Here is a 124,160-nt window from a genome sequence, read left to right as displayed (position 1 = left end):
TTACTACACCTCGGCTTGGAGTTTGCACTCCTGCAGGTCAATACAACCATTTAAGTGAGATTCAGAAACTACTGCTTATAAGTGAATTCACTTTACAATTAACCAGAGCTGCTGCTTACCAAATTCATTCACTCGACAATATTTACTGGAATCTATAGTGTGCCAGATCTTCTAGGTACCTGGGATACAGCTGTGAAAAAATTTGGGTGATTGGATACTGGGTACCAAAATATAGTGAGAGAGAAGTAAGAAATTCTAGTGCTCTACATTACAGTGAGGTGACTATCATTCACAACAATATTTTATGAAGGAGTAGAACACAGGAGCTTATAGGTTCCAAATACAAAGAAAGCATAAGGCAATGGAAACCTAGCTACCTTATGTAAGCGTGTTGTCTATATGAATTAAACATTATACTTGGGGCTGGTGCAGTAGTGTAGTGGGTAAAGCTGTGGCCTGTGGTGCTGCCGTCCCACATGGGTGCAAGTTTGAATCCTGACTCTGATCCAGCTCCCTGCTAATGTGGATGTTGTATACGCTGCCAGATATCTCTCAGCTGAAAAAAATAAGGAAATTCTGTCTTTTACAACAAAATGGACGCAACTGGAAATCATCATACTTAGTGAAATAAGCCTGTCCCCACAAGACCAATACATATGTGTTCCATGATCTGTGATAACTATTATAGTACACAAAATATATTGTATGATTATTTGCATTGCCATCTGCATAAAATTATCCATGTACTTAACTGTTGGGAGGAAATGGCTTAAAGTCTAAATGAAATATTTGAATGTTACTTTGTCTTTGGTTCTATTTTACTGAAACAAATTATGAATGACTAATTGAACAAAAAACCCCAAATATGGGTGAAGTGGTCATTTTTCTATTCAATTGTTGTTTAAAGCTATTATCTATATTCCTACTAAACTAGATTCTTTTTGCTTTTTACTTAAGTTTCATATTCAGTGAAGTAGTAAGCCAGTGTACTGTAATATAAATTTAAAATGTCATCTCAAAAACTAAAAAACAAGAAAGATCAAAGGAAGGACGGTGGGAAGGAAGGAGAAAGGGAGGGAGAGAGGAGGGGAATTTCATTATGTTCTTAGACTTACATCCACAAATCATATTGAATCTGTTAAAATTAATTAAAATTAAAATGAACATAATAAAAGACCTTTGAAGTCTTACCATAACCCATTTCACCTCCCTCCACTTTCTCACCTTCCAATATATCCATGAGCATAGGCTCATAAGATGACATATTCCATTTAGATGACACCTCATGGTTCTGTTTATTCAACAAGAAATTCTCATCTGCTTTAGGATAGAGGCCGTCAGGAGATCTGACCACAGGAGAGCTTTAGGCTAAGGAGAAAATGCTTAGGTTTCTGAAGGACCTTCCTGAGAATTAGGAAACTTCAGGGTTACAGATTCTGGCCTCAGTGAAAGGGAATTTCCATAGTGATGCCAGGCAGCAATGGAGAACTCTGGCTACAGACAGAGACTTCTCTCTTCTTGATTAGGCCTCTCTGCAAGGTCACCAGGTTATAAGCTGGAGCTCTTAGCCTTGGCCAAGCCAGTGATGGCTCTGAGGGCCTCCCAGTCACTTAGGAGTCCTCATCTGGACCCAGATTCAGTTCCCAATCTCTCTGTCTAGCATCCACAAACATCATTCAACACAGTGATGCTGGGGCCAGTATTGTAGCACAGCAGGTTAAATCACCACCTCAATGCTAGCATCTCGTGTGACTGCAGGTTCCTGTCCTTGCTGCCCACTTCTGGTCCAGCTCTGTGCAAATGTACCTGAGAAGGCAGTGGGTGATGACCCAAGTGCCTGGGCTCCTGCCATCGGTCTCGGTGTGGAGACCTGGATGGAATTCCAGGCTCCTGGCTTTGGCCTGGCCCAGCTTTAGCAGTTGTGGCCTTTCAGAGAGTGAACCACAGGATGGATGATCCCTGTCTGTGTCTCTGCCTCTCTGTAACTCTGCCTTTCAAATAAATAAAATTTTTCAGAAAAATGGAAAATAGAAAATACCTCCTAAATGCTAGTTATTGTTTAATGATTCAGATAGCACCATGCACTAATGCCATCTATGGGATCAGTATAATGTATGATTTTGTGTATTTGGCCCAAGTATACATATTAAATTTTTTTTTTTATTTTTTGACAGGCAGAGTGGACAGTGAGAGAGAGAGACAGAGAGAAAGGTCTTCCTTTTTGCCATTGGTTCACCCTCCATGGCCGCGGCGGCTGGCGCGCTGCGGCCGGCGCACCATGCTGATCCGATGGCAGGAACCAGGTACTTCTGGTCTCCCATGGGGTGCAGGGCCCAAGGACTTGGGCCATCCTCCACTGCACTTCCTGGCCTCAGCAGAGAGCTGGCCTGGAAGAGGGGCAACCAGGACAAAATCTGGTGCCCCGACTGGGACTAGAACCCGGGGTGCTGGAGCCGCGGTGCCGGCCACTTATTAAAATGTAAAGTACACCAGGTCATGGTTAGGATCAACATTGGACAAGACTTTTAAATGTAGCCCACTTTTTTGAGTATGCATCTTGTTTCATAAATGCACAAAATCAGAAAAAAGGTGAAAATTTATGAAGATGAATGGAGCATAAAAAATTTTCTCATTATGAACATTGCATTTAATATATTTTTAAAGATTTATTTATTTGGAAAGCAGAATTATAGAGAGGCAGAAGGAGAGAGAGAGAGAAAGAGAGGGAGAGAGAGAGAGAGAGAGAGAGAGAGTGTTAGGTCTTCTATCTGCAGGTTAACTCCCCAGTTGGCTGCAATGGCTGGAGCTGCAGATCTGCAGCCAGGAGCCAGGAGCTTCTCCTGGGTCTCCTGCAATGGTGCAGGGGCCAAGCACCTGGGCCATCTTTGACTATTTCCCAAGACACAGCAGAGAGCTGGATTAGGAGTGGAGCAGCGAGGACTCGAACCAGCGCCCATATGGATGCTGGCACTGCAGGCGTTGGCTTTACGCGCTATGCCTCAGCACTGGCCCCTGCATTGAATAAAATCCAAATACTGCACCCCCAGCAATCAATAGAAATGATCAATATTTTATATTTGGGATTTTTTGCATAGTATTTGAATAAAACAGGGCTGAAAGTTATTTTCCTCTGATTAGGATGAAAGGTGGAGTGACACTGTTTATATTTTGTCTTAAACATTTTACTGCAATCATGAACTTATCACACATATTCCTGTTCTTCTAACACTCTTTAGCTGAGTGTCTCTAAAGCTAACCATATACAGGAAAGAAAATGAATGATGAAACAATGCTAAGAAGGTTGCTTTTTTTTGCCACTAAGAAATATTGCTGAAATGTATGGATCTCAAAAATAGAAACCTCACTTGTAAATTGCTCTAATCCAAAATATAGACACAGGGCTGGCTACTGGATGCTTATTTCCTTTTCTTTTTATTGTGGAACTTGCATTATGAATATATTGCTCTGCTGACAGTCTCCTATGAGTCCCTCTTGTGCTCTTACTTCTCTTCATTCTTTCCCTTTGGTTCCTTTGATTTTGTAATTCCAGGGGCTCAGTCCTTATGCTGAGTGATGTTTCCTCTCTCATAGAGTGCTCCTGAGCACTATACTGAACACTCCACATACCCACCGTGTTATTTATCACTAATTCTCCATTTGCTTTTTAAAAAAAGATTTATTTATTTGAAAGGCAGGAATTACAGAGATAGGAGAGCGAGAGCGAGAGCGAGAGCGAGAGTGAGAGAGAGAGAGAGAGAGAAGGAGAGGAGAGTGAGAGAGAGAAATCTTCCATCTGCTGGTTCATTCCCCAAATGGCCACACTGGCCAGTGTTGGGCCAGGCCTAAGTCAGGATCTAGGAACCTCATCCAGGTGTCCCATATGGGTGGCAGGAACCCAACTACTAGGGCCACTTTCTGTTGCTTTCCCAGGCACATTAGCAGGGAGCTGAATGGGGAATGGAGCATCCAGGACTTGAACTGGCCCCTGTATGGATTACAGTGTTGCAGGTGGTGGCTTAACTTGTTATGCCACAATGCCAGCCCCTCTGTTTGCTTTTTATATCACTTTATTGTTATTCACATTCTGCTCACGTGTTGCTTTCCTGAATCCTTTCAGTCATCTATCTGTTTCCTCTTTTAGCTTACTGACCATCTTTAAGATACTCAAATGTGTTGTCAGACCTTCAATATCTCCATTTCTTTAAGGCAGACTGAGTAGCTTATTTATGGGCATTTAATTTGTTCCTTTGACTGGGCCATATTTCTTTGTTTCTATGCATTCTCTGTATTCTCTGTTGAGATCTGAATATTGAAAAAAAAGGCTTCTCCCAGTCTTTATGGATTGGTGTCATACAGGGAAAGACATTCACCAATACACTGGCTAGAGATTGTGGTGGGCAGCCTAAGGTTTTCTGGGGAGCATCTTCTCTGGGCTTGTGTGTGTGTGTGTGATTTTGTAGATAGAGGAGTCTGACTTTGTTCTCAAGGACTCATCATCTCTTGCTCCCCTTGGTGATCTTCTGTGGTCCTGCAGTTTCTGTAACAAGATGCACTGCCACTGTTCTTAGGGGCCCCTGATCTGGTCCCCACACTGCATTGCCATCACTTTAGTTTTATAAGTCAGGAAAGTCATGAACCAGCTCCTCAGGAAGCTGCTGAGAAGACAGAACAGTGGATGAACACGGCACCTTCACTTTATCTCCCAAGAGAAAACCAGGGACTTGGGAATTTAATTCTTCTGTCCTGTGGTTCCTGGTATAGAGGGCTGTGGTGGGTAAATGCAACACATGCTCTTATCCATTGACACAGCTCTCCTTGGATTTGTGCCCCTTGGTGTGGTGCAATCTCTTAATTGGTTTGTGGGGTTGTCAGAAAGGCAATTTGGTCCATGGATGTTGTGATGGCATGGGTTTGTGAGGGAAATGAAGATCTGGGTCGTCTTCTTCCACCTTCCTCACAGATATCACTATGGCCCAAAGTGTATTTCATTAAAGACTTACTGAGCTGATAACACATGCTAGACATCAAACGAAAATGTAGTCAGGAATGAAATGATGAGCAAAAATCTGAAGCCAACTTCTACACAGAATGTGCAGAAGTTGACCTTCCACACAGAATGATTGCAGCTGATAGTGACATCATTGGAGAGATTCTGTGGTAGAAAGGCAATGAGTCACTCCTTGGATTACATGACCATGGATACACCATGGAGCACTATGGTGGAATCTAAATATACACACAATACAGAGATGGATCTGCACATCTGACAGTTGTCTGAGTGGGGAATTTGGTGGACAGTGTGATGGTTTTATGTATTTTATAATATTCTGGGAAAAGGAGAGATATATGTACATTCTTGTGCTGCTTACAGACCAACATCAAGAGTACTGTTTATGCCTAAAGTGCTCAACCAATACGAAGAAATATCAGCCTATGCCTTCAGACTTTGAGATGCTGGTTCCAGGGACAGACATTCTGCACAGCAGTAAAGATGCCACTGGGGACGCATGTGTTCCATATTTGAGTGCCTGGAATTGAGTCATGTTAATGTGCACCCTGAGAGATTGCAGATGACGGTTCAGTAATTTGGTCCCTACCACCTACAAGGGAGATCCTGGTTGAATTCCAGCTCCTGACTTCCTCCTGATTCAGCATTGGCTCTGTGGGCATATGAGGATGGAATCAATGATGTAATATCTCTCTGTCTTTCTTTGTATGTTTCTGTCATTCAAATAAAAAATAAATGAAAAAAATTATAAAAAAATACCATATTGGCATTAGTAAAGTAAATTGTCCCTGTGTCTCCTCGTCTAGAGTCATTGAGATGGAGAACCCTCTGACTGGTTGTCGAAGACATCCTCCACTCTTACTGCTCACTAGGCATCAAAGGGTAATGGACGCTCACTCTCTTGTAATGCCCCACAGCAAGGAAGTTCAGCCCAGCAGGTTCTGTGGGACACAGTGGATACAAGAGGGACGGTTGGATGAATTATTTCCTCACATGCAGGACCAACACGGTAGTTGGGATAAGTAGATTTATCAGGCCCAAAGTGAGAAGTGTCAGCCCAAAGGCAAGAATTTTATTATCTTGGTTCATGGGGGAATTGAGAACCACCAGAAGAAATTCTGCTTTCCTTCCACCCTGGTACTCTCCAGAGTCAGCACATTTCCACAGTTACATGCCCCACTACAAGGACAACTGAAGACATGTTTGCATACAAGGGGGGGTCTTTTAAATTTCATGGAAAATGTATATTAGGGATTATTTTTCCACTTTCCTATAACTTTTTGAAGTACCCTCTTTTTTTACTGCTCCTAAGTTGTAGTATAATGTATATTAAATATGTAAAAAAATAATAGCTTTGTAATACTTCCATGTAATTCCAGAAGAGACATAACTTCAAAAAAATACTCATTCAAGTTAGTAAAAAGCTAAGGTACCAAGTGATGACACAGCAACCTAAGCGAGTGCTTAGCAAGTGAAATTGGAAGCAGACTTGAGAGACTAGTGCTGAGAAACAGGAAATCATATTCTTTGCATGGAAAATCTAATTATCCCTAGATGATTAATCCAGAGGATTGACAGATGTAAAAATTACACACTGTTTTGTGGAATCGAGAGACAGAATTCTGAAATTAATATCAGCAAGTCCCCTAATTGGGTAACATGGACCCACTGGCTAATGAGGAGCTCTGTGCGTTGAACCCCTAGGGTCTTCCAAGTTTCTTCCAGCACCTTTCCCCAAGATCTTCCAGCACCTTTAGACCTTGACTTTGCCAGTGGAATTCCAGTAGCTCCATACAATGATCCGTACCATTGTGAGCATCTGTATCTGGAGGACATGGCCTGAGTCTGTCTCCTTCCCAGTCCTTAGTAAAGAATGTGAGGCTCCACTGCACTCCATGCAGAAGAGGAGCAGAGGAGCCATCACCACTTATCATGCTTCTGCCGAGAGGCAGCATAGCTCAGTAAGTGCTGAGGGAGAAGGAATAGGATCTGGGAATGTCAGGAACATTGCTTTCTCATCACCAGGATGAAAATGACTGCTGGGATAGACAGATGGGAAAGAATCAGGCAAAATTTCAGCTCAGAAATTTGTGAGGTTTGTGTTCTTGGTTCTCAGAGGGGTTCAAGGCTCTCATTCAGAGTTTTTCTTGAAATGAGTTATTCTTCCCACTGTGATCACTTTCATGTTGATAGCACATGAGTCTGTATAAACTATCCCTGAACACTCAAACAAGATCATGAAGGTTATGGGAAGGGTGCCAGTAACTAAAGCATCTTGAAATTTTATTGAAAACTTTATAACTGCCAGTGTCTGAACTCTACATCCTGAGTCACTTGTTTCATGTCATTACATAATCTCCCAAGTTACGCTGCACACACTTCTATTCTATAGAAGAGGAGAGGAGCTCAGAACTTTTGTTTGACTTGAATCAGGGGTTGTCAGGTAGAAGAAGGAGCCAATTTTGGATCGGGTGGGCTGATTTCAGACAAGGAATGTAACCCACATTCCCCACTGATGACTCAAGCAGTCATTTCACTTTTCTGTCCCTTCAAAGAAGAAACTGCCTGTTAATTTTACTCTTTCTTTTGGTTTCTTTGTAGACTATGGCAGGCAGCATCCAATGACATGTGACTGAATTCAAAGGCAAAGATCACAGGCGGAGCAGGCACAGGGTCATTCAGGGAAGATTTCTCTCCAGTGATTTCACTTTGGCTTTCAACTTCCTCTACTTCTCTTATAATTATCCTACTTAATCTCAAAAAGAGACATTAAGATGAGGTGTGAGGTTTTATTTCCACTGTAGAAACTGAAAGAGATTAACAATGGATCTCAGAGGTACCTAATATTTTAACCTCTGGAACTCTGCTTAACACATTCTGATGACTGGGAGACAGTGTAGACCTTTAATCATCAGATCCAGAGACCATGCAGTTTTGAATAGTGTCCAATCTGCTGATTATTCCTGTGTTGTAGAGGATGTTTTCAGGATCTTTGACATGGGGCATTGTCATCTGAGCTGATACTTCATTGAGTAATGAATGAACTTAGAATAGAAGCTTCCTATGTGATCTATAAGTAATAGATGAATCAAAAGGGAGAAAAATTTTAGGTATGCTTGTTACTATATTAAGGTTGATAATCAAATCATTCACTAAAATATAACCTGCTTGATACTGTGCCTTCCTATTTCTGTACCAGGATTTGTTGCTCTTGTCCTTGTTTGAGAACTTCAAAACATTCATGGAAAAATGGAATGAAATATTTGAATTCATTTTGGCCCAAACCTGTTTTTTAAATCCATGCACAAGTTTTTCATAATACACATTTTCCACATATTATCAAAATTTTATATCCAAAACTATTTTTGCATTAAAATGAACTCAAAATTTAATTTTCATTCTGACAAAACATTTTACAGTGTAAGTATATCCTCACAAATGTATATATAAATTGTGCATTTTGGGAAGAATGGCAATCTTTCATTTTTGAATCCTTAGATCCCATTTGTTGCTTGGCCCAGAGGAGGCATAAAAAAATCTCTGCAACATATAGAGGAAAGCCTTGCCTGGCTCATAATCATTGGGTGTAATTGTGTGGCTTCAATACACTTGGTGCTTTCTTGTCATTACCTTCACACCTTTCAGGAATGTGAAATAGAAACAGAACCTCAGAATACTATGTGCTTTTTGTCTCTGTGAAGGACACATGCAATTTCAGTTAATAGAATCTATAGCATAACCATTGTTTGAGTATTGAAAAATTAAGGCGGAGATGGTCTGAGCTACAATAAAAGGAAAATGCAGAGAATAGGGAGGAGGGAGACATTGTTGCCCAAGGTGAGACTCCTGTTAGAGTTGCCATCATTGCAGCCTCAGCTGAGCTTTGAGGATGGCATCCATCAACAAAGCTGGTATTTCTGTAAAGACAGAATCTGTATTTAGAAGAAGCACAACAGTGATGTGTTTTAGTTCTAACTTCCCCTCGGTGCTAACCTGTCACAGATATGGGTGTATTCTTCCTATGTCTAGTGGACAACACAATTACCAAGAGGTGGAGAGATTTATACACATTGTTGAGTGTTGTAGGTGACTGACACAGGACTAAACGTTGATTTTTCCAATCACTTCCCACAGCCACGTATTCTCCACTTGAACCAAGTGGAATTATTATTCCTCTCACAAGATGAAATTTCTTAGTGAGTTTTCATGGAAGGATTACTACCAGACATTACACAGGGAAATATTTGATGGTCTATCTAAAGGGGAAATAGTTAATAATGATTGATATTGTATTGGAACTGCAGATGCAGCTGATTATTAGTAAGATTGAAATTTCATCAAGTTTTGCAACTCAAACAATTTCACACACACATCTTTGAGAAATATTCCTATGTGTGGTATCGAGAGAAGCACAGACATTTTGGAAACATGGTCATACTAACATGTAGACAGATTAAATGTGGACTTCTCAAGTGAGGAATGGACAGACAAAGTGTTTGAAGGAGACCAATGTACTTCACAGAGAAAATAAAACGGAACATCAATTCACACTAGTATATATCAGGCGCAGTAGGTATAGCATACTACTCCAATGAGCCCCAAAATACTTCACAGGTAAATTTTAAAGAAAACTACTTAAGGATCCCTAAATCAGTACTGGCACAAGGAGCTTGTATTTTTCTGCAGTGAATGAAGCCTCAGGTGGGGAAGCTTGCAACTGGTGTCACAGTACCTGGTTCAGGTCTTGACCACTCCACTTCTGATCCAATTCCTGCTCATATGCACTCTTGAGGCAGCACGGATTCAAATAAAATGAAAAATGAATAAGAATGTAGTAAAATACTTACAGAAGCTTCTTTCCCTCAGACTTACAATGTGAACAATTATTGTTCCACATTTACAGATGAGGAAACTGCTCAAGTACATTTACATTCTTTTCTGGAATTCTTTGTTTTACACTTCTTTTCTTGATTCAATCACAGTGTGAACTATTAATGTAATAAAGTCAAGTTGCCTTGAGGCAGCCAGAATTAGAGAATTGCAACCAATGAATCAAGAAGGTATAACATGAAAATATTTGAATTATGCACAGGAAGTTTGGGACTCCAATGGCCTTGCCCTTCCCTGATACCAAATATCTCAACTTAAATAAGGGCACTTATGATCATAAAAACTATAAAGCAGTCTTACCATGTCTCTATAGAAAAGAGTGGAAAAATGGAAACAATATTTGAGGAAGATACAGCTCTCACATAGCAGATCATACAGGGTAGATGAGAGCATGAGAGCAAAGGGGATAGATAAAAACATGAATAAAATTTTAAAAATTCAGGTATTTCTAAATAGTTCATTATTTCTACATATTGGACAGGTAAGAATACACTAATATAACATTTGTGGTCAGTGGTTTCATATGGTCATGTGCATTTAATTAAAGCATACTTATGAACGTCTGCCATCCACTGATGATGAGGATGGATGTACTTGGTGACTTTAAAGAGACAAACAGGAGTGATTAAGATGTCCTCCTCCCACCTGGGGTACCTGGGTTGGATTCCTGGCTCTGGGCTGTGACTCGGCTTCCTGCCAGTGCAGACTGTGAGAGGAAGAGGTGACAGCACAAGCAGTCAGGCCCCTGCTACCCATGTGGGAGACCTGGATTGAGTTCCAGCTCCCAGTCTCTGCATTGGTCTGCCACAGACAGCGCAGGCATCTGGGGAGTCTCCCTGTGTGTCAGCCTTTCAGAGCAAAAAAGACAATGGAGAGAAACCAGAAAACCTAAGAATGCTGAAACCCTGACACAAAACAATAGTTTCCAATCATGAAAAGCAAGTGCAATTTAGAGTCTAGATAATGCAGTCCTAACTTTACAGAGTACTTTTAAATATTTTCAGTCAAGTGAGCTTTTATCATGGCCTGAGAAGAAAATAAGATATATTCGATTGCTCTTCATTTTCTTGAATTAGAATGATGTTGTCCTACAGGGGGAAAATGCACTTGCTATTCGATTCTGTTAGAAGACTTGGTTGCATTTGGTTGTGATCACAGACAGTGCTCAACTCATGTGAGTGTCTAAAGTAGGTGTGCATAGATGGAGAAGAGGAGCCCAGAAACCAATCAGAAGGAGCTCCAGGAAGACTAAGTCTGTCACTGTGGAGGAAGATGGCAGAGGTTGTATGTCTCCAAGTGTGAAACAGAGGAGGTGGTCTTGAAAAAGATGTAAAACACACCTCAAAAGATTAAGAATTTCAAAATTGTATTGTCCCCCCAAATTTTTAAAATCAATTTATTCTTTTTTTTTTAACTTTCATTTAATGAATATAAATTTCCAAAGTACGACTTATGGGTTACAATGGCTTCCCCCCATAACGTCCCTCCCACCCACAACCCTCCCCTTTTCCACTCCCTCTCCCCTTTCATTCACATCAAGATTCATTTTCGATTATCTTAATATACAGAAGATCAGCTTAGTATACATTAAGTAAGGATTTCAACAGTTTGCTCCCACACAGAAACATAAAGTGAAAAATAATAGATGATTTTTTTAAATGATGATGAAATCAGATCAGACCTATTGTCATGTTTAATCCCAGTGAGAGTCAAGTTGGGAATTGATAATTTTTTTTTTTTACAGAAGATCAGTTTAGTATACATTACGTAAAGATTTCAACAGTTTGCACCCCCATAGAAACACAAAGTGAAATATATTGTTTGAGTACTCATTATAGCATTAAATCTCAATGCACAGCTCATTAAGGACAGAGATCCTACATGAGGAGTAAGTGCACAGTGACTCCTGTTGTTGACTTTACCAATTGACACTCCTGTCTATGGCATCAGTAATCTCCCTATGCTCATAGCCCTGACTGTTAATGAACAACTTAATACATTATCCCTCTTAGTAGTTTTTTTGTCTGTTCTACTTAATATGACTGGTTTAATTCTGTAATTAATACACAGTTATTCTTAAGTGTTGAAAATTAACTGAAATATGATCCCTGTTAAACATAAGAGTGGGAATAAGAGAGGGAAGAGATGTACAATTTGGGACATGCTCAAGCTGACTTGCCCCAAATGGTAGAGTTAGAAACATATCAGGGGATTCCAATTCAATCCCATCAAGGTGGCATGTACCAATGCCATCTCACTATTCCAAGTGATCAATTTCAGTTCACAATTTTTCATAATGAAAGGACTAAGAGTCAAAGGGAGCACATAAACAAGTCTAGTACCTGCTAACACTAACCGATAGAATAAATAAAGGGGAGAGTGATCCAACATGGGAAGTGAGATACTCAGCAGACTCATAGAATGGCAGATGTCCTAAATAGCACTCTGGCCTCAGAGTTAGCCCTAAAATCAATTTATTCTAAGAACCTTAGAGTTACTCATGTGCTATACCCATAATGGGTTGAGTTGAAAATATAGGCATGGGCCATGAGCCATTTGTTCCTATACTAATGCTATTTTCTTTTCAAAGATTCCCAGGTTATATTGAAATACAAAATGTCACATGTGTCTCCGAATTCCATCTCATGGCCTCCTCAGAGATGACAGAACTGCAGCCCCTCCTCTTTGGGCTGTTCCTGTCCATGTACCTGGTCATGGTGCTTGGGAACTTGCTCATCGTCCTTGCTGTCAGCACAGACTCCCACCTCCACTCCCCCATGTACTTCTTCCTCTGCAACCTGTCCTTGCCTGATGTTGGTTTCACCTCCACCACGGTTCCCAAGATGATTGTGGACATCCACACTCACAGCACAGCCATCTCCTATGTGGGCTGCCGGACACAGATGTCTCTCTCTGTTATCTGTGGATGCATGGATGCTTTGCTTCTGACCGTGATGGCCTATGACTGGTTAGTCGCCATCTGCCACCCCCTGCATTACCAGGCCATCATGAATCTCAGCCGCTGTGGCTTCTTAGTTTTGGTGTCCTTTGGGGCCAGCCTTCTGTATTCCCTTCTTCAGAACTTGATGGTCTTAAGGGATTCCTGCTCAAGAAACTGGAAATTTCTAATTTCTTCTGTGAGCCTACTCAGCTTCTCAGCCTCACTCCCTCCAACTCCTTCACCAATGATGTATTCAGATATCTTGTTGGCATCATCTATGGTTTTCTCCCTATCACAGGGATCCTCCTCTCTTACTATAACGTTGTGTCCTCCATTCTAAGAATCCCCTCAGCAGGTGGGAAGTACAAAGCCTTCTCTACCTGTGGCTCTCATGTCAGTCGTTTGCTTATTTTATGGAACAGGCCTTAGAGTCTATCTCAGTTCTACTTTCTCACTTTCTCCGGGGGAGGGTGCCTGGGCTTCAGTGGTGTACACTCTGGTCATCCCCATGCTCAACCCCTTTATCTACGGCCTGAGGAACAGGGACTTGAAGAGAGCCATACAGAAGCTCCTCAGCAACACAGCCTATTTTCTGTCCTTGTGCCATGGGTTTGGACTGCAGGTTGAAAAAGGAAGCAAAACTAAGCATCTGGAAGTAGAAGTCTCACTTCTAACCACATGATGTATGAGGCTCTCGTCTCTCTAAATTTTGTGTCTGAATATTGCTTCTTTTGCCATTTTGAATGGAGAGTATTACAGATTTTTTATACATCTTAACCATTGCATGACTGAATCCTACTTTACCTCTGCAGAACCCTCTGTGGTTTATTATTGATGATCCAGGAATCCTGGTCAAATGAACAACCCTTTATGCATTTTTGAAGCTTATGTCTTTTCCATAAATCTTCTGCACGTTTCATCACATTTTGATCCTATGTAACTTATTTGTGCTGGTTTTCAGTGTGGACCCCTATCACCGCTCCTTTTTTAGGGAACCACCAGGGTTCTGTGTCCTGCCACCAGAGATTCTGATTTTTTCAATTTCTGTGAAGACTGAAGTGAGATTTATTTGGAAGGCAGACATACACACACATTGTGGGGCAGGATGGTTAGAGAAAGAGAGGGAGATCTTTTATCTACTTGTTTACTCCCCAAAAGGCTGCAATGGCCAGAACTGGGCCAGCCCTAAGCCAGGTTCAGGAGCTTCTTCTAGGTCACCCCCATGAGTGGCAGGGGCCTAGGCACTTGAGGCATCCTCCTTTGCTTTCCCAGGTGCATTAGCATAGAGCTGGAACAGAAGTGGAGCAGCCAGGATTTGAACTGGCATCCATATGGGATGCCAGGGCTGCCGGCAGCAGCTTAACCCACTTTGCCACAACTCCAGCCCTTGGCGAGAATTATTAAGGTACCCTAGAGATATTCTGAAAAGTCTGTAGTGTTTTAGGAGCTTCATTGTATGTGATAAGTCAATTCTCCTTTGCTGCTTTCAGGATTTCTTTTTTTTCTGCAACATGGATATTTTGATTATCATTTGGCTTAGTGTTAGTTCTTTGGATTTATTTTAGTTGGAGTTAACTGAGCTTTTATAATGTGTATATGGACTTCCTTCTTGAAATGTAGGAAGCTCCAAATAGGAGTCACTGTTTCTTAAAAATGGCTCTCTACCATACTCCATTTCTTTATTCTTATTGTGTAATTTCAATAAGGCATATGGAATATAGGGCATATCTCCTTATGGTATCCCATATATCCCTCTAGTGTTATTCACTTTTCTTCATTATTTTTCTTTTGCTCCTGTGACTAGATAATTTCAAATAAAAAAAATCTGAATCTAAACACGAAAATATTGATTACTGGAGGTTGGGAGTCATGGAATAAGTGAACGTGTTTGGGATGAAAAGATAGGGGAAAAGGCCAGCATTGTGGCACAGTGAGTAAAGCTGCTGCCTGCAACAATGGCATCCCACATGGGTGCCAGTTTCAGCCTTGGCTGCTCCGCTTCCAGTCCAGCCCCCTCCTAATGCACCTGGGAAAGCAGTGGAGGTGGGCCCAAGTGCTTGGGCCCCAGTGCCCGTATGGGAGATCTGAAAAAAGCTACTGAATCCTGGCTTTGGCCTGTCCCAGCTCCAGCCATTGCAGCCATTTGGGAAGCCAACCAGTGAATGGAAGCTCTCTCTCTCTTTCTGCCTCTCTCTTTTTGTTCCTCTTTCTGTTAACTCTTTCAAATAAATAAATAAATAGTCTTTATAATAATTGGGGAAGATGGGTGTAGTTAACTGTAACAAAGATATTACTATGTGATGTAATAGGGGACATAGGATGAGGGGTATATGTGGACTCTGTTTTACTACCTCACAAATTTTTGTATATTTAAAACTATTCTGACACAAAGTGTTAAAAAATGATGATATAACTGTTAGTAAATAAATTATTGGAAAAGTCCAAAAGTTCACTGATTCTTTTTTGTACCTGAACATTCTATAGAATGTTCCAATTTAGTTCTTATATTATTTATCCCCAAAATTTATTTTTTTTTACAGTTTGTTACCTTTATTTTCATTTATTCCTTTTTTTTCTGGTTGCACAGTTGTACTCTTTGTGTCATCTTTTAGCTAGCTGACAGTCTTTGAGATGATTATTTTGAATTTGTTGTTTAAAAATCAAATACTTCCAATCTTTATTTTTTAAAAAGATTTTATTTATTTGACAAGTAGAATTACAGACAGTGAGAGAGAGAGAGGTCTTCCTTCCGTTGGTTCATTCCCCACATGGCTGCAATGGCTGGAGCTGCACCGATCTGAAGCCAGGAGACAGGTGCTTATTTCCTTGTCTCCCATGCAGGTGCAGGGGCCCAAGCACTTGGGCCATCTTCTACTGTTATCCAAGGCCACAGCTGAGAGCTGGATCGGAAGAGGGGCAACTGGGACTAGAACCGGCGCCCTTATGGGATGCCAGTGCCATAGGCAGAGGATTAACCTAGGGCGCCATGATGCCGGCCCTTCTCCATATCTTTAAAGAGGGTTTAGTAACTTATTTCTGCTGAAGCATTTGTTCCTTTGGGTCATATTTCCCAGTTTCTATGCATTCCTTTTGTTCTCTGGTTAGATGTGATCATTGGGGAAAACTTCTTCCCCCAAGTTTTCTGGACTGGATTCATATGGGGAAAGACCTTCACGGAGATTGTTGGGGACTCTCAAACCTTTGCTGGGAGGCATCTTCTCTGGGCTGTGTGTGAGTTTATAGTTGTTGTCAAGAGCACATCTTCATCTCTGCCTGGTGTCTTGCTTCTGGTACTGAAGTTCCTCTGGGAGGATAACTAGGTGTTTCCATAGGTCTCAGTGGCTCCTAATCTGGTACCCATAGGCCACTGCCATTTCCATTAGAACTCCAAGTCAGGCAAGGTATAATGCGCTTCCTCAGGTAGCCCCTGAGAGGACAACACATCTTCTCTTTCCCTTCCAAGACAGATGCTAGGAGTTGGGGTGTTTCTGCTTATCCTGAGATGGTGTTTCTGGCACTGGCAGGGCCTTGGCTGACAAACACAAAGAATGCTGCCATTCACCATGAGGTAGCTCCTTTTGGCTTTATGCTCCTCTGGGCTTGATGTAAAGCCTTAACCGGCTTGTGGAGCTCTTACAGAGAATTTGGTCCATGGATGTTGTTAAGTCAGGACTCTGTGGGTGAAATGAAGACCTTGGACTGACTTCCTATTCCTTTGTCTTAATGATATCACCATGGCCAACATCATATTTTATTAACCACTAATGAATTGATGACACTCATTAAAAATATAAAGAAAATACATTCTGGAGCAAAATGAACACTACATGATGCACAAAAATCATACATTACTGGAATCACTTGTGAACTTTGCTGCAAAATGGCTACAGCCTGTTTTGATGTTGGGAGATTCTGGTGGATAAAGAGAAACCAGGATCTCCTCTTTGGACTAGTTGGCTGTGGATAGATACATCATGAATCAGTATGAGTGGAAAATCTATCAATACAAACACAGAGACAGTATCCTGCAGGAGAATCTGAGAGCATGACAATTTGATGGGGGTTCAGCTGAAAGGTAGCCCGGTCATTGCATAACCTTATTGTGTACAGATGTTAACACTTAAAGTGTTCAAGATCACATAAGTGTAAATATCAGCCTGTGCTTTTAGACATTTAGAATTCTGCACCCAGGGGTGGGCATTTAGCACAGCATTGCCTGAATCCTGCAGTGTAGCAGGTAAAAGCCACTGCCTGCAGTGCTGGCATCCCATATGTGAGCTGGTTTGAGTTCTGGCTATTCCACTTCTGATCCAGCTCTCTGCTATGGCCTGGGAAAGCAGTAGAAGATGGCCCAAGTGCTTGGACCCCTGCACCCGCATGAGAGACCCAGAAAAAGCTCTAGGCTCCTGACTTTGGATTGAGGCAGCTCCGGCCCTTGTAGACATCTGGGGAGGAACTGGTGGATGGAAGACCTCTCTCTTTTTTTTTTCTCTCTGCCTCTGCTTCTCTATAACTTTGCCTTTTGAATAAACAAATAAATCTTTTAAAAAATTGTATTGCACCAAAATTTTTCTCTTTAGTTCAATTGTTCTAAGAACATTAGAGTAAAATCATGTGATATACACATAACTGGTTGAACTGAAATATGTGCCTGTGCTGATTGCCTGTTGTGTGCTTCCTTTTACCAACTTTTTTTTTAGTAGGATTCCAGGGTACATTGAAACACAAAATATCACACATGTCACAGAATTCCATCTCATGGGCTTTTCAGAGATCCAGCACTGCAGCCCTTCCTCTTTGTGCTGGTCCTGTCCATGTATCTGGTCATGGTGCTCAGGAACCTGCTCATCACCCTGGTCATCATCTCAGACTCCCACCTCCACACACCCATGTACTTCTTCCTCTGCAACCTCTCCTTTGCTGATGTGGGTTTCACCTCCACCACGGTTCCCAAGATGATTGTGGACATCCGCACTCACAGCACAGTCATTTCCTACATGGGCTGCCTGACACAGATGTCTCTCTTTATTATCTTTGGGTGCATGGATTATTTGCTTCTGACAGTGATGGCTTATGACTGGTTTGATGCCATCTGTCACCCCCTGCATTTCCAGGTAATCATGAACCCCTGCCACTGTGGCTTCTTAGTTTCAGTGTCTTTTGTGTTCAGCCTTTTGGATTCCCTGCTGCACAGTTTGATGGTCTTGCAAGTTACCTGCTTCAAGGATGTTGAAATTTCTAATTTCATCTGTGACCCTTCTCAACTTCTCAGTCTTGCCTGCTCTGACTCCTTCACCAATGACATAGTCAGGTATCTTTTTGGCATCATATATGGTTTTTTCCCGATCTCAGGGATCCTCTTCTCTTACTATAAAATTGTTTCTTCCATTCTGAGAGTCCCATCACCAGGTGGGAGGTAAAGAGCCTTCTCCACCTGTGGCTCTCACCTGTCAGTCATTTGCTTATTTTATGGAACAGCCATTGGGATGTATTTCAGTTCAGCTTTCTCAGTGTCTCCTGGAAAGGGTGCCTTGGCCTCAGTGGTATACACTCTGGTCTCCCACATGCTCAACTCTTTTATCTACAGCCTGAGGAACAGGGACATCAAGAGGGCCCTGTGGAGGCTCCTCAGAAAAACAGGCTCACCTCAGTCCTTGTGCCACGCATCTGGACTCTTGGTGGGAACTGCAGCAAAATGAAGCATCTAGACCTACAAATCTCACTTTTCTCCATACTTGATGTGTGAGGCTGGTGCTCTGCAGATTTTGTGTCTGGTTATTGTTTCTTTTGGTCTTTTTAATGAGGCATATTTTAGATTTTTATACATTTTTCATACATAACCAGAGGCTGGGAGGTATCAAGCAATAAAATGGTTTTACATAAAAAATAAAAGAAGCTGGGTGTGGATCAATAATTGTGACAAAGTGGCCGGCGCTGCAGCTCACTAGGCTAATCCTCCCCCTTGCGGCGCCGTCACACCGGGTTCTAGTCCCAGTCGGGGTGTCAGATTCTGTCCTGGTTGCCCCTCTTCCAGGCCAGCTCTCTGCTGTGGCCAGGGAGTGCAGTGGAGGATGGCCCAAGTGCTTCGGCCCTTCACCGCATGGGAGACCAGGATAAGCACCTAGCTCCTGCCATCAGATCAGACTTAGAAGACAGAGCACAGGAAAGCATACAGTCAAACCAAAGAAAAGAAGAGGAAATTAGAAATCTAAAAAATATTGTTGGGAATCTAGAGGATAGTATTAAAAAACCCAACATTCGGGTTCTAGGAGTTCCTGAAGGCACGGAGAGAGAGAAAGGATTAGAAGGCCTTTTTATTGAGATACTAGCAGAGAACTTTCTGGGTTTGGAGAAGGGCAGAGACATCCTAGTACAGGGAGGTCATAGAACCACTAGTAAACATGACCAAAAGAGATCCTCACCATGACATGTTGTAATTAAACTTACCATAGTGAAACATAAAGAAAAGTTCCTAAATTGTGCAAGAGAGAAATGTCAGATTACTTTCAAAGGATCTCCAATTATACTCACAGAAGACTTCTCATCAGAAACCCTACAGGCTAGGAGGGAATGGCAAGACATAGCCCACGTGCTAAGAAAGAAAAACTGCCAGCCCAGAATATTATATCCTGCAAAGCTTCATTTATGAATGAAGGTGAAATAAAGACCTTTCATAGCAAACAGAAATTGAAAGAATTTGTCGCCACTCGTCTGGCCCTGCAAAAGATGCTTAAAGATGTGTTACACTTGGAAACACAGAAACATGGCCATCAATATGAAAGAAGGTAAAGAAAGAAAACCTACCAGTAAAAGATCATAGGAAACTCAAAGCATATACTATAAAATATCTTTGGGAAAATGGCAGGGCAGGTCACTACTTATCAATAGTCACATTGAACGTTAATGGACTCAAATCTACAATAATAGGCACAGACTGGCTGAATGGATTAAGGAACAAAACCCATCTATTTGCTGCCTACAAGAAACACATCTTTCCAACAAAGATGCATGCAGACTGAAAGTGAAAGGTTCGAAAAAGATATGCCATGCCAACTGACCCCCCCAAAAAAGCAGGTGTAGCCATATTAATATCAGACAAAATAAACTTCAACACAAAAACTGTTAAGAGAAACAAAGAGGGGTACTATATAATGATTAAGGGTTCAATTCAACAGGAAGATGTAACTATTATAAATGTATATGCACCTAATTACAGGGCACTGGTTTATTTAAAAGATATGTTAAGGGACTTAAAGGGAGACTTAGATTCCAATACAATAGTAGTGGGGGACTTCAATACTCCACTCTCAGAAATAGACAGATCATCCAGACAGAAGTTCAACAAGGAAACAGCAGATTTAATCGACACTATTGCCCAAATGGATCTAACAGATACCTACAGAACTTTCAATCCTACATCTAAAGATTTTACATTCTTCTCAGCAGTGGATGGAAATTTCTCTAGGATTGACCACATACTAGGCCATAAAGCAAGTCTCAGCAAATTTAAAAGAATTAGAATCATACCATGCAGCTTCTGGGACCACAGTGGAATGAAGGTGGAAATTAGGAACTCAGGAATCCCTAGAGAGTATGCAAACACATGGAGACTGAACAACATACTCCTGAATGAACACTGGGTCATTCAAGAAATCAAAAGACAAATCAGAAACTTTCTGGAAGTAAATGAGGATAACAACACAATGTATCAACACTTATGGGATATGGCAAAGGCAGTATTGAGAGGCAAGTTTATAGCAATAGGTGCCTACATCAAGAAATTGGAAAGGCACCAAATAAATGAGCTTTCAATTCATCTCAAGGATCTAGAAAAACTGCAGCAAACCAGACCCAAATCTAGTAGGAGAAGAGAAATAATTAAAATCAGAGAAGAAATCAACAGGATTTAATCCAAAAAAAAAAAAACCTAGTAAAAATCAGCCAAGTGAAGAGCTGGTTTTTTGAAAAAATGAATAAAATTGACACACCATTGGCTCAACTAACTAAAAACAGAAAAGACCAAAATCAATAAAATCTGAGATGAAAAAGGAAACATAACAACAGACACCACAGAAATAAAAAGAATCATCAGAAATTACTACAAAGAGTTTTATGCCAGCAAACAGGAAAATCTATCAGAAATGGATAGATGCCTTGACACCTGCAATCTACCTAAATTGAACCAGAAAGACATAGAAAACCTAAATAGACCCATAACTGAGACAGAAATTGAAAAAGTAATAAAGGCCCTCCCAACAAAGAAAAGCCCAGGACCAGATGGATTCATTGCTGAATTCTACCAGACATTTAAAGAAGAAGTAACTCCATTTCTTCTGAAACTATTCAGAACAATGTAAAAAGATGGAATCCTCCCAAATTCTTTCTATGAAGCCAGCATCACCTTAATCCCTAAGCCAGAGAAAGATGCAGCACTGAAAGAGAATTACAGACCAATATCCCTGATGAACATAGACACAAAAATCCTCAATAAAATTATTGCCAATAGAATACAACAACACATCACAAAAATCATCCACCCAGACCAAGTGGGATTTATCCCTGGTATGCAGGGATGGTTCAATATTCACAAATCAATCAATGTGATACACCACAGTAATAGACGGCCGAAGAAAAAACATATGATTATCTCAATAGATGCAGAGAAAGAATTCGATAAAATTCAACACCCTTTCATGATGAAAACTCTAAGTAAACTGGATATAAAAGGAACATTCCTCAATACTATCAAAGCAATTTATGAAAAACCCACGGCCAGCATCCTATTGAATGGGGAAAAGTTGGAAGCATTTCCACTGAGATCTGGCACCAGACAGGGATGCCCACTCTCACCGCTGCTATTCAACATAGTTCTGGAGTTTTAGCCAGAGCCATCAGGCAAGAAAAAGAAATTAAAGGAATACAAATTGAGAAGGAAGAAGTCAAACTATCCCTCTTTGCAGATGATATGATTCTTTATTTAGGGGATCCAAAGAACTCTACTAAGAGACTATTGGAACTCATAGAAGATTTTGGCAAAGTAGCAGGATATAAAATCAATGCACAAAAATCAACAGCCTTTGTATACACAGAAAATGCCACAGCTGAGAAAGAACTTCTAAGATCAATCCCATTCACAATAGCTACAAAAACAATCAAATACCTTGGAATAAACTTAACCAAAAGTGGGGAGCAACTCGGACTAGACTAAGTTACTGGAATTAAGACTTATTCTATGCATCTGCTCTCCCACCATATGGCGCTGAAAGGGAGCAAACAACTTCTACACAGCTGCCTCCAGTTCGACCAATAACCTGCAGGAGCTGATCCTGATCCTGATTGGAGGAGAGCAGCGTACTCGGCATGTGGGTAGCAGAATTGGGATTGGTGGAAGAGGACTGTAAAGGAGGAGAGAGACAACATGCACCAGGAACATCCAGATAACATCTGAGCAGCCCCCGAGAGAGCTGGCTGGCTGGTGGTGTCCCTCCCCCGCGGAAGTGGGGAAAGTGGCAGGGGGAGCCACCCTTCCACGGAGGTGGAAGGATCAGCAGCCAACCTGGGAAGGACCAGCAGCAAACCCGGGAAGGGCCGAGCAGACCAAAGAACAGTGCAGGGTCTAGTGTTGTTCCTCCGCGAAGAGGGGGAGCGACAACCAAGGATGTTAAAGATCTCTATGATGAGAATTACAAAATCTTAAATTAAGAAATAGAAGAAGATACCAAAAAATGGAAAAATCTTCCATGCTCATGGATTGGAAGAATCAACATTATCAAAATGTCCATTCTCCCAAAAGCCATTTATAGATGCAATGCAATACCAATCAAGATACCAAAGACATTCTTCTCAGATCTGGAAAAAATGATGCTGAAATTCATATGGAGACACAGGAGACCTCGAATAGCTAAAGCAATCTAGTACAACAAAAACAAAGCTGGAGGCATCACAATACCAGATTTCAGGACATACTACAGGGCAGTGGCAATCAAAACAGAATGGTTTTCATACATGGTTCTGGTACAGAAACAGATGGATAGACCAATGGAACAGAATTGAAACACCAGAAATCAACCCAAACATCTACAGTCATCTATATTTGATCAAGGATCTAAAACCTTTTCCTGGAGTAAGGACAGTGTACTCAATAAATGGTGCTGGGAAAACTGGATTTCCACATGCAGAAGCATGAAGCAAGACTCTACCTTACACGTTACACAAAAATCCACTCAACATGGATTAAAGACCGAAATCTATGACCCGACACCATCAAATTATTAGAGAACATTGGAGAAACCCTTCAAGATGTTGGCACCAGGAAAGAATTCCTGGAAAAGACCCGGGAGACACAGGCAGTCAAAGCCAAAATTAACTATTGGGATTGCATCAAATTGAGAAGTTTCTGTACTTCAAAAGAAACAGTCAGGAGAGTGAAGATACAACTGACAGAATGGGAAAAAATATTTGCAAACTATGCAACAGATAAAGCGTTGATAACCAGAATCTACAAAGAGATCAAGAAACTCCACAACAACAAAATAAACATCCCACTTAAGAGATGGGCCAAGGACCTCAATAGACATTTTTCAAAAGAGGAAATCCAAATGGCCAACAGACAAATGAAAAAATGTTCAGGATCACTAGCAATCAGGGAAATGCAAATCAAAACCACAATGAGGTTTCACCTCACCCCAGTTAGAATGGCTGACATTCAGAAATCTAAAAACAACAGATGCTGGGGAGGATGTGGGGAAAAGGGACACTAACCCACTGTTGGTGGGAATGCAAACTGGTCAAGCCACTATGGAAGTCAGTCTGGAGATGCCTCAGAAACCTGAATATAACCCTACCGTTCAACTCAGCCATCCCACTCCTTGGAATTTACCCAAAGGAAATTCAATTGGCAAACAAAGAAGCTGTCTGCACCTTAATGTTTATGTAGCTCAATTCACAATATCTAAGACCTGGAATCAACCTAAATGCCCATCAACAGTAGACTGGATAAAGAAATTATGGGACATGTACTCTATAGAATACTATACAGCAGTAAAAAACAATGAAATCCGGTCATTTGCAACAAAATGGAGGAATCTGGAAAATATTATGCTGAGTGAAACAAGCCAGTCTCAAAGGGACAAATATCATATGCTCCCCCTGATTGGTGACAACTAACCGACTACCAAAAAGGAAACCTGTTGAAGTGAAATGGACACTATGAGAAACGGTGACTTGAGCAGCCCTTGCCCTGACTGTTGAAGAACAACTTAATACGTTATCCCTCTTAGTATTTTTTTTGTCTGTTCTACTTAATACTATTTGGTTAATTCTGTAATTAATACACAGTTATTCTTAAGTGTTGAAAATTAACTGAAAAGTGATCCCTGTTAAATATAAGAGTGGGAATGGAGAGGGAAGGGATGTACAATTTGGGACATGCTCAAGCTGACTTGCCCAAAATGGTAGAGTTAGAAACATACCAGGGGATTCCAATTCAATCCCATCAAGGTGGCATGTACCAATGCCATCTCACTAGTCCAAGTGATCAATTTCTGTTCACAATTGATCATAATGATAGGACTAAGAGCGAAAGGGATAACGTAAAGAAGACTAGTGTCTGCAAATACTAGCTGAAGGAATCAAAAAGGGAGAGAATGATCCAACATGGGAAGCGGGATACTCAGCAGACTCATATAATGACGGATGTCCTAAACAGCACTCTGGCCTCAGAACCAGCCCTTAAGACATTCAGATCCAGCTGAAAAGCCCATGAGAGTATTTCAGGCATGGAAAGCCAAGAACTCTGGCAAAAAAATGACCTAAATGAAAGATCTCCGTAAGTGAGATCCCAGTGGAAAGAACAGGTCTTCAAAGAAGGAGGTTCCTTTCTCTGAAGGAAGGAGAAAACTTCCACTCTGACTATGACCTTGTCTAAATATGATCAGAGTCGGTGAACTCAAAAGGCTTCCATAGCCTTGGCAACTCATGACAAGAGCCTAGGGTGATTACTGATGCCATAAACAAGAGTGTCAATTGTGTCAATTTGTTAAGTCACCAACAGGAGTCACTGTGCCCTTACTCCTCATGTAGGATAGCTGTCCTTAATGTGCTGTACACTGTGATTTAATGCTATAACTAGTACTCAAACAGTATTTTTCACTTTGTATTTCTATGTGGGTGCAAACTTTTGAAATCTTAATATATGCTAGACTGATCTGTATATAAAGAGAAGTGAAAATGAATCTTGATGTGAATGGAATGGGAGAGGGTGCAGGAAAGGGGAGGGTTGCAGGTGGGAGGGAAGTTATGGGGGGGAAAGCCGTTTTAAACCATAAGCTGTACTTTGGAAATTTATATTCATTAAATAAAAGTTAAAAAAAGCACAATGGGATGAGATATCATCCCATTAGAATGGCTCTTCTTAAAAAGCTAAAAGATAGAAGATATGGGCTCCCATATACTATAGTTAGAAATGTAAATTAGTATAGACATTATGGAAAACAGTGTGGAAGCTCTTCAAAAAATGAAAGCACTACTATATGATTCAACCATCCTACACCTGAGTAAATTTTAAAGTAATTAAAATCAATCTGTCAAAGAAAAAAAAGAAAATGGAATTCTCCATGCTTTTCATACTGCTGCAATGAACTCAAAGAATCACATTGGGATTTGTAAACATGGAGAACAGAAGTCTGAATTCTATGTAAAGATTCTGCATCTTGGAATTCAGCAGCAAGAAGCAGAGGTGAGCAGTCCTTGGAGAACATTACAGGTGCAATTTTCTATTTCTCTCCTATTTGCATCAGCAAGTCATCAGAGACTGGGCTACATGGGCCTACAGGCTAATTAGGAGCTCTGTGAATTGAGCCCCCGAGGTCCTCTCAGCTCAAGCAATGAGCCAGAAACTCCAGACCGTGATGTGGTAGTGGAAATATAATGGCCACTCCTCCCCATGTGAGTGTCTGCATCATGAAGCCCCAGACTGAGTCTGTCTCCTTTCCTGTCCTGAGTCGAAAGCCTGAGGCTCCCTTGAACTCCAGGCAGAAGAGCAGCAGTGGAGCCATCATCCTTGGTCATGCCTCTGCTCAGACTCAGCACAGCCCAGTAAGTGCTGAGGGAGACAGTGGAAGTTGATGGGGCTGTCAGGAACACTGTTTCCTCATTATCAGGACAAGCAGGACAGCTGGGGTAGACAGCTGGGAGGGAAACCATAGACAGTTTCAGCTCAGAGGCCTGTGCCAGTTTATGTTCTTGGTTCTCATCAGGGTCTGAGATTTCTCATTTTGAATTTTTCCCTCCCACAGTGATTCTCAGTCCCACTGGCAGCCTCTTCATGACAGCAGCCTGTGCATACCTCTAAACTATCCCCTGAGCACTCAGCAATGTCATGAAGGTGATGGTGAGGAGGGGGAGGATGTCATGACCCTAACATCACACAGCTTTATTGAGGGCTTCCTAAGTTCCAGGCTCTGAACCCTAGGTTCTAAGTAGCTTGTTTCATTTCATCAACATAAAATTATGTTCCGTTGCCCATATAATTTTATCATACAGAAGAGGTGAGGAACCTTGCATTTTTGTGTAACTTGTGTGAAGCTGTGGGGTAGAAATGGGTGAAGTCATGTTTGAGACAGGTGGGTAGTCTGACTGCAGACACAAGGAGCATGTCCAGTATTCCCCTCTTGCATAGCAGCCATCTCTTTCTCTTTGCTGTCACACCAGGAAGGGACCCCAGTTCATTGTGATCTCTTTGGGGTTTCTTGATAGATCACAGTGGGCAGCAGTAGGTAAAGTATGGTTGAGTTCAAAGGCAAAGATCACAGAAAGATCACAGGGTCATTCTGGGGACTCTATCTCTCAATCTCATTTCAAGATTTCATGTCAGCCATCCACTTTGTCCCCAAATCTTGAAATCACTCACTTAATCTGAGAAAGAGGCTGACAGTTGGGGTCTTGGGTTCCAATACCAAGGAATGAATTAGCATTGCCTTTAGGCAGCTGAAGTTAGAGAACCGTAATCCAACTATCAGGAAGGGGCATCATGAAAATCTTTGAATTCCACATAGGATGACGGGAACACAAAGCTGGTGCTGGGTCTTTCCTGATCTCCACACTTCAACTACAAGCAAGGCTTATGATCAGAAAAACCATAAAGCAGAATGACTAGGCCATGAAAGGAAACAGAATAAACACTTTAAGCAAGTTTAAAGAAAAACATCTTATAAGGGGTATATATTAAAAAAATTGGAAAAATTCAGGTGGCTCTTAAAGTTCATTATTTTATTTCATTGTCAGGTGCCTAGTGTAGTAGTGTTACCTTGTGCTCACTGATGTTACATGATTATGTGCACAGATAAACTGATTTTATCAAGATTTGAAGTCCACAGAACAAATGAAAGGAGTTATATATTAAATTATGCTAAAAGACAAATGGGGGTGGGTATATAGCATTGTGGTTAAGATGCCCACCTCCCACACTGGCATGCCTGGGTTGGATTCCTGGATCTGGCTTCTCACTCCAGCTTCCTGCTACTACAGATGATAAGAAGTAGTGGTTTCTGTCTGTCTCTCTCTCTCACTGTCCACTATGTCAAAAAAAAAAAAGTAGTAGTGGTGATGATCAAATATTTGGGCTCCTGCCTCATGTGTGGGAGACCTGGATTGAATTCCATGTCTCAAAGCTTCTGCATGGGAGAAGTCACAGCCATGGTAGTCATTTGGGGCAGTGAACCAGTGGAGGAAAACTCTCAAATCTCTTTCCGTCTGTGTCTCTGCCTCTCAAAACAAGCAGACACACAATAATTGAGTGACTACTTCCATCGACAAAGGAAGGCAATCAGAACAGCTAAGAATGATAAAACCCTAGAGGGCAACTGATACCCAGCAATACTTCCTGATTATGAATACCCAACTTTAATTTGGTGATTAGATAATGCAGTTCTAGCTATTAAGGGTATTATAATTATTTCAAGTCAAGTAAACTATACTGTTGGTTACAAGAAAATAAGGTACATAGCACACTGTTAGCAAGAATGTTTTTCTAAATAGGGACAGACACTTTTTATTCTTCCTTTTTAAAAGCAAAGGTGCTGCACCAAAAGAAAATTTATCAAGTAGAAAAGCTAAAAGACCCTAGTTTAACAGCAATATAGGCAAGTGCTATAAATAGTAATTGAATAGAAAGATGACCATTTCACACATAGACAGTAAATGTTAATCACTGATCATTAAAACTATAGAACATAATGTAGATTAAAAATATATTTATCTCAAAAAGGAAAGAAAAAAGTGAGGGAGGAAATGAAGAGTGAATATCATTATATTGTATCTGTGAACTAAATTAAAACTGCTAAAAAGTAAAAAACTAAAAGTAAATTCAAATAATAGGTTACAATTGACTGTGATCATGGACTGAGTCCTTCTAATGTTTATGGTTTTCCAAAATTTTTCATTTGAGTGTCTCTAAAGTAGATGTGCATGGAAGGAGGTGAGTAACATGGAAACCAATAATGAAAGCACCCTAAGAAGCCTGAGTGTCATGGTTGAGAAGACTACAAGAAGTTGCATGCTCACCAGTGTGAATAAGGGTGGAAAACACAACATAAAAATTATGAATTTCAAAATTGAATAGTACCAGGTAACATTTTAATTCCATTTACTGTTTAAACCTTAGAGTTATTCTTGAACAACAACCATGACTAGTTGAGTTGAAAACATATACAGAGTGCTGGAAGCCTGTTTATCAGTTTCCTTTTACCAACACTATTTTCTTTTCCAGAAGGAATGCAGGTTATATTGAAACACAAAATCTTACACGTGTCTCAGAATTCCATCTCTTGGGATTCTCAGAGGATCCAGACCTACAGCCTCTCATTTTTGTGCTGTTCCTATTCATGTACCTGGTCACATTGCTTGGGAATCTGCTCATCATCCTGGCTGTCACCTCAGACTCCCACCTCCACACCCCCATGTACTTCTTCCTCTGCAACCTGTCCTTGGCTGATGTGGGTCTCACCTCCACCACGGTTCCCAAGGTGATTGTGGATGTCCACACTCACAGCACAGTTATCTCTTATGTGGGCTGCCTTACACAGATGTCTTTCTCCATCACCTTTGGATGCATGGATGATTTGCTTCTGACAGTGATGGCCTATGACAGGTTTGTCGCCATCTGCCACCCTCTTCATTACCAGGTCATCATGAACCCCCACCGCTGTGGTTTCTTAGTTTTAGTGTCAGTTGTGGCTAGTCTTTTGCATTCCCTGTTGCACAGTTTGATGGTCTTGCAAGTTACCTGCTTCAAGGATGTTGACATTTCCAGTTTCTTCTGTGACCCTTCTCAGCTTCTCAACCTCACCTGCCTTGACACGATCACCCATGACATATTCGTATGTTTTGTTGGTGTTGTATATGCTTTTCTCCCTATGTCAGCACTCTTCTTCTCTTATTATAAAATCGTTTCCTCCATTCTGAGGGTCCCATCACCAGGTGGGAAGTACAAAGCCTTCTCTACCTGTGGCTCTCATTTGACAGTTGTTTGTTTATTTTATGGAGCAGGCCTAGGCGTCTATCTCAGTTCAACCTTCTCACTTTCTCCACAGCAGGGTGCCTGGGCTTCAGTTGTGTACACTCTGGTCACCCCCATGCTCAACCCCTTTATCTACAGCCTGAGGAACAGGGACATCAAGAGGGCCATATGGAGGCTCCTCAGCAACACAGTCTCTGTGCTATGCATTTGGAGTGCTGGTTGGAAAAGCAGCAAAACTGAGTACTAGAACTACAAATCTCACCTCTCTCATTCCATGGTGTTTGAGGCTCTTTTCTCTCCATTATTGTGCCTTAAAGTGGCCCTTTTAGTCTTTTTGGTGGGGAGCATTATAGAATTTCTGTTCATGTTAACCACCGCATGTCTTAATCCTATGATACTATGGAGCTTTCTGTAGGTTCCTATTGGTGATGCAGACATCCTAGACAGATGAAAAAGTCTTTATTTATTTGACAGTCATAGTTACAGACATTGAGAAAGAGAGAGACAGAAAGGTCTTCCTTCCATTGGTTCACTCCCCAAATGGCCGTTATGGCCGGAGATGCACTGATCCGAAGCCAGGAGCCAGGTGCTTCCTCCCGGTCTCCCATGTGTGTGCAGGGCCCAAGCACTTGGGCCATCGTCCACTGCTTTCCCAGGCCATAGCAGAGAGCTGGATTGGAAGAGGAGCAACAAAGACCAGAACTGGCGCCCATACAGAATGCCAGTGTTGCCTTCTTTTTTTTTTTTTAAAGATTTATTTACTTGAAAGTCAGTGCTAGAGAGAGAGAGGAGAGGCAGAGAGAGAGGGGGCGTATTCCATCCACCAGTTCACTCCCCAGTTGGCTGCAATGGCCAGAGATGCACTGATCCAAAATCAGGAGCCAGGAGCTTCTTCCAGATCTCCCACATGGGTGCAGGGCCCAAGTACTTGGGGCATCTTCCATTGCTTTCCCAGGCCATAGCAGAGAGATTCATTGGAAGTGGAGCAGCTGGGACTGGAACTGGTGCCAATATGGGATGCTGGCACTGCAAGCGGTGGCTTGATCTGCTATGCCACAATGCCAGCCCCTCTTTTTGTGTTTTTACAGTTTCCATATTTTCCAAAATTCATATGTACTCTTAGACACATGAGCATCACCCTACCTTATCTGTGAGAAGGTGTAGAGCTGCTCATTTTTAGGGAACACCAGGGGGCTTTAGCAATACTCAGGCCTGATCTTCTCCACCTGAGACTCTGATTTCTTCAAGTGTATGAGGACTGAGAAGAGAATTTCTAAGGATTCTAAGTGTATGATGAAAACCGGCAACAATTTTTTTAGGAGCTTCATTGTAGGTGATGAGCTGCTTTTCTCTCACTGTTTCAGGATTTTATTTCTTTGTGTGACTTTGGACAGTTTGATTATAATTTGTTTTGGTGTTAGTCCTCCCAGACCACATACGCTGGTCCGCTTATAGTATCCCTTAAATCTCTGACTCTTTTACTTCTCTTCATTGTTTTTTCCTCTTTCTTATGACTTAATAGTTGAAAAAAAACCCAACTCAATCTGAAGACAAAGTTTTGATTAGTTGAATCTAGTAGTGATTGTAAAGACTAAACACTTTTTGGAGTTAAAAACAGGGGAAGCTTGGTATGATTCAATAATTGTGACAAAGCAATTAATATGAGATGTTAATAAAGGAAAAGGAGTGAGGGGCATATGAGCATGCCGTGTAATTCTACCTCATGATTTGTTTTGTAAATTTAAATCTATTCTGAAATAAATAGTTTAAAGGTATAACTGTCAGTAAAGATAATTTGGATGGTTACAAAAAATGCCTGAGTCTTTCTTCTCCTTTATACAGTCTGCTGTCGAACACTGTATTTTTATTCCGATTTAGTTATTTTATTCTTTATCTCCAGTATTTGTTTCTTCTTTTTAGTTACATCTCTCTATCATTTTGTTCATACTTTGTTTTACTCATTTGTCTGTGTTATCTGTTAACATATTGACAATCTTTAAGATGGTTATTTTGAACTTGCTGTGGGATAATCAAATGTCTCCATTTCTTTAAAAAAGGGCAGGTGGTTCATTTCTGCAGATAAAATTTGTTCCTTCATGCCTTATTTGTTTCTATGCATTGCTTTTCTGCTGAGACTGGAATCTTAGAAATCTCAAAAGGGGCTGGCTCTGTGGCATAATGGGTAAAGCCACTGCCTGCAGTGCCAGCATCCCATATGGGTACTGGTTCAAGTCCTGGCTGCTCCACTTCTGATCCAGCTTTCTGCTATGGCTTGGAAAAACAGAAGATGGCCCAAGTCACACATGTGGGAGACCTGGAAGAGCTCCTGGCTCCTGGCATCGGATTGGGCCAGCTCTGGCCAGTGCAACCAATCGGGGAGTAAACCAGTGGATTGAAGACCTCTTTCTCTGTGTCTCCTCTGTCACTCTTTCAAATAAAATAAATCTTTCAAAAAAAAAAAAAGAAAAATGAGGCTCTTCCAGTCCTTATTGGCTTCATGAAGGGAAAGTCCTTTACTGGTAGACATGTTGGACATTCTGGGGAACCCTCAAGCCTTTTCTGGGGAGGCATCATCTCTGAGCTTGTGTGTGTGTGGTTTTACAGTTAGAGAGCTTTGCCATTGTCCTCAAGAGTGCATCATTTCCTCCTCCAGTTGGTGTCTGCCTGTCACACTGCAGTTCCTCTGGGGGTTGTTCTGAGGTACCCTCCCTTGTTCTCTGTTCCCCACATAGCACTGTCATTATGGCAAGTGTCCAAGTCAGGCCAGATATCGACTCCTTCCTAGGGCTTTCTGAGGAGACAGAATTTTGAACATTCCACCTGCTCTTTCTCTTCCACAAGAAAAGTTAGGAGTTGAAGATTTTCTCTCTGCCATACTGCTTCTGGGGCAGGGAGTGCCTTGTTGTGCACATGCAATGAGCTCTCTTATGCACTTGGATGCAGCTCTTGCTGGTTTCTTCTCACTAGACTTTTCTTCTTGATAGAGGAGCAAATGAGTGTCTGAACTCCTGAGCACTCACACATGATCATGAAGGGGATGAGGAGGAAAAAGAGGATGCAGTAACCATAAAGTCTCCAACCTTACTGAGGGCTTCCTATGGGCCAGGCTCTGAATTCTGTGTCCTATTCAACGTACTTCTTCTCATCTATGTAATCTCCCACGTTATGTTGCAGACGCTATTTTTATTTTACAGAAGTGGAGAGGAGCACATCATTTTTGTGTAACTTGTACTAGGCTGTGAGATGGAAATGGGTGAAACCACAACTGAGTCAGGTTGTCTGACTGCAGACATGAGCATGCCCAGTCTCCCCCGACAACCCAGCCTTTACTCTCTTTCCTGTCACTCCAGGCTGACAATCCTGCTCACCGTGCTCTGTCTTTGGGGTTTCTTGGGAGATCATAGCAGGCAGCAGTGGGACAAGGTGACTGAGCTCACAGAGAGAGCAGATTTGGGATCAGAGTCTCTCTCTCTCTCCACTGCACCCCACACTCCACCACTCCAAGATTTCACTTCAGTCATCTACTTTCTTCCCAACTCTTGTAATCACCTCACTTGATCTCAAAAGAGAGACAAGATTGGGGTCTTGGGTCCCATTTCTACTGCAGACTGGGAAGGATTGTAAAGGACCTTGTAGACCCTGTGGTTTGGATCTCTGGTGCTCTAACGCTCTCTGATGTTTGGGAGAAAATGGGGGTCTTTGATAAATTGGATCCAGAGACTTTCAATGTCATTTTGACTCCTGCCTGCTCCACTGATGATTTCTGTGATGTAGGGCAGGTTTTCAGTACCCTGAGAATCTCCATTGTCATCTGAGTTGATGCCTCATTGATAGGACTGCACTGGGTAATTTTTTAACTGATAATAGATGCCCCCTATGGGATCTGTATGTAATGATGAATCAAAGAAGAAAGAACAATTTAGATATTATTGATCACTATTTTAAAGAATAATTTTCTTATCATTCAAAGAAAGCCCTCTGGCCTGATGTAATGCTTTCCTATTTCTGTAAAAGGACCATTTGGCCTTGTTCTTAGTGAGAGGACTTCAAAAGGTTCATGGAAAAACAGGGTGAAAATTTTGAGTTTATTTTGCTCTAAATATTTTTGATATTCACACATGTGTTTTTCATAATGCGCATTTTCACAAATTATGAAAAAAATTATACCCAAAGCTTTTTTGTATTAAAATAAACTCATAATTGCATTCATCCAAAAGCATTTTAGACCATAACCATACCCTCACAAACTTATTTGCTTTGTATTTGGAGAAGAGCAGTCTTTCATTTCAGAATCCCCAGATGCTAGTCTGTTGCTTGGCACAGAGGATGCATCAAAAAAATGTTAAATAACGAATAGACCTTTAGTTGGCTCACAATAGTTGGCCATACTCAGTAACATGGGTCCTATAATCTTGTTAGTAGCATCTGCAACATTACTATTGTTTATAGTTATTCAAAAATGAAGGCAGAGGTTGTTTTATATAGAATAAAAAACCTAGAGAAGGGGCAAACATTTTGTGTGGGGTGGGACCCATTTTTGACTTGGATATCATTGTAGCTTCCAGTGCCTTGGACAATGGTATACACTAACAAACTTGCTATCTCCATAATGACAGAGTTCTGTATTTTATTCTTAAAAAAGATTTATTTATGTATTTGAGAGGTGGACTTATAGACACACAGAGAGAGTGACAGCAAGGTCTTCCATCCGTTAGTTCACTGTCACAATGGCTGGAGCTGGGCCAATCCAAAAAGCCAGGAGCCAGGGGCTGCCTCTGGGTCTCCCATATAGGTTCAGGGACCCAAGCACTTGGGTCATCTTCTACAGCCTTCCCAGGCCAGAGCAGAGAGCTGAATCAGAAGAGGATCAGCTGGGACTTGAACCAGTGCCCACATGGGATGTTGGCACCACAGGCAGAGGCTTAGTCTACTCTGTCACAGTGCCAGCCCCAAATTCTGTGTTTTAAAACCTCACAACAACCAAATATTTTGGTTCTAAACTTCCTTAGATGCTACGCCTGTTATAGATATGTGTGTTCTTCTTCCTGTATCCAGTAGACAATACAAGCACACAGGGGTGCAGAGATTCACACACATTGTGCCTATAGTGGGTGAATGATCTGGGATGGAAATGCTGATTTCCTAACTAACTTCCTTCTCAGAGGAGTGTCGCCTTCGCTGGAGCCAAATAGAAATATTATTCCATCTATAAGATGAAACATCTCAGTGAGTAATCATGGGAGAATTATTACTAGATATAACCCAGGGATATATATTCAATGGTGTATCTTGAGAATAAGAGGATGTAGTTGGCCGGCGCCGCGGCTCACTAGGCTAATCCTCCGCCTAGCGGCGCCGGCACACCGGGTTCTAGTCCCGGTCGGGGCGCCGGATTCTGTCCCGGTTGCCCCTCTTCCAGGCCAGCCCTCTGCTGTGGCCAGGGAGTGCAGTGGAGGATGGCCCAGGTGCTTGGGACCTGCACCCCATGGGAGACCAGGAAAAGCACCTGGCTCCTGGCTCCTGCCATCGGATCAGCGCGGTGCGCTGGCCGCAGCGCGCTGGCCGCGGCGGCCATTGGAGGGTGAACCAACGGCAAAGGAAGACCTTTCTCTCTGTCTCTGTCTCTCACTGTCCACTCTGCCTGTCAAAAAAAAAAAAAAGAGGATGTAGTTGATAATGATTGTTTTATTGGGACAGCAGATGTAAATGATTAATAGTAAAATTGTCCATGTACTGAATATTGCAACTAAAACAATTCTATTTCATGCACATGTCTTATAGCAATTCTCATGTGTGTGATATGGAGACAGAAGAATTTTTGAAAAACTGTCAGAATAATAAATAGACAAATGAAATGATGTTCCTCTCTCAGGTAAGGACAGGAAGCAATCAAAGTGTTTGAAGGAGACATGAGCACTTCACAGAGAGACTTAAACCCAAACATCAATGTATACTTGTGCATTTCATGGGCAACAAGTGTAGAATTCTACTCAGGTGTGCTTCAAGCACTTTGTAGATAAGTTTTAGAGAAAACTATTTAGGAATTCAGAAATTACTACTGACTCAGAGGGGCAGGCATTGTGGTGAAGCAGGTTAAGCTGCTTTGCCCAATTCCAGACTTGGCTTACTCTTCTTCCAATTCAGCCTCTTGCCAATGTGCCTAGGAGGCAGCAGATGATGGTCCGAGAACTTGGGGAGACATGGTTGGGGTTCCTTGTTCCTGGATTTGGCCTGGCACAGCTCAGCTGCTGTGGGGATTTGGGGAATGAACCAGAGAATGGAAGATCAGTCTCTCTTTCTGTATCATTTTTACTTCAGATCTCTCTGCCTTTCAAATAAAATAACGAATTGAAATTTTATAACAGATTTTAGAATTTTTTCTTACAACAGCTCTATAAGGGAGATCATTATTATTGCTATTTTACAGAGGCAGTAACTATTGAGTGTCTTTACATTATTTTCTGGAATTCTCTGTTTTGCATTTTTTCACCATTCAATGACAGTATAACCTAGCAAAATAGTAAAGTAACATTGCCTTTAGGCAGCTGAAGTTAGAAAAATTCATGTACCAGGAAGTGGTGACATAAAATCCTTGAATTATGCATAGGAAGTTTGGGACTCAGAGCTGTCTTTGGACCTTTCCTGATATCACACACCTCAAATAGTTTATGATCAGAAAAACAACCAAGCAGTATTGCCAGGCATTAAATAACACATAATAAAAAATTTAGAAATGTTTAAAGTAAACAGCTCTAATATATAGGCATTTATTAAGATTCTAAGAGGAGCATACAAAGAAACCTGCAGAAAATTTTAAAAATTCAAGTGGTTCTTAATAGTTCACTGTTTCTAATCATTGACAGGTACAGAATGCATTATTGTTCCCATGGCGGTCATCAATTTCACATGACTATGTGTATTTGGCAGTGACTTTAACAAAAATTTGAAGCCCGCCCACGCCAAGGACTAGAGTTATATATTAAATGGCACTAAGAGGCAAAAAGGAGTGAGTGTAAATAGCATAGTGGTTAAGGTGCCACCTCCCGCACAGTACCTAGGGTTGATTACTGGCCCTGGTTCCTGACTTTTGTTTCCTGTGAATACAGATTCTGGCAGGCAGTGGTCAGATGGTTGAGTCTCTACACATGGGAGACCTGGATTGAGATAAAAATAAGAACTCACAATTTCTACCTTGTTCCAGCCACAGCCATCTCAGGCATCTGTGGAGTGAAGCAGTGGATGAGAGTGCATGCTCTCTCTCTCTCTGTCTCTCTCTCTCTCTCTGTATCTTTCTTTCTCTCTCTCTCTTATCTCTGTCTCTCAAGAAAAGGAGCTAACAATATTAGAATGAGCACACACATCCACAAGGGAGGGAAGTCAGAAAAGTTAGGGATGGGTAGATCCCTGGAAGACAACAGGCACACAACACAACAGCATTTCCTGGTTGTGAAGAATCAGCCTTAGTTTGGAGTTCAGACAATATAGTCACAGCTTTGTAGATGACTTATAAAAATTATGAATGAATGGAATTTGTACCATTGTCTTAGATTTTAAAAAAGGCATATTTAACTGTTTTTAAAGTTCCTTTAATTAGACTGTTTTTATTAAATACTAGATTGCATTTGACTGTGACCATAGACTTGTTAGGTCCAATGTTCTTGGCTTTCTAACATTTGTGAGACTCTTGAAAGCTTTTGCATAGAGAGAGGTAGCACAGAAACGAATCGTAAAAGATCTCAGAAGATTGAGTTTGTCACCATTGAGAAAGACGACAGAATTTGGTCACCAATTGTGAATATGAGTGGTGTCCCCAGAAACTACAAGGAAAATTTGTAACATGAAAAAAATGCATGAATTTCACAACTGTATTCCAACAAGAAAACCCTTTTTCTTTGCCTTCAACTTATTCTGTGAACACTAGAGTTACCCTCATGCTATATCCATACATACTTGACTTGTAGACATATAGAGTGCTGGATGCCAGTTTATCTGTTTCCTTTTACCAGCCCTATTTTCCTTTCCAAAATGACTCCAGGTTGTTTTGAAACATAAAATATGACACAAGTATCAGAATTTCATCTCACGGGCTTCTCAGAAGATCCAGCCTTGCAGCCTCTCTTCTTTGTGTTGTTCCTGTCCATATACCTGAGCACGGTGCTTGGGAACCTGCTCATCAGCCTGGCCAATAGCTCAGACTCCCACCTGCACACCCCCATGTATTTCTTCCTCTGCAACCTGTCCTTGGCACATATTGGTTTCACTTACTCCATGATTCCCAAGATGATTGTGGACATCCACACTCACAGCACAGCCATCTCCTATGTGGGCTGCCTGACACAGATGAATCTCTATCATCTTTGGATGCATGGATGCTTTGCTTCTGACCATGATGGTCTATGGCTAGTTTGTCACCATCTGTCATCCACTGCATTAACAGGTCATCATGAACCCCTGCCGCTGTGGCTTCGTAGTTTCCAGGTCCTTTGTGGCCAGCCTTTTGGAATCCCTGCTGCAGAATGTGATGGTATTAAAAGTTACCTGCTTCAAAGACGAATGACATTTCTAATTTCTTCTGTGAACCTTCCCAGAGTCTCATCCTTACCTGCTCTGACACTTTCACTCATGACAGAGCCATATATTTTGTTGGCATCATATATGGTTTTCTCCCTATCTCAGGGATTCTCTATTCTTACTACAAAATCATTTCCTCCATTCTGAGAGTCCCATCAGCTGGTGGGAATTACAAAGCCTTCTCCACCCATGGATCTCATGTGACTGTTGTGTGTTTATTTTATGGAACATCCCTTGGGGTATATCTCAGTTCAGCAGCCTCACTTTCTTTCAGGAAGTGTGCTGTGGCCTCAGTGATGTACACTGTGGTCATCCCACTGCTCAACCCCTCTATCTACATCCTGAGGGACAGGGACATCAAGAGGGCCATGTGGAGACTTCTCAGTCAGCAAGCTATTTAGAGCACAGATTGGAAAGGTGGCAAAACTCAGCATCCAGACCCTAAAATCTCACCTGGCTCATCACATCACACGTGAGGTTCTCATGGCTTTCATTCATCTTATCTTGTAACTGAGATTTCCTGTTTTTCTCTTTCTTCATGGAAGCACTATATCTTTACCCTTGCATACCTGACTCATATTGTACCTAGGGAGTCTTCTGTAGCTCATTATGGACCATCAGCTATCCTAGAAAAATAAAATACACTTTTCCTTTTTGTTATTGAAAATTGATATCTTTTCCATAATTTGTATGAACTTTCCAAGCACATTTCCATATGTATCCTTCTAACTTATTTGGTATGGTTATCTGTGAGAATGCATATCACTGCTCCTTTTTATGAAACCCTCTAAGGAGCTTTAAAAGTTCTGATGCCTGAATTTCACTACCAGAGGTTCTGATGTCTTGAACTGATGTGTGCTTGAGTATGATAATTTCCAAGCACCCAGGATTTAAGCTGAAATCTTGCCTCCAGTTCATTAGCATCTTGAATTTCTGTGATGTCATGTTTCCCTTGCTGTTTCCATGATTCTCTTCGCGATTTTTTTTTGACAGGCAGAGTGGACAGTGAGAGAGAGAGACAGAGAGAAAGGTCTTCCTTTGCTGTTGGTTCACCCTCCAATGGCCGCCGTGGCCGGCGCACTGCGGCCAGCGCACTGTGCTGATCCGATGGCAGGAGCCAGGAGCCAGGTGCTTTTCCTGGTCTCCCATGGGGTGCAGGTCCCAAGCACCTGGGCCATCCTCCACTGCACTCCCTGGCCACAGCAGAGAGCTGGCCTGGAAGAGGGGCAACTGGGACAGAATCCGGTGCCCCAACCGGGACTAGAACCTGGTGTGCTGGTGCCGCTAGGCGGAGGATTAGCCTAGTGAGCCGCGGCGCTGGCCCTCTTTGCGATTTTTACAGTTTAATTTTAATTTGTGTTGAATGTGTTATAATTGGAGTTCATGGAGCTTCCTTAAATGTATATTTCTACTTCTCTCTTGATATTTGGGAAGCTTCCAATTTCGGTCATTATCTCTTCAAACTGGTACACTTGCACTCTCTCTCTCCTTTCTGTGGATCTCCCACAATAAATATACTGGCCTGCTTGTGGTATACCATAAAACCCTCCCAATAAATAAAAGCCCAGGACCAGATGGCTGCACTGCTGAATTCTATCAGGTATTTAATGAAGAACTAATCCCAAATCTATTCAAGATATTCAAAGCAGTTGAAAGGGAGGGAATCTTCCCAGACTTCTTCTATGAGGCCAACATCATCTTAATTCTTAAACCAGAAAAAGATACAAAGAATTATAGATCCATATCAACAAAATACTAACTAATTGAATCCAACAACACATCAGAAAGATCTTTCATCCAGATCAAGTGGGATTTATCCCTGGTATGCAGGGGTGGTTCAATATTCACAAATGAATAAGTGTGATATATTTCACTTTAACAAACTGAAGAACAAAAGCCATATGGTGATCTCAATAGCTGCAGAGATAGCATTTGATAAAATACAACATCCTTTCCTGATGAAAACCTTAAGCAAATTGTGTATGGATGGAACACTCCTCAACAGAATCAAGGCAATATATGACAAATCCGCAGCCAATATCTTAGTGAATGGGGAAAAGTTGGAAGCATTCCAACTAAGATCTGGAAACAGATAAGGATGCCCATTCTTACTATTGCTATTCAATAAAGTTTCAACCAGAGCCATTAGCCAAGAAAAAGAAATCAAAAGGATATCAATTGGGAAGGAAGAAGCCAAACTATCCCTATGTGCAGATGACATGATTCTATATATAGGGGAACCAAGGACTCAATAACAGACTGTTGTAATTCATAAAAGAGCTTTAAAGTGGCAGGATATTAAATTAACACACAGGGGCCAGCACTGTGGTGCACAGGATTAACACCCTGGCGTAAAGTGCCCGCTGACCATCTGGGCACTGGCTTCAGACCTGGCTGCTCCACTTCTGATCCAGCTCTCTGCTATGGCCTGGGAAATCAGTAGAGGATGGCCCAGGTCCTTGGGCCCCTGCACCCTTGTGGGAGACCTGGAGAAAGCTCCTGGGTCCTGGCTTGGGATCGGCAGAGCTCTGACTGTTGCAGCCATTTGGGGAGTGAACCAGCGGATGGAAGACCTCTATCTCTCTCTGCCTTTCCTCTCTCTGTGTGACTCTGACTTTCAAATAAATAAATAAACCTTTAATAAATAAATAAATAAACACACAAAAATCAATAGCCTTTATATATGAAGACAATGTCATGGCTGAGACAGAACTTCTAAAATCAATCTCATTTATAATAGGTACAAGAAAAATTAAATACCTTGGAATAAATTTAAACAAGGAGGTCAAAACCTCTATGATAGAAATTACAAAATTTTCAAGAAAGAAATGGAAGAGGAGATAAAAAATGGAAAAACTTCCATGTTCATGAACTGGAAGAATCAATATGATCAAATTGTGCATACTACCAAAAGCAATTTACAGATTCAATGCAATACCAATCAAAATATCAAGGACATTCTTTTCAGAACTAGAAAAAATGATGCTAAAATTCACACGGAAACAAAAGAGACCCTGAATAGCTAAAGGAACATTTTAAGACACACACAAATTGAAAGCATCACAATACCAGATTTCAAGACACACTACAGGGCAGTAACTATCAAAACTACCTGGTACTGGAAAAAAAATAGATGTGTATACCAGTGGAACAGAATAGACACTCAAGACATCATCCATGCATCTACAAGCAACATCTTTGATGAAGGAACTAAAATCAACCCCTGGAGCAAGGACAGTCTCTTGAACAATGGTCCTGGGTAAACTGGATTTCCACATGCAGAATTATGAAACTAGACCCTTACACAAAATCTAGACACTTACACAAAGATCCACTCAAAATAGATCAAACACATAAATCTATGACCTGATACCATTAAATTACTACAGATCACTGGGGAAACTCTGTGTGACATTGGCATAGGCAAAGACTTCTTGGAAAAGACACAAGAAGCACAGGGAATCACAGAAAAAATAGACTAATTCTCCCCTGCAATATAAAAGCTCAGTGACATGAAGAGACAACTTACAGAATGGGAGACATTCTTTGCAACTATGCAACAGATAAAAGATTAGTATCCAGAATTTTTAAAGAACTCAAGAGACTCAACAATAACAAAAAAAACATCCAGTTAAGAAATGGGCAGAGAACTTAAAAAAAAAAACAAGAAAAATGCCAGTCTAAGATTTTTTATTTCTTTATTTGACAGGTAGAGTTACAGACAGTGAGAGGGAGAGACAGAAAGGTCTTAGGTCCATTGGTTCACTCTCTAAATGGCCACAATGGCCAGAGCTGCACCGATCTGAAGCCAGAAGCCAGGAGCTTCTTCCAGGTCTCCCATGTGAGTGTAGGGGCCCAAGGACAAGGGCCACCTTCTACTGCTTTCCCAGGCCATAGCAGAAAGCTGGATTGGAAGAGGAGCAGCCAGGACCAGAACCACTGCCCATTTGGGATGCCGGCACTGCAAGCAGAGGGTTAATGTACTGTGCCACAGTGCCGGCCCCTAGACTGGCATTTTTCAAAAGAGGAAATTCAAATGGCCAGCAGATGCTTCAAAGAATGTTCAGGATCACTAGCTATCAGGGAAATGAAAATCAAAAACCACAATGAGGTGCCATCTCACCCCAGGTAGATTGGCTTTCATATAGAAATCAACAAGCAACAAACGATGGTGAGGATGTGGGTAAAAAGGTATGCTGGTCCACTGCTGGTAGGAATGTCAACTGGTACAGCCACTGTGGAAGACAGTATGGAGATACCTCAGAAATCTGAATATAGACCTACCATATGATCTAGTCATTCCACTCCTGGGAATTTAAACAAACCAAAAGAAATATAAGCATATGAAAGAATTATCTGTACCCTCATGTTCATTGCAGCTCAATTCACAACAGCTAAAGATGGAATCAACCCAGATGTCCATCATCACAAGACTCAATAAGGAAATTATTGTGTATATACACTATGAAATACAACACAGTGGTTAAAAAATACCAAATTCCTGTTATTTGCAACAAAACGGATATAACTAGAAACCATTATACTTATTGAAATGAGTCAGTCCCAAAAAGACAAGTACCACATGTTCTCCCTGATCTGTGTTAACTAATAGAGCCTCTAAAAGGTAATCTATAGGAGTGAAACTGACACTTTGAGATGCAATGATTTTGAGCCGCCCTTGTCTCAGCTTTTGAGGAATAGTATTTTTTTTTTCTTTATACTATTTGCTGAACTCTTTACAGAGTGTAGAGTAAATCTTATGAGTATAATGTTAATTGAAAATAGATCTTTGTAAAAAGCAAGAATGGGAATAGGAGAGGGAAGAGGAAGAAAGGTGGGAGTGTGGGCAGGAAGGAGGCTAGGGTGGGAAGTATCACTATGTTCTTGAATCTGTATATAGCAAATACATGAAAGTTGTAGACCTTAAATAAAATTCTGACAAAAATCTAAGTACAATTGGAAGTAAAATGAGCTTTTAAGTGATAAGCAAACATCAGAAGCTGCTGGGAATATCTGGTGCATTTGGACCCAGAATGGCTGCCCCTGGTTGTGATGGCACTGGAGAGATTCTGCTGGAAGAAGAGAAAGCAGGGTCACTTCTTTGGACTAGATGACCATGGATCCCCCATGGAGAAGTATGGTGGAATAGGAACAAATACACAAGGCAGAGAGAATCTGCCTTTCTGAATGCTCTCCTGCAGGACAATTTGGCTGAGAGCATGATGGTTTGCTAGGTTGTCTGATATGGTGGAGAGAGAGATTAGTCACAGTCTGTGGTTCTCACAGACCAACACCAAAAGCAATGTACATCTCAGAGTGTTCAGGACCACACAGGAGGACAGATCAGCCTGTGTCTTCAGCCTTACAGAATGCTGGTGCCAAGGGCAGGCATTTGAGCAGTTGGGATTCCCCTTGGGATGCCCACATCCCGTACCGAAGAACCTGAATTTGACTCTTGGCTCCTCTGTCAGTTCCCTCTTCCCATTAAAGTGCTTGTTGAGAGGCAGCAGATTTTAGCTCAGGCAATTGCATTCCCGCCTCTTGTGTGGGAGACATGGGTTGAGTTCTTAGCTCCTGGCTTTTGCCTGGCCAAGTTCTGTGGGTTTATGGGGAGTGACCTGCTGACTAGAAGAACTCTCCCTTTGTCTGTCTTTGTCCCTCCACATTTAAACACAAGTGGAGAGTTAATTTTTAAAATCTCTTGATACTAATGCAGTAAAAAATGTGCTTTTGTCAATTACTCCCAGAGTCATCCACATTAGGAGGCCCAGGGCTGTTTGTCTTCCCAACAGTCCTAAGGAGAGAGCCTCAGTTTTTTATTGCTCACTAGGAAGGATGTGGCAATGGGCCCTCACTCCCCAGTCATGCCCCATAGCAAGAGAGCTCAGCCCAGTGTGTTCTATGGGATACAGATGACCCACAAGGCATTTTTCCTCCTACACCTGACCAGTAGGATGGTTGAGATAACTAGATTGACCAGCCCCAAAATGAAAAGTGTCTACCTGAAGTTTACAGTCTTGGTTCATCAGTGGGGGGGGGGGGAATTCGAGAAGTCTAAGTCAGAAATCTGCTTTGCCTTCACACTACTGCTATCTACTATATGACAATACACAAGCTGGAGATGCTTTTGTACATATATAGGATCTTTCATAAGTTCACAAAATACATATTATCAGCTTATCAGTTAATTAAATTTTTCTGCAAACTTTTTGAAGTATGCTTTTTCACCTACTGCTTCTGAAGTATTGAAGTATAAGGACAAAGAAATATGTAATTATCAATAGTTTTGTAATCTTGAGTATAATTCAGTAAGAGTCACAACCTAGGCATGAAGACTATTTCAAATTAGTAAAAAGCACATCAGTTCCCAAGACATAAAATACAAACCCAAGCAAAGGCTTAGAAAATGAAATAGGAAGCTCTATTCAGAGACTAATGCTAACCGAGAAAGTGAAAAGAATATCTGATTATTGGTATACAACATACAATTCTCCTGAGGTTTCATGATGAATAAAATGGGTTGGCAGACAAAAAAAAAAAAAAAACACCACATACTCAGTTGTGAAATTGAAAACAGAAGTCTGAGTTTTATGTAAAGATCTTGCAACTTGCATGTCAGCACTCAAGAGCACAGGTGAGCTTACTTGTGAACAGGTTCCAGGCACACTTACTTTTCTCATATTCCTCTTCCATTAATATCAGCAAGTCCTTAGGGACTAGGTTAACATGGACTGGCTGGCTAATTGGGAGCTCTGTGCATTGAGCATCCAAGGTCCTAATAATGAGCCAGCACATTCATACCTTGACCCTGCCAGTGGAAATGAAGTGCTTGCACTCCGATTGTGAGAATCTGCACCAGGAGCCTCCAGTCAAAGTCTGTCTCCTTCCAGTCCTCAATACAGAGCCTGAGGCTCCCTCCATTGCACTCCAGGCAGAAGAGGAGCAGCAGAGCCATCACCCATGGTCATGCCTCAGTTGAGACCCAGCGCAGCTCAGTAAGTGCTGAGGGATAGCAGGGAAGGAGGTTGGACTCTTAGGAACATTGTTTTCTCCTCATCAGAAGAAAAGTGAGAGTAGGGATAGACTTAGGGGAGGGAACCAATAAGCAAAGCTTCAGTCCAGATGATTGTGAAGTCTATGTTCTTGATTCTTATAGGAGTCCCAGATATCTCATTCCGAGTTTGGCTTTCCTCCTGTATTAAGTCTTTCCTCTTTGGAATCCTCTTTATGACAGCAGCAAATGCATCTCTAAACTGTTCCCTGAACACACAGAAACATGATCATAAAGGTGATGATGAGGATACCAGAGAGCATAACATGGTGGGCGTTTACTTAGGGCTTCCTAAGTGCCAGGCTCTGAACTCTGTTGCAAGTAGGCTGTTTCATTACATCTGTACAATCTCCCAAGTTTTGTTGCATAGAGGAGCTCAGCAATTTTTGGGACTTTTATCTGGTTATTAGGTACAATGAATTGAGTCCCCATCTTTAAAAAAAGAATTATTTTATTTGAAAGTTACAGAGAGGGAGAGGCAGAGAGTGAGAAAGGTCTTCCATCCATTGCTTCACTCCTGAGATGGCCATAACAGCTGGGGCTGTGCCAGGCTGAAGCCAGGAACTCCATCCAGGTTTCCCTTGTATGTGCAGGAGCCCAAGGATTTGGATCATATTATGTTGCTTTCCCAGGTGCATTAGCAGGGAAATGGATTGGAAGTGAAACAGCCAGGACTTGAACTGTTGCCTGTATGGGATGCCAGGTCTGCAGGCTGCAGCTTTAGTCAATACACCAAAGCATGGCCCCTGAAACCACATCTGAATCAGACACAGGGCACATGGCCACCCTACCCCTCTGGTGACCCCAGCAGCAGTTTCACTTTCTGTCCACCGTGCTCCTTCCATGGGCTTCTCTGTCGATTGTGGGCAGTCATGGGTGAAGTGTGGCTTAAGTCAAAGGCTAAGATCACAGGAGCCCAGAACACAATAACTCAGAGGAGTTGGGTCTCCTGAGCCCACACCTGGCTTTCACTTCTGCCTCCTTCCTCACCACTCTTGTAATCACTCCTGTCTTCTCAATGAGAGACATAAAATGGGGTGTTGGTTTCCATTTCTGACTGCAGAACTGGAAAGAGATTACCAACAGTCCTCAGAGTTTCCTGTAGTTTAGATCACTGGAGCTTTGCTTAAGTCTTTCTGAGCAGGGGGAGATAATGAAGAAGTTGAATACATCAGTTTCATATGCTGACAATGTAGTGTTGAATCCTATCTGCTCCACTCCAAGTTGTTGGCATCTCTGAGAGTCAGCATTGTCATTTGAGTTGGGACCTCATCCATAGAGCTGACAAAGCTCTTGTCCTCCAATGAGAGGACTTCAGAATATTCATGGAAAAATGGAATGAAAAGTATGAATTACTGCTTTTGAAATCCACACATAGATTTTTTTCATAACACATTATTTTCCATACATTATCATTTTTTACAGATTTTTTTGTAAAATATACACATTTTTTGTCTAAAAAGACTTTGAAGCTTCACTATGGCTGTGAACATGTATTTTTGAGAAGAATGATGCACTCCCTTTCATTTCTGATTCCCCTGAAGCTGTACCTGACTTGGCAGAGTGGAGGCATCAGCAATGAAGATCTCTGTTACACGTTCAGTAGACCATCCCATGGCTCGCAATACCTGGCCGTCAGCAGTGTGGCTTTAACACACTGGTGCTTTCTTGAAGATCCCTTTCAGGAAAGTCCCACAGAACTAGACCATAGAATAGCACGTGTTTGCATCTCTGTGAAGGACACATGGATCCTGTAATGGCACTTAATGGAATCTACAGCAAAATCTTTGTTCCTGAGTATTCAAAAATCAAGGCAGAGCTGTGTTTCACATCTAGCACAAATGCACAGAGAGAAGGGGGCAGGCAATCCTTGTTTCCGAGCTGAGGCATGTTCTAGGGTACCCTTTGCCAGCATCATTTATCAACAATTTGCTGTTTCTCCGATTACAGAGTCTGTATTTTGAAAAATCACGATGACCACATGCTTAAGCTCTCATTCCCCTAGATGATACCCTGTCACAGATATGGGTGTTATTCTTCCTATGTCCAGTGGACAATACAATCATGGGGAGGTGGAGAGATTTACACACATGTTGGCATGTATTGTAGGTGAATGATGCTGATTTCCTTACTTCCTCCATACAGCAAGCAGAAATAATATTATGCCAAGTAGAAATAACATTCCCACATAACTTGAAATTTCATGTGATTAGGGAAGGATTACTATTAAATATTACCCAAAGAAATATTTGATGATACATCAAATATATAGTTGATATATAGATGGTATATCAAATATATAGGCAGTATATATTTGGTATATCAAAGATATATTTGATTGTTTTTATTGGGATAGCAAACAGGTGTTGGACAAAAATACACGTGCATCCAATTTTGCTATTCAACCAGAAGTCCTCACTTGTGTGATATGAAGAGAGGGACAAAGATTTCAAAAGCTTGTCATAATAATGCATGTACTAATTAGATAATGTCCCCCCTCCCAGTTAAAGATGTGAAGCAGATGAAATGTTTGAAGTGAATGTACATCCCAGAGGGGCTGAAAACCGAACTTTAGTGCACCCTAATCTGCTTCGGGGGCAGTAGGTGTGTATACTAGATACATTCATGTACTTTTCAGGTGAGTTTTAAAGAAATCTACTTAGAGATGCACAAACTAATACTGACATGAAGGAGCATGCATTGTGGTGCAGTTGGTTGAGCCTCAGCTTGGGAAATTCACATCCCATAGAGGAGTACTTGGTTCGAGTCCCAGTTGCTCTTCTTCTGACCAAGCTTTCCACTAATATGCATGACAGACAGCAGGTGATGGCCCAGTTACTCAGGTTTTTGACATCACATAGGAGATCTGGATGGAATTCTGGGCTCCAGCCTCAGCTTGAGCTCTTGTGGGCATTTGAGGAGTGAACCAGTAGATGGAAGATACCTCTGTTTCAAATATGAAAAAAATGAATCAAGAAAGATAAAAAGAATTAAGAATTTCCTTGCAACAGTCTTATAGGGCAAGCATCCATTTCATGGATTAGGAATCTGCACAAGTATGCTTGCATTATTTCCTGGAATTTGTTTTGCATTTTTTCTCAGTTCAATCCTAGCATATTTTGCTAAAATAATGAACTACAGTTGTCTTAGGGCAGATAGAGAATTACAACCCATGGATAAGGGAAGGTTAATACTACAATATTTTCTTTAGGCATAGGAAGATTGGAACTCAAAGTTGACTTTGTGTTCTCCCTGATAGCAAACACTTCAACTGCAAATAAGAGGGTTTATGATCATAAAATTGTAAAGCAGCATTACTAGGTTGCTATGAAAAAAGGAACATTTTGAAAATATTTAAATAAGGTACACCTCTCAAATACAAGATAATTTACTGAGATCTTGAGGCAAATACAAAAATTACCTGTTCAAACTTTTGAAAATTCAGACATTTTCTTGTAAAAATCCTTATTTCTGATCCCTGACAGGTGTAGAAAACACTAAAGTTACATTTGTGGTCATTGCTTTTGTATGATTATGTGCACTTAATTAAACCACATTTATCAAAATTTGACCCCCACCAATGACCAGGATAGAAGTTATGGATCACAAAGAAGACAGACAGGAGTGGGCACACAACATGGTTAAGATCCCCCCTCCTACTTAGGAGTGTCTGAGTTTGATTTCAGGCTATCATTCATGACTCGGCTTCCTCCCAGACTGTGGGAGGCAGTGGTGATGACTCAAGTACTTGGGTGACTGCTACCCATGTAAGAGACCTGGATCAAGTTCCAGCTCCAGGCTTCTGCAGTAGTCCATCCAAAGACACTGTAGGCATTTGGGAGTGAATCAATGGTCTCTCACTCTCTCTCTCTCTCCCTCCCTCCTTCCCTGTCTGTGCATCTCCCTATCAAACAAAAAGGAGATACAGAAGGGAAAACTAGAAAACCTGAGAATGACGAAACCTCTGAAAGATAACTAACACACAACAGTATTTTCCTATCATGAACGATCAACATTAAGTTAGCATTGACATAATACAGTCCTAGCATTTAGAGCACACTTAAGTCAATGGAATTTCTACCATTGTTAAAATAAGGGTAATTAAGAAGCAGTTAAATATACCTTATTTAGAGTATTACCTTTGAAGGCAAAAGGGCATTGATTATTTTTTATTACATGTCTAGGATGCATTTGACTGTATTCATGGACTTGGTAGGTCTAGTGTTCTAGGTTTCATAACATTTTTTGGTTGCTCCAACAATAGTTCTTTTAATTTTATTTATTCTATGGACCTTCGACTTGCCCTTATGTTATACCCTTGACTAGCTGAATTAAAACTATAGACAAAAAAACTGTAAGCAAGCACTGTGTGCCCATGTCTCCTTTTCCCATCCCTATCTCTTTTTCCAGAAGGAGCACAGGCTCTGTTGAAACACAAAATTGGACGTGTGTCCCAGAATTCCATCTCGTGGGCTTCTCAGAGGATCCAGAACTGCAGTCCCTCCTGTTAGTGCTGTTCCTGTCCGTGTACCTGGTCACAGTGCTTGGGAACCTGCTCATCATCCTGCTCATCATTTCTGACACCCACCTGCACACCCCCATGTACTTCTTCCTCTGCAACCTGTCCTTGGCTGACATGGGTTTCACCTCCACCACGGTTCCCAAGATGATTGTGGACATCCACACTCACAGCACAGTCATCTCCTATGTGGGCTGCCTGACGCAGATGTCTCTCTTTATTATCTTTGGGTGCATGGATGATTTGATTCTGACCGTGATGGCCTATGACAGGTTTGTTGCCATCTGTCACCCACTGCATTACCAGGTCATCATGAACCCCCACCGCTGTGGCTTCTTGGTTTCAGTGTCTTTTTTCGGCAGCCTTTTGGAATCCCTGCTGCACAACTTGATATTATTACCAGTTACCTGCTTCAAGGCAGTTGAAATTTCTAATTTCTTTTGTGACCCTTCTCAGCTACTCAATCTTACATGTGATGACACCTTCAACCATGACATAGTCATGTATCTTATTGGTATCGTATTTGGGTTTTTCCCTATCTCAGGGATCCTCTTCTCTTACTATAAAATCGTGTCCTCCATTCTGAGAGTCCCATCCCCAGATGGGAAGTACAAAGCCTTCTCCACCTGTGGCTCTCACCTGTTGGTTGTTTGCTTATTTTATGGATCAGGTTTAGGTGTGTATCTCAGTGCATCCTTCTCCACCTCTTCCCGAAAGAGTGCTGTGGCCTCACTGATGTACACCCTGGTCACCCCTATGTTGAACCCCTTCATCTACAGCCTGAGGAACAGGGACATCAAGAGAGCTCTGCAGAGAATTGTCAACAGAATTAGCTAATCTCACTGCCCTTGCCATCCTTGTGCTCCTAGAACTGAAATGGGCAGCTCCAAGAATTCCTGAGTCAGAGTCCTCAGGGCACAGCATGTGAAGGCATCTATCATCATCTCCATGACTTTTGGGCTTCTCTTTACACAAGCATTCTTCTCAACATCACTTTAATGGCATTAGGAGACCCTTCTGGCCAACCACTTTGGCCATAGTCATTCCAGGATCATATGGCTGTGTCACAGGAAGAGAGTCAAGCAGGGGACTAGCAGAGAGTCATGGGTAATGAAGTTTTCCTGCTGGGTTGGGGCTTTTAAAAATATTTTTTATTTATTTGAAAGACAGTTACAGAGAAAGGTGGGTGGGGGAGGGAGGGAGGGAGGCAGGGAGAGTGAGTGAGTGAGTGTGTGAGTGGTCTTCCATCCACTGGTTCATTCCCCAAGTGGCCACACCAGAGCTGAGTTGATCTGAAGCCAAGAGCTTGCTGGGTCTTCCACATGGGTGCAGGGACCCAAACACTTGCCATACTCTGGTGCTTTCCCAGGCCATCAGTAGGGAGCTGGATTGCAAGTAGAGCATCTAGGACTTGAACTGGCAACCATATGGGATGCCAGTGCTGCAGGCTGAGGCTTTAACCCACTGTGGCACTGCGAAAGCCCTGGGTTCGTGCTCTTAAAATCACTACTCTATTTTCCACTTTCAGTTTTTTAATAAAACATCACTCATGGTCACTAACCTTAACTACATTGGAAGTGTGGTGCATTTCACTAATCCCTTCTCTCTCCACTCAGGCCTCAGTGTTTGAGAGACCCCCTTCAGTTACCATTTCTGTTCACACGTTTTTCCCTCTTTGCCTTTGTCTTGCAGTAACTATTGGACCCATTGCCCATATTCCGTTCACTCCATTAAGATACCTAGATTTGTTTTGTTTCTTGACTGATGAATACATCATGACATGAGGATGAGCTGTGATGGGAGTATTTAAAAATGTGCACAAGAGGGAAGTGCAGTAGTGCAGTAGGTTAAGCCTCTGCCAGCAGTACTGGCATCCCATAGGGTTCTGGTTTGAGTCCTGGCTGCTCTACTTCTGATGCAGCTTCCTGCTAATGGCCTGGGAAATCAGCAGTGGGTGGCCTAAATGCTTGGGCCCATGCACTCATGTTGGAGACCCAGAAGAAGCACCTAGCTCCTGGCTTTGGATTAGCCCAGCTCCAGCTGTTGCAGCCATTTGGGGAGTGAATCAGTGGATGGAAGATCTGTCGCTCCTTCTCTTTCTGTAACTCTGCTTTTTGAATAAAATAAATAAATCATAATTTTTTTCATGTGCTCAAGAAATCAAGCCAGTTTCAATATCAGTCTTCTCATAAACACAAAAGAGGCAGAATTTAGGGTCTTCTCATTTCTGTTGATGATACTCATATTTTGAGGTGGGTGTTAGTGCCATTTGGGATGCCTGTATCCTATACTGTAGGGCCTGGTTTTTAATCTTAGCTCCACTCTGATTCTGAATTCCTACTAACAGGCATCCTTGGAGGCAGCAGGTGATGACTCAAGCAGTTGGGTCCCTGCCACACATGTGGGAGACCTGGACTGAGTTCCTAGCTTCTGGATTTGGCCTGGCCCAGCCTTGGTTGCTATGGGCATTTAGGAAGTGAACCAGTGGATGGACAACATTGCTCTCTTAATCCCAGTCTTTTCCTTTCAAATAAAATAAATTTTTACAACTAAAAAAAGGAACATTCTTCATGTGAGGGAAAAACAGCAAATGTCTTTTTTTTTGTGCAAACATAACTCTGCTGGGTTTCACACAGTATGTCTGGCAGGTGAGAACCTTAGTTTTGTTTTAAAGAAGGTTTGCTTATTTGAAAGGGAGAGAGACAGAGAGAGAGAGAGACAGAGAGAGAGACAGAGAGACAGACAGTGAGACAGAGAGACACAGAGAGAGAGACACACACACACACAGAGAGAAACACACAGAGAAACACACAGAGACACACACACAGAGACACACAGAGAGACACAGAGAGAGAGACACACAGAGAGACGCAGAGAGACACACACACAGAGAGACACAGTGAGAGGCACAGAGAGAGACACAGAGAGATCTACTGTCTGCTGGTTCACTGCCCATAAGGCTGCAATGGCTGGGCTACATCAGTCCAGAGCCAGGAGCCTGCAAGTCCATCCTGGTCTCCCATGTGAGTGTCACAGGTCCAGGCATTCAGACTATCTTCCACTGCTTCCCCAGGTGCATTTGCAAGGAGATGGATCAGAAGCAGAGCAGCCTGGACTCGACTGGTGCCAAGATGAGATACCATGTGGCAGGCAGCAGTTTAACCTGCTGCACCATAATGCCGTCCCTGCCCAAACACTGAAGGAGGCAATAGCATGTGCCTCCCACCCTTCAGCTTTCCAGTACATCCAGTGGTAATAGTTCCTGTGCTTTCCATCACCAGAGGTGCCACAGGGGTTAGCTGGCCCTTTCCCGAGCCTGTCTTTTTGCCAGTCCTCAGGACAGAGCCTCAGCCCTCATGGGTCCCTGCGCACAGGACGGAGAACAGATTTGTGCTCCTTGGCCGTGCCCCTGAACAAGGCAGCACGGCCTGCAGGGTGCTGTGGAAGATCAATGATGACATTATGATGCCTCCAAATAAACAAAACACCCCAAGCCAAGATTATGAAGATGATGAGATAGAAGAAATGCAAGATACGGATTTCAAAAAATTTATGATAAGAACATTTAGAAGTTTTCAAAAGCAAATCCTTGAACTACAGAAATCCTTATTGTACAGGAGTGAAAATCTCTCTCGTGAAAATGAAATTTTAAGGAAGAATCAAAATGAAATGCAGAAACTAGTAGAGCAGGAAAGTGTGATAGTGAAGAGAAATCAAAATGAAATGAAGAGCTCAATAGATCAAATGACAAACACATTAGAGAGCCTTACAAACAGAATGGGTGAAGCAGAAGAGAGAATATCGGACTTAGAAGACAGAGAACAGGAAAGGATACAGTCAAACCAAAGAAAAGAAGAGGAAATTAGAAATCTAAAAAATATTGTTGGGAATCTACAGGATACTATTAAAAAATCCAACATTCAGATTCTAGGAGTTCCTGAAGGCATGGAGAGAGAGAAAAGATTAGGAGGCCTTTTTAGTGAGATACTAGCAGAGAACTTTCCGGGTCTGGAGAAGGACAGAGACATCCTAGTACAGGAAGCTCATAGAACCCCCAGTAAACATGACCAAAAGAGATCCTCACCATGACACGTGGTAATTAAACTCACCCCAGTGAAACATAAAGAAAAGATCCTAAAATGTGTAAGAGAGAAACGTCAGATTACTCTCAGAGGATCTCCAATCAGACTCACAGCAGACTTCTCATCAGAAACACTACAGGCTAGGAGGTAATGGCGAGACATAGCACAGGTGCTAAGAGAGAAAAATTGCCAGCCCAGAATATTATATCCTGCCAAGCTCTCATTTGTGAATGAAGGTGAAATAAAGACATTTCATAGCAAACAGAAATTGAAAGACTTTGTGGCCACTCGTCCAGCCCTGCAAAAGATACTTAAAGATGTGCTACACTCAGAAACAGAGAAACACGGCCATCAATATGAAAGAAGGGAAAGGAAGAACACCTACCAGTAAAAGAGCATGGGAAGCTCAAAGCATATACTAGAAAATATTTCCGGGAAAATGGCAGGGCAAAGTCACTATGTATCAATAGTCACATTAAACGTGAATGGCCTGAACTATCCAATTAAAAGACACAGACTGGCTGACTGGCTTAAGGAACAACACCCAACTATCTGTTGCCTACAAGAAACACATCTCTCTAACAAAGATGCATGCAGACTGAAAGTGAAAGGTTAGAAAAAGATATTCCATGCCAACAAAAACCAAAAAAAAGCAGGTGTAGCCATATTAATATCAGATAAAATAAACTTTAATACAAAAACTGTTAAGAGAGACAAAGAGGGACACTATATAATGACTAAGGGTTCAATTCAACAGGAAGATGTAACTATTATAAATGTATATGCACCTAATTACAGGGCACCGGTCTATTTAAAAGATATGTTAAGGGACTTAAAGGGAGACTTAGATTCCAATACAATAGTAGTGGGGGACTTCAATACTCCACTCTCAGAAATAGACAGATCATCCGGACAGAAGATCAACAAGGAAACAGCAGATTTAATCGACACTATCGCCAAAATGGATCTAACAGATATCTACAGAACTTTCAATCCTACATCTACAGACTTTACATTCTTCTCAGCAGTGCATGGAACCTTCTCTAGGATTGATCACATACTAGGTCATAAAGCAAGTCTCAGCAAATTTAAAAGAATTAGAATCATACCATGCAGCTTCTCAGACCACAGTGGAATGAAGCTGGAAATTAGCAACTCAGGAAACCCCAGAAAGTATGCAAACACATGGAGACTGAACAACATGCTCCTGAATGAACACTGGGTCATTCAAGAAATCAAAAGACAAATCAGAAACTTTCTGGAAGTAAATGAGGATAACAACACAATGTATCAACACTTATGGGATATGGCAAAGGCAGTATTGAGAGGCAAGTTTATAGCAATAGGTGCCTATATCAAGAAATTGGAAAGGCACCAAATAAAAGAGCTTTCAGCACATCTCAAGAACCTAGAAAATTTGCAGCAAACCAGACCCAAATCTAGTAGGAGAAGAGAAATAATTAAAATCAGAGAAGAAATTAACAGGATTGAATCCAAAAAAAATTACAAAAAATCAACCAAGCAAAGAGCTGGTTTTTTGAAAAAATAAACAAAATTGACACCCCATTGGCCCAACTAACTAAAAAAAGAAAAGACCCAAATCAGTAAAGTCAGAGATGAAAAAGGAAATGTAACAACAGATACCACAGAAATAAAAAGAATCATCAGAAATTACTACAAGGACTTGTATGCCAGCAAACAAGAAAACCTATCAGAAATGGAGAGATTCCTGGACACATGCAATCTACCTAAATTAAACCATGAAGACATTGAAAACCTAAACAGACCCATAACTGAAACAGAAATTGAAACAGTAATAAAGGCCCTCCCAACAAAGAAAAGCCCAGGACCAGATGGATTCACTGCTGAATTCTACCAGACATTTAAAGAAGAACTGATTCCATTTCTTCTCAAACTATTCAGAACAATCGAAAAAGATGGAATCCTCCCAAATTCTTTCTATGAAGCCAGCATCACCTTAATCCCTAAGCCAGAGAAAGATGCAGCACTGAAAGAAAATTATAGACCAATATCCCTGATGAACATAAACGCAAAAATCCTCAATAAAATTCTCACCAATAGAATACAACAACACATCAGGAAAATCATCCACCCAGACCAAGTGGGATTTATCCCTGGTATGCAGGGATGGTTTGACATTCGCAAATCAATCAATGTGATTCACCACATTAACAGTCTGCAGAAGAAAAACCATATGATTATCTAAATAGATGCAGAGAAAGAATTCGATAAGATTCAACACCCTTTCATGATGAAAACTCTAAGCAAAGTGGGTATAGAAGGAACATTCCTCAATATAATCAAAGCAATTTATGAAAAGCACACAGCCAGAATCCTATTGAATGGGGAAAAGTTGGAAGCATTTTCACTGAGATCTGGCACCAGACAGGGATGCCCACTCTCACCACTGCTATTTAACATAGTTCTGGAAGTTTTAGCCAGAGCCATCAGAGAAGAAAAAGAAATTAAAGGAATACAAATGGGAAGGAAGAAGTCAAACTATCCCTCTTTGCAGACGATATGATTCTTTACATAGGGGATCCAAAGAACTATTCTAAGAGACTATTGGAACTCATAGAGGAGTTTGGCAAAGTGGCAGGATATAAAATCAATGCACAAAAATCAACAGCCTTTGTATACACAAGCAATGCCATGGCTGAGAAAGAACTGCTAAGATCAATCCCATTCACAATAGCTACAAAAACAATCAAATACCTTGGAATAAACTTAACCAAGGATGTTAAAGATCTCTACAATGAGAATTACAAAACCTTAAAGAAAGAAATAGAAGAGGATACCAAGAAATGGAAAAATCTTCCATGCTCATGGATTGGAAGAATCAATATCATCAAAATGTCCATTCTCCCAAAAGCAATTTATAAATTCAATGCAATACCAATCAAGATACCGAAGACCTTCTTCTCAGACCTGGAAAAATTGGTGCTGAAATTTATATGGAGGCACAAGAGACCTCGAATAGCTAAAGCAATCTTGTACAACAAAAACAAAGCCGGAGGCATCACAATACCAGATTTCAGGACATACTACAGGGCAGTTGTAATCAAAACAGCATGGTACTGGTACAGAAACAGATGGATAGACCAATGGAACAGAATTGAAACACCAGAAATCACAGAAATCAACCCAAACATCTATAGCCAACTTATATTTGATCAAGGATCTAAAACTAATTCCTGGAGCAAGGACAGTCTATTCAATAAAAGGTGCTGGGAAAATTGGATTTCTACATGCAGAAGCATGAAGCAAGACCCCTACCTTACACCTTACACAAAAATTCACTCAACATGGATTAAAGACCTAAATCTACGACCTGACACCATCAAGTTACTAGAGAACATTGGAGAAACCCTTCAAGATATTGGCACAGGCAAAGAATTTCTGGAAAAGACCTGGGAGGCACAGGCAGTCAAAGCCAAAATCAACTATTGGAATTGCATCAAATTGAGAAGTTTCTGTACTGCAAAAGAAACAGTCAGGAGAGTGAAGAGACAACTGACAGAATGGGAAAAAATATTTGCAAACTATGCAACAGATAAAGGGTTAATAACCAGAATCTACAAAGAGATCAAGAAACGCCACAAAAACAAAACCAACAACCCAATTAAGAGATGGGCCAAGGACCTCAATAGACATTTTTCAAAAGAGGAAATCCAAATGGCCAACAGGCACATGAAAAAATGTTCAAGGTCATTAGCAATCAGGGAAATGCAAATCAAAACCACAATGAGGTTTCACCTCACCCCGGTTAGAATGGCTCACATGCAGAAATCTACCAACAACAGATGCTGGCGAGGATGTGGGGAAAAAGGGACACTAACCCACTGTTGGTGGGAATGCAAACTGGTCAAGCCACTATGGAAGTCAGTCTGGAGATTCCTCAGAAACCTGAAGATAACCCTACCATTCGACCCAGCCATCCCACTCCTTGGAATTTACCCAAAGGAAATTCAATTGGCAAACAAAAAAGCGGTCTGCAGCCTAATGTTTATTGCAGCTCAATTCACAATAGCTAAGACCTGGAACTAACCTAAATGCCCATCAACGGTAGACTGGATAAAGAAATTATGGGATATGTACTCTTTAGAATACTATACTGCAGTAAGAAACAACAAAATCCAGTCATTTGCAACAAAATGGAGGAATCTGGAACACATCATGCTGAGTGAAATAAGCCAATCCCAAAGGGACAAATACCATATGTTCTCCCTGATCGGTGACAACTGACTGAACACCAAAAAGGAAACCTCCTGAAGTGAAATGGACACTATGGGAAACGGTGACTGGATCAGCATAGCCCTGACTGTTAATGAACGACTTAATACATTATCCCTCTTAGTAGTTTTTTTGTCTGTTCTACTTAATATGACTGGTTTAATTCTGTAATTAATACACAGTTATTTTTAAGTGTTGAAAATTAACTAAAATGTGATCCCTGTTAAACATAAGAGTGGGAATAAGAGAGGGAAGAGATGTGTAATTTGGGACATGCTCAAGCTGACTTGCCCCAACATACCAGGGGATTCCAATTCAATCCCATCAAGGTGGCATGTACCAATGCCATCTCACTAGTCCAAGTGATCAATTTCAGTTCACAATTGATCATAATGAAAGGACTAAGAGTCAAAGGGAGCACATAAACAAGTCTAGTACCTGCTAACACTAACCGATAGAATAAATAAAGGGGACAGTGATCCAACATGGGAAGTGAGATACTCAGCAGACTCATAGAATGGCAGATGTCCTAAATAGCACTCTGGCCTCAGAATCAGCCCTAAAGGCATTTGGCTGAAAAGCCCATGAGAGTATTTCAGGCATGGAAAGCCAAGACACTCTGGCAAAAAGATCTCTGTGAGTGAGATCCCAGTGGAAAGAACAGGACTTCAAAGAAGGAGGTACCTTTCTCTGAAGGGAGGAGAGAACCTCCACTTTGAATATGACCTTGTCTAAACAAGATAAGAGTCGGAGAACTCAAGGGGCTTCCATAGCCTTGGAAACTCATGACTGGAGCATAGGGAGATTACTGATGCCATAGACAGGAGTGTCAATTGGTAAAGTCAACAACAGGAGTCACTGTGCACTTACTCCTCATGTAGGATCTCTGTCCTTATTGTGCTGTGCATTGAGATTTAATGCTATAATGAGTACTCAAACAATATATTTCACTTTGTGTTTCTATGGAGGTGCAAACTGTTGAAATCTTTACGTAATATATACTAAACTGATCCTTTGCAAAAAAAAAAAAAGATATTATCAACTCCCAGCTTGACTCTCACTGGGATTAAACATGACAATAGGTCTGATCTGATTTCATCATTTAAAAAAATCATCTATTATTTTTCACTTTATGTTTCTGTGTGGGAACAAACTGTTGAAATCCTTACTTAATGTATACTAAGCTGATCTTCTGTATATTAAGATAATCGAAAATGAATCTTGATGTGAATGGAAGGGGAGAGGGAGTGGGAAAGGGGAGGGTTGTGGGTGGGAGGGACGGTATGTGGGGGAAGCCATTGTAATCCATAAGCTGTACTTTGGAAATTTATATTCATTAAATAAAAGTTAAAAAAAAAGAAAATAGAAACACAACAACCCGAAACTTATGACATAGCGGAAGCAATTCTAATGAAAAGTTTATAACAGTGAGCCCTACACATACACACACACACACACACACACATACCACAACCTAACTACATCTTAAGGACCTAGAAAAGCAAGATACAACCAAGCCCAACGTTATAAGGAAACAAAGAAATATCAGAGCAGAAATAAATAAAATAGAAACTAAAATAGAAAAGATTAATGAAGTAAAAAATTTGGATTTTTGAAAAGATAAAACATACATCTTTAGCTAGAGTAAAACAAGAAAGCAGACTTCAATAAATAAAAGCAGAGATGGAAAAGGAGACATTACAAATGACACCACAGAAGTATAAAGAGGCATTGCAGACTATTATGAATGACTACACACCAACAAAATGGAAAACTTTGAAGAGGAGGACAAATTTCTACACCTGTAACTGACCAGGATTGAACAACAAAGAAAACCTGAATGGACCAATAAAAAGTAGTGAGATGGAAGTGTAACAAGAAGTCTCCAGACAAAGAAAAGCCCAGGACCAGATGGCTTCACTGCTGAATGCTAGCAAACTCCTAAGGAAGAACTAACAGCAATTAATCTCAAAGTACTCCCAAGTAATTGAAAGGAAGGGAACCCTTCCAAATGCATTCTATGAGGCTAGCATTACCTTGATTTCAAAACCAGTCAAGGACACAACAGAAAAAACTCTAGGTCAATATCCCTGATGAACACAGATGCAAAAATTCTCAGCTGTATACTAACAATTGGCATACAATACACACACCAACAAAAGTCCTTTAGTATGATGAAGTATGAGTTCTATCAGGGATTCAGATATATTCAGCCTATGCAAGTCAATAAGTAATATATCACATCAACAGGAAAAAGGGCAAAATTCATATGATCACCTCAGTAGATGCAGAGAGCATTTGGCAATATTCAGCATCTACTTGTGACCAAAAACCTTAAATAAATTAGTATAAAAGGAATACACCTCAACACAGTAAAGGCCAGATGGGACAAACCCATAGCCAACGTGATACTGGAAGGAGCAAAGCCTGAAACCATGTCCTCTAAGATCTGGAGCCAGAAAAGGCTGTCAAACTTCACTTCTCTTATTCAGTATAGCATTGGAAGTTTTAGCCAAAGCAGTTAGGCAAGGGAAAGAAATAAAAGGCAGACAAATAGGAAAGGAAGACATCAAATTGCCCCTGTTATTAGAGGACATGAGTTTGTATGGAAATAAAGCTGAATACATTCACCAGGAGACTAGTGGAACTGAAAAACAAGTTCAGTAAAGTTGCATGGTACAAATTCAGTGTGCAAAACTCAGTAGCATTTCTATACACCAATAATGGACTGCACCAGAAAGAAGTAATTACAAAAAATTGTTATGCCTTGCAATCCATTTAACCATTGGTGTGAAAGATCTCTACCATGAAAATTACATAACACTACTGAAAGAGGTAAAGAAAACAAAACAAAAAAGATTGCAAGATATAATTAAAATGTCCATACTTTCTGAAGAGGTTTCCAGATTCAATGCAGTCTCCATGAAAATACCAACTACATTTTTCATGGAACTATTAAAAATTTATAAAATTCAATCTTGAACAAAAACAACAAAGCAGGAGGCACCAGAATACTAGATTTCAGGACATTCCACAGAGCTATTTCAACTAAAACAGCATGGAACTTGCATAAAAATAGTCATGTAGAACCAAGGGACTGATTGGAGATCAAAAAAGTGAATCCATGAGTCTATAGTCAACTTTGACAAAGTTGTTGAAAACACACATTGGAGCGTGGACTGTCTCTTCAGTTACTGGCCAGGGAATTGAACTAAGATGTTCCCTTCCTCCTATACAAAAATCTACTCAAAATGGATCAAATATCTAAATGTATACAGAGCTATTTCAACTAAAACAGCATGGAACTTGCATAAAAATAGTCATGTAGAACCAAGGGACTGATTGGAGATCAAAAAAGTGAATCCATGAGTCTACAGTCAACTTTGACAAAGTTGTTGAAAACACACATTGGAGCATGGACTGTCTCTTCAGTTACTGGCCAGGGAATTGAACTAAGATGTTCCCTTCCTCCTATACAAAAATCTACTCAAAATGGATCAAATATCTAAATGTAAGACCCAAAACTATCAAACTACTAGAAAAAAAGGGAACCACTTCAATACAATAGCACAGACAATGCCTTTTTTTTGAATAAGATTCCAAAAGCACAAAAAAGGAAAAGCAAAAACATATCAGATTGTATCAAAGAGAGAAACTTCTGCACAGTCAAGGAAGCAATCCACAAAATGAAGAAACAACCAACATAAGGTGAGAACATATTTAAGCTATTCTTCTGACAAAGGATTACTATCCAGAATACATAATGAACCCAGAAAACCTAATTAGAAAACAAAAAATCCAGTATTGGATGGGCATAGAGTATGAATAGAGATTGTGCCCTTGGACTGGCCTTCAGGGAGAAACATACACATTTAGCCAATTCCAGGTGTGCATTTCTGGTTCCACATGCCTAAGGAGCTATTTGGAAGGCAAGTGGGACTTCTAAAGGCAGACAATAAAGAAACAACACGTGAGGACTCTAATACTGAAGTTACTGGTGATAGTAAAGGGCCCACTTAAGTAGCAGTTATGTATTGTCACGGGCACCAATCAGCCAGCAGATGAAGCAGCCAACATTTTCCTATATAAATCTCCTATCTGTATATGACACTCATTCCAATTTTTAGCTTGTCTAACAATTGCTCCTACTGATACTAATTCAGACACTCACTGAAGAGAATCATATGGGCTTCCATCAGTGTAGAAAAGGTTGGTATTATAATCCTGACAAACATGTTTTCTATACCTGACAATTGTGCCTTTCAAATTGCTGAGGCTACATGTGACCATACTCATTATGGAAAGGAGATGTATTTCAATGACTCTCAAACAATCTGACTGGATATAAGGAATCACCCAAAAGTGTATGTTGTGTGCAAACAACCAGAACCACCCCAAGCAGTTGGGAGTGGGGCTGGCATTGTTGCACAGAGGGTTAAGCTGTTGCCAGCAATGCCATCAGATTTTTAGATTATTTTCCCCTTTTAGCTCTAGGACATGTGGGAAACAGATGTATAAGGAGAAAAACCTTTTTCTCTCTGTCCTTGTTATCTTTTTTCTTTTCCTCAGTGATGAACTATAACAACCTCAGGAGTTCTAGATTGATCCCTTGAGAGCACTAGTTGCTTAAACTTTACTTGTTAGTGGAGCTGCTTCCTTGTGGTATTTGAGGAGAAAAAATAGTGTACTTATAAATGTTTAATTGGGGTAGGGGGATCTTCCTTTTTTAAAATTTAAATTATTGTTCATGTGAGAAGGAGGGAAAGAGAGAGAGGCAGAGAAAGTTGACCATCAACTCTGTTAACTCACCCGAATGCTGCACCAGCCCAACTGTAGGAGGAGCCAGCAGCCCAGAACTCAATCTAGGTCTCCCATGTGGGTGGCAGAAACCTGATCAATTGAGCCATCACTGCCACCTCCCAGGGTCTGCATTTGCAGGACACTAGAGTCAGGAGCCAGAGTCAAGTGCTGGACACAGGTACTCTGCTGTGGGAAGCCGGCTTCTGAGCTTGCGTCTCAGACTAGGCTAAATTCACACACTGGTCCTAATTATTTCATTTTCAATCTCTTCTTCTTCCTTAAATCTTAGGTATTCAGAGTAAATATCTATTGAGAAACTACGATGGTTCCAGTTCTGGGAGCCATGGTTGCTCACAAAAAGGTGAACCAGTAACATTTCAAGTGTAGGAAGTACTAAGGCAAAAAAAAAAATTGGAGTAGTATAAAGTAGGGACTGGAAGAAACACTTGTGCACTCATGTTCATAGGAGTATTATCCACAACAGCCGAAAGTGGAGCAATACAGCATCCTTGGGCAGGTGAAACAACAAAACCTATACCTACAATGGGATATTTATTATTCAGCCTGAAAAAGGATGGAATTTCACACACACGGAACAGTGTGAGTGAACCATGAATATACATTATACTAAATGAAAGAAGTCAATCCCCAAAGAACAAATATTGTAGGATTGCACAAGTATCTGTAACTTACAGTAGTCAAATTCATAGAGAAAGTAGTATGGTGGGTGCCAGAGGTTGGCAGGGGAGGTGTAAGGACTGGGAGTTAGTGTTTGTTGGGTACAGAGCTTCAGTTTGGGAAGATGAAAGATGTTTTGTAGATAGATATTGGTGGTGGTTATGCAACAATGTAAATAGACTCAATACTAAATTTATAACTATTGTATACTTATAAATTGCTGAGTATATTTAAAAAGTATTTATTTATTCAGAAAGGCAGAGACAGACAAAGACTGACAGAGGTCATCCATCCATTGATTCACTCTCCAAATATCTACAACAGCTAAGGCTGAGCCAGGCTGAAGCCATGAACCAGGAATTTAATCTAGCAGGGACCCAAGTAATTGAGCCATTGCTGGCTGCCTCTCAGGGTACACATTATCAAGAATCTGGAATTAGAAGCAGGGTTGGGACTCAATCCCAGTTACTCTGATATGGGTTGCAGATATCCCAACTGGTGTGTTAACCTCTGTGCCAAATGTTTGCCGTGGTGAGTAGATCTTCCGTGTTCTCACCACACACACAGACACACACACACACACACACACACAAATGGTAATCATGTGAGGTGATGGAATTGTCCACTTGATTGTAGTAATAATTTCACAACTTATAGGTATATTACAACATCAAAATCTATGATTTTTATTTGTTAATTATACCTCAGTAAAGCTTGAAAAATTACTAACTTGATAGATTTGATGTGAATTTTATCACCATGAAACAAGAAATTTAGAAAGAGTGGAATTTTGATACATACCATAGTTGAACCTTGAAAACATTATGGAACTAAAATAAAGCAGACACAAAATGTCAGACATTGTCTGATTCCACTTCAGTGAGGAACCCAGATAGAGAATTCATAGACACTACTGAAGAATAGAGGCTGTGAAGAGCCAAAGTGACTCCATTTTAAAACAATAAAAAAAGCAGCCTCCGTTTCCCATAGCAGACCCAAGTCCTTGTAGAAGCAGGCATTCAGGCATTCCGGAGATATCAAAGCTTACCAGGGACAGCTAGCTCAGTAGACCAAGGCCAAAGTAACTGCCTGCACCCAAAGCTCCCATGCTGTAAGCCCCCACTGATGTAACTCTTTTTTCCTGCTGATGTAGCCCTTTTTTGCTTTAAAAACTCTCCCTAACAAGACCGAGGCCTCACTCCTTCCTCCGCTGTGCCGGTTGGTTGGATGGGGTCCCTGTCATGGCTTGTACTCTTGAATAAATCCTGCTTTTGCAGTTTGGTGTGATTGGGTTGCTGATAGCTTCTTGGGGATCTACTTATCTGGACACAACATCTGCCCTGGGGCTGGAGTTAGAAAATGGGCAGTTGTTTTTTGTAAGGTGTACAGATTTCTGCTTGGGATGATGAAAAGCTAAAAGAACTGGATAGAGGACAGTGTACTGTGGTGGAATGAGAAGGCCATGCCAAGATGGCCACTGGCAAGCGAGTGTCAGTTACACAGGAATGGCTTCAGACAGCACCTGGCAATGGAGGTTGCCTGGCAACAGGCTGTGAATTGTTAGGGCATAAACCATTCCGTGATTGGACTGGCTGCCTCTGCTATTTAAGCTGTTGTACTAACTGAAATAAATGAATCTGCGGGCTGCTCACCTCTGGCCTGCTTTTACCCGACTCCTGGGGACTGTGTGGTGACTCCATGCCTCCTGCTCCCACCACGCTCCTTCTCTCAGAATGAATCCACAACATCTGGTGCCCAACATGACTGGGAGACAGTGTGTCAGACTTGGTGAGGTCCCCCCTTGATTTTGGCAAGTAGGCCTCTCAGTGTTTTGTGTGCTGTTTGGTTCTGTGAGGGTAAGCACAGAACACCCTTGTATGCCCCTTTCCTTGTCCTTGTCCTTGTCCTTGGTCAAAGTGACCCCAGGTTAGGCACACACTGCCCAGAAGCATAACACCGCTTTTTGGCTCCTTTTACTTTCAGTTCACCTGGCGAATTCACATAAGGGACTGATCATCCCAGAATTTGGAACCAAGTCATCTTCCCTCACTCGAGAGAGGTGACACTCTGGTGATACTGTGTGGGCATATGGCCTTGACCTATCAAATCAAGGAAATCCCCCCTAAGCACAGGCCATACTTACAATCTGATATACCACTGTCTGTTCCTCTAACGTAGGGAACCCCCTGTGTAATGCCATCAGCCACTGAGGTGCTAGGAATTTGTTTTGTTATGGTAACAGTGCTGTGGGTGTCTTTCCTTTGGCTAGAATTGATGTGGTGCGCTGCTCTTGAGCCCTCAAATGTGGGAAAATTACCCCCCGTCTCCGAAACCCTCACAGATTACCAAACATAATGAATATGTGAGTGATCAGAGCCTGCCACTCCAGGCTGCTGCTTCACAAGCAACAGTTGATGACTTAGGGAGAGAGAGCTCTGACAGTGAAAATGACAGCAGACAACACAGCAATGCCTAGTCAGCCACCCCCCAAATATCCGTGAGATGAACTTAGACAACCTCGAGGTGATAACCCATGTGAGATCATCTCATCCACACACAGTGAGGATCCCCACTTTGTGGCAGTCCCCAGGCACTCCAGGCTCTCAGGGCAGCCACTAGACCCCATCCCACCCACATGTTTGCCATTAATCTTGAAGTGGATTCACAATTCAGGCCCTGGATTCCAACACCCATAAAAAGTCTTCTGCTAACCAAGGGCCAAGGATATGCTTGTGTCTTTCCAGAGAATGTGGGACAGCCTATTTGGGTACTAGCCAGAAACATCAAGCCTGCAACTGACAGTCAACCAGAAGCAGCTGAACAAGACTGAGAGCCTTGTTAGCAGATGCACCTGCTCCAAATTATCAAGCTGCTGCCCTAGCATCCTGCCCTGAGGAACTGCCCACAGTCACATCTGCTACTGTCTTTTACCCCACTAGCTCTGGTCAGCCATTTGAACAGCCAATCGCCTGTGTGTAGTCATGCCATGTCCCTCATTCCTACCCCCATCTGAGCAAGAACTCCTGTGGCCTCCCATTTTGAGGGCTGGTTAGTCAATGATGGGTAATATCCACAGAGGAGAACCTAAGACAGGCACAGCTGCATACGGCGACCACGTAGAAATGGGGTCTACAATGGTATGGCCAAGGATCATGCCTCCCGGTGCTCAAAAATAAATGAAAAGGGGGAAATGTGGTGGAATGAGAAGGTCGTGCCAAGGTGGGTGCTGCCAAGTGAGTGTCAGTTACTCAGGAATGGCTTTGGAAACCACATGGCAATGGAGCCTGCCTGGCAACAGACTGTGATTAGATGGCTTTGGAACCCAACTGGCAAAGGAGTTTGCCTGGCAACAGGCTGTGATTGGCTAGGGCATTAACTGTCCCTTGAGCGGATTGGCTGCCTTGGCTCTATAAGCTGCTGCACCAACTGAAATCAATGAGTCTGCAATCTGCTCGCCTCTTTCCCACTTTCACCCAACTCCCGGTGTCTGTGTCGTGATTCCACACCTCTTGTCCCCACTGTGCTTCTCCTCTCAGAATGAATCCACAGCAACAGTATACAACATTGGAGTGTATCTTGTGCCACCGAACTATACACCGAGAAATGGTTACAATGGGGGCTGGCACTGTGGCAAAGATGTTCAACAGTTTCTTGGGTGCCTGCATTGTGGAGTGCCTATTCAAGCCCCAGCTATTCCATTTCTCATCCAGCTCCCTGCTCTTACAACCTGGGAGGCAGCAGATGATAGTCCAAGTGCTTGGGCCCTTGCCATACACACAGGAGACCAGGATGGAACTTTGGGCTCCTGGGTTCAGCCTGGCCCAGCTCTGGCTGTTGCAGGCATTTTGGGGAGTCAATTAGTGGATGGAAGATTTCTTTCTATCATACTGCCATTAAAGTAGATCAAAATAACTCAAAGAACTTTTTTAAAAAAGATTCATTTTATTTATATGAAAGACAGAGTTAGAGTGAGGAAGAGACAGAGAGAGAGGTCCGCTATCTGCTGGTTCACTCCCAAGATGGCTGCAGCAGCCAGAGCTGAGCTGATTTGAAGTCAAGAGCCAGGAGCTTCCTCCAGTTCTCCCACATGGGTGCAGGTGTCCAAGGACCTGGGACAACCCCCACTGCTTTCCCAGGCCATGGCAGTGAGCTGGATTGGAGGAGGAGCAGCCAGGACTAGAACTGGCACCCATATGGGATGCCGAAGCTTCAGACCAGGGCTTTAACCCACTGTACTGCAGCGCCAGCTCCCAAGGAACATTTTTGAAAATGCTTAAAATGCTATATTTTGTTATATATCTGTGTGTACACACACACACACACACACACACACACACACACATATATATATATAACCATAGTAAAGTGTTAACAAATAGTCCAAGAAAAAAAACATCTAATTTTTTATTTGTGATTAACATTTGGTTAATATGTGTGAAATGGTCACTTTTCCATTTACTTATTTATAATCATTGTCTATACTCCCACTAAACTAGGGTCTTTTTGCTTTTTACTTGTTAAACTTCTTATTTGATGAAGTATTAAGCCTTTTTACTGTAATGTAAATTTAAAAGATGTTATCTCAAATTATAACAATTATATAATATATAATTATATATAATTCATATTATATTATATATTATTATATAATAATATATTATAATATGATATATGTTAACTCTTTCAATTTAATAAATAAATCTTTAAAAGATACAAATATTGAGGCAGTCCTGGTTTAGGCTAGATTTTGACATCACTGCTCCAGTGAATCCTGGGACTCTTTCTACTCAACCATCATCTTATTAGGAATCTACAAGTCAAAAATGCTGCCATATTTGTCACCAAGAAATCCAAGGAAGATTAACTTTTCCCAGAGGTGAAGAATGTAGGAGAGAGAAATTACAGATGTCTTCAGTGTTAGTCTCCCAGGGATCATGAATTGGCAGGTTAGAGACTCCTGTTTGTGTTGACCCTGTCCTTGAGGAGCCAAAATGATCAGAGAATGAACACGTCACTGATCAATTATTCTAATCAGCTTCAGAGGGGATACAGCCTCCAGGACACAACTTGGAACTCACTAATTTATAGTCATCAAGGTCCCACACTCGAGACACTCACATCATCTCCAGAAGAAGTAATTCAGGCCCTGTACCACATGCCTGGCTCTGTCTCACACTCTGCTGGGGGCCTGACCTTCTGTTTTTATTGTCCACCCTCTACAAGAGAAAGAGATTCTAGACATTTGATTCGGTGGGTTCATGCTGCTGAGCCTGCATAGCCTGGTAAGTGTTGAGGAAACTAGGGGAGGGGAAAGGGCATTGCCTATTGTTAAGTATAAGGTAGGGTAAACTCTGCAATGTTCATGGAGCAAGACTTGATGAACGTTATTTCTGGGAAGGAAGAATGATTAGACTGCTTGGTGATAGCAGCCACTGCATAGTGAGTTTTCACTTTGGTTGTGTTTTCTTTGTGGGCATGATTGAGAAGATGATGAGAGGTGCTAGTCTTTGTTGGCCACTGCAATTCCCTGGACCACAGCATCTAGTGTTATGATTTCCAGTCCAAGTTGCACAGATGGATGCCCCAAGGTCCTGATAGAACTGTAGATTTTTAACAGCAAAGTCCTGGACCCTTCTAGATCTATTCTCTTGTTACATGACCCAAGTACTCCAAATCCTCCATTCTCCACCACCCCCAGACCAAGCCTTCTGAATTCTGTGACCTACACTTGCTTAGGAACATTTCCTGCTTTCCAGAAAGACCTGTCCTTGTCCTTCCCTCTTAACCCTTATCCAGGGCTCTTATTAGATTCCTTCAAGAAAGCAAAGGCTGGATTCCCTAGCATCTTGGACTGTGGTACAGAAATACTTGGGTTGGGCTGTGAGAAGAAAAGGGAAGGACACAGGCAAGCCCAACACCATGTTCCCTCTGACATCCCCTGCTTTAATTCTTGGGGATGACACGGGTGCACTGGAACCCACCATATCCCTTTCCTGTGATTTCCCTTGATTTCCTTGTGCACCTCTCTTGATGCTTGTCTTTCTTAGGCAACATAATTCTTCAGTGGGTCCCTTCAATTCAAATGATGTGAGGACTCCCCATATTTTATGTCTGCCCCAAACTTATCTTTCCCTCCAGGTACCAGCAATAATTCATATCACATTAGTCCTTTGATTGTATTCATTCATTCATTCATTCATTCTCTCTCCACCCCTCCCTGTATGGTATTCTCTTCACAGCCCCATTCTCTGTGCAATTTCCCTTTCCCGGTTCTCAGAGATGTCATCTGTGCCCATCTCTCCAACATCATTCTTGATTGTTCTCATCTACCACTTTCTACTTAAGAGCAAAGTGCACCTGCGCCATAGCTCACTAGGCTAATCCTCCGCCTTGTGGTGCCGGCACACCGGGTTCTAGTCCCGGTCGGGGCGCCGGATTCTGTCCCGGTTGCCCCTCTTCTAGGCCAGCTCTCTGCTGTGGCCAGGGAGTGCAGTGGAGGATGGCCCAGGTGCTTGGGCCCTGCACCCCATGGGAGACCAGGATAAGTACCTGGCTCCTGCCATTGGATCAGCGTGGTGCGCTGGCTGCAGCGCACCAGCCGTGGCGGCCATTGGAGGGTGAACCAATGGCAAAGGAAGACCTTTCTCTCTGTCTCTCTCTCTCACTGTCCACTCTGCCTGTCAAAACAAAAAAAAAAGAGCAAAGTGCCTGAACACGTTGCTTCTTGCTTCTTGCATTCAGACATCTCCCATCCCTCTTCTCAACTTAGAGCTCCTCTCTGTATTCCACACAGTAATCCACCTTAGCACTTAATTCTCTGTGTTACAATTACTGTTTTCTGCAACTATCTCTGCACCTTGGAGGCTGGACCATGAACACAAAGGCCACACTCTTAGTCTTCATATCACAACAGCTAACACATACCCTTGTCCAGACTCCTTTCTTGCAGAATGGTTTCCAGGACTTGTTCAGTGACTGACAAGCTGCCTCATTCATTCTTTTTCTTAAAGATTTATGTATTTATTTGAACGTCAGAGTTACACAGAAAAAGGAGAGGCAGAGAGAGAGCGAGCAAGCTCCAGGAGCCAGGAGTTTCCTCGGGTGACCCCACGTGAATGCAGGGGTCCAAGGACTTGGGTCATCTTCTACTATCACAGGCCAAAACAGAGAGCTGGATAGGAAGCGGGGCAGCTGGGATTCAAACTGGTGCCCATATAGGATGCTGGCGCTTCAGGCCAGGGCATTAACCCACTGCGCCACAGCGCTAGCCCTCATTTATTCTTTGGTTATTCCTAAGATAGTTAGCACAACTGCCCTCCGACTCTAGGCAGTAAAAGTAGAATAGGGCATACTCATTGGGTGCATGGACAAAGGGACTAGGATGAATGAGGTGACTATCCTCCCAGCTTCTGATGTCTAACCCTTGGTCCAAAGGTAGGCAGAAAGTTTCTAATACATGGGCAGCTTACGATATTCCTAACCATCATGTCATGACTCATTTGAATCATTATTTTGCTGGTGCTATTTTTAAATATATACCAAGATTCATTGGTTTGAAAGGCAGAGTGACAGAGGGAGAGGGGCATGTGCACATGCATGTGCACACACACACACACACACACAGAGATCTTCCATCCATTTGTTCACTTCCCAAATGGCTGCAATAGTCAAGGCTGGGCCACACCAAAGCTGGGAGCCAGGAATTCCATAGGGGTCTTCCATGTGGGTGGCAGAGCTTTCCCAGGTGTATTAGCCGGGAGCTGAATTGGAAGCAGGGAAGCCAGAATGGATGATGGCAATGCAAGTGTTGTGCTACAATGCTGCACTCCACAATTATGTTTTCCACTGTACATTTTTCATTGTCTCAACTTTTTAATGTAGACAGAAAGAACAAGATTTGATTATCCCAGAAATAGAACCTTTCTCTGGCCAAATAATTGCTTTTATGAATTTAGTTCTAAAACCTGAATGTTCACATGGACTATATGATGAAACTTCATAACTTCATGGAAAATGGAAATAAAGGATAAATTTATTTTTGCGTGGATCTACAAGTGCTTAAGGAAATAGAATAAATAAGAGAGGGCTCCCAGACTTTTAGAAATCTCACATGCAATTTCTGTCATCTGTAAGCCAGCCACATTGTTAGTAATTTTTCCCGACAGCATCCTGAACAGAATCAGAAAGACAGTGCCAGAAAGACATCTCAAGATTTTAGGAGGAGAGGTCAGCACCGCAGCTCACTAGGCTAATCCTCTGCCTTGCGGTGCTGGCACACCGGGTTCTAGTCCTGGTCGGGGTGCCAGATTCTGTCCCGGTTGCCCCTCTTCCAGGCCAGCTCTCTGCTGTGGCCAGGGAGTGCAGTGGAGGATGGCCCAGGTGCTTGGGCCCTGCACCCCATGGGAGACCAGGAAAAGCACCTGGCTCCTGCCTTCGGATCAGCACGGTGCACAGGCTAGAGTGCGCCAGCCGCGGCGGCCATTGGAGCGTGAATCAACGGCAAAGGAAGACCTTTCTCTCTGTCTCTCTCTCTCACTGTCCACTCTGCCTGTAAAAAAAAAAAAGAGATTTTAGGAGGAGAGTGATACAACTGGATGTTCACTTTAGAAAGATGTGTTATCAGGCTTGACACTTTGAAGGAACTCCCTGCAATAGACCTAGCAGGGGAGGGGATGGAATTATTTTATTTTGCAATGCTGCTGATGATATTAACATGCAGAGTCCATTCCAGGGAACACCAGAATCCTGGCCATGGCCCATAGGATCTCTGCACATCTGCTCACTAAAATAAGTAAGGCAGGTGGGCATTTGATGCAGTGGTTAGTTAAGATTTTTTTGGGGGGATGCCTGCATCCTATATCACAGAGCCTGGGCAGAGTTCTGGCTCTGCTCCTAATGCTAGCTTCCTGCTAATATGCACACCTCTCTCCTCCCTCCTCCCCTTTCTTCCTTCCTTTAACTTGGAAAGTAAGTCATCATCCTACTTACCCTTCAATATCATATCTAGTTATTGTCCCTGCTCTCATATTTTCTTACTACCCAGATGTGGTTTTCTGGTTTCAGATGTGCCCCAGACAAGCAAGATGGCCTATACCTTTCCTTTAGATCACTGGGCCTCTTATGTGTTAGCGAAGATGTGGGCTATTTTATCCCTAAGATCTAAAGTTGCTGTTTGTAGTCCTTGACTCTAAGTCAGAGATTAAAGGAATAGGTGAGGGTCCAGTGCTGTGGCATAGCGACTAAAGCCACCACCTGCAGTGCCAGATTGCATATGGGCACTGGTTTGAGTCCTGACTGCTCCACTTCACATCTAGCTTTCTGATATGGCATGGGATAGCAGTGGAAGGTAGCCCAAGTGCTTGAGCCCCTGCACCCATGTGGGAGACCTGGAAGAAGCTCCTATCCCCTCGCTTCGATTTGGCATGGCTCCAGCAGCTGTGGCCATCTGGGGAGTGGACCAGTGGATGGAAGACCTCTCTCTTGCCTCTGCCTCTTTGTAACTCTGCCTTTCAAATAAAACAACACACACACAAAACCAAAGGGAATAGATTTGTCTCCCTGAGGCTAATGGACAGTTATTGGTCAGCATTACAAAATGTTGTCTATAACAAGTCACAGACTATAGAATTCCTAAGTTTTGTAACAGTAAGCTTGTTTTTCTCAATTCTTCACCTCAAGAATTGAAAATTCAGAGAGAATTGAAAGGCTGCTCATTGTCTATTTCACATGCCTTCTCTTCCTGAACTGTTTAGCTGATGTGTCAACAACATGGAACCAGGAAATCGAACAAGTATTTTAGGATTTTTACTCCTGGGCTTTTCTCAAGACTCAAAGCACCAACCTCTGGTATTTGGTTTGTTCCTGCTCATGCTTGTGGTCACGGTGCTTGGAAACCTGCTCATCATCCTGGCCAATGGGTCCCATGCCCACCTCCACACGCCCATGTACTTCTTCCTCTCCAACCTGTCCTTGGCTGACATCTGTTTCATCTCTACAACCATCCCAAAGATGCTGCAGGACATCAAGACTCAGAACTATTCCATCACCTTCGCAGGCTGCATCACTCAAATGTACTTCTTCATGGTTTTTGGGGGCATGGACACACTTCTCACCTGGATGGCCTACGATCGCTTTGTGGCCATCTGCCACCCCTTGCACTACCCAGTCATCATGAATCCCCGCCTCTGTACCCTGCTGGTTCTTGTATCCTGGCGCATCAGTCTGTCGTGTGCCCTGATCCAGACCCTGTTGATGCTGAGGCTGTCCTTCTGCACCAGGTGGGTAGTTGCACACTTTTATTGTGAACTTGCTCAGGTCCTGGTACTTGCCTGCTCTGACACGTTCATCAATTACACCCTGCTCTACGTGGTGACTGCTCTTCTTGGCTTTGTTTGTTTGTTTCTCCTATATGCAAATTGTCTCCTCCATTCTGAAAATTCCATCGACTGGTGGAAGATACAAGGCATTCTCCACCTGTGGGTCTCATCTAACTGTGGTTTCTCTGTTCTATGGGACAGGCCTTGGGGTGTATCTCAGTTCTGATGCCTCGTCCTCTTCCTGGAAGGGCATGGTGGCCTCGGTGATGTACACTGTGGTCACTCCCATGTTGAACCCCTTCATCTACAGCCTGAGGAACACGGACATTAAGAGAGCTTTACAAAGTCTTCTCGGGTTCACACTCCATGTTCAGTGATGGGAACATCGTTCCTGGATTTGGGAGCTGCCGGAAGTCACAGCAGTGGGACAAATATATGCCGCCTCTGAACTGTACAGAGTTTTGATGCTTACCCACTCTGTTTCTCCATCTTTGGTCAAAACTACCCTGTGAGTACTTGGTGTGAAGCGTATGGTGATTCCTGTTACCCTTTTTCTACTCACTTCTTCCCTTCCCTTTACATTTTTACATTATTACACATTGGTTGGAGTTTGCACTCCTGCATGTCAATACAATCATTCAAGTGAGATTCAGAAACTACTGCTTTTAAGTGAATTCACTTTACCATTAACCAGAGCTGTTTCTTACCAAATTCATTCACTCGACAATATTTACTGGAATCTATAGTGTACCAGATCTTCTAGGTACCTGGGATACAGCTGTGAAAAAATTTGGGCGATTGGATACTGGGTACCAAAATATAGTGAGAGAGAAGTAAGAAATTCTAGTGCTCTACATTACAGTGGGGTGACTATCATTCACAACAGTATTTTATGAAGGAGTAGAACACAAGAGCTTATAGGTTCCAAATACAAAGAAAGCATAAGGCAATGGAAACCTAGCTACCTTATGTGAGCGTGTTGTCTATATGAATTAAACATTATACTTGGGGCTGGTGCAGTGGTGTAGTGAGTAAAGCTGTTGCCTGTGGTGCTGGTGTCCCACGTGGGTGCAGGTTTGAATCCTGACTCTGATCCAGCTCCCTGCTAATGTGGATGTTGTATACACTGCCAGATATCACTCAGCTGTAAAAAAGAATGAAATTCTGTCTTTCACAACAAAATGGATGCAACTGGAAATCATCATACTTAGTGAAATAAGCCTATCCCCACAAGACCAATACATATGTGTTTCATGATCTGTGAATACTATTATAGTACACAAAATGTATTGTATGATTATTTGCATTGCAATATGCATAAAATTATTCATGTACATTAACTGTTGGGAGGAAATGGCTTAAAGTCTAAATGAACTTAATTATCTTATAAACACACAGGAAATATTTAGGTGTTACTTTGTCATTGGTTCTATTTTACTGAAAAAATTATGAATGATTAAATGACAAAAAACCACGAATATGGGTGAAATGGTCATTTTTCCATTCAATTGTTGTTTAAAGCTATTATCTATATTCTTACTAAACTATATTCTTTTTGCTTTTTACTTAAGCTTCATATTCAGTGAAGTAGTAAGCCAGTGTACTGTAATGTAAATTTAAAATATGTCATCTCAAAAACTAAAAACAAAGAAAGGTAAAAGGAAGGATGGTAGGAAGGAGGGAAAAAGGGAGGGAGGGAGGAGGGGAATTTCATTATGTTCTTAGCCTTACATCCACAAATCATATTGAATCTGTTAAAATTAATAAAAATTAAAATGAACATAATAAAAGACCTTTGAAGTCTTCCCATGACCCACTTTACCTCCCTCCACTTTCTCACCCTCCAATATACCCATGAGCATAGGCTCATAAGATGACATATTCCATTTAGATGACACCTCATGGTTCTGTTTATTCAACAAGAAATTCTCATCTGCTTTAGGATAGAGACCCTTGGGATATCTGACCACAGGAGAGCTTTAGGCTAAGCAGAAAATGCTTAGGTTTCTGAAGGACCTTCCAGAGAATTAGGAAACTTCAGGGTTACAGATTCTGGCCTCAATGAAGGGGAATTTCCACAGTGCCTCCAGGCAGCAATGGAGAACTCTGGCTACAGCCAGAGATTTCTCTCTTCTTGATTAGGCCTCTCTGCAAGGTCACCAGGTTATAAGCTTGGAGCTCTTAGCCTTGGCCAAGCCAGTGATGGCTCTGAGGGCCTCCCAGTCACTTTGGAGTCCTCATCTGGACCCAGATTCAGTTCCCAAGCTTTCTATCATCCACAAACATCATTCAACACAGTGATGCTGGGGCCAGTATTGTAGCACAGCAGGTTAAATCACCACCTCAATGCTAGCATCTCGTGTGACTGCAGGTTCCTGTCCTTGCTGCCCACTTCTGGTCCAGCTCTGTGCAACTGTACCTGAGAAGGCAGTGGGTGATGACCCAAGTGCCTGGGCTCCTTCCATCGGTCTCGGTGTGGAGACCTGGATGGAATTCCAGGCTCCTGGCTTTGGCCTGGCCCAGCTCTAGCAGTTGTGGCCTTTTGGGGAGTGAACCAGGGGATGGGTGATCCCTGTCTGTGTCTCTGCCTCTCTGTAACTCTGCCTTTCAAATAAATAAATTTTTTCAGAAAAATGAAAAATAGAAAATACCTCCTAAATGCTAGTTATTCTTTAATGATTAAGATAGCACCATGCACTAATTCCATCTATGTGATCAGTGATAATGTATGATTTTATGTATTTGGTCCAAGTATACATATTAAATCTTTTTTTTGACAGGCAGAGTGGACAGTGAGAGAGAGAAACAGAGAGAAAGGTCTTCCTTTTTGCCGTTGGTTCACCCTCCAATGGCCGTGGCAGCACCACGCTGATCCGATGGCAGGAGCTAGGTACTTCTCCTGGTCTCCCATGGGGTGCAGGACCCAAGGACTTGGGCCATTCTCCACTGCACTCCCTGGCCACAGCAGAGAACTGGCCTGGAAGAGGGGCAACCAGGACAGAATCTGGCGCCCCGACTGGGACTAGAACCCGGGGTGCTGGTGCCACAAGGTGGAGGATTAGCCTAGTGAGCCAGGGTGCCGGCCACTTATTAAAATTTAAAGTACACCAGGTCCTGGTTAGGATCAATATTGGACAAGAATTTTAAAAGGTAGCCCACTTTTTTGAGTATGCATCTCGTTTCATAAAAGCACAAAATCAGAAAAATGGTGAAAATTTATGAAGATGAATGGAGCATAAAAAAACTTTCTCATTATGAACATTGCATTTAATATATTTTTAAAGATTTATTTATTTGGAAAGCAGAATTATAGAGGCAGAAGCAGAGAGAGAGAGAGAGAGAGAGAGAGAGAGAGAGAGAGTTAGGTCTTCCATCTGCAGGTTAACTCCCCAGTCAGCTGCAATGGCTGGAGCTGCACTGATCTGCAGCCAGGAGCCAGGACCTTCTTCCAGGTCCCGTATGGGTGCAGGGGCCCAAGCACCTGGGCCATCTTTGACTATTTCCCAAGACACAGCAGAGAGCTGGATTAGGAGTGGAGCAGCAAGGACTCAAACCAACGCCCATATGGATGCTGGCACTGCAGGCGTGAGCTTTACACGCTATGCCTCACCACTGGCCCCTGCATTGAATAAAATCAAGATACTGCACCCCCAGCAATCAATAGAAATGATCAATATTTTATATTTGGGATTTTTTGCATAGTATTTGAATAAAACAGGGATGAAAGTTATTTTCCTCTGATTAGGATGAAAGGTGGAGTGACGCTGTTTATATTTTGTCTTAAACATTTTACTGCAATCATGAACTTATCACACATATTCCTGTTCTTCTAACACTCTTTAGCTGAGTGACTCTAAAGTTAACTATATACAGGAAAGAAAATGAACAATGAAACAATGCTAAGAAGGTTGATTTTTTTGCCACTAAGAAATATTGCTGAAATGTATGGATCTCAAAAATAGAAACCGTACTTGTAAATTGCTCTAATCCAAAACATAGACACAGGGCTGGGTACTGGATGCTTATTTCCTTTTCTTTTTATTGTGGAACTTGCATTATGAATATATTGCTCTGCTGACAGTCTCCTGTGAGACCCTCTTGTGCTCTCTACTTATCTTCATTCTTTCCCTTTGGTTCCTTTGATTTTGTAATTCCAGGGGCTCAGTCCTTATGCTGACTGATGTTTCCTCTCTCATAGAGTGCTCCTGAGCACTATACTGAACACTTCACATACCTACCGTGTTATTTATCACTATTTCTCCATTTGCTTTAAAAAAAGATTTATTTATTTGAAAGGCAGGAATTACAGAGATAGGAGAGTGAGAGAGAGAGAGAGAGAGAGAGAGAGAGAGAGAAGGAGAGTGAGAGTGAGAGTGAATGAGAGAGAAATCTTCCATCTGCTGGTTCACTCCCCCAAATGGCCACAATGGCCATTATTGGGCCAGGCCTAAACCAGGATCTAGGAACCTCATCCAGATGTCCCATATGGGTGGCAGGAACCCAACTACTAGGGCCACTTTCTGTTGCTTTCCCAGGCACATTAGCAGGGAGCTGAATGGGGAATGGAGCATCCAGGACTTGAACTGGCCCCTATATGGATGCCAGTGTTGCAGGTGGCAGCTTAACTTGTTATGTCACAATGCCAGCCCCTCTGTTTGCTTTTTATATCTCTTTATTGTTATTCACATTCTGCTCACCACTCCAATGAGCCCCAAAACACTTCACAGGTAAGTTTTAAAGAAAACTATTTAAGGATCCCTAAATCAGTACTGGCACAAGAAGCTTGTATTTTGCTGCAGTGAATGAAGCCTCAGGTGGGGAAGCTTGCAACCGGTGTCACAGTGCCTGGTTCAGGTCTCGACCACTCCACTTCTGATCCAATTCCTGCTCATGTGCACCGTGGAGGCAGCCTTGATTCCAATAAAATGAAAAATGAATAAGAATGTAGTAAAATAATTACAGAAGCTTCTTTCCCAAAGACTTATAACATGAACAATTATTGTTCCTCATTTATAGATAAGGAAACTGCTCAAGTGCATTTACATTCTTTTCTGGAATTCTTTGTTTACACTTCTTTTCTTGATTCAATCACAGTGTGAACTATTAATGTAATAAAGTCAAGTTGCCTTGAGGCAGCCAGAATTAGAGAATTGCAACCAATGAATCAAGAAGGTATAACATGAAAATATGTGAATTATGCACAGGAAGTTTGGGACTCCAATGGCCTTGGCCTTCCCTGATACCAAATATCTCAACTTAAATAAGGGCACTTATGATTATAAAAACTATAAAGCAGTCTTACCAGGTCTCTATAGAAAAGAGAGGAAAAACGGGAACAATATTTAAGGAAGAGACAGCTCTCACATAGCAGATCATACAGGGTAGATGAGAGCATGAGAGCAAAGGGAATAGATAAAAACATGAATAAAATTTTAAAAATTCAGGTATTTCTAAATAGTCCATTATTTCTACATATTGGACAGGTAAGAATACACTAATATAACATTTATGGTCAGTGGTTTCATATGGTCATTTGCATTTAGTTAAAGCATACTTATGAACGTCTGCCATCCACTGGTGATGAGGATGGATGTACTTGATGACTTTAAAGAGACAAACAGGAGTGATTAAGATGTCCTCCTCCCACCTGGGGTACCTGGGTTGGATTCCTGGCTCTGGGCTGTGACTCGGCTTCCTGCCAGTGCAGACTGTGAGAGGAAGAGGTAACAGCACAGGCAGTCGGGCCCCTGCTACCCATGTGGGAGACCTGGATTGAGTTCCAGCTCCCAGCCTCTGCATTGGTCTGCCACACACAGTGCAGGCATCTTGGGAGTCTCCCTGTATGTCAGCCTTTCAGAGAAAAAGAGATAACAGAGAGAAACCAGAAAACCTAAGAATGATGAAACCCTATACACAACAATAGTTTCCAACCATGAAAAGCAAGTGCAATTTAGAGTATAGATAATGCAGTCCTAACTTTGGAGTACTTATAAATATTTTCAGTCAAATGAGCTTTTGTCATGGCCTGAGAAGAAAATAAGATATATTCGATTGCTCTTCATTTCCTTGAATTAGAATGATGTTGTCCTACAGGGGGAAAATGAACTTCCTGTTCTTTTCAGTTAGAAGACTTGGTTGCATTTGGTTGTGATCACAGACAGTGCTCAACTCAGGTGAGTGTCTAAAGCAGGTGTGCATAGATGGAGAAGAGGAACACAGAAACCAATCAGAAGGAGCTCGAGGAAGACTGAGTCTGTCACTGTGGAGGAAGATGGCAGAGGTTGTATGTCTCCAAGTGTGAAACAGAGGTGGTGGTCTTGAAAAAGATGTAAAAATATTGATTACTGGAGGTTGGGAATCATGGAATAAGTTTAAGTGTTTTGGATGAAAAAATAAGGGAAAAGGCCAGCACTGTGGCACAGTGATTAAAGCTGCTGCCTGCAACACCGGCATCCCACATGGGTGCCAGTTTCAGCCCCGGCTGCTCCACTTCCAGTCCTGCCCCCTACTAATGCACCTGGGAAAGCAGTGGAGGTGGGCCCAAGTGCTTGGGCCCCTGTGCCCATATGGGAGATCTGAAAGAAGCTCCTGACTCCTGGCTTTGGCCTGTCCCAGCTCCAGCCATTGCAGCCATTTGGGAAGCCAACCAGTGAATGGAAGATCTCTCTCTCTCTCTTTCGCTCTCTTTCTTCCTCATTCTGTTAACTCTTTCAAATAAATAAATAAATAGTCTTTATAATAATTGGGGAAGATGGGTGTGGTTCACTGTAACAAAGATATCAATATGTGATGTAATAGGGGACATAGGATGAGGGGTATATGGGGACTCAATGTATTACTACCTCACAATTTTTTGTATATTTAAAACTATTCTGACATAAAGTGTTAAAAAATGATGATATAACTGTTGGTAAATAAATTATTTGAAAATCCAAAAGTTCACTGATTCTTTGTTGTACTTGAACCTGCTGTTGAATCTGTATAGAATATTCCAACTGAGTTATTTTATTCTTTAACTCCAAAATTTATTTTTTTATAGTTTGTTACCTTTATTTTCATTTATTCCTTTTTTTCTGGTTGCACAGTTGATCTCTTTGTGTCATCTCTTAGCTAGCTGACAGTCTTTGAGATGATTATTTTGAAATTGTTGTTTAAAAATCAAATATCTCCAATCTTTATTTTTAAAAAGATTTTATTTATTAGACAAGTAGAGTTATAGACAGTGAGAGAGAGAGAGAGAGAGAGCGAAAGAGAGAGACAGGTCTTCCTTCTGTTGGTTCATTCCCCAAATGGCCGCAACGGCTGGAGCTGCACCGATCTGAAGCCAGAAGCCAGGTGCTTATTTCCTGGTCCTCCATGTGGGTGTAGGGGCCCAAGCACTTGGGCCATCTTGTACTGCTATCCAAGGCCACAGCCGAGAGCTGGATCAGAAGAGAGGCAACTGGAACTAGAACCGGTGCTCTTATGGGATGCCAGTGCCACAAGCAGAGGTTTAACCTAGTGTGCCACAATGCCTGCCCTTCTCCGTATCTTTAAAGAGGGTTTAGTAACTTATTTCTCGTGAAACAATTTGTTCCTTTGGGTCATATTTCCCAGTTTCTATGCATTCCTTTTGTTCTCTGGTTAGATGTGATCATTGGGGAAAACATCTTCCCCAAGTTTTCTGGACTGGAATCATATGGGGAAGCACTTTCACGGAGATTGTTGGGGACTCTCAAACCTTTGCTGGGAGGCATCTTCTCTGGGCTGTGTGTGAGTTTATAGTTGTTGTCAAGAGTGCATCTTCATCTCTGCCTGGTGTCTTGCTTCTGGTACTGAAGTTCCTCTGGGAGGATAACTAGGTGTTTCCATAGTTCTCAGTGGCTCCTAATCTGGTACCCATAGGCCACTGCCGTTTCCATTAGAACTCCAAATCAGGCAAGGTATAATGCACTTCCTCAGGTAGCCCCTGAGAGGACAACACATCTTCTCTTTCCCTTCCAAGACAGATGCTAGGAGTTGGGGTGTTTCTGCTTATCCTGAGATGGTGTTTCTGGCACTGGCAGGGCCTTGGCTGACAAACACAAAGAATGCTGCCATCCACTCTGGGGAAGTACCTTTTGGCTTTGTGTTCATCTGGGCATGATGTAAAGCCTTAACCGGCTTGTGGAGCTCTTACAGAGAATTTGGCCCATGGATGTTGTTAAGTCAGGACTCTGTGGGTGAAATGAATATCTGAGACTTCCTATTCGTTTTTCTTAATGATATCACCATGGCCAACATTGTATTTTATTAACCACTAATGAATTGATGACACTCATTAAAAAATCTAAAGAAAATACATTCTGGAGCAAAATGAACACTACATGATGCACAAAAATCATACATTACTGGAATCACTTGTGAATTTTGCCACAAAATGGCTACAGCCTGTTGTGATGTTGGGAGATTCTGGTCGATAAAGAGAAACCAGGATCACCTCTTTGGACTAGTTGGCTGTGGATACATCATGAAGCAGTATGAGTGGAAACTCTATCAGTACAAACACAGAGACAGTTGTCCTGCAGGAGATTCTGAGAGCACAAAAATTTGATGGGGGTTCAGCTGAAAGGTAGCCCGGTCATTACATAACCTTATTGCGTACAGATGTTAGCACTTAAAGTGTGCAAGATCACATGAGTGTCAATATAATCCTGTGCTTTTAGACTTTCAGAATTCTGCTCCCGGGGTGGGCATTTAGCACAGCAATGCCTAAATCCAGCAGTGTAGCATGTAAAAGCCACTGCCTGCAGTTCTGGCATCCCATATGTGAGCTGGTTTGATTTCAGGCTGTTACACTTCTGATCCAGCTCTCTGCTATGGCCTGGGAAAGCAGTAGAAGATGGCCCAAGTGCTTGGACCCCTGCACCTGCATGAGAGACCCAGAAAAAGCTCTAGGCTCCTGGCTTTGGATCGAGGCAGCTCCGGCCCTTGTAGACATCTGGGGAGGAACTGGTGGATGGAAGAACTCTTAGAACTCTTTTTCTCTCTGCCTCTGCCTCTCTATAACTTTGCCTTTCGAATAAACAAATACATCTTATAAAAAATTGTATTGCACCAAAATTTTTCTCTTTAGTTCAATTATTCTAAGAACATTAAAGCATGTGCTATACACATAACTGGTTGAACTGAAAACATGTGCATGTGCTGATTGCCTGTTTGTGTGCTTCCTTTTACCAACACTTTTTTTTCAGAAGGATTCCAGGGTACATTGAAACACAAAATATCACATGTGTCACAGAATTCCATTTCATGGGCTTCTCAGAGGATCCAGCACTGCAGCCCCTCCTCTTTGTGCTGGTCCTGTCCATGTACCTGATCACAGTGCTCAGGAACCTGCTCATCACCCTGGTCATCATCTCGGACTCCCACCTCCACACACCCATGTACTTCTTCCTCTGCAACCTGTCCTTGGCTGATGTGGGTTTCACTTCCACCATGGTTCCCAAGATGATTGTGGACATCCACACTCACAGCACAGTCATCTCCTATGTGGGCTGCCTGACACAGATGTCTCTATTATCTTTGGGTGCTTCTGACCGTGATGGCCTATGACTGGTTTGTCGCCATCTGTCACCCCCTGCATTTCCAGGTAATCATGAACCCCTGCCGCTGTGGCTTCTTAGTTTCAGTGTCTTTTGTGTTCAGCCTTTTGGATTCCCTGCTACACAGTTTGATGGTCTTGAAAGTTACCTGTTTCAAGGATGTTGAAATTTCTGGCTGGCATCACAGCTCAATAAGCTAATCCTCCACCTTGTGCCAGCACACCAGGTTCTATTCCCGGTTGGGACACTGGATGTTGTCCTGGTTGCCCCTCTTCCAGGCAAGCTCTCTGCTGTGGCCTGGGAGTGTAATGGAGGATGGCCCAAGAGCTTTGGCCCTGCACCCCATGGGAGACCAGGAGAAGCACTTGGCTCCTGCCTTCGGATCAGCAAGGTGTGCCGGCTGCAGCACTGTGGTCGCGGCGGCCATTGGAGGGTGAACCAATGGCAAAAGGAAGACCTTTCTCTCTGTCTCTCTCTCTCCCTGTCCACTCTGCCTGTAAAAAAAAAAAAAAAGGAAATTTCTAATTTCTACTGTGACCCTTCTCAACTTTTCTTTTTTTTTTAACTTTTATTTAATGAATATAAATTTCCAAAGTACGACTTATGGATTACAATGGCTTCCCCCCCATACCGTCCCTCCCACCCACAACCCTCCCCTTTCCCACTCCCTCTCCCCTTCCATTCACATCAAGATTCATTTTTGATTCTCTTAATATACAGAAGATCAGCTTAGTATACATTAAGTAAGGATTTCAACAGTTTGTTCCCACACAGAAACATAAAGTGAAAAATAATAGATGATTTTTTTAAATGATGATGAAATCAGATCAGACCTATTGTCATGTTTAATCCCAGTGAGAGTCAAGTTGGGAATTGATAATTTCTTTTTTTTTTTTTTTTTTTTACAGAAGATCAGTTTAGTATGCATTAAGTAAAGATTTCAACAGTTTGCACCCCCATAGAAACACAAAGTGAAATATATTTTTGAGTACTCGTTATAGCATTAAATCTCAATGCACAGCACATTAAGGACAGAGATCCTACATGAGGAGTAAGTGCACAGTGACTCCTGTTGTTGACTTTACCAATTGACACTCTTGTCTATGGCATCAGTAATCTCCCTATGCTCCAGTCATGAGTTTCCAAGGCTATGGAAGCCCTCTGAGTTCTCTGACTCTTATCTTGTTTAGACAAGGCCATAGTCAAAGTGGAGGTTCTCTCCTCCCTTCAGAGAAAGGTACCTCCTTCTTTGATGACCTGTTCTTTCCACTGGGATCTCACTCACAGAGATCTTTCATTTAGGTAATTTTTTTTTTTTTGCCAGAGTGTCTTGGCTTTCCATGCCTGAAATACTCTCATGGGCTTTTCAGCCAGATCCGAATGCCTTTAGGGCTGATTCTGAGGCCAGAGTGCTATTTAGGACATCTGCCATTCTATGAGTCTGCTGAGTATCTCACTTCCCATGTTGGATCACTCTCCCCTTTATTTATTCTATCGGTTAGTGTTAGCAGGTACTAGACTTGTTTATGTGCTCCCTTTGACTCTTAGTCCTTTCATTATGATCAATTGTGAACTGAAATTGATCACTTGGACTAGTGAGATGGCATTGGTACATGCCACCTTGATGGGATTGAATTGGAATCCCCTGGTATGTTTCTAACTCTAGCATTTGGGGCAAGTCAGCTTGAGCATGTCCCAAATTACACATCTCTTCCCTCTCTTATTCCCACTCTTATGTTTAACAGGGATCACATTTCAGTTAATTTTCAACACTTAAGAATAACTGTGTATTAATTACAGAATTAAACCAGTCATATTAAGTAGAACAGACAAAAAAACTACTAAGAGGGATAATGTATTAAGTTGTTCATTAACAGTCAGGGCTATGCTGATCAAGTCACCGTTTCCCATAGTGTCCATTTCACTTCAACAGGTTTCCTTTTTGGTGTTCAGTCAGTTGTCACCGATCAGGGAGAACATATGGTATTTGTCCCTTTGGGACTGGCTTATTTCACTCAGCATGATGTGTTCCAGATTCCTCCATTTTATTGCAAATGCCTGGATTTCATTGTTTCTTACTGCGGTATAATATTCTTCTGTGACCCTTCTAAACTTTTCAGTCTTGCCTGCTCTGACTCCTCGACAATGACAGTCAGGTATCTTGTTGGCACCATGTATATTTTTTCCCTATCTCAGGGATCCTCTTCTCTTACTATAAAATTGTTTCTTCCATTCTGAGAGTCCCATCACCAGGTGGGAAGTACAGAGCCTTCTCCACCTGTGGCTCTCACCTGTCAGTTGTTTGCTTATTTTATGGAACAGCCATTGGGGTGTATTTCAGTTCAGCTTTCTTAGTGTCTACTGGAAAGTGTGCCTTGGCCTCAGTGGTGTACACTCTGGTCACCCCCATGCTCAACCCCTTTATCTACAGCCTGAGGAACAGGGACATCAAGAGGGCCCTGTGGAGGCTCCTCAGGAAAACAGGCTCATCGCAGTCCCCGTGCCAGGCGTCTGGACTCTTGGTGGGAACTGCAGCAAAGTGAAGCATCTAGACCTAGAAATCTCACTGTTCTCTGTACATGATGTGTGAAGCTGGTGCTCTCCAGATTTTGTGTCTGGTTATTGTTTCTTTGGTCTTTTTAATGAGGCATATTTTAGATTTTTATACATTTTTCATACATAACCAGAGGCTGGGAGGAATCAAGCAATAAAATGCATTTAGACAAAAAATAAAAGAATCTGGTTGTGGATCAATAATTGTGACAAAGGTATTAATGAGATATTAAACAGGAAATGATGTGGTGATGCATGTAGGGGAATTCTTCTTATGACTACCTCACAATTTATGTTTTATAAATTTAAACCTATTCTGAAATCAAATGTTAAAAAATATACAACTGTCAATAAAAATTATTTGAAAAGTTAAAAAAGCCACTGATTATTCTTGATATTCTGCTGAACATTCCACTGAATATTCTAATAGAGTTATTGTTTTCTTTATCTTCTACAGTTCTGCTCATTTTTTCTTTTAGAGTTTATGTCTCTGTATTTTTATTACCAATTTGCTAATTCATCATTTTCCTGATTGCTTTGTTTCTATCTGTGTTATCTATTAGAATACTGATAATCTTTAAGTGGCTATTTTGAGTTTGTTGTGGGATGATCAAATGTCTTCATTCCTTTAGGAAGATGTAGTACCTTATCTCTGGAGATGCAGTTTGTTAATTTGATTAGGTGGGATTTCCCTGTTTCCATGCATTCTTGTACTCTCTATGGATATTTGAGCATTGGGGGGAAAAAGCATCTCCCAGTCCTTATGGATGGGCTTCCTACAGGGAAAGACTTTCACAGCAGACTGTCTAGAGACTCTGGGTGACACCCAAAGTTCCCTGGGCTTCTGTATGTGTGATTTGTGCAGTTAAAGGGGCTACACTTTTTTTTTAAAGATTTATTTTTATTTGAAAGACAGAGTTACAGAGAGAGGCAGAGCGAGAGTGATAGGGAGAATGAGAAAGGTCTTCCATTCCACTGGCTTCTCCCCAAATGGCTGCAATGGCCAGAGCTGAGCCAATCCAATGCCAGGAGCCAGGAGCTTCCTCCCACATGGGTGCAGGGGTCCAAGGGGTTCGCCTTTGTTCTCCAGAGCCAGCATCTCTTCCTCCCCCTAGTGTCACTTTGTGGAATTGCATTTCCTCTGAGGGCTGCACAGAGGTGCCTTCCATTGTTCTCTACAGCCAGTACCATTCAATGCCATTACCATTGGAACTCCAAGGCCAGCAAGGTATGAACCAGTTCCTCAGGCAGCCCTGAGAAGACAGAACTTTGGAAGAACACTCCACCTTCTCTTTCCCTTCCCTGAGAGATTAGAACTCCCTTCCAGCAGGGGGAAGTTTTCTCCTCATCCTGTTATGCTGTTTCTGGGACAGGGAGCTCTGTAGTGGGAAAATGCAACAAACCCATTTTGATACACTTCTTCCTGGCTTTGCACTCAGCTAGGGTGATATAATCTCTTAACTGGTTTGTAGAGTTCTAACAAAGGCAATTTGGTCCAAAATGTTGGTAAATCCAATCTCAATGGGAGAAATGAGCCATAGAGTTTCCTATTCCATCACCTTCTTGATATCACTAATCTCCAAACTATACTGCATTAAAGACTTAATGACATGGTAACACACATTAAATATCTAAGGAAAATTCATTCTGGTGTGTAATGATCACTTACTTGGAGAGCAAACATCAGAGGCCTCTCTACTGGCAGCATTTGTTGAATGGTTAAAGCTGTTTGTGAGATCATAGGGAGATTCTGCTGGAAGAAGAGAAATCATGGTTATTCCTTTGGACTACATGACCGATGATACACCATGAAGCAGTGTGGTAGAAACTGTATAACTACACAATGCAGAGATACACCCACCCAAGTGACAGTTCTGCAGGAAAATGTGGCTGAGAGCAGATCATTTTATGGTTTGTGTAACGTGCTGGGAGAAGACTGATATATGCACAATCTTGGGGTGCTTGCACACCAATATTGAGACCCACTCTTCAGTACCTAAAGTGTTCAAGAAATTCATAGAAAATAGCCTGTGCAGTCTTTTTTTTTTTATTTGACAGGCAGTGGTATACTGTGAGAGAGAGATACAGAGAGAAAGGTCTTCCTTCCCTTGGTTCACTCCCTAAATGGTGGCTATGGCTGGTGTGCTGTGCCAACCCGAAGCCAGGAGCCAGGTGCTTCCTCATGGTCTCCCATGTGGGTACAGGGCCCAAGCACTTGGGCCATCCTCCATTGCCCTCCCAGGCCACAGCAGAGTACTGGACTGGAAAAGGAGAAACCGGGACAGAACACGGAGTATTGGTACCGCAGGCAGAGGATTAGCCTAGTGAGCTGCAGCACCAGCCAGCCTGTGATGTCTTTAATGCTAGTCTGAGGGGCGAGCATTTGGCATGGCAGTTAAGATGCCACTTGGGATGCAGGCATCTTATTTTGAGTGCCTGGGTTTGAGTCTTTGCTCTGCTTCCAATTTTTACTTCTTGTTACTGTTCACCCTGGGATGCAGCAGATAATGGCTCAAGTATTTTTGGCTCTGCCACCTACATGGGAGACCCAGGTTGTATCCTCAGTTCCTGGCTTTGCCTGACTCAGCACTGGGTCTTGTGGGCCTTTGGGGAGTGAATCAGTCAACAGAAGTTCTCTCCCTTTGTCTTTTTGTTCTTGTCTCTTTTTGTCATTCAAATATAAAGGATGACTTTTAAAATAAGAATACTGGTTCCAGACTAGGAAGAACTGTGACTGTGTCTTCTTCCAGAGTCATCTGTATTAGGATGCCCAAACCTGCTGTCTTCCTAATCATCCCGAGGAGAGAGTTCAGCCCTCATTGCTCACTGGGCATGAAGAGGCAATGGAACCTCATTCCCCAGACATGTCCTAGAGCAGGGCTCCAAGCCCAGTGAGTTCTGTGGGACACAGTGGACGCAAGAGGTACTGTAGGAAGCAAGGTTTCCTCATGGGCAGGACTGGCAGGGCAGTTGGGATAATTAGACTGAGTAGTCACCCAAAAGGAAAGTATCAGTACAAACACCTGAATTCTTTTTTTTTTTTTTGACAGGCAGAGTGGACAGTGAGAGAGACAGAGAGAAAGGTCTTCCTTTGCCGTTGGTTCACCCTCCAATGGCCACCGCGGCCGGCGCGCTGCGGCCGGCGCACCGCGCTGATCCGATGGCAGGAGCCAGGAGCCAGGTGCTTTTCCTGGTCTCCCATGGGGTGCAGGGCCCAAGCACCTGGGCCATCCTCCACTGCACTCCCTGGCCACAGCAGAGGGCTGGCCTGGAAGAGGGACAACTGGGACAGAATCCGGCGCCCCGACCGGGACTAGAACCTGGTGTGCCGGCGCCGCAAGGCGGAGGATTAGCCTAGTGAGCCGCGGCGCCGGCCCAAACACCTGAATTCTAAATCTTGGTTCATGGGTAACATTCAGGAACTAACAGTAAGAATTCTGCATTCCTAGGGCAAAGTCACTACTTATCAATAGTCACATTGAACGTTAATGGACTCAACTCTACAGTTAAAAGGCACAGACTGGCTGAATGGATTAAGGAACAAAACCCATCTATTTGCTGCCTACAAGAAACACATCTTTCCAAAAAAGATGTTTGCAGACTGAAAGTGAAAGGCTGGAAAAAGATATTCCATGCCAACAGAAACCAAAAAAAAAGCAAGTGTAGCCATATTAATATCAGACAAAATAAACTTTAACACAAAAATGTTAAGAGAGGCAAAGAGGGACACTATATAATGATTAAGGGTTCAATTCAACAGGAAGATGTAACTATTATAAATGTATATGCAACTAATTACAGGGCACCGGTTTATTTAAAAGGTATGTTAAGGGACTTAAAGGGAGACTTAGATTCCAATACAATAGTACTGGGGGACTTCAATACTCCACTCTCAGAAATAGACAGATCATCCGGATAGAAGATCAACAAGCAAATAGCAGATTTAATTGACACTATTGCCCAAATGGATCTAACAGATATCTACAGAACTTTCCATCCAACATTTAAAGATTTTACATTCTTCTCCACAGTGCATGAACGTTCTCTAGGATTGACCACATACTAGGACATAAAGCAAGTCTCAGCCAATTTAAAAGAATTAGAATCACACCATGCAGCTTCTCAGACCACAGTGGAAAGAAGCTGGAAATTAGGAACTCAGGAATCCCTAGAGAGTATGCAAATGCATGGAGACTGAACAACATGCTCCTGAATGAACACTGGGTCATAGAAGAAATCAAAAGAGAAATCACAAAGTTTCTGGAAGTAAATGAGGATAACACCACAAGATATCAAAACTTATGGGATATGGCAAAAGCAGTGTTGAGAGGAAAGTTTATAGCAATAGGTGCCTACATCAAGACATTGGAAAGACACCAAATAAATGAGCTTTCAATTCATCTCAAGGATCTAGAAAAACTGCAGCAAACCAGACCCAAGTCTAGTAGGAGAAGAGAAATTATTAAAATTAGGGAAGAAATCAACAGGACTGAATCCAAAAAAAATTACAAAAGAGTCCACCAAACAAGCAGCTGGTTTTTTGAAAAAATAAAATTGACATACCCTTGGCCCAACTAACTAAAAAAAGAAGATAAAAGACCCAAATCAATAAAATCAGAGATGAAAAAGGAAACGTAACAACAGACACCACAGAAATAAAAAGAATCATTAGAAATTAATACAAAGAATTTTATGCCAGCAAACAGGGAAATCTATCAGAAATGGATAGGTTCCTGGACACATGTAACCTACCTAAATTGAACCAGGAAGACATGGAAAACCTAAACAGACCCATAACTGAGACAGAAATTGAAACAGTAATAAAGGCCCTCCCAACAAAGAAAAGCCCAGGATCAGATGGATTCACTGCTAAATTCTACTAGACATTTAAAGGAGAACTAACTCCATTTCTTTTCAAACTATTCAGAACAATTGAAAAAGAGGGAATCCTCCCAAATTCTTTCTATGAAGCCAGCATCACCTTAATCCCTAAGCCATAGAATGATGCAGAACTGAAAGAAAATTATAGACCAATATCCCTGATGAACATGCATGCAAAAATCCTCAACAACATTCTGGCCAATAGAATGAAACAACACATCAGAAAGATCATCCACCCAGAACAAGTGGGATTTTAACCTAGTATGCAGGGATGGTTCAATGTTTGCGAATCAATCAATGTGATACACCACATTAACAAATTTCAGAAGAAAAACCATATGATTATCTCAATAGATGCAGAGAAAGCATTCGATAAGATTCAACACCCTTTCATGATGAAAACTCTAAGCACACTGGGTATGGAAGGAACATTCCTCAATATAATGAAAGCAATTTATGAAAAACCCACGGCTAACATCCTATTGAATGGGGAAGAGTTGGAAGCATTTCCATTGAATACCAGAAAGGGATGTCCACTCTCACCACTGCTATTCAATATAGTTCTGTTAGTTTTAGCCAGAGCTTTTAGGCAAGAAAAAGAAATTAAAGGGATACTCTATAGGATACTATACAGCAGGAAAAACAATGAAATCCGGTCATTTGCAACAAAATGGAGGAATCTGGAACACATCATGCTGAGTGAAATAAGCCAGTCCCAAAGGGACAAATATCATATGTTCTCCCTGATCTGTGACAACTAACCAAGCACCAGAAAGGAAACTTGTTAAAGTGAAAAGGACACCCTGCTGCACAGTTTGATGGTCTTGCAAGTTACCTGCTTCAAGGATGTTGAAATTTCCAGTTTCTTCTATGACGTTTCTCAGCTTCTCAACCTCACCTGCCTTGACACCATCACCCAGGACATATACGTTTATTTTACTGGCATCATGTAGGTTTTTTCCCCACTCAGGGATCCTTTACTCTTACTATGAACGTATTTGCTACATTGTGAGAGACCCATCACTAGATGGGAAGTACAAAGTCTTCTCCACCTGTGACTCTCACCTGTTGGTTGTTTCCTTGCTTTATGGAACAGGCCTTGGGGTGTATCTGATTTCAGCTTTCTCACTTTCTCCCTAGCAGTGGCCTCAGTGGTGTAAAGTGTGGTCACTCCCACAGTCTGAGGAGCAGGGACATCGAGAGCACTATGCAGAGGCTCCTCAATAAAACAGTCTAATTTCAGTCCCTGTGCCCTACCTTGGATGGGAGGTTGGAAAAGAAAGCAAAACTAGACATCTAAGGGCTGGCGCTGTGTTGCAGCAGGTTATTGCTCTGGCCTCAAGTGCTGGCACCTCATATGGGCACTGGTTTGAGACCAAGCTGCTCCACTTCCCATCCAGCTCTCTACCATGGGCTGGGAAAGCAGTAGATGATGGCCCAAGTGCTTGGGCCCGTGCACCCACATGGGAGATCCAAAAGAAGCTCCTAAATCCTGGCTTCTTATCGGCATAGCTCTGGCTATTGTGGCCAAGGAGAAGTGAACCATAGGATAGAAGACCTCTCTCTCTCTGCCTCTCCTTTCTCTGTGTAACTCTTTCAAATAAATACATCTTAAAAAAACTAGACATCTAGACACAAGAATCTCACCTCTCTCATGTTTGAGACTCTCGTGGCTTTCATTATTCTCCACATTTCCTAAAGAAAATACATTCTGATGGGAAATGAGTACTTACTTGATGAGGAAACACCAGAAGCCAGTGGGAAGCCAGTCTGGACAAAGAATGGCTAACACTGTCTGTGACATCATAGATTCTGTGGGAAGAAGGGAAACCATGGTTCCTCCATTGGACTATATGATCATGGATACACTATGGAGCAGTATGATAGACACTGTGTAACTACACAATACAGAGAAACATCTGTCCATATGGCAGTTATTCTGTAGGAACATTTGTCTGAGAGCAGATGGTTTATGGATTGTGTAACATGCTGGGAAGAAGAAAAATATATATACAATCTTGTCGTGATTCTAGAACATCAAAAGTACTCTTTAGTACCTAAAGTGCTCAAGAACAGCACGGGCAATCACAGCCAAATAGACAAATGGGATTGCATCAAGCTGAGAAGCTTCTCCACTGCAGAAGAAACAACAAAGTGAAGAGGCAACTTATAGAATGGAAGAAAATATTTGCAAACTATGAAACTGATAAAGGATTAATATCCAGAATCTACACAGAGCTCAAGAACCTCTCAACAACAAAGCAATCCAGTTGAGAAATGGTCAAAGAACTTGAACATGCATTTTTCAAGAGAGGAAACTCAAATGGCCAACAGACACATGAAAAATATGCTCAGGATCACTAGCATTCAGGGAAATGCAAAACCACAATAAGGCTTTACCTCAGCTCTGTTAGAATGGTACCCCTACAGAAATGAACAAACAGTAAGTACTGGTGAGGATGTAGGGAAAAATGTACCCTAATCTCTTGGTGGGAATGTAAACTAGTACAGCCATGTGAAAGTCAGTATGGAGATACCTCAGAGAGCGGAAAACAGATATGCCTTATGACCTAGCAACACCACTGCTGGGAATTTACTCAAATGAAATGAAATCAGCATATGTAAGAATTATCTGTACCTTATGTTTATTGCAGCTCAATTAACAATAAGACAGCGAACCAACCAGATGTCCATCAACTGATGACTGGATAAAGAAATTATAGTAAATATCCACTATGGAGAACTATTCATCTGTAATACAGGATGAAATTCTGTCATTTGCAACAAAATGGATGCAACTTGAAACCACTATACTTAGTGAAATAAGCTAGTCCCAGAAAAGACAAATACATGTTTTCCCTGATCTGCGGTAATAGAGTACCAAAAATGCAATGTATAGAAAACAAATTGACATTTTGAACTTCAACAATTGTTTATAGCCCTTGTATTTACTGTTGAGGAACAGGTTTTTTTTCTTATTATTGGTTGAAATACAATGTTATGAATATAAAGTAAACTGTAGATTATTGTAAAAATTAAGAAAAGGATTAGGAGAAGAAGGAAGAGGAAGTGTGGGAGTATGGGTTGGAGGGAGGGCAGGCTAGGAAGTATCACTATGTTCCTAAATCTGTATATATGAAATGTGTATACCTTAAGCAAAATTTAAAAAGCAATAAAAATAAAAAAGAACCTATGAGAAAGACATCAACCTGTATAATCAGTCTTTAAGATGCTGGTCCCAAGAGAAGATGTTTTGCGCAGCAGTTAAGATGCCACTTGGGATGCGGGCATCCCATAACTGAGTGCCTGGATTTGAGCCCTAGCTCTACTTCCATTGTCTGCTTCTTGCTAACGTGCACCCTGAGGTAAAGCAGAGAATGGCTCAGGTATTTCTGTCTCCACTACCTACATGGGAATTCCTGGGTTTGTCTGGCTCAGCCTGGCTCTTATGGGCATTTGGGGAGTGATTCAGTCAATGGAAATTATCTCCTTCTCTGTCCTTGTCTCATTTTGCCATTCAAATGAAACAAAGACTGTCCTGAGGAGAGAGCCTCAGGCCTCATTGCCCAGTGGGCATGAAGGGGCAATGGACCCTCACTCCCCAGTCATGCCCCTCAGCAAGGGAGCCCAGTGAGAGGCCTGCATCCTTGAGCAGAGTGTGTGGGTTACAGTCACAGCCCCAGTTCCAATTCCCACCTCCTGCTAATGCACACACTGTGGGGTAGCAGGTGAGAGCTTAAGCAGTGGGGTTCCTGCAACCCATGTTTGGAACTGGGTTGAGTTTTTAGATCCAGGCTTAAGCCAGAGCCATAACCAGCTGTTTTGAGCATTTGGGGAGTGAACAATAGATGGAAGTTCTATGTATCTCTTTGTCTCTCTCTGCCACTTAAATATTAATAAATATGATTTAATGCTATAACTAGTACTCAAACAGTATTTTTCACTTTATGATTCTGTGTGGGAGCAAACTGTTGAATTCTTTACTTGATGTATGCTAAACTGATCTTCTGTATATAAAGAGAAACGAAAATGAATCTTGATGTGAATGGAAGGGGAGAGGGAGTGGGAAAGGGGAGGGTTGCAGGTGGGAGGGACGTTATGGGGGGGAAGCCATTGTAATCCATAAGCTGTACTTTGGAAATTTATATTCATTAAGTAAAAGTTTAAAAAAAATAAAAAATAAATAAAAAATAAATACTAAAAGAATAATTAGATATTAAAAAGAATGTTGGTCCCAAGGCAGTAAAATAGTATGTGTATGTCTTCCTCTAAGACTCACATGCATTAGGAGGCCCAGGCCTGGCTGTTTTCCTGACAGTTTTGAGAAAGCCTCAGCCCTCATTGCTTACTGGGCATAAAGGGGCAGTGGACACTCACTCCCCAGTCATGCCCCTCAGCAAGGGAGTCCAGCACCATTAGTTCTCAGGGACACAGAGCATGCAGGAGGGAATGTGGGAATGTTGGAAACCTTGTCTCTTTGAGTGTAGGACCAGCAATGTGGTTGAGGTAACCAGATTGACTAGGATCAAAATGAAAAGTCTCAGCCCCAAAGTATGAGGTGTATAATCTAGGTTCTTAGAGGGAGTTCCTAAACCATAAGTGAGAATTCTGATTTTCTTTAACATTTTCTCTTTATAGGGTTAATCATCATGTTTACACAACCATTTGCTATACCTCAAGAATAACTGAAGCTCTATAAGGGAGATAATTATTTTTTTTTCTTTTTCTTTTTTTTTTTTGACAGGCAGAGTGGACAGTGAGAGAGAGAGAGACAGAGAGAAAGGTCTTCCTTTGCCGTTGGTTCACCCTCCAATGGCCGCCGCGGCCAGCGCGCTGCGGCCGGCGCACCGCGCTGATCCGATGGCAGGAGCCAGGAGCCAGGTGCTTTTCCTGGTCTCCCATGGGGTGCAGGGCCCAAGCACCTGGGCCATCCTCCACTGCACTCCCTGGCCACAGCAGAGAGCTGGCCTGGAAGAGGGGCAACCGGGACAGAATCCGGCGCCCCGACCGGGACTAGAACCCGGTGTGCCGGCGCCGCTAGGCGGAGGATTAGCCTAGTGAGCCGCGGCGCCGGCTGAGATAATTATTATTGCTATTTTGCAGAGGCGGTAACTATTGAGTGTCTTTACATTATTTTCTGGAATTCTGTTTCACATTTTTTCACCATTCAAAGACAGTATAACCTAGCAAAACAATAAACTAGCATTGTCTTTAGGCAGCTGAAGTTAGAAAAATTCATGTACCAGGAAGTGGTGACATAAAAATTCTTGAATTATTCATAGGAAGTCTGGGACTCAGAGCTGCCTTTGGAGCTTTCCTGATATCACTCACTTCAAATGGTTTATGACCAGAAAAACAATCAAGCAGTATTGCCAGGCCATTAAGTAACACATAATAAAAAAATTCAGAAATGTTTAAAGTAATCAGCTCTCATATCAGGCATTTATTAAGATTCTAAGGGGAACATACAGGAAACCTGCAGAAAATTTTAAAAGTCAAGTAGTTCTTAACAGTTCACTGTTTCTAATCATTGACAGGTACAGAATGCACTAATGTTCCAATGGTGGTCATTGATTTCATATGACTATGTGTATTTGTCCATGACTTTTACAAAAATTCGAGGTCCACCAAAGCCAAGCACTGGAGTTATATATTAAATGGCACTACGAGGCAAAAAGGAGTGAGTGTAAATAGCACAGTGGTTAAGGTGCCAGCTCCCACACAGTACTTAGGGTTGATTACTGGCCCTGGTTCCTGACTCTTTCTTCCTGTGAATACAGATTCTGGCAGGCAGTTGTCAAATGGTTGAGTCTCTACCAGGGGAGACCTGGATTGAGATGAGTATAAGAACTCGCAATCTCTACCTTGTTCCAGCCACAGCCATCACAGGCATCTGTGGAGTGAAGCAGTGAATGAGAGCATGCTCTCTAAGAAAATGAGCTAAAGGCCGGTGCCATGGCTTACTAGGCTAATGCTCCACCTGCGGCACCAGTACCGAAGGTTCTAGTCCCGGTCTGGGTGCTGGATTCTGTCCCGGTTGCTCCTCTTCCAGTCCAGCTCTCTGCTGTGGCCTGGGAAGGCAGTGGAGGATGGCCCAAGCACTTGGGCCCTGCTCCTTCATGGGAGACCAGGAGGAAGCACCTGGCTCCTTGCTTCGGATCGGTGCAGTGCACTGGCTGTAGTGGCCATTTGGGGGATGAGCCAATGGAAGGAAGACCTTTCTCTCTGTGTCTCTCTAACTTTGCCTGTCAAAAAAAAATGAGCTAAAACAATATTAGAGTGAGCACACACATCCAAAAAGGGAGGAATGTCATAAAAGCCAGGAATGAGTAGATCCCTGGAAGACAACAGGCATACAACAGTATTTCCTAGTTGTGAAGAATCAACCTTAGTTTGGGGTTCAGACAATACACTCATAGCTTTATAGATGACTTATAAAAATTGTGAATGCATTGAATTTGTACCATTGTCTTAAAATAAAAAAAATTTAACTGTTTTTAAAGTTCCTTTAATTAGACTTTTTTCATAAATACTAGATTGCATTTTACTATGGTCATAGACTTGTGAGGTCTAATGTTCTTGGCTTTCTAATATTTGTGAGACTCCTTAAAGCTTTTGCATAGAGAGAGGTAGCACAGAAACCAATCATAATATCTCTCAGAAGATTGAGTTGTCACCACTGAGAAAGGAGACAGAATTTGGTTGCTGAGTGTGAATATGAACGTGGAGTTCCAGAAGCTACAGGGAAAGTTTGTATCATGCAAAAAATGCATGAATTTCACAACTGTATTACAACAAGAAAACCCTTTTCTTTGAATTCAACTTATTCTGTGAAAACTAGAGTTACCCTCATGCTATATCCATACATACTTGACTTGAAGACATATGGAGTGCTGGGTGCCTGTTTATCTGTTTCCTTTTACCAATCCTATTTTCCTTTCCAAAAGGAGTCCAGGTTGTTTTGAAACACAAAATCTCACACAAGTCTCAGAATTTCATCTCATGGGCTTCTCAGAAGATCCAGCCCTGCAGCCTCTCATCTTTGGGATGTTCTTTTTGATGTACCTGGTCACAGTGCTTGGGAACCTGCTCATTGCCCTGGCCATCAGCTCAGATCCCACCTCCACACCCCCATGTATTTCTTCCTCTGTAACCTGTCCTTGGCTGATGTGGGTTTCACCTCTACCACGGTTCCCAAGGCGATTGTGGACATCCACACTCACAGCACAGTCATCTCCTATGTGGGCTGCCTGACACAGATGTCTCTCTTTATTATCTTTGGGTGCATGGGTGATTTGCTTCTGACCGTGATGGCCCATGACCGGTTTGTCACCATTTGTCATCCACTGCATTACCAGGTCATCATGAACCCCTGCCGCTGTGGCTTCTTTCTTTCCAGGTCCTTTGTGGCCAGCGTTTTGGAATCCCTGCTGCAGAATTTGATGGTATTAAGAGCTACCTGCTTGAAAGTTGCTGACATTTCTAATTTCTTCTGTGAACCTTCCCAGCTTCTCACCCTTACCTGCTCTGACACTTTCACTCATGACATAGCCATATATTTTGTTGGCATCATATATGGTTTTCTCCCTATCTCAGGATTCTCCACTCTTACTACAAAATCATTTCCTCCGTTCTGAGAGTACATCAGCTGGTGGGAAGTACAAAGCCTTCTCCACCTGTGGCTCTCACGTTGTATGTTCATTTTATGGAACACCCCTCGGGGTGTATCTCAGTTCAGCAGCCTCACTTTCTTCCAGGAAGTGTGCAGTGGCCTCAGTGATGTACACTGTGGTCATCCCCATGCTCAACCCCTTTATCTACAGCCTGAGGAACAGGGACATCAAGAGGGCCATGTGGAGACTTCTCAGTCAGCAAGCTATTTAGAGCACAGATTGGAAGGCAGCAAAACTCAGCATCCAGACCCTAATATCTCACCTGGTTCATCACATCACACTTGAGGCTCTCATGGCTTTCATTCATCTTCTTTTGTAACTGAGATTTCCTGTTTTGCTCTTTCTTTATGGAAGCATTATATCTTTACCCTTGCATACCTGACTCATATTGTACCTATGGAGCCTTCTCTAGTTCATTATGGATGATCCAGGTATCCTGGAAAAAGAAAATATACTTTGCTTTTTTGTTATTTAAAATTGATATCTTTTCTATAATTTGTATGTACTTTCCATGCACATTTCCATTCATATCCTTCTAACTTATTTGATCTCATTATCCATGAGGATGCATATCACTGCTCCTTTTTATGAAACCCTCTAAGGAGCTTTAAAAATTCTGATGGCTGGATTTCACTACCAGAGGTTCTGATGTCTTGAACTTGAATAGCTAAAGCAATCTTACAAGACACACATAATTTGAAAGCATCATAGTATCAGATTTTAAGACATACTACAGGGCAGTTATTATCAAAGCTATCTGGTACTGGAAAAAAAGTAGATGTGTATACAGATGGAACAGAATAGACACTATAGACATCCTCCATGCTTCTACATCCAACATCTTTGATGAAGGAACTAAAATCAATCCCTAGAGCAAGCACAGTCTCTTGAACAAATGTTCCTGGGGAAACTGGATTTCCACATGCAGAATTATGAAACTAGACACCTTACCCAAAAACTAGACAACTTACACAAAAATCCACTCAAAATAGATCAAACACCTAAATCTATGACCTGACACCATCAAATTACTAGAGATCACTGGGGAAACTCTGCATGACATTGGCATAGGCAAAGACATCTTAGAAAAAGACACAAGAAGCGCAGGGAATCACAGCAAAAATAGACTAATTCTCCTCTGCCAAAGAAACACTCAGCTACATGAAGAGGCGACTGACCGAATGGGAGACATTCTTTGCAAACTATGTGACAGATAAAAGATTAATATCCAGAATTTTTAAAGAACTCAAGAAACCTAATAAAAACAAAACAAACAATCCAGTTAAGAAACGGGCAGAGGACTTGGACTGTCATTTTTCTTCTTTTTTTAAAGATTTTTTATTTATTTATTTGACAGAATTACAGATAATGAGAGGGAAAGACAGAGAGAAAGGTCGTCTGTTCATTGGTTCACTCCCCAAATGGCCACAATAGCCGGAGCTTTGCCAATCTCAAACCAGAAGCCAGGAGCTTCTTCCAGGTCTCCCATGTGGGTGCAGGGGCCCAAGGACTTGGCCATCTTCTACTGCTTTCCCAGGCCACAGCAGAGTGCTTGATTGGAAGAGGAGCATCTGGGACTAGAACCAGTGCCCATTTGGGATGCCGGTGCCTCAAGCAGAGGGTTAATGTACTGTGCCATGGCACCGGCAACTAGACTAGCATTTTTCAAAAGAGGAAAACAAATGGCCAACAGACACTTGAAAAATGCTCAGGATCACTAGCCATCAGGGAAATGCAAATCAAACCTACAATGAGGTTCCATCTCACCCCAGTTAGAATGGCTTTCATACAGAAATCAACAAACAACAAATGCTGGTGAGGATGCGGGCAGAAAGGTATCCTGGTCCATTGTCGGTAGGAATGTAAACTGGTACAGCCAAGGTGGAAGACAGTATGGAGATACCTCAGAAATCTGAATATAGACCTACCATATGATCTAGCCATTCCACTCCTGGGCTGGTGCAGACCTGAGGTCGCCCTGCTTATGACATAAGTCCAAAATGGTGCATGCTCTTTGTCTTGCTCGCCTTTTGAGAGGTGAGTGGAGAGAGAGAAACTCGTGTCCGTATCGGTCACTTTTTTTTTTCCTGCTCTCTTCTAGTTAGCCTGGTGAGCTTTTTTGTTTTCCCCCACGGGATTGCAAGCCTCGACCTGACACCATCAAATTATTAGAGAGCATTGGAGAAACCCTGCAAGATATAGGTATAGGCAAAGACTTCCTAGAAAAGACCCTGGAGGCACAGGCAGTCAAAGCCAAAATTAACTATTAGGATTGCATCAAATTGAGAAGTTTCTGTACTGCAAAAGAAACAGTCAGGAGAGTGAAGAGGCAACCGACAGAATGGGAAAAAATATTTGCAAACTATGCAACAGATAAAGGGTTGATAACCAGAATCTATGAAGAAATCAAGAAGCTCCACAACAACAAAACAAACAACCCACTTAAGAGATGGGCCAAGGATGTCAATAGACATTTTTCAAAAGAGGAAATCCAAACGGCCAACAGACACATGAAAAAATGTTCAGGATCACTAGCTATCAGTTTAACTCTGTAATTAACACACAATTATTCTTAGGTGTTTAAATTTTAACTGAAAAGTCATCCCTGTTAAAATAAGAGTGGGAATAAGAGAGGGAGGAGATATACAATTTGGGACATGCTCAATCGGACTTGCCCCAAAAAGTGGAGTTAGAAACGTGCCAGGGGATCCCAATACAATCCCATAAAGGTGGCATGGACCAATGCCATCTCACTAGTCCAAGTGATCAATTTCAGGTCACAATTGATCACACTGATAGGTCTAAGAGTCCAGGGGATCACACAAACAAGACTAGTGTCTGCTAATACTAACTGATAGAATCAAAAAGGGAGAGAATGCTCCATCATGGGAAGCAGGATACACAGTAGACTCATAGAATGGCAGATGTCCTAAATAGCACTCTGGCCTCAGAATCAGCCCTTAAGGCACTCCGATCTGGCTGAAGAGCCCATGAGAGTATTTCAGGCATGGAAAGCCAAGACACTCTGGAAAAGAAAAAAAGAAGACCTAAATGAAAGATCTCTGCGAGTGAGATCCCAGTGCAAAGAATGGGGCCATCAAAGAAGGAGGTACCTTTCTCTGAAGGGAGGAGAGAACCTCCACTTTGACTATGACCCTGTCAGAATAAGATCGAAGTCGGCGAACTCAAAAGGCTTCCATAGCCTTGGCAACTCATGACTAGAGCCTAGGGAGATTACTGATGCCATAAACAAGAGTGTCAAATTGTTAAGTCAACAACAGGAGTCACTGTGTACTTACTTCTCATGTGGGATCTGTCCTTAGTGTATTGTCCAATGTGAAGTAACGCTATAACTAGTACTGAAACAGTATTTTACACTTTGTGTTTCTGTGTGGGTGCAAACTGATGAAATCTTTACTTAATATATACTGAATTGATCTTCTGAATATAAAGATAATTGAAAATGAATCTTGATGTGAATGGAATGGGAGAGGGAGCGGAAGATGGGAGGGGTGCGAGGTGGAGGGAAATTATGGGGAGGGAGCCATTGTAACCCATAAACTGTACTTTGGAAATTTATATTTACTAAATAAAAAAATAAAAAAGAATTATAGATCAATATCTTTGATGAACATAGATGCAAAAGTCCTCCACAAAATACTGATTGAATCCAACAACACATCAGAAAGATCAATCACCCAGATCAAGTGGGATTTATTCCTGGTATTCAGGGAGTGGTTCAATATACAAATGAATAAGTGTGATATATATCACATTAACAACCTGAAAAACAAAGGCCATATGATTATCTCAATAGATGCAGATATAGCATTTAATAAAATACAACACCCTTTCTTGATGGAAACATTAAGCAAATTGTGTATGGAAGGAACACTCCTCAACAGAATCAAGGCAATATATGACAAATCCGCAGCCAGCATTTTATTGAATGGGGAAAAGTTGGAAGCATTGTAACTAAGGTCTGGAAACATAAGGATGCCCATTCTCACCACTGCTATTCAATAAAGTTTCAACCAGAGTCATTAGCCAAGAAAAAGAAATTACAGGGATGCCAATTGGGAAGAAGTAAGTCAAACTATACCTATGTGCAGATGACATGATTCTATATATAGGGGAAGCAAAGAATCACTAAGAGACTATTGGAACTCATAAAAGAGTTTGTAAAGTGGCAGGATACTAAATTGACACACAAAAATGAATAGCCTTTCTATATGAATACAATGTCATGGCTGAGACAGAACTTCTAAGATCAATTCAATTTACAATAGGTACAAGAACAATTAAATCCCTTGGAATACATTTAAACAAGGAGGTTAAAGACCTCTATGATAGAAATTACAAAACCTTCCAGAAAGAAATGGAAGGAGATAAAAAATGGAAAAACCTCCATTTTCATGAATTGGAAGAATCGGTATCATCAAAATGTCCATATTACCAAGAGCAATTTACAGATTCAATGCAATACCAATGAAAATACCAAGGACATTCTTTTCAGAACTAGAAAAAATGATGGTAACATTCATATGGAAACAAAAGAGACCCTGAATAGCTAAAGCAATTTTATAAGACACACACGAATTGAAGGCATCACAATACCAGATTTCAAGACATATTACAGGGCAGTTATTATCAAAACTACCTGGTACTGGAAAAAAAAATAGATGTGTATACCAATGGAACAGAATAGAAACTCCAGACATCATCCATGCATCTACAACCAACATCTTTGATGAAGGAACTAAAATCAATCTCTCAAGCAAGGACAGTCCCTTGAACAATGGTCCTGGGGAAACTGGATTTTCACGTGCATAATTATGAAACTAGACCCCCTTACACAAAAACTAGACACACAAAAATTCACTCAAAATAGATCAAACACCTAAATCTATGACCTGATACCATCAAATTACTAGAGATCACTGGGGAAACTCTGCATGACATTGGCATAGGCAAAGACTTCTTGGAAAAGACACAAGAAACACAGGGAATCACAGCAAAAACAGACTAATTTGACCCTGCAAAAGAAACACTCCACGACATGAAGAGGCAACTGGCAGAATGGGAGACATTCTTTGCAAATATGCAACAGATAAAAGATTAATATTCAGAATTTTAAAGAACTCAAGAAACCTAATAACAACAAAATAAACAATCCAGCTAAGAAATGGGCAAGGGCTTATACTGGCATTTTTCTTTTTTTTTTTTTTCAAGATTTTTTATTTATTTGACAGGTAGGGTTACAGACAGTGAGAGGGAGAGACACAGGGAAAGGTCTTCCATCCATTGGTTCACTCCCCAAATGGCCACAATGGCTAGAGCTGTGCCAATCCAAAGCCTGAAGCCAGGAGTTTCTTCCAGGTCTCCCATGTGGTTGCAGGGGCCCAAGGACTTGGGCCATCTTCTACTGCTTTCCCAGGCCATAGCAGAGAGCTGGATTGGAAGAGGAGCAGCCGAGACTATAACCAGAACCCATTTGGGATGCTGGCGCCGCAAGCAGAGGGTTAATCTCCTGTGCCACAGCGCTGGGACCCAGACTGGCATTTCTTTTAAGAGGAAATTCAAATGGCCAAAAGATACTTGAAAAAATGCTCATGATCACTAGCCATCAGGGAAATGCAAATCAAAACCACAATGAAGTTCCATCTCACCCCAGTTAGAATGGCTGGCTTTCTTTCTTTCTTTCTTTCTTTCTTTCTTTCTTTCTTTCTTTTGACAGGCAGAGCGGACAGTGAGAGAGTGAGAGAGAGAAAGGTCTTACTTTTTGCTGTTGGTTCACCCTCCAATGGCTGCCACGGCTGGTGTGCTGTGGCCGGCGCACTGCACTAATCCGAAGGCAGGAGCCAGGTGCTTCTCCTGGTATCCCATGGGGTGCAGGGCCCAAGCACCTGGGCCATCCTCCACTGCCTTTCCAGGCCACAGCAGAGAGCTGGCCTGGAAGAGGGACAACCGGGAAAGAATCCGGTGCCCCGACTGGGACTAGAACCCGGTGTGCCAGCACCGCTAGGTGGAAGATTAGCCTATTGAGCCATGGCGCCGGCCTAGAATGATTTCATACAAAAATCAACAAACAACAAATGCTGGTGAGGATGTGGGCAAAAGGCATCCTTGTTTACTGCTGGTGGGAATATATACTGGTATAGCCACTGAGGAAGACAGTATGGAGATACCTCAGAAATCTGAATACAGAACTACCATATGATCTAGCCATTCCACTCTTGGGAATTTAAACAAACCAAAAGAAATCAGCATATGGAAGAATTATCTGTACCCTCATGTTCACTGCAGCTCAATTCACAACAGCTAAGAGATGGAATCAACCCAGATGTCTATCATCACAAGACTCAATAAGGAAATTATTGTGTGTACACACTATGAAATACAACACAGTGGTTAAAAAATACCAAAATCCTGTTATTCACAAAAAAACAGATACAACTAGAAACCATTATACTTAATGAAATGAGGGTGTCCCAAAAAGACAAATACCACATTCTCCCTGATCTCTGTTAACTAGGAGAGCCCCTAAAATGTAATCTATAGGAGTGAAACTGACACTTTGAGAGGCAATGATTTTGAGCAGCCCTTGTCTCAACTGTTGAGGAACAGTGGATTTTTTCTTCATACTATTTGCTGAACTCTTTACAGAGTGTAGAGTAAATCTTATGAGTATAATGTTAACTGAAAATAGTTCTTTGTAAAAAGTAAAAATGGGAACAGGAGAGGGAAGAGAAGAAGGGTGGGAGTGTGCGCAGGAAGAAGTCTAGGTTGGGAAGTATCACTATGTTTTTGAAAATGTATACAGCAAATACATGAAAGTTGTAGACCTTAAATAAAATTTTGCAAAAATCTAAATACAATTGGGAGTGAAATGAGCATTTAAGTGATAAGAAAACATCAGAAGCCGCTGGGAACATCTGGTGCATTTGGACCTAGAATGGCTGCCCCTGGTTGTGATGGCACTGGAGAGATTCTGCTGGAAGATGAGAAAGCAGAGTCACTTCTTTCGACTAGATGACCATGGATCCCCCATGGAGAAGTATGGTGGAATAGGAATAAATACAGGAGGCAGACAAAACCTGCCTTTCGGAATGCTCTCCTGCAGGACAATTTGGCTGAGAGCATGATGGTTTGCTAGGTTGTCTGAAATGCTGGAGAGATGTAGTCAGTCTGTGGTGCTCATAGACCACCACCAAAAGCACTGTACATCTCAGAGTGCTCAAGAGCACACAGGAGGACAGATCAGCCTGTCTTCAGCCTTACAGAATGCTGGTGCCAAGGGCAGGCATTTGGCAGAGTGGTTGGGATTCCCCTTGGGATGCCCACATCCCGTACTGAAGAACCTGAGTTTGTCTCTTGGCTCCTCTGTCAGTTCCCTCTTCCCATTAGAGTGCTTGTAGAGAGGCAGCAGATTTTAGCTCAATTAATTTCATTCCTGTCTCCTGTGTGGGAGACTCGTGTTGAGTTCTTAGCTCCTGGCTTTTTCCTGGCCAAGTTCTATGGTTTTTTTGGGGTGACCTGGTGAATAGAAGAAATCTTTGTCTCCCTTTGTCCCTCTACATTTAAATAAAAGTGATAATTTTTAAAATCTCCTGATACTAATGCAGTAAAAATTGTACTTCTGTCTCTTCCTCCCAGATTCATCCACATTAGGAGGCCCAGGGCTGTCTTTCTTCCCAACAGTCCTAAGGAGAGAGCCTCAGCTCTTATTGCTTAATGAGAATGATGTGGCAATGGGACCTCACCCCCAGTCATGTCCCACAGCAAGAGAGCTCAGCTCAGTGTGTTCTATGGGATACAGATGACCCATGAGACACTGTTGAAAGCATTTTTCCTCCTATACCAGACCAGTAGGATGGTTGGAATAACTAGACTGACCAGCCCCCAAATGAAATGCTTTTGTACATATGTAGGATCTTTCATAAGTTCTCAAAATACATATTATCAACTTATCAGTTAATTACATTTTTTTCTGCAAACTTTTTGAAGTATGCTTTTTCACCTGCTGCTTCTGAAGTATTGAAGTATAAGGACAAAGAAATATGTAACTATCAATAGTTTTGTAATCTATGAGTATAATTCAATAAGAGTCACAACCTGGCGATGAAGACTAATTCAAATTAGTAAAAAGCACATCAGTTCCCAAGACATAAAATACAAACCCAAGCAAAGGCTTAGGAAATGAAATAGGAAGCTCTATTTAGAGACTAATGCTAACCGAGAAAGTGAGAAAAGTATTTGATTATTGGTATACAACATACAATTCTCCTTAGGTTTCATGATGAATAAAATGGATTGGGAGACAAAGAAAATCACATATTCAGCTGTGAAATTGAAAACAGAAGGCTGAGTTTTATGTCAAGATTTTGCAACTTGGATGTCAGCACCAAAGGGCACAGGTGACCTTCCTTGTGGACAGGTTCCAGGTACACTTATTTTCTCCTATTCCTCTTCCATGAATATAGGCAAGTCTTCAGGGACTAGGGTAACATGGACTGGCTGGCTAATTGGGAGCTCTGTGCATTGTGCACCCAAGGTCCTAGTAATGACCTGGCACATTCATACCTTGGCCTTCCTGGTGGAAACATAGTGGCTGCACTCCCATTGTGAGCATCTGCACCAGGACCCTGCCCAAGTTTGTCTCCAGTCCTGAGTGCAGAACCTGAGGCTCCCTCCATTGCAGTCCAGGCAGAAGAGGAGCAGTGGAGCCATCACCCATGGTCATGCTTCAGATGAGACTCAGCGCAGCCCAGTAAGTGCGGAGGGATAGCAGGGAAGGAGGTTGGACTCTTAGGAACATTGTTTTCTCCTCATCAGAAGAAAAGTGAGAGTTGGGGTAGACTTGTGGGAGGGAAGCAATAAGCAAAGCTTCAGCCCAGAGGACTGTGAAGTCTATGTTCTTGTTTCTCATAAGAGTCCCAGATATCTCATTCAGAGTTTGGCTTTCCTCCTGTATTAAGTCTCTCTCCCTCGCAGTCCTTTTCATGACAGAAGCAAATGCATCTCTAAACTGTCCCCTGAACACAGAAACATGATCATAATGGTGATGATGAAGATGCCAGGGAGCATAACATCATGGGCATTAAGAGGGCTTCCTAAGTATCAGGCTCTGAACTCTGTTGCAAGTAGGCTGTTTTATTGCATCTGCACAATCTCCCAATTTCTGTTGCATAGAGGAGCTCAGCACTTTTTTGTGACTTGTATCTGATAGTGAAGTACAAAGAATTGAAGGCACATTGTAAAAAAAAGTTATTATATTTGAAAGTTACAGAGAGGGAGAGGTGGAGAGAGAAAGTTTTCCATCCACTGATTCACTCATGAGATGGCCACATAAGCTGGGGCTGCACCATGCTGAAGTCAGGAACTCCATCCAGCTTTCCCTTGTGGTTCAGGGGCCCAAGGGCTTGGATCATCTTATGTTGCTTTCCCAGGTGTGTTAGCAGGGAAATGGATTGGAAGTGAAGCAGCCAGGACTTGAACTGTTGCCCATATGGGATGCCAGGGCTACTGGCTGCAGCTTTAGTTAATACACTGGCTCCTGAAACCACATCTGAATCAGACACAGGGCACATGGCCACTCTACCCCTCTGGTGACCCCAGCAGCAGTTTCACTTTCCTTCCACTGTGTTCTTTGCATGGGCTTCTCTGTTGATTGTGGGCAGTCTTGTGTGAAGTGTGGCGGAGCTCAAAGGCTAAGACCACAGGAGCCCAGGTCCATGCTAACTCAGAGGAAATGGCTCTCCTGACCCCACACCTGGGTTTCTCTTCTGCCTACTTGCTCACCACTCTTGTAATCACTAAAGTCTTCTCAATCAGAGACATAAAATGGGGTGTTGGTTTCCATTTCTGACTGCAGAACTGGAAAGAGATTACCAACAGTCCTCAGAGTTTCCTGTAGTTTAGATCACTGGAGCTCTGTTTAAGTCCTTCTGAGCAGGAAGAGATAATGAAGAAGTTGAATACATCAGATTTCAGATGCTGATAATGTAGTGTTGAATCATATCTGCTCCACGCCAAGTTGTTGGCATCTCTGAGAGTTAGCATTGTCATTTGAGTTGGGACCTCATCTACAGAGCCAACAAAGCTCTTGTCCTCCAATGAGAGGACTTCGGAATATTCATGGAAAAATGGAATGAAAAGTATGAATTACTGCTTTTGAAATCCACATAGATTTTTTTCATAATACATTATTTTCCATACATTATAATTTTTATAGATGCTTTTTTTGTAAAATAAACACATTTTTATCTAAAAAGGCTTTGAAACTTCAATATGGCTGTGAACATGTATTTTTGAGAAGAATGAAACTCTTTCATTTTTAAATTTTTTTATTTTTTATTTTTTGACAGGCAGAGTGGACAGAGAGAGAGAGACAGAGAGAAAGGTCTTACTTTTGCTGCTGGTTCACCCTCCAATGGCCGCCATGCAGCCGGTGCACTGCGCTGATCCAATGGCAGGAGCCACGTACTTATCCTGGTCTCCCATGGGGTATAGGGCCCAAGCACTTGGGCCATCCTCCACTGCACTCCCTGGCCACAGCAGAGAGCTGGCCTGGAAGAGGGGCAACCGGGACAGAATCTGGTGTCCCGCCCGGGACTAGAACCTGGTGTGCCGCTGCCGCAAGGTGGAGGATTAGCCTAGTTAGCCATGGTGCCGGCCACTCCCTTTCCTTTCTTAATGCCCTAATGCTGTACCTTCCTTGGCAGAGTGGAGGCATCAGCAATGAAGATCTCTGTTACACGTTCAGTAGACCCTTCCACGGTTCGCAATAACTGGCCGTCATCAGTGTGGCTTTAACACACTGGTGCTTTCTTGAAGATCCCTTTCAGGAAAGTCCCACAGAACTAGAGACCATGGAATAGCTTGTGCTTGCATCTCTGTGAAGGACACATGGATCCTGTAATGGCAATTAATGTAATCTACAGCAAAATCTTTTGTTTCTGAGTATTCAAAAATCAAGGCAGAACTGTGTTTCACAGATAGCACAAATGCACAGGAGAAGGGGACAGGCAATGCTTGTGCTCTCCATTCTCCTAGATGATAACCTGTCACAGATATGGGTGTTATTCTTCCTGTGTCCAGTGGACAATACAATCACGGGGAGGTGGAGAGATTTACACATGTGTTGGCATGTATTGTAGGTGAATGATGCTGATTTCCTTACTCCCTCCATACAGCAAGCAGAAATAATATTATGCCAAGTAGAAATAACATTCCCACACAACATGAAATTTCTTGTTATTAGGAAAGGATTACTACTAGATATTACCCAGAAAAACATTTGATGATACTAATATAGAGTTGATATAGATATACAGATAGATAGATGGTGTATCAAATATATAGTTAGTTGGTTTATCAAAGATGTATTTGATTTTTTTTTGGAATAGCAAACAGGTGTTGGACAAAACCATACATGCATCCAATTTTGCTACTCATCCAGAAATCCTCACTTGTGTGATATGAAGAGAGGGACATAGATTTTCAAAAGCTTGTCATAATAATGCACGGACTAATTAGATGATGCCCCCCTCCCAGCTAAAGACGTGAAGCAGATGAAATGTTTGAAGTGAATGTACATCCCAGAGGGGCTTAAAACCCAACTTCACTGCACCCTAGTCAGTTTCAGGGGTAGTAGGTGTGTATACTAGATACCTTCATGTACTTTTCAGGTGAGGTTTAAAGAAATCTACTTAGAGATGCACAAACTAATACTGACAAGAAGGTTCATGCGTTGTGGTGCACTTGGTTGAGCCTCAGCTTGGGAAACTCGTCTCTCCTAGAGAAGTACCTGGTTCGAGTCCCAGTTACTGATTCTGACCAAGCTTTCTACTAACATGCATGACAGACTCGGATGATGACCCAAGTACTCAGGTTTCTGACATCACTTAGGAGATCTGGGCTCCAGCCTCAGCCTGAGCTCTTGTGGGCATTTGGGGAGTGAAGCAGTGGGGGAAAGATACCTCTGTGTCAAATAGGATGAAAAATGAAGAAAGAAAGATAAAAAGATTGAAGAAAACTTCCTTCCAACAGTCTTGTAGGGCAAACATCCATTTCACGGATGAAGAATCTGCACAAGTATGTTTACATTACTTCCTGGAATTCTCTTTTATATATTTCTCAGTTCAATCAGCTTCTCCTGCTACAGTAATGAACTACAGTTGTCTTAGGGCAGATAAAGTTATGTTATTACAACCCATGAATAAGGAAAGGTTAATATGAAAATATTTTCTTTATGCATAGGAAGATTGGGACTCAAAGTTGACTTTGTGTGCTCTCTGATACCAAACACTTCAACGGCAAATAGGAAGGTTTATGATCATAAAAACTGTAAAGCGGCATTACCAGGTTGTTATGAAAAAAGAAAAATTTAAAAAATATTTAAATAAGATACACCTCTCAAACACAAGATAATTTACTGATATCTTGAGGCAAATACAAAAATTACCTGTTTAAGCTTTTGAAAATTCAGACATTTCTTTTAAAAAATCCTTATTTCTGTTCACTGACAGGTGCAGAATACACTAAAGTTACACTTGATCACTGATTTTTGTATGATTATGTGCACTTAACTAAACCACATTTATCAAAATTTGACCCCCACCAGTGACTAGGATAGAAGTTATGGATCACATGGCAGACAGACACACAACAGTGTGCCCACAACATGGTTAAGATACCCCCTCCACAAGGGAGTGTCTGAGCTTGATTCCTGGCTATTGTTGATTACTCAGCTTCCTCCCAGACTGTGGGAGGCAGTGGTGATGACTAAAGTACTTGGGAGACTATAACCCATGTAGGAGACCTGGATCAATTTCCAGCTCCCAGCTTCTGTAGTAGTCCATCCAAAGACATTGTAAGCATTTAGGAGTGAATCAATGGATGGGTGTGCTTGCTTTCTTTTTCTCTCTCCCTCTCCCTCCCTATCCATGTCTCTCTGTGTGTTTCCCTATTAAACAAAAAGGAGATACAAAAGGGAAAGCAGAAAACTGGAGAATGATGAAACCTCTAAAAGATAACTAACACACAACAGTATGTTCCAATCATGAATGATCAACATTAAGTTAGTGTTGACATAACACAGTCCTGGCATTTAGAGCACAAATAAGTCAATGAAATTTGTATTATTGTTAAAATAAAGTATATTTAACTGCTTCTTAATTACGCTTATTTAGAATATTATCTTTGAAGACAAAAGGGCATTTCCTATTCTTTTTTATTAAAAGACTTGGTTGCATTTGACTATGTTCATGGACTAGTTATGTCTAATGTTCTGGGTTTCTTAACTTTTTAAAGTTGCTCTAAAAAACATTCTTTTAATTATATTTCTTCTGTGGACCTTAGAGTTACCCTGATGTTATACCCATGATTAGCTGAATTAAAACTATATGTAGAATAACTATATGCAAACACTGTGGGCCCATGTCTCCTTTTTCCATCCCTCTCTCTTTTTCCAGAAGGAGCACAGGCTCTGTTGAAACACAAAATCTGACGTGTGTCCTAGAATTCCATTTCGTGGGCTTCTCAGAGGATCCAGCCCTGCAGTCCCTCCTGTTTGGGCTGTTCTTGTCCATGTACCTGGTCACAGTGCTCGGGAACCTGCTCATCATCCTGCTCATCATCTCTGACACCCACCTGCACACCCCCATGTACTTCTTCCTCTGCAACCTGTCCTTGGCTGACATGGGTTTCACCTCCACCATGGTTCCCAAGATGATTGTGGACATCCACACTCACAGCACAGTCATCTCCTATGTGGGCTGCCTGACACAGATGTCTCTCTTTCTCATCTGTGGATGCATGGATGATTTGATTCTGACTGTGATGGCCTATGACCGGTTTGTAGCCATTTGTCATCCACTGCATTACCAGGTCATCATGAACCCCCGCCGCTGTGGCTTCTTGGTTTCTGTGTCTTTTGTGGCCAGCCTTTTCGATTCTCTGCTGCACAACTTGATATTATTACCAGTTACCTGCTTCAAGGCAGTTGAAATTTCTAATTTCTTTTGTGACCCTTCTAAGCTTCTCAATCTTACATGTGATAACACCTTCAACCATGACATAGTCATGTATCTTATTGGTATTGTATTTGGGTTTTTCCCTATCTCAGGGATCCTCTTCTCTTACTATAAAATCGTGTCCTCCATTCTGAGAGTCCCATCCCCAGATGGGAAGTACAAAGCCTTCTCCACCTGTGGCTCACACCTGTTGGTCGTTTGCTTATTTTATGGATCAAGTTTAGGCGTGTATCTCAGTGCATCCTTCTCCACCTCTTCCAGAGAGAGTGCTGTGGCCTCACTGATGTACACCCTGGTCACCCCTATGTTGAACCCCTTCATCTACAGCCTGAGGAACAGGGACATCAAGAGAGCTCTGCAGAGAATTGTCAACAGAATTAGCTAATCTCATTGCCCTTGCCATCCTTGTGTTCCTAGAACTGAAATGGGCAGCTTCAAGATGTCTAGAATCAGTCCTCAGGTCACAGCATGTGAAGGCATCTATCATCATCTCCATGTCTTTTGGGGTTCTCTTTCCACAACCTTTCCTCTCAACATATGGGAAGCTAACGCTGTAGGCTGGGGCTTTAACTTGCTGTGTCACTGTGCAGGCCCCAGGTTGGAGCTCTTAAAAAAAATCACTACTCTACTTTCCACCTTTCTTTAATAAAAGGTCACTCATGGTCACTAACCTTAACTACATATGAAGTGTGGTACATTTCACTCATCTCTTCTCTCCCCACTCAGGCCTCATTGTTGGAGAGAGTCCCTTTAGTTACCATTTCTGTTCACATGTTTTTCCCTCTTTACCTCTGTCCTGCAGTAGCTATTGGACCCATTGCCCATATTCCGTTCTCTCCATTATGATAACTGGATTTGTTTCTGTTTCTTGACTGATGAATACATCATGACAAGGGGCAAAGGTAGAGGATGAGCTGTGATGGGAGTATTTAAAAATGTGCACAAGGGGGCGGCACTGTTGCATGTTAGGTTAAGCCTCTGCCAGCAGTACTGGCATCCCATAGGGTGCTGGTTCGAGTCCTGGCTGCTCCACTTCTGATGCAGCTTCCTGCTAATGGCCTGGGAAATCAGCGGTGGATGGCATAAATGCTCAGGCCCATGCACCCATGTTGGAGACCCAGAAGAAGTGCTTAGCTCCTGGCTTTGGATTAGCCCATCTCCAGCTGTTGCAGCCATTTGGGGAGTGAATCAGTGGATGGAAGATCTGTCACTCCTTCTCTTTCTGTAACTCTGCCTTTTGAATAAAATAATTTTTTTCATGTGTTCAAGAAATCAAGCCAGTTTTCAATATCAGTCTTCTCATAAACACAAACGAGGCAGAATTTAGGGTCTTCTCATTTCTGTTGATGACACTCATCTTTTGAGGTGGGTGTTAGTGCCATTTGGGATGCCTGTACTGCAGGGCCTGGTTTTGAATCCTAGCTCCACTCTGATTCTGAATTCCTACTAATGTGCATCTTTGGAGGCAGCAGGTGATGGCTCAAGCAGTTGGGTCCCTGCCACACATGTGGGAGATGTGGACTGAATTCTTAGCTTCTGGCTTTGGCCTGGCCCAGCCTTGGCTGCTGTGGGCATTTAGGGAGTGAACCAGTGGATGGAGAACATTGCTATCTCAATCTCTCAGTATTTTCCTTTCAAATAAAATAAATTTTTACAACTAAAAAAAGGAACATTCTTCATGTGAGGGAAAAACAGCAAATGTCCTATTTCATTGTGCAAACATAACTCTCCAGACATAGTATGTCTGGCAGGTGAGAACCTTAATTTTTTTAAAAGAAGGTTTGCTTATTTGAAAGGTAGAGAGAGAGAAAGAGGGAGAGAAAGAGGGAGAGAAAGAGAGAGAGAAAGAGAGAGAGAAAGAGAGAGAGAGAGAGAGTGAGTGAGAGAGAGAGAGAGAGAGAGGGTGAGAGAGAGAGAGAGATCTTCTGTCTGTTGGTTCACTGCCCAAAAGGCTGCAATGGCTGGGCTATGTCAGTCCAGAGCCAGTAGCCTGGAAGTCCATCCTGGTCTCCCATGTGAGTGTCACGGGCCCAGGCATTCAGACCATCATTCACTGCTTTCCCAGGTGCACGGGCAAGGAGCTGGATCAGAAGTGGAGCAGCCTGGACTTGATTGGTACTGAGATGAGATACCAGGTGGCAGGCAGATTAACCTGCTACGCCACAATGCCATTCCTGTCCAAACACTGAATGAGGCAATAGCACGTGCCTCCCACTCTTCAGGTTTCCAGTCCATCCAGCGGGAATGGTTCCTGTGCTTTCCATCACCGGAGGTGCCATGAGTGTTAGCCGGCCCATCACCGGAGCCACCACAGGTGTTAGCTGGTCCATTCCCGTGCCTGTCTTCTTGCCAGTCCTCAGGACAGAGCCTCAGCCCCCATGGGTCCCTGCACACAGGAGGGAGAACAGATTTGTGCTCCTTGGCCGTGCCCCTGAGCAAGGCAGCACGGACTGCAGGGTGCTTTGGGAGATGCTGGGTGTGAAGGATTGTCAGGAACATATTTCCCCAGTATCAGTTCACATCAGATGGGTGGGAAAGCAAGACTGGCTGCCAGCTTTCAGCTCAGAGGTCTGTAATGTTTATGCTTTTCAGTCTTGCTGGGAATTTGAGAATCCAACTGGTACCAAATGCTTGCTCCATGACACCATCTTGAGAAAGGAGCCACAGTTGGAATCTGTACTGCTGTAGGAGATAGAAACCCCTGTATATCCTCATCCCTGGGGATCCACAGTCACTCCACCGTTCAGGCAAGAGGACCACAGCCTCATAAACCTAGCTAGACCCTGCAGCAGCAGCGACCAACATTTTAGCCTAAGCGGTGTCCTGCACTACACTGGTCAGGTGGTTCTGCACAGCAAAGTGGGTCCTATTCCCAAAACCTTAAGAAGGAGTGATCACCTCTGTGGATACAGGACCATGTCCCCTACTTCCTCAACCCCCACCAGGGCAGTGCAAGCTCTGGTTTTGGTGGGTGTGAGCAGTGCTGCATGTTTGTCCCAAACTCCCGCCCAGCCATACTGTGGATCCTTCTGAGCCTGCCCTGACTTTGAGGGGACTCCAACACCCCACTTTTGTCAGTGTACAGATCATTGGAAAACAAGCATCAGAATTAAACTATACTATAGACCAAATGATTCTTACAAAAATAGCACATTAAGTCCAACCACAACAGGATACATCCTCTTACCACCAGCATGAACCAACAGCAAAGGAAGACCTTTCTCTCTGTCTCTCTCTCTCTCACTGTCCACTCTGCCTGTCCAAAAAAAAAAAAGAATAGTCTTTAGGACACACCATTGATTAGGCCACAAAACAAATCCCAGCAAATTCAAAAAAATCAAAATCCTATCACATTATCCTCTCTGACCACAATGGAGTAAAACTAGAAATGGTCAGCCAAAGAGAAAATAACTCTAGAAGTTATCCAAATACATGGAAATGGAACATCTTGCTTCTAAATGAAAAGTGGGTCCTTGAAAAATAAGGAAAATTTAAAAATTCCTTGAATCTTATGAAAATAGAAACACAACAGCTGAAAACTTATGACATATCAGAAGCAATTCTAGCAATTCTAATGAAAAGTTTATAACAGTAAGCACCTACACACACACACACACACACACAAATACCACAACCTAACTACATCTTAAGGACCTTGAAAAGCAAGATACAACCAAGCCCAAAGTTAGGAGGAAAGAAATAAACATCAGAGCAGAAATAAATAAAATAGGAAACTAAAATAGAAAAGATTAATGAAGTAAAAAATTTGGTTTTTTGAAAAGATAAAACATACATCTTTAGCTAGAGTAAAACCAGAAAGCAGACTTGAATAAATAAAAGCAGAGATGGAAAAGGAGACATTACAAATGACACCACAGAAGTATAAAGAGCCATTACAGACTATTATGAATGACTACACACCAACAAATTGGAAAACTTTGAAGAGGAGGACAGATTTCTACACCTATAACTGACCAGGATTGAACAACAAAGAAAACCTGAATGGATCAATAAAAAGTAGTGAGATGGAAGTGTAACAAGAAGTCTCCGGACAAAGAAAAGCCCAGGACCAGATGGTTTCACTGCTGAATGCTAGCAAACTCCTAAGGAAGAACAAAAGGCAATTAATCTCAAAGTACTCCCAAGTAATCGAAAGGAAGGGAACCCTTCCAAATGCATTCTATGAGGCTAGAATTACCTTGATTTCAAAACCAGTCAAGCACACAACAGAAAAAAACTCTAGGTCAATATCCCTGATGAACACAGATGCAAAATTTCTCAGCTGTATACTAACAATTGGCATTCAATACACACACCAACAAAAGTCCTTTAGTATGATGAAGTATGAGTTCTATCAGGGATTCAGAAATATTCAGCCTCTGCAAGTCAATAACTAATATATCACATCAACAGAAAAAAAGGCAAAATTCATATGATCCCCTCAGTAGATGCAGAGAGCATTTGGCACTATTCAGCATCCACTCGTGACTGAAGATCTTAAATAAATTAAGTATAGAAGGAATACACCTCAACACAGTAAAGGCCAGATGGGACAAACCCATAGCCAACGTGATCCTGGAAGGAGCAAAGCTGAAACCATGTCCTCTAAGATCTGGAACCAGAAAAGGCTATCAACCTTCACTGCTCTTATTCAATATAGCATTGGAAGTTTTAGCCAAAACAGCTAGGCCAGGGAAAGAAATAAAAGGCAGACAAATAGGAAAGGAAGACATCAAATTGCCCCTGTTTGTAGAGGACATGAGTTTGTATGGAAATAAAGCTGAATACATTCACCAGGAGACTAGTAGAACTGAAAAAGAAGTTCAGTTGCATGGTACAAATTAAGTGTGCAAAACTCAGTAGCATTTCTCTACAGCAATAATGAACTGCACCAGAAAGAAGTAATTACAAAAAATTGTTATGCCTTGCAATCCATTTAACCATGGGTATGAAAGATTTCTACTATGAAAATTACATAACACTACTGAAAGAGGTAAAGAAAACAAAACAAAAAAGATTTGCAAGATATAATTAAAATGTCCATACTACCTGAAGAGGTTTCCAGATTCAATGCAGTCTCCATGAAAATACCAACTACATTTTTCATGCAACTATTAAAAATTTATAAAATTCAATCTTGAACAAAAACAACAAAGAGGGAGGAACCAGAATACTAGATTTCAGGAAATTCCACAGAGCTATTTCAACTAAAACAGCATGGAACTTGCATTAAAACAGTCATGTAGAACAAAGGGACTGAATGGAGATCAAAAAAGTGAATCCATGAATCTATAGTCAACTTTGACAAAGTTGTTGAAAACACACATTGGAGCATGGACTGTCTCTTCAGTTACTGGCAAGGGAAGACTGTATATCCATATGCAGTTAATTGAACTAAGATGTTCCCTTCCTCCTATACAAAAATCTACTCAAAATGGATCAGAGATCTTAATGTAAGACCCAAAACTATCAAACTGCTAGAAAGAAAAGGGAAACACTTCAATATAATACCACAGGCAATGTTTTTTTTTTTTTGGGGGGGGGGATAAGATCCCAAAAGCACCAAAAAGAAAAGCAAAAACATATTAGATTGTATCAAAGAAAGAAACTTCTGCACAATCAAGGAAGCAATCAACAAAATGAAGAAACAACCAACATAAGGTGAGAAAATATTTAAGCTATTCTTCTGACAAAGGATTACTATCCAGAATATATAAGGAACCCAGAAAACCTAATTAGAAAACAAAAAATCCAGTTACAGAATGGGCATAGAGTATGAATAGAGATTGTGCCCTTGGACTGGCCTTCAGGGAGAAACATACACATTTAGCCCAATTCCAGGTGTGCGTTTCTGGTTCCACATGCTTAAGAAGCTATTTGGAAGGCAAGTGGGACTTCTAATGGCAGACAATAAAGAAACAACACGTGGGGACTCTAATACTGAAGTTACTGGTGATAGTAAAGGGCTCACTGAAGCAGCAGTTATGTGTTGTCAGGGGCAGCAATCAGCCAGCAGATGAAGCAGCCAACATTTTCCTATATAAATCTCCTACCTGTAGATGGCACTCATTCCAATTTTTAGCTTGTCTAACAATTGCCCCTACTGATACTAATTCAGACACTCACTGAAGAGAATCATATGGGCTTCCATCAGTGTAGAAAAGTTGGTATTATAATCCTGACAAACATGTTTTCTATAACTGACAATTGTGCCTTTCAAATTGTTGAGGCTACATGTGACCGTACTCATTATGGAAAGGAGTTGTATTTCAATGACTCTCAAACAATCTGACTGGAAACAAGGAATCACCCAAAAGTGTATGTTGTGTGCAAACACCAACAACCACCCCAAAGAGATGGGAGTAGGGCTGGCATTGTTGTGCAGAGGGTTAAGCTGTGGCTAGCAATGTCATCATTCCATATCTGAGTTCCAGTTCGTGTCCTGGCTGCTCTGCTTCTAATCCAGCTGCCTGTTAATGCACCTGGGAAACAGTGGACAATGACTCAACTTTTGGGTTCCTGCACCCATGTGGGAGATCTGGAGGCAGTTCCAGTCTGGCCCAGCACCAGAAGTTGTGGACATTTGGGGAGTTAACCAGCAGATAGTAAACCTCTCTCTTGCTCCCCTTCCCTCTGTCACTCTGCCTTCTAAATAAATCTTTTTTTCTTAAAGCCCAAAACATAAGTGCCCCAAGTCCCAGGCTCACAGTTCTGGGGACAACTACCTGGGGGTCAGCAAACTGATTTTACTGTGATGTTGACAAGCCAGGGGACGTAAGTACTTGGTAATAGTTCTGGATATTTTTACCAGTCAGCTGGAAGCATACTTGAATCAAATCTAAAAAAGCTACGGAATTCAGTAAAAAAAAAAAGACTTAACCACATCATCCCGAGGTTTGGCCTCCTTGAGGGCGACCACTGGCCAGCATTATATGCAGCCATCCCACAAGTTAAGATCACCTTAGAGCTTTCTCCAGGCAGAAACAAGGGGAGTCTGTGTGACCCAACAGCCCTGCTGAGTTTGGGTAAACATGTCCAGCCATGAAGTCGACCGACCAACTGGACAGTCAACAAGTGGGAGTAAGGACTACTGAAACCTCATGTGACTGGTGGATGGAGTTCTCCAGCTTCTGCTGGGTTTGGCTGACTTACCCATCTGCTTTCCTGTTCTCTGCTTATTTGGTCTCCATCTTCTTTGTTTTCCAACCATTTTCATTTGTAGCCAAGAAAGCCGAGCCGGATCTCCTATTGCAAGACCTTTCGTTTCCATGGGAACCTGCTCCCCAGTCCTTAAAGTTCATTTGCATCCTGCTTGAAGCCCTTTAGGGCTCATGACCCCAATGAAGCCGGAAGTAGCCAGACGACAGTGACGCCCTTTCCCCCTTTTGATTCCATCAGTTATAAACTGCAGGAGAGCTCAACACACCTCTGCCCCCACAGAAGCAAAACAAGTAGCCTTGCGTTGGCTAAATGCTTGCTGAGAATAACCAGGTGTTCTTGCAAATAAAGGGGTGGGAAGGATCAGGGGGAGGCCGTTGATTGGATGCAGCCAAACTCAGTGGTTAACACATTTCATGCAGGAGAAGCATGCAAGTCTGATTCAGCTGTGGCCGCTTTGTGGCACCTGTGCTGAAGCCGGGCTTGGCCCCTCACCATCTCCTTCCTGATATGAAGCTAACCCCTCTCTTTATGTTAAATCTTCAACACCAGATGAACATGAAATAATGTAACACACATGACACCTTGGCAGGCATGTGTGCCTACTCCTTTCTGAAGTGCATAACTCTGCCTGGAACTTCCCTAAACTTAATGAATATGTATAACTTCCTTAGAAGTAAGCCCCAGGACCTGTAACTTCCAGCTCCTCTGGGAGCCTAGTATTTAGTTATCGGCCTTGTGCCTGAATTGTACAGATTTGTTTATTTATTTGTTTATTTATTTATTTGACAGGCAGAGTGGACAGTGAGAGTGAAACAGAGAGGAAGGTCTTCCTTTTTCCATTGGTTCACCCCCCAAGTGACCGCTACGGCTGGTGCGTTGCGGCTGGCGCACTGTGCTGATCTGAAGCCAGGAGCCAGGTGCTTCCTCCTGGTTTCCCATATGGGTACAGGGCCCAAGCACTTGGGCCATCCTCCACTGCCTTCCTGGGCCACAGCAGAGAGCTGGACTGGAAGAGGAGCAATCGGGACGGAATCCGGCGCCCCAACCAGGACTAGAACCTGGGTGCCGGCACCGCAGGTGGAGGATTAGCCTAGTGAGCTGCAGTGCTGGCTGTATTGTGCAGATTTAAATATAATCTTCTCTACTCCAAGAGCAAACCATTGCAGGTATGTTCCATTGGCAAAAGCAGTTGACAAGAACCCATGGATTTTCTGCCTGGTTACAACACCACAAAGAAATAAGCTGATGGATACATTCATTAGCCCCATTTAATTATTCCACAATGGATATGTGCATTGAAACATTGCACTCTTTCCCATAAACATATAACTGCCAATTAAAATAAAATTAATTTTACGAGTTTCTATGAAGATTATATAAAGCAAATTTTAGATGATTTTCCCTTTTTAGCTCTAGGACATGCGAGAAACAGATGTATATGGAGAAATAGCTTTTTCTCTCTGTCCTTGTTATCTTTTTTCTTTTCCTCAGTGATGGACTAAAACAAACTCAGGAGTTCTAGATTCATCCCTTGAGAGCACCAGTTACTGAAAATTTACTTTTTAGTGGAGCTGCTTCCTTGTGGTATTTGAGGAGAAAAAAAAGTGTACTTATAAATGTTTAATTGGGGTAGGGAGAGCTTCCTTTTTTAAAATTTAAATTATTGTTCACGTGAGAAGGAGAGAGAGAGAGAGAGACAGAGACAGAGAAAGTTGCCATCAACTCTGTTTACTCCCCCGATGGCTGCACCAGCCCAGCTGGAGGAGGAGCCAGCAGTCAGGAACTCAATCCAGGTCTCCCATGTGGTGGCAGGAACCCGATCAATTGAGCCATCACTGCTACCCCCCAGGGTCTGCATTTGCAGGACTCTGGAGTCAGGAGCCAGAGTCAAGTGCTGGACACAGGTACTCTGCTGCATCTTCCATGTTCTCACCACACACACACAAATGGTCTTCATGTGAGGTGTCCACTTGATTGTAATAATAATTTCACAACTTATAGGTATATTACAACATCAAAATCTATGATTTTTATTTGTTAATTATACCTCAGTAAAGCTTGAAAAATTAGTATCTTGAGAGATTTGATGTGAATTTTATCAAAATGAAACAAAAAATTTAGAAAGAGTGGCATTTTGATACATACAGTACCATAGTTGAACCTTGAAAACATGATGGAACTGAAATAAAACAGACACAACATGTCAGATATTGTATGATTCCACTTCAGTGAGGAACCCAGATAGAGAATTCTCAGACACTACTGTAGAACAGAGGCTGCCCTGAGGCTGGAGTTAGAGAATGGGCAGTTGTTTTTTGTAAGGTGTACAGACTTCTGCTTGGGATGATGAAAAGCTAAAAGAACTGGATAGAGGACAGTGTACTGTGGTGGAATGAGAAGGCCATGCCAAGATGGCCACTGGCAAGTGAGTGTCAGTTACTCAGGAATGGCTTCAGAAAGCACGTGGCAATGGAGGTTGCCTGGCAACAGGCTGTGAATTGTTAGGGCATAAACTGCCCCTTGACCGGATTGGCTGCCTCGGCTATGTAAGCTGCTGTACCAACTGAAATAAAGGAGTCTGTGGGCTGCTCACCTCTGGCTTGCTTTTACCTGACTCCTGGGGTCTGTGTGATGACTCCGTGCCTCTTGCGCCCACCATGCTACTCCTCTCAGAATGGATCCACAGCAACATCTGGCGCCCAACATGAATGAGAGACAGTGTGTCAGACTTGGCGAGGTCCCCCCTTGATTTCAGCAAGTAGGCCCCTCGGTGTTTTGTGTGCTGTTCAGTTCTGTGAGGGTGAACCCCCTCCTACGCCCATTTCCTTGCCCTTGTCCTCAGTTGTGTACCTAGGTTAGGTACACACCACCCAGAAGTGTAACGCCACTTCTCGGATCCTCCTTTTTTTTTGACAGGCAGAGTTAGAGAGAGAGACAGAGAGAAAGGTCTTTCTTCTGCTGGTTCACTCCCCAAATGGCCGATACAGCCAGCATGCTACACCGATCTGAAGCCAGGAGCCAGGTACTTCCTCCTATTCTCACATGTGGGTGTGGGGGCAAAGCACTGGGCATCCTCCACTGCCTTCCAGAGCCACAGCAGAGCGCTGGACTGGAAGAGGGGCAACCAGGACTAGAACTGGTGCCCATATGGGATACCAGCACTGCAGGTGGAGGATTAATCAAGTGAGTCATGGCACCGGCCCCTCGGTTCCTTCTTTTACTTTTGGTTCACCCGGCGAATTCACATAAGGGACTGATCATCCCAGAATTTGGAGCCAAGTCATCTTCCCTCACTCGAGAGAGGTGAGCTCCTGATACACTGCGTGGGCATATGGCCTTGACCAAACAAATCAAGGAGTTCCCCTCTAAGCACTGGACATACTTACGATCTGATACACCACTGTCTGTTCATCTAATGTAGGGACCCCCCTGCATAATGCCATCAGCCACTGAGGTGCTAGGAATTTGTTTTATTATGGCAGCAGTGCTGTGTGTGTCTTTCCTTTGGCTAGAGTTGGTGTGGTGCACCACTCTTAAGTACTCAAACATGGGAAAGATACCCCCCTCTCAGAAATCCACACAGATTACCAAACATAATGAATACATGAGTGATAAGAGCCTGCCCCTCCAGGCTGCTGCCTCACAGGCACCAGTTGATAACTTAGGGAGAGAGAGCTCTGACAGTGAAAATGACATGCCATCAGAAAATGTCGCAATGCCTAGCCAGCCATCCCCCAAATATCCATGGGATGAACTTAGAAAACCTCAAAGTGCTAAGCCATGTGAGGTCATCCCATCTGCAACCAGTCAGGATCCCCACATTTGTGGCAGTCCCCGGGTACCCCGGGCTCTCAGGGCAGCCACTAGACCCCATCCCACCCACATGTTTGCCATTAATGTCAGAGTGGATTCACAATTCAGGCCCTGGATTACAACACCCATAAAAAGGCTTCTGCTAACCAAGGGCCGAGGATATGCTTGTGTCTTTCCAGAGAATGTGGGACAGCCCATTTGGCTACCAGCCAGAAACATCAAGCCTGTAACTTACAGTCAACCAGACCAACTGAACAAGACTGAGAGTCCGCCTTGTTAGTGGATGCACCTGCTACTGATTGTCAAGCTGCTGCCCTATCATCCTGCCCTGAGGAACTGCCCACAGCCAAATCTGCTACTGCTTTATACCCCACTTAGCTCCAGTCAGCCACTAGAAAAGCCCACAGCCTGCGTGCAGTCTTGCCATTCCTGATTACCATTGTTCCTCATTCCTACCCCCATCTGAGCAAGCACTCCTGTGGTCTCCCAATTTGAGGGCTGGTTAGTCAACAACAGGTAAGATCCCCTGGGGTACAACCTAAGACAGGCACAGCCAAATGAGGAGACCACATAGAAACGGGGTCAACAATGGTATGGCCAAGGATTGTGCCTCCCATTGTTCAAAAATAAACAAAAAGGGGGAAATGTGGTGGAATGAGAAGGCTGTGCCAAGATGGCCACTGGCAAGTGAGTGTCAGTTACTCAGGAATGGCTTCAGAACCCAACTGGCAAAGGAGCATGCCTGGCAATAGGCAGTGATTGGTTAGGGCATAAACCACCCCTTGACCAGATTGGCTGCCTTGGCTATAGAAGCTGCTGCACCAACTGAAATAAATGAGTCTGCAAACTGCTTA

General features: G+C 42.2%; 4 protein-coding genes and 1 long non-coding RNA gene across 12 annotated transcripts; 4 read left to right on the top strand and 1 right to left on the bottom strand.

Moving 5' to 3' along the window:
• Nucleotides 1–9,748: 9,748 nt before the first annotated feature.
• On the bottom strand, nucleotides 9,749–119,906 carry LOC149121543 (uncharacterized). 8 transcript variants are annotated; one of them, XR_016223323.1, is made up of 4 exons: nucleotides 119,485–119,906; nucleotides 115,520–115,588; nucleotides 87,412–87,492; nucleotides 86,323–87,121 (listed from the first exon to the last, which is right to left on the bottom strand). It is a non-coding gene; the product is annotated as an uncharacterized LOC149121543 (long non-coding RNA). The 8 variants fall into 8 exon arrangements; XR_016223322.1 differs by having other exon boundaries at nucleotides 86,324–87,121; nucleotides 87,412–87,495; XR_016223318.1 differs by lacking the exons at nucleotides 86,323–87,121; nucleotides 115,520–115,588 and adding an exon at nucleotides 9,749–9,794 and having other exon boundaries at nucleotides 87,412–87,495; nucleotides 119,485–119,902.
• Nucleotides 26,998–29,602, top strand: LOC138845766 (olfactory receptor 7E178-like). The gene is made up of 2 exons (XM_089316278.1): nucleotides 26,998–27,025; nucleotides 28,653–29,602. The coding sequence occupies exons 1-2, from the start codon at nucleotides 26,998–27,000 to the stop codon at nucleotides 29,600–29,602; spliced, it is 978 nt and encodes a 325-aa protein (XP_089172404.1).
• Nucleotides 49,353–50,333, top strand: LOC138843143 (olfactory receptor 7E24-like). Its single transcript, XM_070059335.2, has one exon. It carries the CDS (start codon nucleotides 49,353–49,355, stop codon nucleotides 50,331–50,333), a length of 981 nt encoding a protein of 326 aa, XP_069915436.2.
• On the top strand, nucleotides 73,079–74,003 carry LOC100347114 (olfactory receptor 7C1). Its single transcript, XM_070059527.2, is given in 2 exon segments — nucleotides 73,079–73,701; nucleotides 73,703–74,003. Coding segments are annotated over 2 exon segments (924 nt in total).
• On the top strand, nucleotides 111,521–114,718 carry LOC138845725 (olfactory receptor 7E24-like). The gene has a single exon (XM_089316348.1). It carries the CDS (start codon nucleotides 111,737–111,739, stop codon nucleotides 112,715–112,717), a length of 981 nt encoding a protein of 326 aa, XP_089172474.1. The 5' UTR covers nucleotides 111,521–111,736; the 3' UTR covers nucleotides 112,718–114,718.
• Nucleotides 119,907–124,160: the final 4,254 nt, after the last annotated feature.

This window comes from Oryctolagus cuniculus, chromosome 16 (genome assembly GCF_051225735.1).
Source record: "Oryctolagus cuniculus isolate XC-2025 breed Fujian yellow rabbit chromosome 16, ASM5122573v1, whole genome shotgun sequence".
NCBI lineage: Eukaryota > Metazoa > Chordata > Mammalia > Lagomorpha > Leporidae > Oryctolagus > Oryctolagus cuniculus.
The sequence above is the reverse complement of the archived record's forward strand: the minus strand, read 5'-3'. Positions and strand labels throughout refer to the sequence as shown.

What these genes read in the sequence shown, in the direction of transcription:
- LOC138843143 (XM_070059335.2), top strand. Translation starts at nt 49,353, where the DNA reads ATGTCTCCTTTTCCCATCCCTATCTCTTTTTCCAGAAGGAGCACAGGC.
- LOC138845725 (XM_089316348.1), top strand. Translation starts at nt 111,737, where the DNA reads ATGTCTCCTTTTTCCATCCCTCTCTCTTTTTCCAGAAGGAGCACAGGC.
- LOC138845766 (XM_089316278.1), top strand. Translation starts at nt 26,998, where the DNA reads ATGAAAGGAAACAGAATAAACACTTTAA. An exon ending in AAACAGAATAAACACTTTAA is followed by an intron (nt 27,026 to 28,652) that starts GCAAGTTTAAAG and finishes CACGTGTCTCAG; the next exon opens with AATTCCATCTCTTGGGATTC.